The 140,998-nt window shown below is 46.2% G+C and overlaps 7 protein-coding genes across 55 annotated transcripts in view; 5 read left to right on the top strand and 2 right to left on the bottom strand.

Annotated features, from left to right (window-relative positions):
* Window positions 1-8,933: 8,933 nt before the first annotated feature.
* Window positions 8,934-14,251, bottom strand: psmd14 (proteasome 26S subunit, non-ATPase 14). Its single transcript, XM_040204966.2, has 11 exons — window positions 14,045-14,251; window positions 13,203-13,258; window positions 12,702-12,773; window positions 12,485-12,604; window positions 11,103-11,173; window positions 10,812-10,962; window positions 10,612-10,719; window positions 10,454-10,528; window positions 10,244-10,369; window positions 9,340-9,402; window positions 8,934-9,106 (listed from the first exon to the last, which is right to left on the bottom strand). Exons 2-11 carry the CDS (start codon window positions 13,248-13,250, stop codon window positions 9,008-9,010), a joined length of 933 nt encoding a protein of 310 aa, XP_040060900.1. The 5' UTR covers window positions 13,251-13,258; window positions 14,045-14,251; the 3' UTR covers window positions 8,934-9,007.
* A 3,277-nt stretch (window positions 14,252-17,528) lies between these two features.
* On the top strand, window positions 17,529-30,923 carry rbms1a (RNA binding motif, single stranded interacting protein 1a). 4 transcript variants are annotated; one of them, XR_013451501.1, is made up of 14 exons: window positions 17,529-18,527; window positions 20,496-20,638; window positions 22,088-22,146; window positions 22,930-23,021; window positions 24,102-24,259; window positions 24,940-25,019; window positions 25,132-25,232; window positions 25,582-25,631; window positions 25,705-25,795; window positions 27,055-27,105; window positions 27,538-28,054; window positions 28,369-28,437; window positions 28,690-28,764; window positions 28,908-29,166. XR_013451501.1 is itself a non-coding variant. In XM_040204954.2 (14 exons), exons 1-13 carry the CDS (start codon window positions 18,477-18,479, stop codon window positions 28,756-28,758), a joined length of 1,116 nt encoding a protein of 371 aa, XP_040060888.1. In that variant the 5' UTR covers window positions 17,529-18,476; the 3' UTR covers window positions 28,759-28,764; window positions 28,908-30,923. The 4 variants fall into 4 exon arrangements, 2 of the variants coding, with proteins under 2 accessions (XP_040060888.1, XP_040060878.1); XM_040204954.2 differs by having other exon boundaries at window positions 27,953-28,054; window positions 28,908-30,923; XR_013451500.1 differs by having other exon boundaries at window positions 17,870-18,527; window positions 20,478-20,638.
* Window positions 30,924-34,058: 3,135 nt separating this feature from the next.
* Window positions 34,059-44,388, top strand: itgb6 (integrin, beta 6). Of its 2 annotated transcripts, XM_040204933.2 has the most exons (16): window positions 34,059-34,304; window positions 35,733-35,802; window positions 36,061-36,140; window positions 36,341-36,539; window positions 36,634-36,880; window positions 36,982-37,147; window positions 37,254-37,415; window positions 37,554-37,649; window positions 37,879-37,968; window positions 38,980-39,114; window positions 39,620-40,040; window positions 40,149-40,371; window positions 40,811-40,905; window positions 42,157-42,273; window positions 42,367-42,533; window positions 43,044-44,388. In XM_040204933.2, the coding sequence occupies exons 2-16, from the start codon at window positions 35,748-35,750 to the stop codon at window positions 43,140-43,142; spliced, it is 2,352 nt and encodes a 783-aa protein (XP_040060867.2). In that variant the 5' UTR covers window positions 34,059-34,304; window positions 35,733-35,747; the 3' UTR covers window positions 43,143-44,388. The 2 variants fall into 2 exon arrangements, with proteins under 2 accessions (XP_040060867.2, XP_077941086.1); XM_078084960.1 differs by lacking the exons at window positions 34,059-34,304; window positions 38,980-39,114 and having other exon boundaries at window positions 35,604-35,802.
* Window positions 44,382-62,666, top strand: pla2r1 (phospholipase A2 receptor 1). The gene is made up of 30 exons (XM_040204875.2): window positions 44,382-45,124; window positions 46,064-46,444; window positions 46,521-46,694; window positions 46,920-47,084; window positions 47,293-47,406; window positions 49,290-49,433; window positions 49,716-49,910; window positions 50,015-50,178; window positions 50,288-50,398; window positions 51,807-51,919; window positions 52,006-52,175; window positions 52,271-52,479; window positions 52,707-52,852; window positions 53,415-53,499; window positions 53,584-53,719; window positions 53,811-53,846; window positions 53,998-54,158; window positions 55,155-55,219; window positions 55,338-55,441; window positions 55,530-55,666; window positions 56,900-57,017; window positions 57,143-57,282; window positions 57,356-57,497; window positions 58,282-58,517; window positions 59,824-59,998; window positions 60,138-60,272; window positions 60,576-60,698; window positions 60,777-60,953; window positions 61,229-61,264; window positions 61,709-62,666. Exons 1-30 carry the CDS (start codon window positions 44,974-44,976, stop codon window positions 61,924-61,926), a joined length of 4,461 nt encoding a protein of 1,486 aa, XP_040060809.2. The 5' UTR covers window positions 44,382-44,973; the 3' UTR covers window positions 61,927-62,666.
* A 577-nt stretch (window positions 62,667-63,243) lies between these two features.
* ly75 (lymphocyte antigen 75) lies at window positions 63,244-79,899 on the top strand. The gene is made up of 35 exons (XM_040204861.2): window positions 63,244-64,155; window positions 64,852-65,223; window positions 66,063-66,236; window positions 66,479-66,640; window positions 67,245-67,364; window positions 68,233-68,370; window positions 68,933-69,133; window positions 69,248-69,408; window positions 69,568-69,675; window positions 70,154-70,242; window positions 70,318-70,487; window positions 70,873-71,066; window positions 71,176-71,318; window positions 71,439-71,517; window positions 71,682-71,753; window positions 71,854-71,977; window positions 72,139-72,174; window positions 72,265-72,434; window positions 73,391-73,458; window positions 73,553-73,629; window positions 74,060-74,196; window positions 74,569-74,677; window positions 74,788-74,948; window positions 75,255-75,384; window positions 75,494-75,714; window positions 75,798-75,960; window positions 76,096-76,260; window positions 76,370-76,492; window positions 76,579-76,764; window positions 76,857-77,080; window positions 77,170-77,371; window positions 77,501-77,662; window positions 77,753-77,869; window positions 78,228-78,410; window positions 78,644-79,899. The coding sequence occupies exons 1-35, from the start codon at window positions 64,074-64,076 to the stop codon at window positions 78,814-78,816; spliced, it is 5,196 nt and encodes a 1,731-aa protein (XP_040060795.2). The 5' UTR covers window positions 63,244-64,073; the 3' UTR covers window positions 78,817-79,899.
* A 479-nt stretch (window positions 79,900-80,378) lies between these two features.
* marchf7 (membrane-associated ring finger (C3HC4) 7) lies at window positions 80,379-91,973 on the bottom strand. Of its 9 annotated transcripts, none has more exons than XM_078084956.1 (11): window positions 91,846-91,969; window positions 86,028-86,220; window positions 84,899-85,033; window positions 84,617-84,788; window positions 84,028-84,198; window positions 82,775-83,942; window positions 82,094-82,263; window positions 81,907-82,010; window positions 81,631-81,735; window positions 81,130-81,178; window positions 80,379-80,971 (listed from the first exon to the last, which is right to left on the bottom strand). In XM_078084956.1, the coding sequence occupies exons 1-11, from the start codon at window positions 91,878-91,880 to the stop codon at window positions 80,880-80,882; spliced, it is 2,394 nt and encodes a 797-aa protein (XP_077941082.1). In that variant the 5' UTR covers window positions 91,881-91,969; the 3' UTR covers window positions 80,379-80,879. The 9 variants fall into 9 exon arrangements, with proteins under 9 accessions (XP_077941082.1, XP_040060834.2, XP_077941084.1 ...); XM_040204900.2 differs by lacking the exon at window positions 91,846-91,969 and adding an exon at window positions 88,024-88,402; XM_078084958.1 differs by lacking the exon at window positions 91,846-91,969 and adding an exon at window positions 87,761-88,071.
* Window positions 91,974-100,133: 8,160 nt separating this feature from the next.
* baz2ba (bromodomain adjacent to zinc finger domain, 2Ba) overlaps window positions 100,134-140,998 on the top strand; it is a 59,377-nt gene continuing 18,512 nt past the window's right edge. For 29 of the 37 annotated variants that reach the window (XM_078084961.1, XM_078084962.1, XM_078084978.1 and 26 more), the window contains exons 1-8: window positions 129,062-129,198; window positions 133,158-133,346; window positions 136,648-136,836; window positions 136,923-137,084; window positions 137,720-137,916; window positions 138,027-138,242; window positions 138,331-138,963; window positions 140,255-140,993. In XM_078084961.1, coding sequence (XP_077941087.1) covers window positions 129,192-129,198; window positions 133,158-133,346; window positions 136,648-136,836; window positions 136,923-137,084; window positions 137,720-137,916; window positions 138,027-138,242; window positions 138,331-138,963; window positions 140,255-140,993 — 2,332 coding nt within the window. In that variant the 5' untranslated portion in view covers window positions 129,062-129,191. Of the gene's footprint in view, window positions 100,459-111,492; window positions 111,579-111,897; window positions 111,941-129,061; window positions 129,199-133,157; window positions 133,347-136,647; window positions 136,837-136,922; window positions 137,085-137,719; window positions 137,917-138,026; window positions 138,243-138,330; window positions 138,964-140,254; window positions 140,994-140,998 lie in introns of those variants that run through there. The other 8 variants (XM_040160863.2, XM_078084966.1, XM_078084967.1 and 5 more) reach the window with 3 other exon arrangements.

Here is a 140,998-nt window from a genome sequence, read left to right on the forward strand (position 1 = left end):
CGTCAGCTCAAAATGTATTGTTTGTTTCGTTGTTTTCCCATTGTTGCCACACTCCCTCCGCTCTGCCAGTTTTTGCTTTTTAAACCCAGAGGAAAAACTATTTCCCATCCAAAAACGCTTTTGTCAAAACTCACCGACTTTTCCCTCCATAGTACACACAAACATGCAATTATTACTAAATAGTTCCTGCAAGTGAGCACTTTCCAAAGCAGTGAGGGGAAACATTAACTGAGCAACTTGCTTTAAGCATCCCGATGACTCAGTCATTCCCGTCTAGACGACATGGACATGCCAGCTAACCTGGGGCTCTACGGAGGAGGAGGAGGAGGAGGAGGCTCACCTGTCTCACTCCAGGTGAAGTCAGACTGTTTTGGGAAATCTATGACAAGCTCCACTGCCTCTATCAACATCACATGGTGGCGTCGTGGCGGGAATCACTTACTAACAGAGAGAGAACAGCCGTTGTTGTTTGAGTGCGGGAACCACGGAACGGCTCGTTCCCGAACCGGCGAGGAGGAGGTGTACAGAAGGACCACCGCACTGCCCTCAACGCACACACAGAGTCAGACGCCTCCACAAACATGCACGTCCACAGAAACGCAGACACCTCAGCAAACACAGTCTGCACATTGGAGCGCTGCACACGGTCACGTCCGGATCTGCCGGATGAAAAGGGAAGTTGAAAAAGTAGCTTCCGTTCGATGCTTCTCGCTGCCAAATCTTTCATCCCTGTCTCAGGTTTTGCAGACACACTTGTGTTAGCATTCTGTTTTTGACGCCACCACTAGAAATTGTGCTCCCCACACCAGCCTTGCCAACATGAGCACAGCAGGGCTGTGGGGGGGGGGTGAAGGAGGTGAAGAGGAGCTGTGGAGGATGAGCAAGACGCTCCAGTTGCTGAGTGAAGCCCGGGTCACAGGTCACACCCAGACAATGACTCTCCCAGTGGGTAACTGGAGAATTCCTGTTCAGCGCCGGCGTCTGGTACGGACATCGGGACTGTAAAGCTCTGCTGGAAAGACAGACGAGTATGCATATATATATATATATACATATATATGTATATATATATATAGTTGGACGCATTAGTCGTAAAGTTTGGACACACTTTCTCATTCAATTGATTGGTTTAAGTCTTTTCAACACCAGGAGATTTTTTTTATCTAACCTTTACAAGCTTACGTAGAACAAAATATTTAAAAACCATAAAAATCAGGCCACAGTATAACAAAGGTCACGATATTGCAACCCTAGTTCTACAAGCGCAGGAGAAGCCTACTGCTGGACTATGCCCCAAACCCACTCAGAAATGCCACCATTCACATACATATAGTTATAGTTCATATATAGAACGTATTGTCTGCACTAGAATAGCACATGTAGCACGCGGCTTTGTTTTGCCGATTGGCTCGGACCAATCAGTGGTCTGTAGTGCTGAGTGGAAATGCACATTGAGTTGAAATTTTTTTTTAACTCAATTACAAAAACAATTCCCTATTTCCTGCTGGAAAGGGAGCCCGTTCCCACAGATTTATCCTTTACGGGCTGTTTACACACTGAGAGTCACACATTAGACCAAAAGTCTTTACAGTCATTTATGTTTCATTCCTCATTACTGAAACAAACTGTGCTGATTGGCTTCCTGAATTCCTCAAATGTAATGAAAACTCCTGTGCTGTGATTTAATGAAAGTCAGCAAAAATAGAACAATTGTGAAAACACACAAAACAACTGTTGTTCAGACAAAGGTATCGTGGAGGCGTTCACATAACAGCAGCGTCATCAAAGAATCATTTCGCGTGGTGCGAGGATGTCATTCCACCTGGAACCATTATCCTCCCCCCTCTGCAGCTCCTTTTTTGGTCTCAGCCTGAGCGCCTCTCTCCGTTTGGCTCCGTGCGACTGACTGACAGCGGTCGTCCTCACACCATTTGCTACAGTGCTGCTTTTCAGGGGAGACGTTTCACAGACCGCGCCGCAACCAAGCCAAGCGCCGTAACCACTGCTGCTCGAATGTGGCTGTTAACGGCTTACTGGAGAGCAGCTCTGACATCTCAAAACAGACGGGCAAATAAAGCAGATTTACTGGAATAATAAACTCCCGGGGCTCGATTGGCTCGCGTATGACAATAGCCCAGGTTGGTTGTGACCCAAGCGTTTGGCAATGCAGCACCAGAAGAAACACATGACTGAGCTGTGAGGAATGAGTCCCAGTCTCTGGATGGGAACACGGACAGACCTCACTGCATCATTTCCCAGCAGCATACAGTTCAGCAAGGAGAAAACATTAAGAATGGACTGAAAGAAGTTAAATCAAAGGAGGCTGGTGCGTTGTGGTAAACTCTGCAAGGGGAGCCTATTCAAAACACCCTCGCACTTTTGGAAGCAAAATGTTGTAATGAGGCCAAAATAGTTTATTGTGTTACTTTATTGCTCCGTTTTGCCATGAAGCTAAATGACTTGTGATTTGTGCCACGCGCACAAGAAACACGAAGCTTCCCTAAATCTCAATCAAACCTTTTAAAAAAAACACATCGTCCCTTATTTTAAATCACCTTTTTACCTCTCGAACTACACAGCTCATCATCCCCCGAAGGCGATGACGTCAGAAACCCACCAGGTGAAAATCGGGAACATGTTTGCACGTTGAGGCGGATGATGTGAGCAGCTGTTCATCGGACTCACTGGAGACTGTGACGCATCACACGTGCACACACAGGTATCGGGAAAGTGACATATCAGTGATTTACCGCCTTTCGATGGCGACCTGTGTGGAATACAGTGTGAATACGTTTATCAGCGTGAACTATAGTTGAACTAAACATTGCAGAAGTGGACCTCCAGAAGCAGAAGTATTTGAATCGTTTGCAGTGGACTCAATTTAACTTCTGCTGACAATGCAACAATTACGTGGACGTGGACATTATGAGGGTGTGTTTGTTGTGGAGATGATGCAGCCAAAAGAGGAAATGTGGACATTTCAGAGGTGGGGCACCGATGAGAGGTCAAGTTGCCTAATAACAGGAAACTTTGTGAAAATCTATGATGTAAAACATTCAAAAGATTATTTTCTTACACAAGGATCTTAGAGAACAGATGGTATAAAATAAATGGGTAAAATGTGTCTGGATTCGGCCAAATGGTGGATGTAACAATGAATGTGGAGACGTGCCAGTTGGTTAATACTCTTTAGGAGTAAGAAATGATTTCATCACAGGATACTCTTTGGGAATATTTATTATTTATCGGCAGTGTTTTACAGGTACGTTGATTGTTTGAAGCAACAACACCATTCGTTTTTTGCAAGTGTACTCCTTTAAATATTGCCCTTCAACAAGACTCAAGAGAAGAATGACTGAACAACCCTTTGTGCAAAAAAGCTCTGTCTCCATGTGCATGCTTCATAGTCCAGATAGCTTTGACAGCAAGCTGTACATTTTGCAATGAGGGAAAATCTGAGATCACACATGAGTCCATGAAGACGTGTACAATGTTCAATCCAAAATCACTAGGAATGTGTCCAATCGACATGATTTCAGCGTATAGAGGAAGGAAATCCAGGCCCTTTACCTTTGTCTGAGGTGAAGAACAAAGAGCCAGCAGTTTTCATTTTAAATTCAGTTCTTTAGCTTTTTCTAACCTGTTTCCCTCTTTTCGTTGAAATGTTTTCCCTGTCAAACATCCCACGTACAAACCGCCGACTCTGCAACGTCACTATTCTGCAGAAATATTCGCTTTTATCGGCTAATCAAGTTTGGACATTTATATTCACAAACTGTTTGACTCCGATTACCACCACTCTGTTTCCAAAAGGCTATATAAGACTTTATACTCGTAGAGTCGATTCAAAAAAGTTATTTGCTACCTTTTTCAAATCCACTACGCAAACCACTGCTATTCTGAAGTGTTTTATGTAAGCACAAATATAAAAGTGTCCAGTACATATGAATGGGAGTGTGTGTGTGTGTGTGTACGTACAGGAGCAGGATTCATTCTTGACTCAAACAGCACTGACCCAGACGGTGAGTCCCTATAAGACCAGCCGGTGGTGCAGCACCTCACTTTGGTGGCTGTGTTTGACACAAACCTCCTCCCTGTGCAAACGCCGTCCGTCTGACTGCACGTCACAGACTCACACGCCGCCGCTTCCCCTCCGCTGGGGTGGAAACTCTGTGGACAGTGACATCATCGCGCCCAGACCACTGGGTGACATCACGGGGGGAAGAGTGGAAATGTAGCCCCATCACAAAAAAACGTGTTACTGTCATCACGGAGGCAAAAGGCCGCGAGGCGAAGCGACACGGAGACACGGAGACACGGAGACACGGAGACAGAGCACCCAGTGAGCACAGTGAGGGGGACAAAGTGAGCTCGTGTAATCTGATGAATCTCCTCTGCTCTTAAAATCATCTTGCCTAATGAGCGGGAAATAAATCACCACCGATGCTCAAATGACATGAACAGCAACAGTGTTTACTCGTTAGCATCACATTCATCCCTCCCATCATTTGTCTCTCCAATATCTCAAGTCACCTTTAAACAAACATTCAGGAGGGGGGAGACCGTTCCCTGAAATGTTTATTTGGGCAGAGGGAGAAAGAGCTTCTCCTTAATTCTTTTGATTATCAGCTCTCGACTTTCTCCTCCGGATTGGAAGCATATGGCTTTGTTGCATAAGGTAGCATATGAGAGATGACTTCACGTATTAATAAGAAATGGCGAGTCGGTAGACTCCCCTTTGGGCCTCAGCTTTGAATTTTGGCCGCTGGCCGTCCGTGCAGAGCCAGAGCTCCTTAGCACATGGCTGAAAACAAATGGAGTTAGTCACTGTTTCCTTTTCCCAGGAATCAGCAGTCTAACAGAGTTTGACACAATCCAGAGGACAACAAGTTCCCCATTAATGTTGCTGTTGGTGTACAACAACGTCTCTAGAGCATAAATCTGCCCATATCACCTTTTAAAATCTTTACTCATCTCTCGAGATGCACAAAAAAACACAGAAAAACACGGCGCATGCAGATGATGAGTGGAAGAAAACGCTATTTAAAAGTTATTTATATGATAATAATTTACAATTGCATTCACGTTTATCCTTTCCATGTGTCAATATACCTCAAAAGAAAGAATATCAATAGAGAATCTCACTCCACAGAGACACCAAATGTCTGAATTATTAATTATATTATGAGCCGGGGGCGGCACGGTGGCGTGGTGGTTAGCACTGTCGCCTCACAGCAAGAAGGTCCTGGGTTCGATTCCGCCCAGTGGCCTTTCTGTGTGGAGTCTGCATGTTCTCCCCGTGTCTGCGTGGGTTCTCTCCGGGTTCTCCGGCTTCCTCCAACAGTCCAAAGACATGCTCTGGGGATCAGGTTAATTGGGGACTTTAAATTGCCCGTAGTTGTGTGAATGTGAGTGTGATTGGTTGTGTGTCTCTGTGTAGCCCTGCGATTGGCTGGCGACCAATCCAGGGTGTACCCTGTCTATCGCCCGAAGTTGGCTGGGATGGACTCCAGCCCCCCCGCGACCCTGTGTGCAGGATAAGCGGTTTGACAATGGATGGATGGATGGATTATGAGCCGGATTTACTGGCTGGAGTCCAAATTATTCCTCAAATGTGACAATTAGTGCATCGGATTAAACTTACTCACTGTCTTTGGGTTTTTTTGTGCTGTGACCCTTTGGTCACTGTGGACTGCTTCACTAAACACAGAGCAAAGGCTCCTTAGCGAGCGCGTGTTCAGCCCCCACATGCATCATTATCACTTTTCTCTCTTCGTATTTGACCTTTCCACATCACCACACACACACACACACACACACACACACACACACACACACACACACACACACTCCTTTTCCCCGTGTTACACACTTGGTGCCATAACAACATCAGAATGAGCTCTGCCATGACACGCCTTCATCCACCCCCATGAACCAAGTCCTCCGTCTGGTTCGGAGTTCGATTCAGATCCGTCTCCAGACTCCGTCCACGTTCCACATGTGTCAGATGTCACGCTCCCTCCTGCAGGTGCGGGCACCGTGTTTGACATGCTGTCGACGTTGGTATTATCCAGAACACACTGCAGGTATGAACCGCCCTCCGGCCCCGTGCTGAACCACATGTGTGTTTATGCTTTGGCTGAACAGATGTGTTAGCAGAGCGAAGATCCCGCAGGTTGAGGGCACTCTGACTGATGGGGAAAGAGGTCTCAGGAGGGGAGTCGAGCTCTGAGGAGATTTAACACAGCTGTCCGGCAGATTGCGTTACACTAAAACGCCCAAACACTCCACGTTAACTTTGCACATGAGGAAAGGTGAAGTGCAGTTGGGTATTGATCCCCCCCGGCCAAGAGATGCTCCTCCAGGTGTGCAGAGTTCACCAATCCCATACGTATGTGCAATGAAATACTGTCTCCCGTATACAGGCCAGCATGCCGAGTCCTGCCACCCAAACTAGTGTGAAGAGGGAAGGGGAGAAGGACACAAAGCTGTCGGGCCTGAAGTGTTCTGGAGCTTTCCATCATATAAAAAAAGTTCTATTCTGCTGATACATTTGACCCCATAAAACCGCCTCATAGAACCATCTGCTAGTGAAGATCCTGCGATATGATCCAAAGCTCCAAAACAGCTAATAAATTGCCCATGAAGGGAGAGTTGGGGTTGGAGAGGTTGTGCCTCCTCCTCGCAATTTACAAGAATCCAAACCGTCCAGTAAAGCAGTTGCCTTGTTTGCACGGCTCATGCTGTGATCGTTGACGGCTCAAGCCCTAAAAAAAACAACAAAAAAACAACCTCAACTCATCCTCTGGCTCCGGTCCACTGAGGCGGGGCGGAGGGCCGTGGCCTCTTGGGAGCGATCTGTCCTCTCAAAACACACCCAACAGCGTCCATTAAAGCCCCCCCCCGCCCCCCACGCCGTTAACTCATCCGCTTGGAAGTGTTTGACTGCATGAAGAAGGCAGGGAGCCAAACACTGCTTTGAAAACGAGGGAGTTACGGAGGAGCAAGAGGGGAGTTTGTTCTCCTTTGGATCCAATAAGTAAGGCAAGTTCATTTCTGCAGCACAAGGCAACTCAAAAGGTTCCACATAAAACCATTCAAACAATAGGCAACAATCAAGCAACGATTGAAACATTAAACATGGACAATAAACAAGCTTAAAAAGAGAAACTGGTACATTTGTACAGCTGGAGGAAAAAACAACAATTTAAGCGTGGAGTTTCCAGTCGAAGCTCAAAGTATCGGCTATATTTACACTCCCAAACACAGAGGCAGCAGACGGCCAGACTCATGTGAGAAGAAGAAAGCTTAGTTGAGGCTTATCTCATCCTGCTTTCATAACTAAAAAGCTGGTTCAGACAGCAAAGGGGAAGTCTGTAATCGGAAGGATAACATTGTGTTGTTGCTGCAGTGCACCAGGGCTCCTATGCAGGACGCCAGCCGGCCTCCTTTGAGCCTGTAATCTCAGTGAGACATCGCCGTGGACACTTCCAACAGGACGGACCCGGTCTGAAACAGCGCCCGTGATTTCCACCGGCCACAATGCAAATACTTCTGATGATTCAACACTTTAAACGCACAATGGAGGGGACACAGGACGCCCGAACCACTGTGTGTCCGTGCACGGAGGCTTTACGAGGCTTTTTCCTGGAGCTTCCTGCTTTTTGGAAGCTCTAAATTGCTGTGGAGTCAAAACGCAGCGATGAAGCCTCTTCATCGTACTCGTCTTCAAAGATATCTCCACTGTAACTTACACAAAGACCCTGACAGACACATTTTAATGTCAGACTTTTCTATTAGCTGCACACAGAAAGAGGGTTTCCTTTATTGGCTCCACACATATTACACATTTTCATACTCGTTGCCCCCCCTTCTATTTGTTTGGACATTGCTATTAAAAAAAGGCAATCCAAGTTACAGAAGTGTGATGAAACTCCAAAGTGGTGGTGCACAGACAATGAGAATGGATTATTCAGAGGATCAGGAGTTATCTTGGAACACCCTCTTGGTGAGAGGAGGGGTGGACGAACACGGAAAAGATTCTTTCTCCCTATCGAGCGATTGTTTCTGTCGAAATAATATATATATATAAATAGATTTCAATAGTTCATTTTCTAGATTTCGTTTTAAAAACAGCTCTTGAATACACTTCCATGACTATGCAACCTATTCAGCTAGCATACGTTGTACATCTTGTAAGTTCACCTTATTCTTTTATTGATTGATGATTGTTTCTGAACTTGCCTCGTGGACCTCGAGGGGCCCACTCTGTCGCTCCCACAGGGCCTTAAGAAAGGTGTTTCATTTCACAGCTCTACACTTTTACATTTTTCAGAATGTGCTCAAAAAAAAGCTCAATTTCCCCTGTGTGGGTTTCACAGATTTAAATAGATGATGTAATCTGAAGTCCCTTCAGGTCTGTTTAATGGCCACATGGGTCTCGTATTTACTGGGCCTGGTGGAGTGGGACCATATGCTCCATGTTCTCTGCTGCCATTGGAGCGACTGCAGTGAAGCTTCATTCCTGGTTCAAATCTCGTGATCTCATATTGGTTTTAAACTGCGTGAGCGCAGAGCGATGTCGGCTGCTGGGCCCAGTTCCCACTACGAGAACAAGACTCCAACAAGTGACTTTTAGCTGCTCTGATGTAATCTGATGACAACGTGCTGTCTTTGTAACTTCCACCATCTGGTGTTTCAGATCGGTATCACAGCCATTCATAAATATGATGAAAGCACTACATAAACTAACACATCGCTTAATGGTGTATTTGTCTTAAATATTTTATGATGTATTAAATTTGTTTTGGATTCCGTCACCGAGACAGAAGAGCAATTATGATGAATTATACAGTTTAAGTCAAGCAGAAAAGGTTCCGTGATGTGACGATCGTGCCACATACTGCTTGGATAATAGAATAAGTGCCAAAGTCTTCATTTCATACATACATTTATTTTATATAAAAGGAAAAAAAAGTTGCAATATTAACAGTTATACACAGTCCAATCACTGGAAAACTACGGTGTCCAACATGGCTGCTAGGCACTGAACGATGTTGGATGTCATTAAAACGTCTACGTGCTCCTCCAAGTGCCTCTTAGGATCCTGCAAGAAGGACAGAATATTAGCACAAACATCAACAATGAGATATGATGTGTGATGAAGAGGGGTTTTTATTCCACGTGTTTGATTTGAACAGGCCTCAAGAAACTTAAATGAAAACTCCAGCTCTGCTTCCATAACTTGTACCAACGTTCACAGACTATTTATCCGTAAGCAACAAACACGGACCTCAATTTGTGTGGTATTACCAAAAGGAATGGAATCATATCTGTTACCTGTTTTCCAACGTTCTTGATTGCCAGCTGCTCCGGGGTCATTTTGTCCTCCTCCTCAACAGCCTGCGGTCCAAACACAACAGTGTCTTAACATTGCAGTGGAGCACACCAGGAGCATGCAATGTGTGCGTATTTGTAATACTTTTAGCAGTTTTAAGGGAATTAGAAATTCAAAAGGACTTTTAATTTTTATACCAAGACAATCACCAAACTTCTGTATCAAGTGACTATTTAAAGACTGATTCAATCAATCAGTCATTTATTTACATTTTCTAAGAGCCAATCTGTTTGAAGAAGAAATCCCAGTGGAATGCAGATTGTGCGTGGAGGATAACGTCAAGCATCATTTAACTGAAGAAGTTGTGAACGCAGCACGGCTGCATCACACTGGTGGGAGGTGGGGAGCATCGGGGAGGGGATCGATGCCGGTGCCACGGCAACGGCTTTCGGATGAAATCAACGAACTCGTAGGTGGTTAAGTAGTGGAGGAGATGTTACTAATATTAAAATCCTTTATACGCATCACACTGCCTGACAGAATTACTATTTCCCAGCTACCTCGACATATCAAATAGCTGTAAAGAGGAAATAGCAACATTTCTGACTGCACAGTAACAGATTACAGTCGATAAGTAGGTGCAATGAATCACAAAGGGCTCAGCAGAAGTTCAATGACTTGTCTTCCACAGTAAAAGCTGTAACACTATTCGTTACTTGTTAACTAAAGCAGTATTGATGTAACGTAGCAAGCCACTTTTAAAAAGTAACATCTATTTACACCGGTGAAGGAATTCTTCAGTATAAAAAAAGGTCATAAAATGTGTGTAAACATCTGAAACCAAATGTCCACTGGAATAAATGTCCCTTCTTGTGCTCTAAAAGGCCATTTAAAAAAAAGGTTTACCTTGTTGTAGTTCTTAGCCAGCTCCAGCATTTCCTTGACGATGGTCTCATTGAGTTTGCAATGCTCACTGTAGTCCTGCAGGGTCAGACCCTCCATCCAGCTCTTCTTGTGAAGGTTCAACAGCATCTAACAAAACAATGAGCGTTCTTTTTTATGTTCTATTAATAAAAACAATGTAAACAAGTCTGCGATAATCTGTGATATTCAAACCTTTTGCTCCAGCTCGTTTTTCCGGTAATTGATGGTGATGGAGTAGTAGTGTCTGTTGAGTCCATGAATCAGAGCCTGAAAACAAGAGAAAACAATCAATATTCCTGTGCTTTAAAAGCAATTGGACACACTTTGGACCTTTGAGCGGCGCTACGAACCTGGATTGAGGGCTTGTTGAGATGCCCCAGGTTAGATGTGGTTTGTCTTGGTTCATGACCCAACACCATCATGTTGGCATTGATCAATCGGAAGGCATCAATAACAACCTGGGAGGAGACAAACGCACATGAAACCACTTTACCGAACGGCACGTTATTTCTAAAACGCAAGTTCCTGATTAACGGGCGTCCATCTTTACCTTTCCTTTGACGCTCTGAATGGGATCGACCACCACAGCGACGGCTCGCTCCGACAGGGCCTCGAAGCTCTGCTGCGTGTTGATGTCCACGCCAGACAACCAACAGCCGAAACCAGGGTGACTGTGGTACCACCCCACCACCATCTCTGGTCTGGTGAGCAACACGGGCGAAAGACAACACACACACGCTTAGCGGGCAGCCGAAAGGGATGGATGTTTACCTACAAATGTACACTACAATGAAAGCTATCGGTGAAGTATTTTTCTAAATATTACACTTGGAAGTTTTACCTGCCGGTCTGCTTCAGCATGTCCAACATCTTGGCCTGGAACACGGGGTCCACAGCTTCTACGCTCACACCCTGTGAGGTAGAATGTGTTCATTCAATAATACGGTTCATTCAACTACGGCAGAAATCTATACTTGTGGTAAAATTGTCAAAATCAGCGAATACAGTTCCATGCATAAGTATTCACTCTCCTTGGACTTTTCCCCATTTTGTACTGTTACGAAGTAGATTTCAAATAGACTTTTCCCCATTTGAGGGCGCAAAATACCTTTTATTGTGACACAAACAATAATGACACCAACAAAATCAGTAATCACCCCCCCGAGTCATTATTTGATCAAATCCCCTTTCTCTTAAATTACTGCTAGTCTTTTTTGGGGGGTGTCTCCACCAGCTTGGCCTATCTACAGATGGACATGATTATGCCGAGCTGAGCTAAGCTCATTGTCCTGCCGCAAGATGAACTTTCGCTCAAGTCTTTTGCAGACTACATCATATTTTCTTCATTCAGTATTGCCCTGTATTGGGTTCATCCACCCTTCCTCCAATTCGGACAAGTTTGCCTGTACCTGCTGAAGAGAAGCACCCCACAGCGTGATGCTTCCACCACCACCACAGTTCCCTGTTGGGCTCAGGGTGATGGCCAGTGTTGGGTTTCCACCACACAGCGTTTTTGCACTGAGGCCAAAAAGTTCTATTTTGGTCTCATCTGCCCAGAGCACCTTCTTCCACATGTTAGCTGTGTCGCCCACATGGCTTGTGGCAAACAAACAGGATTTTCTATAGTTTCATTTCAACAGCTGCTTCCTTTTGCCGCTCTGCCATAAAGACCAGATTTGTGGAGTACACGGCCAATAGCTGTCCTCTGGAGAGATTCTCCCTCCTCACCGCTGGATCATAGGAGCTCCTTCAGTTACCATGGTTGCTGCTCAGATTCATTTTCTCTTCAGTTTGGCTGGACGGCCTTCTCTTGGTAGGTTTGCCGTTGTACCTTATTATTTCCATTTTTTTAATAATGGATTTACTGGCGCTACGTGAAATGTTCAAAGCGTGGGATAATTTTTTTTATAACCTAATCCTGCGTCATACTTAGCTACAACGTTGAGCTCCTTTGTCTTCATAATGTTTGATCTTTGTTCAGTAAAGCTGTCTAACAAACTCTTTCATACAGAGATCAAATTATAGACCCTACTTACCAATTATGTGGTGTGCAAATTGACTTGGGAAGACAATTGATCGTATCAGATTTTTCTTAGGGGTTTCACAGTAAAGAAAAGTCAAGGGGGGGTGAATACCCATGCCAGGCACTGTATACCATGCATTGACTAAACATCACAACAAGGAAGTTAGCTTTATTCATTTCGTTATAGGATAAATACATACCGTTCCGGACTGTGGCATGGCAAACACATCAATCACTCGTACTGTGTAGTCATCAACAAATTCTCCCAACATCAAGCCCATGACCTCCATTGGTACTCCAGCACGTCCGTGCTTCAACATCTATGGAAGAGCAGATACATGGGAGAAGTTACAAAGGGATTATTTGAAACACAATCACGACCACATAAAGTGTTCAGTGCATTCGATGTTTGAGTACCTTGAGCAGGGCCAGAGAGGAGATGTAAACTTGCTCTGCTGTGTCCACAGCAGGTGCATCTGTCGGGGGACCCTGCGGAGGCACAGCAGAGTTTATCGAGCCTTTCTTACACAGTAGTTATGCAGATCAATACAATTAAACTATAGTTTAGAACTTGAATGCATGAAATATATTATGGGTCAATATTTAGTATCCTTTCAATCCTTTGGTAAACTATTAAAAACTCAGGGTATGACATATTTGTGAGATTGCACTAGAACTCGAGCAAAGCCACCCATGTCTCATTACTGTTAATAAATCAATTTAATTTATATGATTAATAAATACAGACTACTGGGCCCATTATGGATTCAATCAAATATCTAGTTTAGTCCAAAATTCCTAATAACAACATTTATATAATAATTGATAAGTATAAGGTTTCAGGCTGAAAAGTTGATTTAAGAGGTTTGGTTTAAGAAATTTTCCATTTCAATCAATAGTTTTGTTCAAACGTGTTACCTGGCCAAGTCCTGGCATTCCACTTCCGAGCCTCAGCAGGCGATCCATATCGAGATCTGAAGAGCAAACACAATTAAACTTTCCGTCAAACTACACATTTATACTAGTGGAGATACACATTTGATTTTATCTTTATTTAGAACTAATCCAAAAAGGTTTGGGACAAGTTCATTAACAAAATATACATATGGCACAAGTAATGGACTAATATTTACATGGACCACACTTAGTTACAGGTTGCATATAGTCGGGTATAAACTGTTAGATAGCGAACATTAAGTCATATGTGGGTTTAATAGATGGAGTTGAATCGACGTTAACAAAAACAAGAAGCAGAATAACTTAAATCATGATTTAGTATCGCGATATTGGGATTCACATCATCTAACGTTATATTCTAAATTATTTGCGTTATGTTTCGTGCCTTCTCTTTCGGTCATGAAATTGACATTAGGATTTAACGTTACAGGTGTGACGTTATTTAAGTAGCCGATGAAATTCCAACAAAGTAGAAATTAGCCACGCTAGTTAGCTTGAATTTGCTAATCATACAAACGTAGCAAAAGAGTCTTGAAACCCACCCATTTATTTTTTCAAATGAAAGTATAGGTTACCATATATAGGTAACAAAAAGACAGAGACATTTATAACACATGTGTCATTAAAACGCTCGGTTCATTGACAGTCACATCCACGTTAGCTCGCTTTTAGCTCCCTGTTAGCTTCCTCACGCTTAGCCTTTGGCATCTCACACAAAAACAGCAACAAAGTCTTAACACTTATTTGATTTCACCGCGTTTTATGAAAGCCACTGACTGCGGTTACGCCGTAAGTTCACTTACCTGTTGTCAAATATTTCAGGTGTTTTGAAAAGGCTGTGTTTCTGTGATCGGTCGAGTCAGTGTAATTGGCTACAATGAATCAGCCAGAATTCTCTTCTTTTTTTTGTTAGAGAATCTACTTCCGTCGCACTCGTGACGTATGTTGTTGTCGCCAGAGTTGCACCTCCATGATCTAGACACAAGGGCGCGCTAGAATGAATACGTTTCACAGTTCTGCTGCTCCTGCGATAATTGTTACCATTTCTACAATGGTAAATATGTTCTATGGATATAGTTATATCGGTGTATATGTATGTCCTATGCACAACTGATTACTGCTTTTACTTATTGACAATGTAAAGTCTCACTCTATTACATAAAAGTAATACGATAAGCTTACACAATTAAAAATATATAGTTGGTACTTAGAAACAGAATGATTAACTACAAAGGCCTACTAACTGTGTTATAACATCTGTTTTATATTAAGTACTGACATTATATATATTTGGTTCAGGGACCTATGGATATTCTTCATATTGTGTTTTATTGGCACTCTATATCTTGGCACAATATTTCTTGCTATTCAATATTTTTATCTTGTGTCACTATTTCTGTGTTCTCCATTGATGTACAAAAAGGATTTCTAAACGTTAAATGTGTACGTTTTTAAGTCAAGTTGTGAGACATTCACAATATTGACATCATGAATCTTTCAAATGGTGATTGTTTATAATATAAAATGCTTTTATATTTGGTAACACTAAATACAATATTTCCCTTGCGGTTGTTTTCTTTCTTTGGGTCGATGGCTGTGTATTTACTACTAATACTACTGATATTAAGAGTATGCCTGAATCAAGAATGACAGATGTAGTTACACATGTACAGTATATATCTGCTCCTTGTACAAGAAATTATAGAGGTGCATCAATGTATTTCAAGAACAGGAGACTAGTTAAGTCTCTAGTTTGACATAATAATCATTACATTTTTCAATCAAATTGAACCTAAATATGCACCAAGACCTTTTCTTCTAGGACTTACTCAACATAGAAAAGAAATACAGCACGGACAAAATATACAGCATCTATATGTCCATGCTAAAAAGAATGAAAATAGCTGAGAAGTTGTGTGGTTTCTCATATTTCAACACGCAAGCATTTCATTATTCCCCGAGGAGCCCTACTCTGAGCTGAACCACAACACCACTCGGCTTGTGAAAAAACTCCTCTGTTGGGCTCGCTTGTATTCCAGCAGGACAACTTGTACATTTCCCCCCGAAGGTTGTTGTTGGTTACTTGACTTCCCAGCCAGGTCATCAACAGGAATTTTTGAATTCCTTCATTCCTTAGAGAATGAGGAAGGGGGAGATAATCATCCACATTCCTCAGCCCCTGCATCACCACACCCTCTTACTACCTCCACACAATTCCCTGCACTCAGCGGTCGTAACCAGGATGTGCTTCCTTGTGATAGACTTAACTCTAGTTTAGATGGATTTTACGATCCACAACGTGTCAACTTAAATAATTAAGGTATATATTAATATATAGTCCCTGAATGTTGTTGCCAGTTTGTATCTAATTTACTTCCTAGGATACTTCTAGTATTTCTGCTGATAGGGTTTGAATCTCTCCCCCATAGTGACCATTAGGTAGCTTCGTCAACCAATAAAGGAGCTGGTGAAATCGACGACTTGGTCTGAGAGAACACAATTCTGGAGACAAACTCATTCTCATTATTTTTTCTTCCCAAGTGGGTCGGGTTTATTGTTTTCCGCATTCGTTTTGCTGACAGTGTTATCTCATTTAATTCAGCTCTGCTTGAGATTGGTGAGCAGCTTTTCATTGGTTCATTCAGAAAGTTATCCATTTGGCTTCAGACAGGGAGACTCCTTCCTGCAGTTTTACCCAGAGAAACAATGGATGAAAGGATGAAATAGCCAAAGGCTACAGATCAATTGGATAATTGACGAAGTGAGTTATGAGTACAATGCATGTAGCGAAATGGCTGCTAACAACACATTGGATCTAATGTGATAACCATCAATCAATAACTACAAAAAAACAAAAATCACACAGAATCACATCTACTAAGAGTATTGGAGCTCCTTATTCAGATAGGAGTGAGCTGACATTTCAAAGACCATCAGAAGTAGCTTGTAACACGACACCAGCAAGACATCTTAATCCGACTCACAGACGCAATAAGGGGGAGAAATTTGATGCTTTAGAAGCTTCCATGCACCCTGATGGGATGTGGATTCAGCTTTGCTTAATACATCTCCTCCAGAATCACTGCTAGTGGGAAGCACGGCTTTGTGCACCTAAGTATCCATGTGTGAATATAAAATGACTTTAATTATAAAATAGTGAGGGGGAAATGAGCACCTCGACAGTTATCTCCGGGCCAATGCAACTGATTGAAGTGGCTCTGCTGCATCTCTACCAGTCGGTTTCCCTTTTAAAAAGAAATACTCATATCGGTTTACACAAACACCGCAATGCAAAGTTAGTGGTTTGATTCTGGCAGATTGCCATTGTTGCACATAACAAAACCTTTGTTCTCTGTCTTTGACGAGGTTAAAAACGTTTGTGGCAAAGATATATAAAAATGATAATTAATACTTCTTCTTACAGTAAAGGTTTCTTGAGGATTGGAAAAAGCATCTTATTCCATAGTATCGGACGGTATAACAAAGCCACCATTTCACCAAATGAAAATGTTTTACATGATACGTGAATAGGTTTTGACAAATTCCCCCCAACCTGTCTATAGTGCGCTAGTACTATTTTTCAATAATTGGTTGATTTCATGTTCTAAATAAAAGAATACATTTTTGCTGGAGAGGTTCCCGGTGCGAACATCAACACATTCTGTATACTAACAATGTGTCTGCAGCATAAAAAGCTGTTAAGTCATGTATCAACTTTTTGGTTGGCTTTAAAGTTTGTTTCCTGATCATTTGTGATTTATTACAGACATACACATCAACCCATCTAATGAAAGCTCCAAGATCACAGAATACTTATGTCTTACTCAATTCCCAGAAGAAATGCAGAAGACACGACCTCAGCGGTCGCCTATAGGCTCAACATATGATGGCAATTACCAAGCAGAAGACCCGAGGACACCGGCGTGTGCAATGGCAGCGGGTAAAGAGAAGAGAATGGTGGAAATGATTCTATTGTAGGGGAGGACCGGCTGTAATGAGAAGGGCTGTTCCTCTATCGCAGTGCAACAACTAAAAGCTTTAAGCTTGCGTCCGATGAACTCAAAGGGTCCCAGAGGTCAAACGCAGGAGATCAGAGACAGCTCATTCTGAAGCACCAACGGCAAACCAGTGCATTTCGAAAGCAATCCTGAAATGCACTAGAAACATTTGACCACAAGCTAAGACATAGTTCCTGTTTTTTTTGGCCCCATCAGTGAGTTATGTGAAAAATGCTTAGTTTACATTTTCAAAAACTGCACACAAGCAAATCAATCTTGTGAATGCACTGAAAGAGGAAAATATAAGTGGAACTTATCTACTTCACCTTTAGGTCACAGAATCAACATACAGAATAAGCTGCTTCAAAGAGCACATATAGGATGCAAAAGATAGGAGCAATAGGCCTTTTTAATGAACGTTTTATTTCCAAATATGTGTTCTGTGTTCTTCTCTTTGAATTTTCTCCCTCGCACAGTTGGTTTTAACTCGGGGGGAGTGAGTGACCTCCGGCCCAGGCCAGACCCTGCTTATATTTCATTGCATCCTGAATCTCTACCATGCAGTGTGTTGGATGGGGGGAAGGGTAGGAAGAGGAAGAGGGCGTGTGGGTGTGTGTGTGTGGTTTGGAGGAGGTGGGGGTGAAGAATGCTTGGTATGTGCGGACGACAACAACATGAAAGGCGACGCGCGTTCCGCGTAACCGACCGTGCGCCTGCAAATCAAACGCAAAAGCACTTTGCAGCCGCTTATAAACCGACCCGCAGACGCCAGGCGTCTCGACGCGCCTTTGTCCCCCGAAAACAACCGCCCAGGCGAAGCGGCGCGAGGCGGCCACGCACTTTATTTGATGTGGAACACCCCGCGGAGGCGGAGATGGTTTGGTCGGTAGTAGGTGGGACCGCCGAGCGGTCTGCAGCAGGACGTCGTAGATCAGCGAAGCGGACCGAAGGGTTGCTCCATCGCCCGGCGCGCATCTGACGGTGTGGATGTGTCAGCTTGTACCTATGCAGGAGCCAGGCTCGTCTTCTCTTCTTTTCACTGTTGCCGAGCAGCCCGCTCGCCGTGCGGATGTTTTAAACCGACTGGCTGTTTCATAGGCTCCTGTAACACCGCCCGGATTCACGTCTCCAGCGGCTCCTCTTTGCGAATTTTTTTTTTGGAGCGGGGAAAAATATATATATTCACATCTATATAGGCTATATATATATATTTACATCTATATATAAAACCTCCAGGATGATCTTTGCAAACACAGGCAACCCGCTGAAGACAGCCAATCGCAAACAGGTAGGCCAAATACACACACACACACACACACACACACTCGCACGTTGCTATATTTTATTATTATTTATTTTTTATTTTAACACACACACAATTAAGGCAGCCTTTGAGTGAACACGCCGTGCAGCAGCCTGCCATGACATCGGAGGGGCTTTGATGTGGCACACATGCGTGTCTACATCAGCCTTTTAACGGCACAATGCATTGAATTCTTAATGGGTCCACTTCTCTCTGCCGACTTGTCAAACGGGGATGCTGATCCTCCGATAGGCTGAACGTGGAGAGATAAACCAGCTGCTGACCCGATCCATTGCTCCACAACCGATATTTTAATTATTCTGTCCGTATAACCTTGTTTGCCCAGCCACTCGCCCCCTCCGGTCAATGTGGATGACGGTTACTGTGGTCCATTTTATGGATTAATGCCTCCTGGGTGATTCCAGAGAGAGTAGTGTAATCTAATGTAGTGTATGTCAGTCTGCTGGAGTGAACTGTGCTGCCAGATTCTGTCCCTGTGACCCCTGGATGAGGGGAAAAAAAGGGTAATTGAAGGCAGTGTCCCTTCGCTTTCCCATCACACCTTTCCATTTAGACGGCAGATGGGAATAGGAAGCCGGCGTAGAGGTGAGACTTAGCTGCTATTCCAACCTCTGCTGATGGAAACGTGACCCATGTGTGATATAAAGTGGATTGAGCCGGCATCCTGTAGAAGCTCATATATCCACCTTTCAGATGAATCTGTAATACGTATCCGTCAGAGGGCACTATGTGTGACTTTGAGCAGGGGAATCTGAAACCAGCCTCACACGAGTCACTGCAGGGACGCCACAAATGTGTTTTCAGTGCAGGCTTAAGCCAGGTTTAGTCCTCTATACGGTGCGCTGGTGCCTCTGTGAAATGCACCACCGCGGCTCCCCTCTGATGGAGTAGGCGTTTTGTCTCGGGAGGCCTGAACCTTTTTTAACGCTCTCAAACAAAGTTAGCATGGTAATTGCGCACCAACAGAAATATAACGGCGCTGCTTGAAGACAAAGCAAGCCTAAATGAGCAGAGAACGATAACCGGGGGGGGGGGGCATCTCAGTGAGTCTTGTTGGCTGTGGTTGAATCCACGGCTTTGGCTCTCTGAGTGGATTGTCCTTTGGTTATGGACAGATGGTGCGATTCTGCTGTGCTTTGTCTTTGATCTGATCTGGAGAGGGTTTTGAGTGGCTGGAAGCTATTTTAATGAATGAGTAAGGGGAAGGAAATGCTTTGCAGGGCAGTGTCGCATGGCTCACAAGAGTGAAATATGAAAAAATGGTAGGTTTCCGATTTAACACCGAGAGACGCGAGCACGGATTTAATCGCGTTGGGACTCATAAAGGCCCACATGCAAGTGCAGATATGTCTCTGTGTACTCTGTGATGTGACGCTGGCAGACCGGAAGCTTAAAGGTTAAACCTCTGCCACTCAGACCCTGACAGTGCTGCAAGTACAAATCAACTCATTTCTTTAAGCCAAAGGAAAAATACTCTCTTGCAATTAAATGTCCTGCGTTTCATCACTGAATATTATTCACATAGAGTATGAAATTTTATTGGATTCAAAATGCATGGATAATATTTTTTAGATATTTTGTATTTTTTTCAATGTGAAGCTAATTTTGCTACATTATTAGTAATTCATTGCATCATCATTCATAAGTCCATCACGTGAGTAAAAACTGTCAGAAAATGAAAATATTTGAGTAATAGTAATAGTACTTAAGTACTTGCGGGTGTGTCACGATGTAGAAGAAGCTGTGTTTGCTGCCGTATTGATCTTTTATTGCAAGGATGTACACTAAACAATAAAGCCAAATCCAGCCCACTGTTTACATAACGGTTTGGCACGGATGATTAAAAATGCTCTTGTGATCACTGTTGACCTGGGTTTGAATTAGATTATGGAGCTCCCATACCCTTCCTAACAGTGGGTGTCCTGTGTGCAGTCCTACCCCATGACTCCGTCCAGTCCCAGCAGCAGCAACAGCAGCAGCAGCACAGGCCTGGAGCAGCTCAGCAAAACCAACCTGTACATCCGCGGCCTGCCCCCTGCCACCACAGACCTGGACCTGGTCAAACTCTGTCACCAGTGAGTAAACGCACACATACAGTTTGAGCATAACAACCATGCTGATGTGTGTGCATTGCAATGCTTGTTTGCTGAAGAAGGGGGGCTAAAAGCAGGCTTAAGGTACCAGAAACCAACCAGGTTGCAGTGATTGGATGAAGGGCCTCCCTCACCACACACGGTTTCTTGGACATCTTAGTTGCACATCTAAGTTAATGAAACTGTTAGAAGCCTTAATCCTAAGGAGTACCTCGGCACTAAGGGAAATGCGCTTATTGGCTTTGTTTGCTTTGTTTGCCAAGAGTTAGATGACAAATCCTCACATTTACTGTGCAGATATGAGCGTGGTTTCAAATTTCTGGCAAGAAGTTTGAATTCTTTGAGAATAACCTTTTAATTATTCATGGTCTCAATACAATTTATTGACTCATAAAATTGACACAGTTGTTTCTAAGAAGAGGCTTTTGGGAAAATGTACTAAATGAAAGGAAATATTTTGCATATAAATGTCTATAGATAATGACATTAAATAGAACAAAGAAGACTCTGTGCAGTTTTAGGACCAGATCATTGATTTAGCATTGAAATGCAGACACTAGTTTAACTACAGTGTGCTCTGGCATCAAATGCTTCAACTATAGCTCCAACAGAAACACAACACACACACAACAAAGAGTCTTTGCTCAACAGTGGCGTGTGTGTGAAACGCACTTTTTAAAATCAGCGGTGAGCGCGATCGATGCTCGATACTACAGGCGTCACTCCGGGTGGCCAGTGTGCCGGATGCCATGATGATTAGCGGAGTTTTGTCTCCCCTCTTTCCCTCCGAACCACGAGCACACGGGGGAGAGGCGTTCACCCATGCAAGCAGCAGCAGCAGCAGCTGTTTGTGTCCTGTTTGCTTGTGTTTTGTTCATGATGTTCCCAATGGTGTTTGCCAGCACAAAGCATAAATGAAAGCGCTTTTCATGCCTACAAGGTCTGAATGGAGATGTAAGCTCGGTATTCAGCGTGTACGTTGTGCGCTCACGTTGCTGCTCGCGGCGTGTGCCACAGTTGTGGTGTTCACTAACGACTATTTCGACGGTCAAATAAGATGCAGATTGTTGAAACAGATTAAATGCTTTTTGGGCAGCAACTCACGTGAAAGCGAAACGGTTTCTTATTAGGTAGCACGATGACGTCGCTGACTAATCCATCATTCATTTTGTTGGCAGATAATTTGATTAGTCATGGCTGAGTTTAAACTCTGAGCGAAGCCTGACACTGGATTCTTAATGTCCTAATGTTCTGTCCTAAAGTCCTTCATTAGTTTTATTGATTGTTCTTTGTTGCTTGCTTTTAACATTAAAGATACATAATGAGGAGTCCAAGGAAAAGAAGACCCATTTTAGATAAAATTCTATAACCTCCGTCACATTTGTATCGTTTTTTTATTTGTAAGTCATCTGAATGTCGATGTGTGCACAGGTACGGGAAGATTCAGTCGGCAAAGGCAATCCTGGACAAGACGACCAACAAATGTAAAGGTCAGTAAGGTCATCAGCTTATCAGAGCTGCAGGATAAGAATGTTCGTTATTTATTTAGATATATAACGTCATTCCTCCTGCTGCAACGTGTCTCCAATGCATGTTTAAGAATGCATTCTGCACCACGTTTTAGGCTATTTACTTATATGGAAACATATACTGTTATTTTCGTTGCCAAAGTGTATGAAAATCCATTTGCAGCGACTTGGTAATTTACTTAACTCTGGTAATCCATCAGTGCAAACAGTCAATGTGTCCGCTATTGCTTTGCTCAAACCTGTTGTGATGTTACAGGACATTGCAGCTGAAAGCGCAGCTTGATTTGCAAAGTCGGCGCAGGAATAAAATGCAATGAAAACCGAAGTTTGATTTGAGATTATGATGGATTACCTGGCTCAAGTAGATTTAGAGTCTCACACAGAGATTTTCACACATTATGGAAGTGAATGGAGTCCAGTGAGTGATGGTAGAACACATTCACAATTATCAGACACAAGATACAACATGTTAATAAACGAGCGTTAGAGGTTCTGGTTTACCTTTGAACAGCGCTCGCTGTTTCTCCGTTTCCTGTCTTCGTGCTGGTGGTAACGTTTTGAAAACTAAATTGTGCTTCGGTAATGATAATATATAATATACCTTAATATGTTCCCATTATTAACGAATATAAGTCAATTAATCCGTCCCATCCCCCAGTAATAGTGATAGTACAAAATGTACAATAGATGGTTGTTGTTATTTTTTAGAGACTGTTCATGTTAATATGGTTCAACCAACTACAGGTTACGGCTTTGTGGACTTTGACAACCCGACGGCTGCTTTAAAGGCAGTACATGCTCTAAAAACAAGCGGCATACAGGCCCAGATGGCGAAGGTGAGTTTGGTGCAGTCATACGTGTGTGTGTGTGTGTGTGTCTGTGCATGCGCACGCGGGGGGATATATTGCTTGTGAACATCTCTGTGGGTTTGTGCTAATGCGTGCACGTGTCCGGTGTGAGCTGGAGAATGACATTAGACTGGTCACATGACCTCGGCTGACAAGCTGTTCTTCCCGTGACCCCATTTACTTTCACTGTAGAAACCAGATGTCACGTCCCTCCCTGCCAAATAACCGCCTGTCAGTGCGGCACGTTACACACACACACACACACACACACACACACACACACAGGACCACCGGCCCACACACTAACACGCCACCCTGGTGAGGTTTTACTCTGTAGATGGAACAGATTATTTTTTTACCAGTAGTATTACTTTGTAATTGGGTGTTAACAATTATCATTCATGCATATTGATGTCGGCATTTCTGCAGCGGGGCGCTGCAGCAGCTGCTTTGAGCCATTCTTGATCCTCTGTGACTAATTCAAAGTAACCAGTTTTCCATTTTCTCAAAAGTATTTTTAGACGACAAACCGGGTGTTGGTTGCATCGCATCTGTGATTTGAGCAGCGGCGGCAGAAATGGTCCGGATCATTCAATGTCTTTCAGTCCGTTTCCCGGTCCTCCGTCGCTGTGCTCAAATTCTCGATGGAGAGACGTTCATTGATGAGGGGCCGCTCTCAGGAGACCGGTAGCTAGGCTACGCCGCTCTCCTGCTGTTTCTAGGGAAGACCGTGGAGGCGCCAAGCTGCCGCACAGTTCAGATGCAGGGTGTTCCTGTGGGTGTGGGGAGGAGAGCTTATTCATGTTGTCCCCCCCCCCTCCCCCCCAATGTCCTCCTCTAACCCGTAACCATATTTAAGTCCAAAACCCTAATCCACACCGACAAGTATAGTTAAAGAGAATAATCTATTTTGCCTGAGAAGAAATAGCGCAGCACTTTATCCACATTCATCCTCTAAAAAAATAAATGAAAGATTCAAGAGAAATTATTATTCTCTCTGAGGTCAAATGCAAAACGGACACGACATCCAATGCCCTTTTTCTCTTCTTTCTTCCGCTGTGTGAGCAGCAACAGGAGCAGGACCCCACAAATCTGTACATTTCCAACTTGCCTCTCTGTGTGGACGAGAAAGAGTTGGAGAACATGCTGCAGCCCTTCGGCCAGGTCGTCTCCACGCGGATCCTCCGGGACTACAGCGGCAACAGCCGAGGCGTGGGCTTTGCCAGGTCGGTGGCAGCGGTCATCGTTTCCCTCTTTAAAATAGCTGTGGGATAAACTTTCAGCTTTGATCATGAGGCTTGGATGGTGAATTGCAAAATGCCACCGAAAAGTTTGTAGCTGGTGCTGAATTGTTGCTGCGTAGCTGCTGTTGAAGGACAACGAATGCTTAACAAAAATGCGGTTAAAGATATGAACATTTGGAACACATTCGTTACTATGATGGTATGTTTTTCACAAAATATTACACAATAAATCACTTTAGTGTCATTGCAATATAGAGCAACCAGGAGTACAGTCCCACTTGCATCCATGAGTTTCACAGTGAAGGTGAAGTCAGGTCCTCTTTGCAGAAACTCCAGTATTTACACTGCTGTAATTGTGTGAAAGAAATCTGTGAAAAGTGTTTTGTGTTGACGTTTTTCATTGATGTCAAAATAACTTTCTCACACAAGCTTGTATTCGAATTCAATTGACAAACCTGCAATTGTTTGGAAGCCAAATTGAGACAAGCTCCCATTCATACACACAGCCGAGTGTATTTGTGTAGGTATTTTTATAACTCAATGTGCAGGGACAATTCTGCTCAACCCATGAAGGGGCTCTAACTCTAAAATACTGCATTGATTTTGACTGAAGATCGCCTCTGCTATTTGACAACCAGTCATTTTTTTATTTTTTTATTCAGGATGGACACAACAGAGCAGTGTAACGCCGTCATCTCCCACTTCAATGGGAAGTTTATCAAAATCGCTTCTGGAACTCTGGGTAGGAACAAATTGCACCTTTTTCTGTTCGTGTTCCCTCAGATGAAAACTGCGGAGGCGCTGATGATTGATCGCTTACTGTTGACATGCCGCCGTTTTGCTTTCGCCCACAGCTCCCTCTCAGCCCTTGCTGTGTAAGTTTGCAGACAGTCAAAGGAAGAAACATGCTCACAGTGGATTTGTTCCCAATGGACAGACAGGAGATCTCAGACTAGTACGTATCTGCTATCATCCTACATGCATTTCAACCTTCAGCCCCTTCTTTATGGGGAGAATGAGCGTATTGCAGTCCTTTATTGTGCCATGTGTATAAACTATGCCCATTTCTAGAAAGGAGAAGAAAAAAACTCCTTCCTTAAAACGATCTTTGAACCCTACATTATAATTTGTTGAGCCGTTTTGTGGGAAATGAACATTGTTTATCATCTTTATATATAACAGTAAATTAAACATTAACCCAATATAACTGAAAAAGGGGTTCATGCACTGATTATTATTTCACATAAGTTTCAGTGGTTTTTATACCAACGACAATCTGTAACCACATAATTTCCTCTCCTCAGGGTGCAATGACTCTGACCTATGACCCCTCTTCAGCAGCTATACAGAATGGGTGAGTTACACGACTTACTTTAACTATAGCCATAACTCCAGAGCTTTATTTTAAAATACTGGCCATTTCCTAGGTACTACCCATCTCCGTATCCAGTGAGCAACCGCATAATGACGGTGCAGCCTGCGATGTCTCCCTACATGTCTCCAGTCAATGCTTACCAGGTACTGCAGAACATCCTCAATGCAAACACGTTCAACTTCCAGCTGGATTTAAATCATCTCCGTCTCTCTCGGTCTCTCACTTCGCTTCTCTGTTGCATTTGAGGTAATGGTTTGTGTATAAGCGCGTTGGCTGTATTTTTGCCTGTGTGTGGGTTGTACAGGTGCTATAGATGTAAGAACAGGTGTTTAGAAAAGCCGCACAGGGCCGCCGCTCACTTTGGCAGCTCTCTGTGGCGCCGGATGGTGGTTTGATTTTTCTTGTTTTCGTTTGAAGGGCTTGGTCATCCTGAACTCAATACGACAGTAAGCTTTGTAAAAAAACAAAAAAAAAAAAACCTCTTTTCAGCAGATGCATCTTTTCTGAAATAGGTTGCTGCTCAGTGTTTTGTAATATTTCACCAATAAGTTGTGAATAATGACTTTCTGTGCTTCAGAAACCGATGTTAATCTGCACATGAAGGTTGAGTCTGGTTCAGCCCCCTTGATTAAACATTCAAACAAACACTTGCGTCTCCCACCGTCCCGCCCTTGGCCAAACTGGTACCTACCTTCTGCTTCAAAGGTTGTTCCAAAGATCCGAGGTTCAAAGGTTGGCAGCCCAAGAGCCCTCTGGTGGACACCAGCAGTGAGGGAAGCTTTAGGGATACAGAAACAATGAAGAAAAGATTCTGACTGTTGGTTGGTACGGGTGATGGACTTGCCCATGGGGGTTTATATATTGTACAAAAGCAGGTTACAGGGCATGCAGCTACCGGGATAACATCCTGCGCGCTTCAAAGAACTTCCAGAGACCCGCTGACCCCCTCAGGGGGGGGAGCCAGCGACTAAACCCGAGATTTTGTCTGGAGGTGAAAGACGATGTTTATCTAAGTCCTAATCCAACATATTGCAAGATGCGTGGCGTTTACGGGCCATCCTGATGTCTGGGGACACAGGGATTGTTTAAAAGCTCCTTGGCCAACAGAAGGGGAACAGAGGGCCCCAAAAATCCCAAATGCTTGGAATTTTTCTGGGACTGTCATGGTTGACTTAAAGTCCCTGAGCAGAAAGAGTTACTTCGAAACGCAAGACTGGATACTGCGTATGCTGTTGCATAAGTTCTCCAAATTGACCATTTAGACTAATTCTGTCCTTGTATTCCTATTAAAAAGCGATGCTTATTATCATTTTCCAGTTTGTAACATGAAAGTTTAACTCAAGACTCCTCAATAACTCTCTCTTTCCATCTGCCTCTCCCTTCCTGTCTGACCCTCCACTAGGTACAGAGTCATTCTTGGGTGGCACATCAACCATATATCATGCAACACCCGGTAAGGGAACAACGGCATTTGCTCCTTTTTTTTTTTATTCATAGCCGCATAGACCACCTCCTATTCTGTGTACAGAAAATGGGTGTTTGGCGCCGCTACAACTCTGAGCTCACTGTGTGTGAACTTTAATCGGCCCGTTCTGCTTGCTGACACAATAAACGTTAAAAGCTTCCCCCAAACGTAGGAGGGGGCTTCGGAGGGGGGATCGAGCCCAGACGAGTTCTGGGAAATAGCCCCTGTGTATTTACATGTTGTAAGTGCTGTATGTGTGTGTGTGTGTGTGTGTGTGTGTGTGTGTGTCAGAGTGTGTATGAAAGAGAAATGGAACAACTAAAAAGTCATTCAGCCACCGCCCCCCCCCGCCTCTCTCTGGACCCAGCAGGAAATGCCTGGAGCGGAGACAGTCTTGTGACTCTTTGACTCTTCCAACAGATGGTTTCCAGTGGAACAAGTGTCTCTGCTGATCTGCCCCCTCCCCCACTTTCTACTAGGAAACGGCCCATTCCCTGAAGGCGTCATGTCTAAAAGCAATATACCACATCTTAAAACAGTCCAGCGCCGGCAACGTCACACCTCTCTAGATGTTCTCATAGCGTAACGTAACCCGGGAGCACAGACTGCTTCACTGCTGATCAAAAAAACAACAACAACGCAATAAATGTTTTTACCCCAGCAGATCTTTCATAAATACATTTAGAAATGAACAAATGGCGCGATTTATCAGCACACATTACTTGCCCCTGTCGTTGCAGCGCACATGTGCTGTTTTATGAGGTTTTTCATCAGAATTGGGTGAATGGATCATGTGATTATGTGGTTAAAAAACCGCCGATGCTTTGTGTGCCAGGGTGCTGTGATGTCTCCCTCTGTGGATCCCTCCATGTCACTGCACCCTTCAGCCATGATTACTCAGCAGATGGGCCAGCTGTCACTGGGAAACACTGGAGGGGTAAGCGGAATTCTGGGATATCCTAAAGCGCATTTGGCATTAAATTGGCAATAAATAAATTAAACCTGAGTAGTATGATTGGATAAAAAAACGATGACCAATACGAGGACAAAATGTTTCATTTAATGCAAGTTGTAAAAATGACTGATTACTGTGACTAGAAAGATCTTTGATTGGGACATTTTGCGTGGACACTTCTTATTGTTGAGTGATTCCATTAGTCTGTTGTCAAAATACATTACAGTGTAATGTTCAAGTTTTTACTTTCATGTAATACCGATCAATAATTTCCTTTTTCTTATATTATCTTACAGTATATTTCAGCCAACCCGGGTGTCCAGGGAGCTTACATGCCTCAGTATCCTCCAATGCAGGCTGCACCTGTAAGTTCATTGTGTCTTCATCTCGATTGACTTTATTCAGGACATTCAGCTACATTCCTTCAACTGCAATCATATCCTACATCAATAATGGTTTCAGGGTATTTAAAACAGGCCGTGCTGCTCCATTCAGCTTCTATACACATAAGGCCTTGAACTGTTTTGGTCCTCTGAAACCATCAATTATCTGAGTCCAAACACAGTGAAGATGGTTATTATCACGCTCTAAATGAGAGATGCTGTGTGGCTTTTCAGGAGAATGGCACGCCGCAACAAGTGGATTCTTCCAATAACTCGTCTCCTTACAGTCAACTCAGCAAGTAATCACAGGTGTGCATCTGCCAGTGAGGCTTAATATGAATACGAGTTAGTTTTTTAAATCTATGTGGGTTAATGGTAATCTGCTGTTAAGTTTGTTTAGTTGTTATTTTTTATAACCGTGCTTCTGCTCTCTGTGTCTGTTTTATTTTAAGGTTATAGATTCCCGCCGTGTGAGCGAGAGGGCGGGAGGGAGATTGCCGATGACATCACAGTAGAAACAATTGCCGCCTTCTCTGATTGGACCAGACACATGAACTTTTTTGCACAGCCCCGACGTTTGTGGTGAAAAAAGGAGGACAGTGTAAATGGACTCAAGCAGTTGGCTAATCACAGGAAGAAAAAAAAAAAAAAAGATTTATTTTGATAAAAAACAACAACATGCTCTTCTTTTTTCAAGGATTCTCAAACAAATGCCAGAGGACCCCCCTCCCTCCCCCCACCTTCCCCTCCCACTCCTCCCCCAGTATGATGTGATATTATAATGCATGAGATTGAGATAGTTTACCCCCCTCCAACGTGTCTAGGATTTTATAGTTCCTTTGTTTGTGATATATGACAAACAACTTGCAAAACTTGAAGTTTGACGTTTTAGAATATCTCAATTTTGGTTTTCAGCATTGCCACATAATAGCTTACAAAATCAATCCATGTTCGACTGTACCAGACAGCTGATGCAGATGACCATTTCATTAGGGAATTAATTAATCTAATATTGGAAAAGGTGCCTTCCTTACGTCACATCTAACATTCTCCAACATTGTTTCCATCGAACTTGATCAGGTGTCATATTTCTATCTGATTGATCAAACGTGTGTGTGTGTGCGTGTGTGTGAAATGCTTCGCTATCTAGTAGCAATAAAGACAATGAGAGTCCCACGGCAATACTGAGAAAAAAACAACCCTATGGTCACAGTCTCAGAGCAAGGTAACCCCTTATTTTCCCTCTTTCCTTTTCTAGAAAATTGTCGTGATATGAAACAAAAGAGCCGTACTTTTAGGAAATTACAAGTTTTACACCCAACGGACATCTTTAAAGGAGGGTTATTTTTTTTTTTTCTCTTGTGGTCAGTTCGACCAGTGATCTACCTCATGGTTCTGCCGGAGTCGGCTGGTGTTGTGGGGTTTGCAGGTAAAGCCCCCCTTTTTTGTTCACCAGAGCGGACGAAGCAGAACAAAAGCCACGCTCGGGAGCTGGCCCAATGGGACTTCTGCCCGCCTCGTCTCCCACATGCACCGTCTCTCCCTCCTCATCTGCAAAGGAACGCTGTGCTTTGGTTCGTCTGTACTCGTCATTGCTTCCGTTCTGGTGTTTCTTTTTCCCCAGCGCGATGAGCGCTGTCCGGCTATGAGGCGGCTGGTTTTACGATGCGCTGGCTCAGTGCGTTTAGTTTGCCCATTCTTCTGCCTTTGCCATTCATGACAGATCTTTAGATGACTCACCACGTTCCCGTACCCTTTTTTCTTTTTTTCTCTTGCTTTCCTTTTTGAAAAAGACTCAAAGCAACAATCTTTGGTTCAACTGTTACTGTAAAGTTTTCCAATAACAACGCTAGCATTTAGCCAAATGTTGGTCATTTTGTTTTACACCAGCTTAATAGTACACATGCCAACCAATTTGCATCGGAAATTCAACAATTGTGTCTGAAGTACTTAAAGAGCCGCAGTATTTCATAAGAATAGGATGCTAGTTAATATCCCATGATTGACAGCATGTGTTTCAACGGTTTCACTTGTCAGAATGAGATTTGTAAATTATATAAATTCAGGGCCAAACGTGAAAAATAAGTGAGTGTTATTGTTTGCTTTGCATTTGTTTTCTTTTAAATTGGTGATTTCTCATGTAAAAAACCCTATACACTACTATGAGACAAGAAAAAAGGTGAAAGCTTAATGGTCGCGGTGCTGTTCTCAGATCAATAGTACTGTAGCAGCAAATGCTCACCTTTGGAAAATACAAGCGGTAACCTGATTGTGCTGTGTGTACTTCCCCATGCTGAACATTTCTTGCAGGAAAAAAATGTAAAAAGGAGAAAAAAAATCTTGTACATGTTATCGTCATTGCTTCCCCCTTCACCTTCAGCTGATTTTCAAACAACCTTCTCCTTGCTCTCCCCTTCGAAAACATTGGAATAAGAACAATGCTGAATAAAAGGCTCTTCTCTTTCTCACATATGACTCCTCTCTTTCATTGGCTGCTCCTTTCTGTTTTGTAATGGTGTGTGTTTGGTGTAGAGGATAATTCTGCTGTCATTCTTTATTTTCACAATTGCAACAAAGCATTGATGCATCATTTCATATTCTAATGCATTGGCCACCAAGCACATCCACTCCTCCCAGTACGGCTTAGTTTCTTTATTCTATATTCAAAGATAGATAATTGTCTAGACTGACTGGCCACTGAAGTTCATTTTACTAACAAATGTAGTAACATTTCCACATGCATTCATAAACATTTGGTGCGCTAATAACTATTTAGATTAGCAGGACGTGGATTTATCGATTGTCTTGAAATATCCATGTTCACTGTAATTAAGGGACGTGTTGAACGTAATTATGTGACTAATTGATAAGTAGTTCCTGGACAGATTAAATAAATGAATCAGGCTTGTTGTATTTTAGTAGGATACATTTTTGGGAGTTTTAGTATTGTTGCCATTGTTTGAATATTAGCAATCCACGTTTTGGATCAGAATTTGATTGATCCTGTTGTTATCCAGCAATTTAACATTTCTCTGATTGTGCAATGAATATCGAGAAGAAACCAAGAGGCTGTGCTGATTATCTGGCAGCAGAGGGCGCTGTGAGCCAAAGCGCTCCAGCATTTTGGAAACAATGACTGATATTCAGGCTTCAATAACTGTGTTATACTGTGTGACTGATCTTATGGATGCAATTCATGACGAATCATGCCAGAAAAAAGTGCAACATGTGTGTCTCGAAATAGTGCAGACGGCTGTGCACTATTTCAGGCACACGGCCTTTGTAGTCTCGCTCCTCCACCGGATCTCCCTTCTTAAGCTCAGACTTAGCGCAGCTGATCCCAGAGACATAAAGGCACCATGCCACCATCTCTAACCAGTCAGAGGGGATCAAGATTAGCCCACACACCCACTGTCGGCCCCCCAACACATCACACATTACATACATGACCAACGTAGTGCGTGCGCACACACACACGTCAATCAAGTGCCTCTTGTGAGGGCCTCAGCCCTTTGAACATAAGATACATGCCTCGCTCTTTCCTCCCGTCCGCTCTCCGTCTCTCTTCTAATTCTCCACAGCTGAAGGGACACATGGTGCTGATCCCTTGAGAAGGGCCAAGGTCAGACCGGGGCCACAGACGCTAGGAAGAGAGGCCTGCTTCGGTATCCAGTGTCGTTCACTGAGCGTGATACACATCAGCAATTAAACACGCGGGATACTTCACGAAGGTGCAAGCTGCTGCTGCTGCCGCTTGCTGCTCCTGATGCTTTCACTGCAAAGTTGGTTCAAAAGAGTTAGTATCAAAATATTGTTCTGGAGGTGAAAGCACAGTACACCACTGACACTCATTTGTATTTGGGCTGTTGAATTATCTGGTTTCTTTTTTCCTTTCCAGTTCATTGTTTGGTCAATTCGCTGTGTGTCCGTGTCCCACAGCTCTACAATTATCAAACAGATCTGGTTACTACCTACACTACAACATATTTTTCGGGGGATTGGACCTGAATGCTGATCTGAACAATAGAAGTTCTAATCTGAACACGCTTTGATAAATACCACGGGTCAAAATAATTTCTGTTGTATGAGTCTTGATATAAAAACCTTTAAACATTTGAAGAACTTTAAGAGCCATGTGGATTGCTTTACTCAGCGTGCTGCGTTGGCACATTGCTGTCATTCGCGTTAATATGATGCTGTTTTAACAGACCAATACAGTGATTGTAAAGATACCCTGAGAAGAAGTTAGCCGGCCATGGACTTTATTGGCCAATAGTACTTCTAGCACGTATCCCTAAAATGTGTGTGTGTCCTTCAAGAATGTTATTGTCTGATTCTTCTTTGTTTCATTCTACCTATCTTCCTTTAGTACATTCTGTACTTGTGATAAGGGTCAAATGACACGATTTTTAGATACATTTTGTTGATTATTAAATTATTAAAAAGAAAGAATTCTTGTAGTTTAACTTAAAAAACTATTGGATAATCTGAAAAAAATGTTTTGTGACAAAACTGTAAAGGGGCTGTTTTAATTTTTAATTTTATGAAGAGAGAGATACCTCCTCTGATGCTCTTCACTGGGTTTCTCTATGTTTAAAGTAGAGGATTGTGTCAAGTGGTTCTCTAAGCAGGACAAGTGGCACTATTGGAAGGAATGCTATGACTTTTTATTTAGACATTTATAATCCCCCAGTGGATGAATCCCAATGACTTGATGGATGACTGTACGGCTGATTGGAAGTTACTAACGAGACGGATTGCTGTACGATTTGGAAAGCCGCATTCGTGGTAACCAGAGGCTGACTTGTAACAACTTCACAGCTATTCATCCAGCGCAATCAATACTTCTTGGTCATCAGCAAATACTAATGGCATTCCCAACAGCCCCAGCTGTACTAAAGTGCTCATAAGAAAAGACGATGAACATGGTAAATAGTACACCGCCTGAACACCAACTTGCTTGCATTGTTATTGTGCACACAGCATGTCTTTGCCACAGCACTGCAGCATGCAATTGGTTGCTGTTGAGAGACACATGCTAGAGAGTGGTGCGTGCTGCACGGGCTATTAAAGCCCTCCAACAGCATGGCTGTGAATTTAGGCTTACGTAAGAACCAACTATTCTACCGTGCAGGCCTGCGCTCTGTGATTTCGTTCCACTCTCACATGCGTGTATGCGTGCACCTGCATTCCAGCCATACCTTTGTACGAAGGAGGCTGTATCACAGCACCGGCACTCCCTCTCTCGGCGGCCTCCTCCTCACCACAGGAAGGAGTTGGACTTTTCCATGTACGCAAGCGCACACGATCCCAACTAATCACAGAAACTGTTTCTTTGAGTCAGCAGAAGTGTGCAACAGTTCAGCTTCAGCCTCCAGATCGCTGCACTATCCCATCAGTCAGGTCGTCTCTTAATAAAGAAACTGGCTCCTGTGGACGTCTCAGTGCCGGCAGTTGTTGCTGTCACTCATTATTATCACGGCCTCCCCCTACGCGCACACACGGACACACACACTCACAGGCGGCAAGTTGGAGCCTGTGCATGTTGGAGCCCAGTATGCACACACACACACACACACACACACACACACACACACACACTCGCCCACTTCCAGAGACACACACACGAGCACACATGAGTCAAGGAGCACGGGCAGCAGGGTCACGCCAGCGCCATGCTTCATAAAGGGCGCCGTTACAATAGGTTTACTGTTACTCCGACGACTGCCGGGATACAATGGGACTGAATGTACTGGCCTGATGCTGCTCTGCTTCTCTCCATTTTTCCCCTGATGACAGGACAGACAGACTGAGGCGGGACAGCATGATATCAGAGGACGCCCCTGAAGGTGAGTTGGCTCATTGCAGTGTTGATGTGTATCTCCGTTTCTATGCATAGTAAATGTGTAGTGCTGAGATAGTGGTATGAGGGAGAGCAATTTATGGATCGCAGTCTTACTGATGCTCTTTAAAACTCATGTCACGATGTGCTTCAAATGCACGTGTCACATTTCATTCACTTCCCTGAAACATAACTGAAAGGCAACAGGTTTTAAAGTTAAGTTATGGAGAGGGGAGGGGAGGGGAGGGTATATGGGATGACAAGAGAGGATACGGGAGGAGACGAGAGGAGACGAAGGGAGGCAAGAGGAGGAAGAGGAGGAGGATAATTATGCCACAAGAAGTAAACATAAAATGGCAATTTCACAGACAGACACTCCAACAAGGCTACAGGTTACGGTGGAGCAAGATACGGAGAACTGCGGGGAGAGAATGTCACTGAAGGAAAGGAGAGGAGAAGGGTGAGGGGTGAGGGGTGAGGGAGATTAGTAGAAGAGGTGGAGGGGTGTGGGGGGGGGGGGTCGCTTTGGGGTGACAGATGGGACTCAACCAGATCCAGAAGGGCGTGGTGCCGAATTGTGAGATTCCTTTAAGTTGGGACAAGCAGCGATATTTGCTCTGCAGCTGTCTTGATTCAACACCTATGTCGCTCCCCCCTCGGGGGACACATGCGCGCCCTCATGCTCATATTTCATATCCTGCGATAGGCTCGCGTGCGTGCGTCAGGTTGAAAACATTCTCGTGACTCGACGACAATGATTCATGTTGTTAAAGATTAACTTTATCTTCTGTCATGGTGTCTCAGTTATAGGAGTATACAGACTATATTTGGTCACGATCGTGGCCTGTCTGTACTTTTTTATTTGTCTTCGGCCAGAGTTCAATCATTAGACAATTTTGGTGAAGCTTAAATCGGGCCTATGACATCCATCTGTCCATTGGTCCATCTGTCTGTCTGTCAATCTATCTATCTCTTTTAAATTCATTCAAACGTCTATCTCTTGATAGCAAAAGTATGTTGAAAGTAAACTAAAAGCTAAATGCACTTCAAGTGTTGAATGTAGAATACCTTTTTTGAGAAAATAAATGTTGTAAACATATTATTACATGAGGCCCATCTTGAAAAATACCGCGATTTTCTTTTAACATGTTTTTGTTGCCACATGGATTAATTATCACACGGGGCGGTTAGTTAGCAGTAAGAACGTGGTCTTTAATCTCTCCTCGCGCCCGCCTCCCTCTCTCACCTGGACGGAAGTACAACATAAAAGGCAGCGCAGGTAAAACACCCGCCTCCTGCATCCAGGTAGGGCGGTGCGACGGCGCTGCGCTCTTTACTCCTCACGGGGCTCAAGGGAGGCATGGCACTGGGTATGTTGCACTCCTGTGAATATGACACGACTTAAAGTATTCTCCTTCTGTTTCTGCGTGAGCAGTAACCTCGCGGACTAATGGGGCTTCTACTGCTGAGCCTGATTCTTCGCCACTGGATCGGCAGCGTGGAAGGTGAGTGCAGGAAAACACACGGCTGCACCTTAACGGTGCGCAAACAAAGACACCCAGTGACTTAGGAGGAAGCTCATAAATGTGTGGTATTTATGACTTGGATTGTAAGATTTTTTTTTTATTGTATCATAGGTAATTTTTTTGAGACATGTCAGACATATTCGTATAGGTTTAATCACTGTAAAATTAACTTTTATCTTTTTTTATCACTCTTTTTTGTGTGGTCGGCGAGCTCACTGTGACTGTTGTGTGTTGCAGGCTCTTGTCCAGCTGGCAGCGCTGTGACCTGTGATGATTGCCTGCAGCTCAATTCTCACTGTGCCTGGTGCACGCAAGAGGTAAGCACCCAGGGGTGCATGTGTGACAACAGAACATATAAGCAGATGATAATAATGTATTTTTTTCCGGGGCACTAGTGAGCAAAATGACAGTGGCTGTTTGTATTTCTCTCCTGATAAAACAATTTAAATGTACGGCCCATAAAACAATCTCAGTCCTCCACGCAAACGACAATGTGACTTTTTCCTTCACCTCTCAGAATTTCACAGACTGGTTTTCAGTCGGCGATAGATGTGACACGCCGGATATCTTACTAGAAAAGGGATGTGCCCGGGACCAGCTGGAGTTCCCTGTTTCCAAAAGTCACATCCTGCAGGATCGACCACTGGGAAAGAAGACGGGCAGCGTCAACAGCACCCAGATCTCCCCGCAGAAGATGGCGCTCCAGCTGCGACCTGGTACGCGACCCCCTTTTGATTCTATGATGTGGCCGACGAAGTGCTTCCTCGACTTCAGGCGAGAAATTAAGGTGTGTGTTGTGTTGTTGCACAGGCAGTCAGTTGACTTTCCAGGTTCAAATTCAACACACGGAGGACTATCCTGTGGACATCTACTACCTGATGGACCTGTCAGCATCCATGATCGACGATCTGGCCATGATCAAAGACTTGGGATCGTCTTTGTCTAAAGAGATGGCCAAGCTCACGAGTAAATTTAGAATGGGCTTTGGCTCCTTTGTGGAGAAACCCGTCCTGCCCTTCATCAAAATAACAGAGGAAGAGCTGGCCAACCCGTGCAGGTATACAACCGGTACTCAAATATCACCTTCAAAAACAACCCCGTTCCGAAACGTCAGTCATTTGGTATCTGACAGAATTCCCGCTTTCTGCCGTCCTGCAGCGGTGTAGCCTCAACCTGCCTGCCAACATTTGGCTACAAACACGTTTTGTCTCTAACGAGCAACACCGACAAGTTCAACGAGATCATCGCGAAGCAGCGCGTGTCGGCAAACATTGACTTGCCAGAATGCGGCTTTGACGCCATCATGCAGGCGGCGGTTTGTGGGGTAAGGTTTTGATTTTAAATTAATGTCTAAAACATATGAACCAAGAGGGCGTCTTTATTTAAATTGGTCAGTAGAGGATGAGCGAACACAATGCGTCTCCTGATAGGACAAGATCGGCTGGAGGAAGGACTCCATGCGGTTGCTGGTGTTTGTCAGTGATGCCGACTCGCACTTTGGGATGGACAGCAAGATGGCCGGCATCGTGATTCCCAACGACGGACAGTGTCACCTGGATAGCAACAACGAATACTCCATGTCCACGGTGCAGGTAAGTCCACAGGTTACAGAAGACTCTATTTTGATTTTTTGGTTTTGTTTATTTGAAGCCAGTCAGTTTCATGAGTCATTCTTAGGTCATCTGTGATTCATCTTTACAACGTCAAAGACATGTCGTCCCTCCTTCCAGGAGTATCCAACTCTCGGGCAGCTGGTTGATAAGGTGGTGGAGAACAACATCTTGCTGATATTTGCTGTGACCAAAGACCAAACACGCAACTATAAGGTGACAGCTTCTTTTCCTGAATGTGAGTCGGAGAACTGAAAAGGGCAAGTGAGTGTGTGTGAGCACAATGTTTACTAAGGGCAGCACATTAAATCTGCATTCTCATTCAACCTGTTCAAACGAGCCCTCTCCTCCCTCCCGCCTCTTTTCACCCCGAGACGAAGTCGGCCCACATTTCTGACGGCGAATTTAATGTTTATCGGTTGTATTGTTTTTCTCTCTCCCGCAGAACTATGCAAATATCATACCTGGTGCCACAGTGGGAGTCCTGGCGGCAGATTCACGGAACATCCTGGAGCTGATTGTAGCGGCATACAAAGTAAATAAACGTTCTTGATATTAATCATCATAATAACGGAGGAATGAATGTTAAAACCAGTAGAATTGCATTAAGTACGTATTAAAATACAGTCATTTGGCATGTGAATGTTTCAAGCATAAATGATGCATAATTAAACCGTACATCGTATTCCCCCGGCACTAGTTTGTATCTCTTGTTTTTCCCTCTTTCATTCTTTCAGTCTGAGGTTTCTTCTTTCCCTTCACCGCTTTGCATCAGCCTGCCCGACAGCAAGTCTCTGCTTGTCTGATCTCCTGTCCCTTCTGTCTCTCTCTCTCTGTCTTTCTGTTAAATCCCCCCCGTGAAGGAAGGGACTCTGGAGGCGCGTCCTCTATTTAATTCATCACTTATGTTGATCACACTCTTTAGTCTCTGAGGGGTGAGAGGCCTCTTTCATCGCACTGATTGAAAATAGTTGTGGTTTTTCACAAAACTGAGGGACATTTAGTGATAGATGATTCATATTTACACTTGGCTGCAATTTTGGATTATTGTTTGCAGCACAGTGGATGACCGCTTTACTACCCTGCAATATATTTACTGAATAATAGTGAAATCTTTACTTTAATCCGTCCTCAGTTGTGTGTATTCCACAAACGCTCCCAGTGTTTTCTCTTTCTTAGCCACACTGAGGGCAAAGCACAATCAAAGGCCCACAGGAAACACATAATTTACGATGAGTTAGCACCCAGACAGGCCCTCGCAGAGTTCATTAGTCAGTCAAACGCAGTCTTTCCTCCGGCTGAGGTGAGCTGTCTACTTTTGCCGTGATGCTTTTGTGCAGCGGCCCAGCACACCTGGGAGGATGACGCACCCAAAAAGAGAGCTAGACTGGTGCTTTTCCAATTGCTTCAGCAAGCTACAAGTCAGTGCAGGTTGCAAGTGTAATTTCCCTCAAAGCTGATTGTGATTTCGCTATTTTTGGGGACGACAACCTTTTATAGAGCCATAGTGTTTCCATTCAGAGGATAAACATGCGCTGTTCTTCAGGAGCTGCGTTCAGAGATCGAACTGGAGGTCCTTGGAGACACAGAGGGGCTCCAGATGTCTTTTACAGCCATTTGCCCAAATGGGGCTGTCCTCCCTGATCAAAAACGCTGCTCCAACATAAAAACCGGAGAGACGGTCAGTTGTTTTTGCTCCCATTTGCTCTTTCTTTGTATTTGTGTAGCACCTTTCAGGTTGTGCAGTTCAAAGTGCTTAACAGGTGACTGACAAGCTGATAAGAGCTGAAGAAATGTATAAAGATAGGAACAGGAAAATACCCGGACACCCTCCTCAAAGCAGCATATGATAACAAATGATGGTAGTTGAATAAATAAGATAATTGTAGGCTAAAAAGAGAACCATATAAGCACCTAATAAGATAAAAAGATTACTTTATTTATTCACAAAATGGAAAAAAAAGGAAAGAAATTGAATGGTACAACTGGTGGTATCTTAATTTGCAAAAAAAACCCGAGATTGATTTAACTACAGTGCCTGTGTTCTTCATGTCTTCGTAACCGGTTGACTCATTAGGCTGTTGATGAGTGTAGACTGTGGAGCCACATAGAGGAATAAGCTGCATGTGGTCACACGTGCACAATTCATTGTTAACCTTCCTCTTCCTCTCCTCTTCGCTCCTCAGGTAGTGTTCAACGTGTCCGTGGAGCTCCCGGGTTGCGTGTCGGAACCTCTGCACTTCTCCCTGAAACCGGTGGGTTTGCGGGACAGCCTGGAGGTGGAACTGTCGTCTCTGTGCTCGTGTGACTGCCCGCCGCGGCCCCCCGGAGCCAACGGCAGCCGGTGCGCCGAGGGCCAGGGGGCTTTCCAGTGTGGCGTGTGCGTGTGCCGGCCGGGGTTCCTGGGAGCGGAGTGCGAATGCAACGAGGAAAGCGCTTTGTCGAGCAACTGCGTCGCCAACAACGAGACGGAGACGTGCAGCGGACAGGGGGACTGCTTCTGCGGACAGTGCGCGTGTCACCCGTCCAGCTTTGGACGCGTCTACGGACCTCACTGCGAGTGCGACGACTACTCCTGCGTTCGCTTCCGCGGGGAGCTCTGCGGAGGTGGGCCATTACGCGTGATGAATTGCGCGCGTGTTGCCTGGCGTCGAGCTTTGATTCACTGATATAATCCGTGTGTGCGTGTGTGTGTGTGTGTGTGTGTGTTTGTAGGCCACGGGGTTTGTGACTGCGGGGAGTGTCACTGCGCCAGAGGCTGGACGGGCGAGTATTGTAACTGCAGCAGCGGCGCGGAGGCCTGCGCGTCAGAGGACGGCGCGCTGTGCAGCGGGCGCGGGAGGTGCGAGTGCGGCCGCTGCGTCTGCTCCGTGCCCGGGGCGTCCGGGGACAGGTGCGAGAAGTGCCCGACGTGCGGAGACTCCTGCAGCGCTGCGAGGTGAGATCCCGTCGGCCGGTTCCGCCGTGATTGTTGTTTCTTTACCTGGAAGATGTGAGTTGTCGGTTCGTCGCGCCACACGATCCGTCTGTTCTATGGAGTACAGGGCTATCAGGTTCTGGACCCCTTGTTCACATGTGTCTATACCTTCCATGTGACATCAAAAGACCCCCCCCCCAAACAACACAGCACTAAGAGATTTCCTTGGTCCATTGTGAAGCAGCTGTCAGATCTAGTGCCATTTGAAACCACTGTTACAGAGGACGAGGGTGGTGGAGAGCGAGCGAAGCCTTGGGAACGCTGCGATAAGTGACGGACGCTGGGGCTCCTTTGTGCTCACCGTGTCAGTGATTGAGGCCTCAGTATTCAGTCTGAATTATCTCCAGGGAAAACTTGACATTTGTTCCCCCCCCCCCCCCCGCTCTTGTTTTGACACCAGGACTTGTGTAGAGTGCCACCTGCAGGATGAGGACGATGTCGATTTGTGTGATCAGAAGTGCAGCGTCCCAAACATTTCCGTCAACGCAACAGCAGGTAAAGGTTCACACAAAACATCAGTTCTAAGAAATCAAGTTCTTAGAAATGATTCAGTATCTCAGACTATTTTTTCTGCACTAGTTACATTCATTATTGACAATTTAATAATGATAATAATTTCCAGAGATTGATATACTCAAATCACAGTGTGTTAATGTATTTGAGGTGTAACCGTTACGCACAAGAAAGATCTGCATCCGTCAAACTTGAATCACAAATTTTGTAAAATGACATGATAGGGTCAAATTATCATGATATGTTAAAAGTGTAAACAGACGTTTGTATTATGTCCTCGGTCTTGTGGAGTATATGTAAAAAATGTCAGTTTCGGTTTTTAGTTTTGCCCTTTTGGCAGCCAAACTGTTAGTGAGAGATTTCATGGAAGAGATTAACAAGGAATTCTCTAAACTATCACTGGCGATGAAATAACGCAATGGCAACAAGGGCACAGAATCCTCTCTCTAAGGGAATTATATTCTCTGCTAATTTATACATTAATAGCAAAGTAGCGTGAAACAAAATCAGTAGAAAGCTGGAAGAAAATTCAATTCCTGATTTGAAATATAAAATAAAGACCAAATTAGAAGCCTATAGTTCTTTTTTAATGAAAGAACTACATTGTTTACGGGACATGCACCAACATTACCGCTGTACAAATGCACTGTCAGCCCTTTCGGCTCCATCACTTGACTGTGCTGTTAGTGCTTGTTGTTGCTGGAGTTTTGATTTTTTGATAGTGGCATCAACACAGGGCCGTGCTTAGTTTCCCCGTGGTTCAGAGCTTTAGAGGAATGCTGACCTGCATCGACTCGGGTATCTCTCTGAAGCCTGCAGACCCCCCCGCCACCCCAACACAACACCATCCATGTCCATTCAGGCAGCATCGGACAATGGGGAAGAGATTATTTACCTTGTCGTACAGGCAGAGCTATTGTGGTGCATGTGAATGGCCACAGGACCCCGTCTTCCTTTATAGAAGAGATTATTTTAAAGCCACCGTACTTGTGCAAGCTGAGAGGTATATCTGATTATCACAGAGGATTTTCCCAGCTTTAGATGTGAAATACAATGATGCGGTCCACACACACACACACCAGATTGTAGTCTTTGATATGGAAAGCACACTGACAGCACAACAGAGGCAAGTGTATCCTTTTACATTCCCAGCACAATGCGGAATGGGAAGATGATATGCGACGGATTCATGCCTTGCTCATGGACATGTTGTATGTTCACCACTCCCCTCAGACCACGACAAGAGCCCTTCTATGCAATGCACGCTGATGATGGAGAATGAGTGCTGGATCTCGTTCAACGTGGTCGAAGGGGAGACGGGGACCACCGCCTACGATCTCCAGATGTTAGGTAAGCTTTGCATTAATGTAGCAAACAGATGACAGAAACCACGCGGGGCGTCCCAGTGTAAGGCTCATGTGTTCCTCTCCTGTCCCGTATCAGGTTGCCCCGAACCTCCAAACATCCCCATGATCATTCTGGGCGTCTCGCTTTCCATCGTGAGCATCGGTGTTATCCTGCTGGCCGTGTGGAAGATGCTGGTGTCGGTCCACGACCGTAAAGAGGTGGCCAAGTTTGAGGCGGAGAGGTCAAAGGCAAAGTGGCAGACGGTGAGATATGTCTGGTGATTTCTTTATATTTGTTATATTGTCAACAAACGCCCCATCTATTCTCAATGCATGAATAATAATACACCAATACAAGCGTGCAGAATTAGCTTTTAGCAGTTCCTGTTTGCTACATACCCATTAATGTAAAAACAACTGTCACTGGATTACTTTAATGCAGAAGAATGGTTAAAAACGTGAGGATTCTCAGGAAAATCCATGAGCTGAAAGGACTGCTGTTTGTATATTCATTTCTAAGCAACATATTGATGTTTAATCTCAAATAAACTAAAAATATAAAGATAATGATATCCTCGAGAGTGCAAACACACTGAATCTAAAGTCTGGAGGAAAAATGTCTGAATCTCTGACCTCCTTTTTAAAGGTTTAGCTTTTCACTGGGAACAAAGTGCGAGCCGTGGACAGGCTAATATTTAGGGCTATTCTTCATGTTAACATCACTGAAAAGCGATTGTGAATGTTAATTTGTGTTTTTTCTTTGTCTGTCTTCAGGGAACAAACCCTCTGTTCAAAAGCTCCACGTCTACATTCAAAAATGTAACTTATAAGAGCAGAGAGAGGGAAAGGATTATCACACAGGATAACTTCTGATGACAACTGGAGGCAAATCAACATCTCAATGCACTTATGTTTGTGTTTGTGTGTGTGTGTGTGTGTGTGTGACAGAGAGAGAAAATACTTTTTTGTACAAATCTCTGTTGATTCAGAGATGTTCTAACATAGTGGACAACACTGTGAACAGACAAATACTACACTACTGCTGCTGTAAAAGTGCACTATCGATGTACTGTTAAAAATGCACTTCCCTGATACATGGTCCTCCAAACTCTAGATGTTTGGATACTTTGGAAACATGCAGCATGGAAAGAAGAGTCTACACAGCAACTTTCAGAGAGTTAAATTGACTCTGTGAGATTTAATTTGAACTCTGAGCTGGTGTTTATATTGTCCCAATCTTGTCAGTGTTAAATCAACACTCAACAAAGTGTTGACAATTTAACTCGGAATAAGTGTCAAAAATAAATCTGCTCAGTGTTAAATACACGTTGTTAGACCCGACACCAAGAAGTGTGACACTGGATAATGACTCCAGCTCTTTCGTACAATTGACTGTGTAACAGTTGAATCAACTTTTTGCAGTGCGATTTCAACTCTGCACTTACACCGGACAATTAACTCTTTAAGAATTTTGCTGTGTACACGTGATCTACTACTGAAAATAATCTTCTAATGAATGTAAATATACAGGTGGATTATAATGTTTTTTCTTAATGCTGTTTTTTCTAATGGAGAGGCTGAGCCTTTGGTGTTGGTAATTTAGTTTGTTAGTGGCATGGCACATAAATAGAAGTAAATAATAAATTGTTGTGAAATGACACTTGTACAACATGGAGACTGACAGATATTTAATTAGTTGTCACACCAAGAAACTATTGACATTCTAGTTTGTTTACAGTGGGGCAGTTTTATAGTTGTTTGGGGTTATTTTATTTTTCATATAAGGTACTTTTATCAGCTGGGTCCTGCCTGTTTACACTCTATGGTGTTCCTGTAGGAGGGATTTGTGTTTGTGCGATCAATGTGCATTTTCCTCAATAAAGTTGTGCTTCATCCGAAAGAATAATGCATGATAATAATAATAATAATAATAATAATAATGGTAAACTGTAACACCCACTGATTCTGGAGCTTGATACACAGGAGGAGGTCTCCTTATAGACTTCATGATCCAACCTCATGAATTAAATCGCTGTATTGTAAAAGTCCTTCATTGGTAAAAGGGTACTTGAGATGTAGCAACATGTGAACTGTTTATAAAATTCTTACTGTTTTTTGATATGTCTGGTTTTGGTTTTTTTGTCATATGTCAAGTACTTCAGAGTACAATATCAGAGTACATCATTTAAAAGTTCCCTCAGTGAAGTAGTGTTATCATCGGAATAAACCTAAAGTCAAAGTACCGTTTACAGAGAGCGTCCCGCTTCAGCATAATGAGTATATGGGATTATAATTACAGGCGCATGAATGTTTGTATCCCGTTTTGCTGCAGCTGGTAACGTTTTACTTCGTCTCGTCTCAACCAAACACAACATAATTAACGTGAACACAAATCTGCCCAACAACACCGACACGTCGTCGAAGGCGTTTTAGTTTAATGCCTCCGTGTCTCTGTAGACAGATGGAACAGTGAAGGTGAGAATAACAGCAGCAGGAATGCGACTCCTCCGTCAGACGTGACGTCACTGCTCCGCAAAAACTTCACTCGCCACAAAGTTTCTCTCAGCAGAAGAAGAAGAAAAAAAAAAGAAAAGAAAAGAGAAAAGAAAAAAAAACCTCAGTGAACCCAGAAAGAAACTCAAGCCTCCGTCGGCCCGAGGAATGTGCGGACATCGGCTCTTCGGCACCGCGTCCCGCCGTCGAGATGTTCGTACCGCGGCTCCGTGTCGTGGACTCCGTGGCGCTCGTGGCGGCTGTTTGTGCGGCGGCGCTGCTGGCGAGAAGCTGCGTGCGCGTCGCGGCCGACGAGGAGGACGACGAGGTCCTGGAGAAGAAGCAGCTCGCGGACTTCTACGGTGGGTCGACGCATCTGGCCGCGGCTGCTGCTCGGTCGCTCTTTTATTTTTACATGTTAACGACCCCCCCCCCCCCCCACACACACACACACACACACACGGTAGATGTTGTCTGCGCGTGTATCAATAGTAGATGTTTGTGTAACTGCAGCCCGGTGCAGAAGTTTGCCTCTGGAGCCGCCCGGCTGCTCGCGTTGTAACAGTGGGCTTTAAAAATAGAAGCCAAACACGTCCGTGTTTTGTCCCAAAGAAGACTGTTCACACCTTAAACCCCCCCCCCCCCCCCCCCAAGTAAAATGTGAACAGGAAAACATATGTTTAGCATGTTGCATTTTTATCTTATTCAGCTGCAATGATTTGTGGTCGGTGAAAGATTAGAAACCAGCACTGATTGTAGCTCCTTTTATCTGAAGATGAGCATGTTGCATGTCACATTATAGTGGAGGACATCTGTCATTAATGGATCAACATCTGGAACCTTGTTACAGTACCTTTGAACTGTTTGTTGGACATAACATGCTATTTGAACGACGAGCGTATAATATTTTAACAGACTAAAACATTTAGATGATCATTAAAATAATCCAAACCACATTCAAAGATTTCAATGATTGATTCTTTCAGTCTTGGTTTTCTAATCGTGTCTTACCATCGTCATCGTATTTGTTTTGGTGGGCGGCTTTCATTGCTGCCATGTGCTGACATTCAGTCTCCATCCTGGTGTCGAGTGAGAGCATTCAGTTATTCCTGTTGGAAGATCACATGTTACATCAGGCCTCCGTTTAGCCGGAGTTTTGCTCCGTTTAAGTGGAGAAAATAAATAAACAGGTAAGCCGAAAGTACGAGTATTCTTACTTTACTTTCCATGCGGACGTTCTGTGAGATATCTTTGCACCACACAGCATACCAATGTATTCTTTTTGCCTCCTGGCTCCCCAGCGAAGGGTGTGTTCATCCTGGAGAGCGAGCCGCTGAAGCGCTGCGTCACGGTGGACCGCTCCAACCTGGTGCTGGAGGACTGCGAGCGGCCCACGCGCCGCATGCTGTGGAAGTGGGTCTCCCGACACCGCCTCTTCAATCTGGGCACCAGCTCGTGCCTGGGCCTCAACGTCTCTGACACCACGCAGCCTCTCGGCACGTTCGAGTGCGACACGGCGCTCCCCGTGCTGTGGTGGCGCTGCAGCGGAAACGGACTGTACGGGGCGTCCCACTGGAAGGTGTCCGTGGCCGGACGTTTGGTGGTGGTGAAGAAAAACTCCTACCACGGGTGGAAACGGTACAACACGCCCGGAGAGGGGCCGTGCTCTTATCCCTATGAAGGTAAGGCTCGCGCGTGTCTCAGCGACGTCTGTCGCACAAAAAGAAAAACTCACACCGGGCTTCGTTGTGTTCGCAGATGTACACACGCTGTTGGGAAACGCACACGGCATGCCCTGCTCTCTGCCCTTTAAATACAACAACAAGTGGTACTCTGAGTGCACGACGGAGGGGCGCGAGGACCACCTGCCCTGGTGTTCCACCACCACTCGCTACGACGAGGCCGAGAAATGGGGCTTCTGTCCGGTACACGGTAAAGAAGACACAGCAAGAAATGAACTTGAGTGGACAGATTACAGTGCGCACACCTCTTTTATTACATCACAGAGCTTTTTCAACTCTGTCATTATCAGGCTCTTCTTGCTCTTTGCTCACATTGACTCATGATGCCCAAACTCCGACTCTCACCTGTAAACAATCTGCACAGGGTCCGTTTCAGCTCCCCGCTGCCTTTTTAATCCGTGGCGGTTTTTTGTAGATTCCAGTTGCGACCATTTCTGGGAGTCAAACCAGGAGCTGCGTGCGTGTTACCAGTTCAACCTGCACACCATCCTGACCTGGAGTCAGGCGCTGTTAACCTGCCAGGCGCAAGGGGGAAATCTGCTCAGCGTCACCAGCCTGGCTGAGCAGAGGTACATCCGAGGTACGTACGGACGAAACATCGAGTACTCGACTGCATCCACAAACGCTACCCTTGCAACTGCGCGACATACGGATTGTCCCATCATTCCTCAGTCTGCTGTGTTGGTTACTTTTTACATCCCACAGTGGAGTGTGAGACCGAGAGCTATTTATTTGTACGGATGTCAGACACGATTCGTTAAAAAAACTCGGACAACATCTTGTGGTAGATCGACTTTCGAGTGTCGGGGCGATGGTGTGGATCGGGCTGAACCACCTGAAGGATGGACGGGGGTGGCAGTGGTCTGATGGAGCACCTCTCTCACTGGTCAATCTGCTCACAGGTATGATTATTATTATTAGTCTGTGGGAAGACGGTGTCTGTAAAATGGGATTACATTTTTTTTTACATGAATAGTCATATGAACATTTATTTATTGATCTTGTCAATAAGCAAGGCAAGGCAAGGCAATTTTATTTGTATAGCACTTTTCATACACAAGGCAGACTCAAAGTGCTTCACATTATAACATTTCATACAATAAAGTGAAATAAAATGCAGGAACTAAAAGACAATTGAAAACAGCAAATAAAATTATAAATTAAAATCTTATTTAAATTGTTTAATTAAAAGCAGAGGTTAAAAGTGCAATGTAGGTTAAATTTAGCAGAAGGCCAAGCTGAACATAAAAGTTTTCAGTCTTGTTTTAAACGTGGTCAGAGTTGGGGCAAGTCTTAAATCTTCAGGAAGTTTATTCCAGCTGTTTGTTGCGTAGTAACTAAATGATGCTTTCCCATGATTTGTATTTACTCTGGGAATCACTAACAGATTGGTGTCAGAAGATCTCAGTGATCTTGAAGGCTTATGTAGTGGAAGCATATCAGTGATATACTTTGGCCCTAAACCATGTAGTGATTCATATGTGAGCAGTAGGATTTTGAAATGAATTCTCTGACATACTGGGAGCCAATGTAGGATTTAAGAATTGGTGTAATGTGCTCACATGTTTTGGTCTTTGTTAGAACTCTAGCAGCAGCGTTCTGAACAAGCTGGAGCTGCCTGACAGTTTTTTTTGGAAGACCTGCAAGGAGACCATTACAATAGTCTAGCCTACTAGTTATGAAGGCATGTACAAGTGTTTCTAAGTCTTGAGCTGACATGAGCCCTCTAAGTCGTGCGACATTTTTGAGGTGGTAGTAGGCCGATTTTGTTACTGATTTGATGTGACTCTCCAAGTGTAAATCTGAATCCATAATAACCCCCAGATTTCTGGCTTTATTTGATGTTTTCAGGGACAGAGAGTGAAGGTGTTGGGTTACTTTAACCCTTTCTTTTTTAGCACCAAATACAATGATCTCAGTTTTGTCTTCATTTAGTTGTAGGAAATTTTGACACATCCAGTCTTTGATTTGCTCAATGCACTGGCACAGAAGATCTATGGGGCGATAGTCGTTTGGTGATAGCGCTACATAGATTTGGGTGTCATCAGCGTATGGTGGTCAATTTTGTTTCTTTGCATGATTTGTCCTAGTGGGAGCATGTAGATGTAGAAGCGATCGTGTGGAGATCATACGCTCCAGAGTGAGCATACAAAACGGTTGCTCTCGAGTTCAATGAACCAAACGGATCGTAAAACGTGTGCAAGGCTCGAACAAATGCACGAGCCAGAGAAACATGTGACGCTGGAGAACGAAGAGCAAAATCCATAAAAACGTCTCCTTGAAGATGGCTTAGTCCTTAGTCCGGTCAGTGATATGCAGCACTGTGATTGCACATATAGTACAATGCATGGTGCCCTGCTACACCGCTTGTAACGTAATGAGAAATATATCTCAATATGCAATTCATTGCTCGTGTTGTGGAAGCAATAAATGATGTCCAATGTAGTTTTAACATTCAAAAGAGGTTTACACGCTTGACAATTTCTCCTTTTTTAAGTTGAATTTCAGTATGAAAGGTTGTTCAACAGTGTCATATTAACCCAATAACGGAAAACACAAAGACGTCTTGAACTTTATTTATTGACCAAGAACAAAATATACAAAATATTATTCTCACAGAAAATACACATTTATTTATGTATTTATTTATTGCTTTATTGTTATTTCTGTATTTTGTCAGGGGAAGCGTTAGTTGCCTTTTGACGTACGGAATTTTAATATCATCGATGACAATGAGGAAGAAAAACACCCTCACCTTTGACCCCCGTCACTGTGTTCCCATCAGCTCTGCCGGCCAGCCCCCTGCAGGACAACAGGCAGTGTGGAGTGTACAACTACGAGGGCATCTGGCATGGTGCGTCCTGTGAGTCGGCTCGGCCCTACATCTGTAAGAAGACGCCCAATGACACCCGCAGAGCAGAGCCACTGGGTGAGAGCTCATGCCGATTCACCTGACCCGCAGACGAGGCCTTACTCAAAAGCAGAAGTCCTACTCAAAAGTGATGACTAGTGAGACCAAACGCACAACGTGCAGGAGGCTCTGTCAGCTCTTGTAGCTTCAGGCCTTCAACAGCTGCACCGCACCCGGGGAGTTGACTTCTGACCCCTCTCCGTTGCGCTGTTGGTGACTAGACAAAACAATGTCCTCTTTGAATGTGTTTCCTTTTTTCTTGTCTGTCCTGGTGGGATTCCTCCTCCTCCTCTCCCATAGAGAACTGGCAGTATGTCCGCACAGAGTGCGCTGACGGCTGGTGGCCACATAATGGAGTCTGCTATCGGCTGCTGGCGGACACGGAGACGGGAACCTGGGGGGAGGCTTCCGATGCCTGTCGCTCTCGGGGGGCAAACCTCACCAGCGTCCACTCCCTGTCCGAGGTGGAGATGCTGCTCAAGCTGCTGACTAACTGTAAGCAGCGCCGTGCAATACAGATATATGACGTGTTCTTTTGATTTTGACACTGGGGGTGCAACGAGATTATTTTTCCGCCTGTGCCTTCTCTTTTTTTGTAGTGTCCGGGGAGAGTGGGGAGGTGTGGATCGGCCTCTGGAAGCCGCCGTTGTCACCGAGCGTAGTGTGGTCGGATGGCTCACCAGTAACTCTCACTTTCTGGCACCAGTATCACCCTCCTCACAACATGACGGATGCAGCACTCTGTGTTAAAGCTGACAGGAAGGTCAAAGCAACCTATTTCTCATTTGACTTAGGTCAAACGCTTATAACTCGTTTGTATACACGTTTTGGGTACCGGCTGGTGTAAACTATGGCTTTGACCTCTTGCACAGGAAGGTAACTGGCTTTTTGCGGCGTGTGATGAGCGACTGCCCGCTGTGTGCAGCAGAGAGAGCCAGAAAGCCGCTCGTCAGCCCGGAGCCCCGGACGAGGAATGTCCCGAGGTAGAAACACGAGCACGCATGTGCGTTCATCGGGGTCAGCTTGTACTCAACACCTGGTGCACGACATGGAAATACAGTTTCTAGTAGCTCGACCTTTCACCTAAACACGCAGCGGAAGGGGGTCAATAACAACATCTCTTGATTACGTAACATTAACGATTTTTTTACCTATTTCCTAAGAAGCAACCCATTGCGGTTTAAGGTTGTTCCAGTAAATGCTGATGTCAGTTTATTTCTTAAATAACAAAAAACAGGTCCAGTGAAAAATGGATCACGCATAACAAAATCGGATTGTTAAATCTTCATTTTATCGGTTTGACTGCATTCTGCTGAAGAAAAATGAAAGCCCGAAGTGACCTATTTCTGACTTGGTCGAGCAGATTAGGTTTACAATGGCTGCACGCAGATAAGGACACGCCTGCTGCAGTTCAACTTCTCAGCTAGTTGACCCTTCAGAAAGCACAATGAGCTGATTCACTCCGCTGCTGACGTATTGTCTGGCATTCATGTTGCTCCTTGACTCTGTTTACAAGAATATCAGACTCCTGAGTCATGGAGCTACTCCATGCCCTGGACCACAATGCCAAAAATGGCCTTGAAGGCACAATATCAGTGGAAACGCTCGAGCAGCTTCTGATATTTCGAGCATCAGCTACAAAACCACATGTTCTGCTTGAGTCTCTTTATAGTCTGTGTTGGAAATGTTTACTGTTGTGTCGTTTTGTTGTTAAAAATCCTCCCCGACACATTTGAGGTAAATAAAAATGGTGTTTGCTCAGGCCTCTGGACCTCAGTCATAGGGAGGATGGGGGGTCGGTGGGATATATGGCTAATTGACACCATGTGTCAAAACACCCCCACACAGACAAATGCACATACTTATGCATAGAACCTTTGCTCCAGATTAGGAATGTGCCACTTTCAAAGATTTAAGTTGAAGTGCCACTAACAATACCCGACTTTTGATAGACCTTAAAAAATATTTAAATCAGGTGCATGTTAAGCATGTTAGCATCCATAACATGCACCTGATTTAAATACAGTACTGTTGTTGCTGCAGTTTTAGTGGAGGAATCCAAATTTCTCCCGTACTACATGTAAGCCGCTATACAAGAACATAAAATAAAAAACATCAAGTCTAAGATCAAAAAGATTTTCAATCCGACTCAACATTCAATGCTAACCTTAGCTAATGACAACTTTAGGTTGCAATCGAAATCGACGCGAACATGTTTTTTAAAGTTTGCATTTCTTCTTTTAATGCTCATTACTTATTTCTGGTCCTCTGCAAAGTTACTGTATTTGATGATGTTGTTGTCGTGTGCAGCGTAAAAATAAGCTGCAGCTTGAGGTAGAACATGCTGACACGGTGTGTCATAAGTTGACTTTTGTTTTGTTGATGCTGCAGGGCTGGAAGCGACATGGCCACTCCTGCTACACCGTGACTAGCCATGAACAGAGCTATGAAGATGCTCGGATGGGATATTACTGCACCGCTCCTCTCCTCACGGTGGAAAACAGGTGCTTTAGGCAGCTAATGGTTGTGTTTTATTTGTGGCAGCACTGGAGTCTCGCTCCTCATCCTCTGGTCTCCCTCATGCTGGCAGGTTTGAGCAGGCGTTCGTCAACAGTTTGCTGAGTGAAAGAGGGGCCGACGGCAGCCGGTATTACTGGATCGGCCTCATGGACGTGGAGAGGAGGGGAGAGTACAGCTGGCTTCTTCCCAATAGCTCCTCGCGGCCCCTTACCTTCACAAACTGGAACAAACACCAGCCAGGTGAAATGGAAAATGTTTATTTTCTAATTATAAACGCGCATATCGCGCTTTGCTTCGATGTGGGCTAATTACGGCTAATCCTTTCCTCTGCTTAGTCAGCTCCGGTGGCTGTGTTGCCATGTCCGGCGGCAGTGCGTTGGGTCACTGGGAAGTCAAGGACTGCAAGTTGCAGAAGGCCTCGTCTGTGTGCAAGCAGAGCATCAGCAGCTACCACGACGTCCAGTCGCCAGAGCACCACATTGACAGCTCCGCCCCCTGTCCTCCAGGGTGGGAATCACACTCTGGGATGCTCTACTGTTTCAAGGTGGGATCATCCTCATCTTTTTCTCCGCCCCCCCCACCTTTTCTCTTCCTTTATGTTAGCAAATACATATCTCAAAAAAAATGTTTCTAATTTAGATTTAAAAATGGAAATGAACACATTGACGTTCACCCAAAATACTTGTTCTGTCCCTTGTTTGTCCCGTGCATACATATATATACATCATCAGAACAGGACATGGATAAACACAAAACGTAACTGGGTTGCAGGTGTTCCACAATGAGAAAGTCCTGATGAAGCGTTCCTGGGTGGAAGCGGACTTCTTCTGCCAGGCCCTCGGGGCTCAGCTGGCCAGTTTCTACCACTATGAGGAGCAGGTGTTTGTTAAGCAGCTGCTCAGTACCATGTTTGACGGGTTGGTACTTGCGTCTGGGCCTCGTCCGTGCAGGAATGTTGTGGGAACTGATAATGCTTCAGGTTAATGTGATGTGCATGGAGCGGCGGGTACAGGATTTATTGATTGGCTTTTGTTGATCAAATGGGGTTTGTTTAGGATGCCTCCAGTGAAAGTGAAGAATGTTAGAATATCAATACGCTGCATGATTAGATAATTGTGTGGAATCAAATAAGTAAGTAAGGTTTGCGTTGTTTGACTCTAAATGTTTCAAGCTTAGAGATTTTCTGTTGTAGTAAATTTTTCACTTCACTGAGCAGCACTCGTTAATGACAACATTAGATTTACAGATTTTTGTGTGTACCACTTTTCAAAAACAATGTTAAAACAAACTTTACACAGTGAATTTTAAAAAATGAGATATGACTTGATGGACACAAGAGCAATAAGAAGTCGTAAAGGCCTAGAATTAAACCCTGGGGCCCACCTGTGTCTGTGTTACTCTAGAATGTCCATCCAAATGTGAAAACAATCTGAACAACTTCATAATGTTGCATTGGGTTTTCCTTTTGCTCCTTTTCAGAACAGAGGGCCGCTGGTTCTGGGTGGGTTTGAATAAAAGAGACCCTGAATATCCCGGCGCCTGGGAGTGGTCTGATGGTTCTCCCGTAAGTACACGGAGGTCGACAAAGTGATCCAAGGCCATTGAGCGGCCGTAAACCGTCAGAGTCTTGCCTGGTGTGTTGGCGCAGGTGGTGACCTCCTTCATAGAGGATAAGAACGAGGAGGATGACCGGAGGGACTGTGCCGTGTACAGCGACCTGACCAACGCCATCATGCCGCTGCCCTGCGACACACAGCACGAGTGGATCTGCAAGCTGTCCAGAGGTGATCGGCCGTACCTCACCACCCTGGACGCACGCGCACTTCTCATTGACACAGTGCTGCATTACTCACCGGACTCTGATTTCATTTGCAGGTGACCAACTGAAAAAACCCTACTGGTACACGGAGCGTGAGTATTTTCACTAACTTCATTGCTTCTGGCAACCACAAGGTTTATAGACACTGATGGACATTTATTGACACCGTGAAATTGTTTTTGACTGTACTGCTAAGTAATGGAAAGCAAGATATTTATATATACATATATAAATGTCCCTCAGAGAGCGAGCCCTGGGTCTTTTACCGCGGAGCCGAGTACCTGCTGGCGAAGCAGCCCTTCGACTGGGACGCCGTCTCGCTGGCCTGTCAGATGATGGGAGCGCACCTGCTGTCCATTCACTCCAGAGAGGAGATGCACTTTCTCAAGGAGCGCTTGCAGCGGGTTTGTTCTGCTCTGCTCATAAACCTTCGTTCACAAAATGTCAATGTCCTTTGATTGAGATCCCTCTGTAAAATAGCGTCTTTTTTATGATCACTGTAATCAAGTTGTGTCATATGGGACTGTGGTAACAGTGTTTATTTCTCCGTGCACATTTCATTCATTCACTCATTTCATTTAGCAGAATCTTTTTCATATCTTTGTGTCCTTTTCAAACAGGCACCTCTACACAATTGCATTTAGTCATTCAAATAACTATTTTATTCAACAAAATAATAGCTTATTCAAAGGGAAATATAAGAATTTTAACTTTGAACTCAATTTCACAAACTAATATCTGCAACAAATTTGTTCCAAAGGAGCTGTATTATCTCTGCAGGGACAGCACTTTTTTGTTATATCATTCCTACCTCTCCCCATAACACTCAACCATTTACTTATTCTCTTTACACAAAGTTTTACCATCTAAATGCCAGGACAGAAATAACTACTTTAGTTTTCTTTCAGTGAGCAGGAGCACAATATCACACACGGCAATAGTACACAGCCAAAGCCGTGTATTCAATCACTGCTCCCCTCTTTACTGAATGGCCCAACAGGCCCATTTCCCAACAGCTCAAACACTCAAAGTGAAAAACAAACAAACGAATGAAAAAATGTGAACACAATTGACACACTCACACAAACTCAAGTGTTTGCATTCGCACATACGCCAAGTTTAAACGTCCCTGGTGTGGGACTTTCATGCGCTTTCATGGTCGAGTCCCCCCCACACGCGGGGAGCGAGAGAAAGGCTCTTTTTACACCATAGAAGTCCCTTTTGGTGTTACGGCGTGTGACGGGATAAAGGGAAAAAAAACAAGGCGGTGAATGGAAGCTGGTGTCCGGGAGGCTCTGACAAAGCCGAGAATGTGGCCCAGTGAGGACTGGATTGCCAAGGAGGAGGGTAAAAGTGAAGTGAGCGCTTTCATCACTCTTCCTCTCACTGTGTCTCCTCAGCTGTCCCCGGGCCCGACAGACTGGTGGATTGGCCTGTCCGTCGGGCAGACTGGAGACGATGCCAGGTCTGTACGTGTGTGTGTGTGTGTTTTGGAGTCTGCTGAGAGAGAGGCTTGTGTGGCAAGTTCATCAAGACATCGGTGACGTCCCTTCGTGAAAACGCATGTTTGTGTTTGTTTGCAGTTGGAGCGACAGGACGCGGGTAGACTTTGAGAACTGGGCAGAGAGGAGTGCTGCCGGTGGCCCGAGGAGGGACAATGTGTGTGTCACCATGTCCTCTAAATCAGGTAAACACGTGTGCAACCACACACACTCGCGGATGCACGTCTATTGACGCCCTACTAGAACGTGTGGCGGTCTGCTGCTGTGTTGCAGGGAAGTGGTCGGCGAGTAAATGCAGCGATCGCCACGGCTACGTATGCAAGAGAAAGACGGTGTCGGTGGTGGAGGCTCCCAGGGAGCCGCACTACATCGGAGGATGTCCGGAGCAATGGCTCTACTTTGGACACAAGGTTCAGACTCACTTGGACACACACACACACACACACACACATCAGGGGGGAGCTGATCTGGGTCCCTAAATGACAACCATCATAGATGTATGTAATCAACATTTGAGACAAACACACATCAGAAATACCTCCCTCCTATAGAAGTTGATGCACGGAGGTAAGTTTTGTTAGTGTATTGGGAACAAGTATGAAAAGTGGAGGCTGGTGTTTGGGCGGTTAACACGCAGTAACTCTATCCCTTTTTCTTCAACAAATCAGTTCACTTCTCTAAATTCCCAGCTGCCTCTGGGGTAAAAGCGGGATGTTTGGGTTTACTTTCGCTGTTCCTTGAGTGAGTTCAGGACAACCGCCCGCTGGTGATGCTCAGTCGACATCCGCGAAGAAACCAGCTGATCTCCTTTGAAATTAGATTGCATTTTATTTTTCAGGTTTCAGAAAAATAGATAAGAGACGCAAAACCTTCTCAACGTCAGAACAAATTTTAGACCAAAACAATATGTGATAAAGCTGGTAACATGATAGTAACCGGACATTACTGTTTGGCACCAGAAGAAACCCAGTGACCTGGAATAGATGCACTCATTGTTCTGCATATTGAGCAGAATAGAAAGCCTTGCAGAGATGCCTGTCCTTTTCTCTCTGAAAATATGGAACAAAATATACATGCATGCCCACACAGACTCACACAGCGTGTGGCTCGCGGTTTACACAGTAAGGTGCATACGTGGGATTTGGTGGCATTCAGTGTTGACTTAAAGAGATAAAGAGGTTTTTATTGTCATTGTAGGAATACAACTAAATTGTATTTGGTAGCCAACTAGCACTAGCGAACGGCACAACGACAAGAGTAACAGAAAATATACATAAAAATGAGTAAAAGTAATAACATTTTTAGAAAACGTGCAGTGTAAACATTGGTACAAACATGATGAAAATAAATATTTTCATCACATACAGCAAAGGTTTCTGAAACGTGACGGAGAACTCCGGCATCCATAGGATTGCTCTGAATGCACACTGGTCCTTTATAACTTTATATAAATAATCTCTCATCAATGCAACGCCCCCTTTGTCTGCGAAAGCACGCTCCACACAACATTCATGCTTGGATTTCCTTTTCTTACTTTGACTTCTGACAAACAAGCGTCCTGCTGGTCATGGGGGAAGTTAATGATTTTCATTTCACAATTGCGATATTCACGTTCTGTGTGGGACGTGTGTGTGTGTTTGCAGTGTCTCCTGCTTCACATCCCTGCTGGCCCGCAGGAGGGGAAGAGCTGGAACGACGCCCAGTTTATCTGCGCCTCCTTCGCCGGCTCGCTGGTTGCCGTGGAGGACGAGATTGAACAAGGTAGAAGCAAAAAGCGACTACGGGTTCATTTCATACACAAACACACTGATGGTCGTTAAGACAGACGTGGTGTGCTCTATATATATGTTCCTAATTGTCCTATTCTCCTGCCGACATTCCTGCAGCCTACATCACAATGCTGCTGCAGGGCAGCTCTGTAGGTGTGTGGATTGGTCTGCGGGATGAGGACACCATGAGATGGACCAATGGGAAATCCGTCAGCTACACCAACTGGTCTCCAATTGGACCAAAGAGCTACTTCACCGTAAGCTCGCGTGACAACGTTTGTAATTTGTGAACGTGTTTGAGTGTATCAACGTGTGCCTTGTGAACGGCAGGAGGATGATTTGGCCAGTGAGTTGTCCGATGAGCCGCTGTGCACGGTTCTATCCAACAATCACAACTTCCACCTGACAGGGAAGTGGTACGACGAGAAGTGCAGCGAGAGCGGCTACGGCTTTGTTTGTCAGAAGCCTCAAGGTAAGATCCCTTCACTTTCTTTATCTTTCCGTTCTGTCACTGCCTGTTTGTTATGTTTGTTTTTCATTTCTGCTGTCAGACCCCATAACCTATTCTCTCTGCGAGTCAAAGAAGCCTCCACCATCAATGCTGATGGTGTTTTCTTTCCTGACAGCCACAGACTGTGTTATCGGCCCTCAGATGACAGAAACGTTAACAAAACTGAAAATGTTGTGCTGCAGAAATATGATAATAATATAATATATCTAACACATTAACAACACGGGGAAATACAAAGGCACAATAAAGAGTCAATTAAAGTAGCCATGTACATAAGGAGCTCTGCAGGGAATGCAGAGGCTGCTTTACTCGTGTTGGCAATGATTCTCGTCAATGCCGTGTTTATTCGGTAGGCTGAAGTAAAGGAGCTCGTGCAGCTTGACCTGATTTCCTTGTTTTCAAGCGTCTCTTAAGTTATCATGACCCATAAGGTGGCAAGGCCCACATGTATGGGGAATATGAAACTATAAACACTTTCAATGACAGCGCTGATGGTGCAAAGTCACATTTCAATGAGGACACTCGGATCTTCCTTCGTGTAACTCTACATCGTTCCATGATAATCGATAGCTTTTACTGTGCAATTTCAGAATTGTGCTCATTCTCTTTCTTGCAAAAAGTGAAATAAGATCACGTATCGGTCAGCAAGCGATGAGGCTGCAGCCAGGAAATGTGGCGTTAGCTGCAAGACGGGAAACTGTCAACTAAGAGTTTCTTCTTTTTTCTTCTCTTTCTTTGTTTACAGACATATCCAAACCCCCCACCCACTCCTATCACCACCCTCTCCCTGACAATATTGAGTACAGGAGCCGCAGCTACAAGGTTGTGTCTGGCAACATGAGCTGGTACGAGGCGATGCATATGTGCATAGAGAATGATTCTGACCTAGCGAGCGTTACCGATGCATACCACCAGGCTTTCCTTACTGTCCTTGTCAATAGATTGGCAGTCTCCCACTGGATCGGACTGTATAGTCAAGACGTATGTATCCTCTCACGCAATATGTACTCTGTTTCTCTGCACTGTGTGTGTGTGTGTGTGTGTGTGTGTGTGTGTGTGTGTGTGTGTGTGTGTGTGTGTGTGTGTGTCTGCTTCTCTACAGTTTTCCATCTTGGGAAATGCGCTTAATCGCTTTTGTAGCGGTAATTGAATGAGAAATGGTGATGGGTGAGGCATTCTCATGTCTGTATGGGAAATATTTGGCTACTTAGTATATAGAGAGGACACAGTGCGAAACCACACGCCTGCCTACCTTTTTTTATCCTTATAAAAAACAAAAGTTTATTTTGACATTCTAAAATGAATCAGAGTATTTTGGCTTTCACGTGTCTCAGCAAAGGCGGTTTCTAAGAAGTGGATGGAGGTGACCTACGTCACCTCTCCCCAGCCTTATTTGGAATAGTAGTTTGTCTATTCCCAACGCTAGTTTTACCTTTGGAAAATGCATTCAGTCATAGAAGGGGTGGTTATTACACACTGTAAATATCATAGACTCATATTGTGATGGAATAGTCACTCTGGCTCTTTGTCAATGGAACCAGTGTTCATAACTTCTCAGCAGCATCTAACTCTCACAAGAAAAGCAACTATGGGTATTTGCCCCACTTATTCCTTTTTAATATGTCTTTATCAACTCATTTGATAGATACACACAAAGCTTACAAGAGAAGCAAAACAGCTTGGAGCTAAATCTTAATATTATATGATGTCAGGAGACGTGAAAGGAAAGTACAACAAAAGGTCCTCCAACAGTCTTCAATTTTTTATTTTTTTATATGCCTTAAGGGTTTTTTCTCCTGACCTTTCTGCCCACGTAGAGGTAGTCATGAGCTTTCCCAGCTGTGCCTTAACATTTGGACTCAAGTATCACTGAGTCCACATGGAAAGTCTTAGTCACAGAGAGAAGAGTTTTATTTTTTCATCCAGCCTGATCTTGTTTCTGTTTATTTCTGTCTCATGAACAAATCGTTTTGTTATTTGAACCTTTATTGCACTCATTATTTCCATAACCATCCCAGTCCAATACTAACACTTAACTGAATCATTTCTGTCATAGCTTAGTATAATCACTGTTGGGAATCATGATATTCTCTTATAATACATCCATTTGAGTTTTGCATTTTGTGATGCTTCTAGATTAGAAGAAACCCACTCAATGCATCCAAGAACCCAAATCAGTAAAACAGAGAGAGAAAAAGAGAACAGCAGTCAGAGGTCCGTGTGAATTAAGCGTTGACGGTCCCTGGAGTGAAACCTCTTCGCTGACACTCTGCTGACTTCCCCGCAGAGTGGCATCAATTACCAGTGGTCAGATGGCAGCGACACGGTGTACACGCATTGGGACGCGGACGATGACGACGTTGTGGGGGCAGAGTGCGTGTACATGGACGTGAGCGGAGGCTGGCGGAGAGCTGACTGTGAAACTCAGCTTCCAGGAGCCCTGTGTCATGTTCCTCCACCAAGTCAGTGCCACTTCACTGGGAGTCACTGGGAGTCACTGGGGAGCGCTCGCGCCGCATTTCGCCTCTTTAGCCGCTGACTTTGCTGTCACGCATAATCCGCCCTTTGTCCCGCTCCCTCTTATCGCCCCGTCTCTCCCAGGCAATGAACCATTCATCGCAGGCGAGGTGGCGTGTCCCTCCACGTGGGTGAAATTCAGGCACGCCTGTTACGACTTTGAGCCGGTGGTGCAGAAACTTACATTCGAAGAGTCACGAGAACACTGTAGGCAGAAAGGTGGGACCCCGTAAGATGCCATCTTGGGTGTTCATTACCATGTCGCTTATTTGTTGTTTTTGGAAAATGGAAATGAGTCACTGCAACGTGCAGGATGGAATACATGCTCCCCCTACAGGTCAGCTAGAGAAGCTCTCGCTCTGTAGCAAACTGAATTACAAATCCCACTAAGTGGGTCACAGAACTTCATACTGCACATGTGTTTATTGTCCTGTCTGTGTTTTCTCCAGTCTCCTAAAATGGCAGACCACTGCTTTAAATGGACCCTAGTTGTGCGTTTAATGTGCTGCTGTCCCTTCCTAGTAAACACCTCGGATGTGCTGACCCTCGCGAGCGAGACAGAGAATCGTTTTGTCCTGGAGCAGCTGTGGTCGTCGGGGTTCCTTCACCACTCTGTGTGGTTGGGCATGTACTTCAACACTGACAGTAAGAACCCAAGAACTGGTCAGAGGATCGCGACGCCCTGCCGTCCCATTGCGGTAACCCGTTGCCTGTGCTTTCAAGCTGACTCCATGGCCTGGGTGGACGGTTCACCGATGGACTACGTCAACTGGCCCGACCCCGCCCCGGACTCCCGGCTGCTGGCCGCAGACTCCTGTGTGACCACCAGGGTGGACGACGGCGCGTGGCACCTGTCGCAGTGCGCCGACCGGCTCGGCTTCGTCTGCAAAGCCACCTCGGGTGAGTTTAGCTGGTGGCCTTCTGACGACCACTTGGGTCCCTCGTATCGAGCTTGAGCTAGATAACGAATCTGATGTCGACGGTTTGAAAACCCTTCCCATTAAACGGGTACAAGGTAGACGAAACAATCACCTACATCATATGTTCAATCCATCTCATAGTGACCAGCTCTGAAAAACGAATGTCTGCGTGGGTCCTCGTGTGACGCAGCGTTGTCTGAAAACACAAGATGACGCCAGATGTATTGATCTCTGCTGCATGTGTTCTTCTTGCAGATGCTACTGCCGAGGTGGAAGTGGAACCTCTGAATGGTAAAGTGCACTTTTTGCTTGAATAATTTACACTTTGGATAGATGCAGTGATCTTTCCAATTACAATGTGACGCACATAGAAAATGAACAATGCCGTAATGTAAAACTATACACTGAAAAACGCAACACTTTTTCAAGGTTGATATAGAACAAACGTTTTTTTTCCATGCACTCAAATGGTCGTTTCTAGTGCACGAATGAATCGAAGTCTGTGTTAGCAAGAGCTCTTCCTTTACGGAGGTGATCCATCCACCTGACAGGTGCCGCAAATAAAGATGCTGATTAAACAGTAAGAGTATAAAACAGGCCTCTCCAAGATGAACAGTTTTACCTTGAGGTGGAATATTTGGGGTACTGCCGCTGGACGCGAACAGCTCTCACGCCGCGCGTCTTCATTATTATTGGTTACAACCCGTTGAGCTGCTGTCCCGCTGTGCATTGCAGGCCTCCACCACGGCGTCATCCCCGCCGCGGTGCTGGTAGCCGTGCTGATCTTCGCCCTGGTGGCCGGAGCCACGTGGTTCGCGTACAAGAGGAACGCTTCGCGCTTCCGCCGGCTTCCCGCGCTCGGCAGCGCTTACTACAGACAGACCCGCTCGCAGGACGCGGAGTCGGACGGGAACGTGCTGATCGCACACCTGGAGGCTCACTCGGGGGAGTAGCGCTCAGCGATGGCTTCCGAGGTCTCTTTTATTCTCCCGTTATCTGTCGGCCTCTCGCCATTTTCGCCGTTGGGTACGAACGCCGCCCGACAGCGAGAAGCGTGACGGCTCCTCGGGACGGCGGTGAGACGCGATGGCGGCAGACGTTTCCCTTTTTTGTAATCTGAGAATGTGCTCGGAAGATCCCGGTCGCACTCAACAGTTTTCATGCTCTTAAAAACTTGCGAAGATAATTGTTGACACTGAAGAGCCCACATTTGAATTGTGTCGACTAACAAGGTCCACGTGATTGGATTGTTTAAGAAGGGATGCTAGAGATTTTTAAATGTGTTTAAAAGAGTAACTAAACACTCTGCGCTTTTTTTATATATCCAAATGTTAGTATTTAATCAATTAGTTGGAAAAGGGTATTTAGGAAAGTAAAGTGGATAATAAAGTGCTTTTATTCCAAACAGGTGGAAAAAGTATTGATCTTCTTCAGGGTTTTAAAAGTAATCCAAAATAGAAACGACAGTAACATGTATGATGTCATTCTGTACATTTCATTCAGAATTTCAGGAGCTGTTGAAGCTGCACAGCAGCATTGTTATCAGTATTACTTTTGTATTTCTATTTTTTAAGTACACCGGCTGTATTTTCAGCAGAGATGTTTGTTTCAAAATTCATTCCCTTGTTCACCTTCGTCTGCTGATTGCACAACTGTCTTTTGTGTTTCATTAAATTGTGGTTAGGCCTATAAATTCTAGTTTCATCACTGAGAGGAAACACTACACACGACACTTCTCCAAAGAAGAAGGAACTGCTCTGAACGTTTCCCCCTTTCACTGTATCAATGACTTCACTTTTCTTTCGTCTTAAGCGCAGCCGCATGGCCATAAACCGTTACTTCCCCCTGGAAGACCAAAGGAGTCATTCAGTAACCCTATCTTACCATCATTTATAGACACACAAGCTCTACGCGGCTAGTTTAGAATAAAGTCCTTCTGGGTTCTTGTGTCTTACCATGGCTACAAATGAGCATAACAAAGGTCAGATAATCTTTATTGACCCCACAATAGCTTGATAAGTGAGTAAGGTATTTATATGACCAGCAGTTTGACTGAGAACCGGAATTCTCTTTAGTCCTTTATGTTTAGTCTGTAAATAGGACAGTGGACGGTGCAAAGATAACTGTCAAATATAAATATTGTACAAATAAAATCGGTTGTCTTAATGAAGGCGTCGGCGTGTCCCTGCGGTGGAGAACAGAAGACATTACAGTGCAGCTATTGTGTCTCTAGTTCTATCTGGAAATCACCGCAGTGATTATTCATTCCTGTCAGCGAATACGTTGACGGATAAAAACGCGAAGTGCTACTTGAACAAGATGAGTCATCGCTGCAAAAACACACCACAAGCGAGTGGACGGGAAGTCGATGATTGGAAAGAAGATCCGCGTTTAAACGGGAGCGTGCAGAGGGAGACGCCGGGGTGAAGAGCAGGGCAAAGACAAAGACAAAGACGGACAGCGGAGACATGCCGCCTGGAAAATAAAAGCGCCGCCTTAGATTAGCCTGAAAATAACTAGTCAACATTATGGGACCAAATGCTCACATGCAAAGTCAAAGGGGTGTGACAGCACGCGCAAACGTCCCAGCCGTTATTTCACTTAGTAAAGTTGCATTAGTGAAGGTGCTTTTATTGTGAAGGAGGAGAGGAAGTGTTCAGCTGAGATGTTATTGTTTTATTATTAACCCGAATAATTTTGACTTGCTAATTGAAAAACAGCCTCTGGCATGTGCCACATGTTTATTCAGACCCGTTCACATGCGTCATGAACACTTCACACATGGTGTTTTCACGGGTCCCCTCGCGATACGCGCGACGTGCTTCGTTTCGCAGGTTTCCTGCTGCGACGCTGCGGCTTCGTCGCTCTTATTGTCGCGGCAGACCGGAAGCGCGCGTCGCGCGGCCTGCGGGCGGCTTGACGGAGCGGGAGGCCGCATAACACAGCTGACAGTTGGGGGAGAGCTGGGTGATCGTCGCGTTAGTTGTTTGCTCGCTCCGGGAGTTTAGTTATCTATCGGCCTGCGATCACAGCTCTGCACTCCGGGGGGGGGGGACGACTTTTCCTTTATGAGTCCAACGAAAAAGACTCTGCCGTCACCATGCCGAACGCGTCCGGAGCCACACTTTGCCTTTGTTTGTTGACTGTTTTCGTGGGAACTTGCTCGGCCGCGGGAGGTTTCGGTAAGTGAAACGAATCAAGTTACGAGACGCTTTGTTTTTTTTGTTTTTTTCTCATTTCCGAGTCACTCTCCGGTTATTCGACGCGATCGGTTTCGTCGACTCCGCTGGGTAACACGGGCGCGCGGCGTGGATCCGAGGACAATAGCCTCGAACAGGCTTTAACCCCCCCCCCCCAAAAAAAAGAAAAAGCAGCTTCGCGTTAAGTGGGTTAGGTCGTAATTTGAACCCCACCTCAGGGAGTTTGATGTCTTCAACATATTCTGACAGCTCGGGCAAATGCCCCCCCCTCCCCTCATTAGTCTTATGCAGTTGCGGTTTATGTCTCCCCTTTTTGTCCATAAAATAAGAATTTTAAAATGCTTCAACTTTTAGTCTCCCATAAGGTTGTTTTCTTCTTCATGCTCTTATTTATTATGGCCTTAACAGTTGAAGTATTAACCTGATTGGTGTTATACATGGGGGTTTGACCCGGTATCATGGGGGTTTTGACCCGGTATCATGGGGAGTTTGACCCGGTATCATGGGGGGTTTGACCAGGTATCATGGGGGGTTTGACCCGGTATCATGGGGAGGAGGAAACTAAACGTTATCCATCCCTGCTGGCCTTTCTACGTCATTTGACCCATTTTCAAGTATATTACCCCCTGTTGCTGCCTGTTGAAACCCAACCATTGGCTTTCCTCTGCCCGTCCACAGACGAGGACGCGTTCACCATCCAGCACTCGAGCACGCGCACGTGTCTGACCGCAGGCGCCTCTTCCACCCCGAGTCTCGCCCCCTGCGACCCCGACGGCAGGTCCCAGCTGTGGAAGTGGGGCTCGAACCACCGGCTCTTCCACGTGGACACGTCCCTCTGCTTGGCGCTGGACGTCCGCTCCAAGGACCTGTCCCTGGTGGACTGCGGCTCCAACGTCCTGCTGTGGTGGCGGTGCCTGGACGGCGCCGTGTACACCGTTTACCAGATGGGCCTGGGGGTCAGCGAGGGCAAGGTGTCCGCCAAACGGGACAGCAACGACACGTGGGTGAGAGGGGCGTCCCGGGACGACATCTGCCAGCAGCCGTACCGGGGTGAGTGCAGCCTCACGTGAGAGACGCGTTAAGTGGCGCCCGAGGGTCAGTCAACAAACCCGAGTTTGGTTGAGTGGAAGATAAACTGACACAATTGAGTCTTGTGATAATGTCGCAGCCTTTTGTGTGAAGGCGTTGCCTGTGAGGACTTTTGTGTCACATGCTGAAACAAGTTGTTGTGTCAGAACCTGACTGATGAGTTGCATACCTTCATTCCTCCTCTGTGCTGCCTCTAATTGACAGTCAGTGTCCTTCTGACTGGTATCGTGGGTTTCTCATTAACAGCCAACTGGTTTTCTGTTTCGAAACAGTGGATTTTGGGGGGTTTCTTCTGGTGTGCTTAGTGGCCCATGTGGCGCAGGGCCAAACACGAGCTTACTTTCACTTTTGGTTTCTCGGGTAGGCGCTCGCTGCTTGGCTCTTCTAGGGAACACGTGATCAAACAACTGCACCTTAACAAATACGTCTGTTTTTTTTTTTTTAATACGTATATATATTTTCTGTGTAAGTGATCGGGGGAAGAAAAGAGGGAAAGTTTGCGTGAAGTGGTGTCTTAACTTATTATCTTTAAGAAGCAAGCATTAAACAACTGGGATTTTTTATAAAATTACATCATCTTTACTGCAGAAATAGTAAGTAAAATATGAAATCGGACGACTGTGTTAATAATGAATCTAACAGCAGACTTGTGTTGGATTGGAGGGGTTTGCGTCCCTTTTGCATTTGCAGAAAAACAACAATCGCCGACGTCGAAAGCTTTTTTTTTTTTTCTCTCAACGTTTGTGGCACAAATGCCGGAGGCTTGTAACGAGCCTCTCGCCTCTCTTCTCTCCGTGCAGTCGTCCACACCAGCGGTGGGAACTCCGCCGGCTCCCCCTGCGAGTTCCCCTTCAAACACAACGGCAGCTGGCATCACGGGTGCCTCCCGGATCCCGACCTCACTGGGCTGTCGTGGTGCGCCACCACACCGGACTACGACCGAGACCGAAAAAACGGAGTCTGTCTAACACCTGGCATGTTTTTTATTTTTGTATTTCTTCATTACTTCAATACTTTTTACCCTTTTCCTCCGATCCTAATGGAGACGTAGTGCTGCCCCTTTTTAAAAAAATGTTGCCGTTGGAGTGAGAGAACCTATATTGGTCCGGCATGCCCGGATGTCTTCTAATGTATCATTTGTCTCTGTAATACGTCCTGTCGGATCGCACTCGCACACTTCGCTCCTCACGCTCACGCCGTCTCTTTGACTTTGCAGAGGAGGGTTGCAAGACTCTCTTCGCCGGGCCGGAGGGCGACTCCTGCTACGAGTTTGTCTCCGGTGTCGCGGTGACCTGGGAGGAAGCTCTGGATTCATGTAGGAGTCAGGGAGCCGACCTGCTGAGTGTGTCCCAGCCCGAAGACCTCCACTCCAAAACCCGTGAGACCGAGCGGCGTCTCCTCCTGTTCTCGTTTCTACTCCACCTTCTCGTTAACGTGCTCCGATTCGAGAGGAATGCTTCACAGTCGTAACATGAATGATTAGATAAACCGATACCAAATCATTTGAGTTGGAAGGAAGTTTTTTTACTAAAAGTAAATCAATTTTCTAGTCAGCTGGACTGCATTAAGAAGAAACAAAACACACAAAAACTGTCTCTCGATTGTCTTCTCATTTGATTTATGTGCAGTGAACCTTCCAAACCAAAATACTTCCTGTGTTGCTCTTATGTTTTAGCCATTCATTTTTGGGGTTGATCTTACTCATCGGTCTTCACATGAGAGTAGAAGATAAGCACGTAAACACCATGAAAGTGTTTTTCCTTTAGTGTATTATGGGTGCGGGACGATCTCCTAACCTCTTATGTCTTACAGCCAAATGCATTACGCTCACAGTGCTGTTAGACACTCAAGAGCACAGCGGATGCAGCAGCTTTATGGCAAAGCGGAGAGTTTACGCAGAGCGTGTTTGAGGAAGTTGCTAACCACATGAAGGGAATTGGTGCAGCTTCTTCATGTCTGACTTGTCCCCTGTGCTCCTGCAGTGTTGGACGGCCTGGACGGGATGCCTGAGAGGATGTGGATCGGCCTTCACCAGTTGGACGCCTCTCATGGCTGGCAGTGGTCAGATGGCTCCCCGCTAACGACATTGCGCTGGGAAACAGGTAAAAAAAAAAAAAAAAAACGTTCATGTAAACGTACCTGTTTACATTGACCTCGTTGTAAAACTCTTCTGTGCTGGAAGGCAGCTGCTTACTTACTGTTCATAATGTCGCTGGCAACCGTATTATAAAAGCAATAAGGTACTGGAGGCCGTACTTATCGTCAACGATGCTGCCCAACAACACCCTCAACAACTGTTACATTATTTGATGGAAGTACAGCCTCTCGTACCTTTTTATTGCTTTAGTAAGCGACTGATCTGAAAGTGGTTAAACCAAATGCAAGAGACGCAACTCAACTTCCCCACCGACAAATGAAACGAGTTTGCAGCCCAATGTGTGAAAGGCTCGTGCTGCCTTTAGCGCACCAGCTACAGCGTGTGGTGCTGCTGATGTGGTCGCTGCCCTTCTATAAACTGACACTGTGTGTCAGTCAGAGAAACAGTGCGGTCAGTGTCGCATAGGAGCTCATTGTGCCTGGCTGTTGGACACAGTGTGGCGTTGGAGTTGCCGCTGAATAACCCATTAATGGCACTGAATGGAAGGCTTTATAAAGCCTTCCAGCTATTGTGATATGTTTGCTGTTTTGTCCCCCCCCCCCCCCCCCCCCCTCCCTCCTTCTCAAAGGGAAGAGGTTGTTCTTAAGCTGCAGCGTGAACGCCGTGGACACTGCGGCCACCCGGCCCCCTGCTGATATGAGCTCTTGGCGGTTGCCAACGCGCCGCCGCGTTGAGCCTTTGTGGCGACATTCATTTTATTTCAGCGGAACCCGGTTGATAAGCGGAACCTTGAAAGTAACTCGAATGGCCGCGGCTGCACTTTGGCGGCCCGGGAGAGATCTGATGTGTGTGTGTGGGAATGTGTTTGACAGGAATGCCGTCCACCGGGCTTTTGGCGTCCGACTGCGGAGTCCTGAACTCCAAACAGAGCTACGAGTCCGAGCAGTGCAGCCAAAAGCTGCCGTACGTCTGCAAGAAGAGTTTTAACGCCTCCCACGTGGCGGCCGCGGGTAGGTTATCTGCAGCGCGCACCGCCTGCACCGCAGCAGGCGAGGCACCGCCTCACGTGTTCAACGCTCGCTAGCAAGCAGATTATAAAATCAGTTTTTGTACATTTAACATTATCATATGAGGAAAATATTCATTTAGAGAGAAATTCATGTAAATTAATGCAATAACTTTTTCAAGGATAATGTTTGGCATGTTAAGTTGTTAAATGTAAATGTTCAATGTTATATATAATTGTTAGACGTAAATGACGTATAAAACACTTGAAGTCACATGGTCACCAGTAAAGTTATCCCGACATCTCGCTTAAAGCCACAAATATGAAGCTGGCGGTGGCACCGGGGGGGGGGGTCAGCGGGCCATCAAGATCTCTTTAAAAATCTGCAGCAAATTTCACGGCGACAATTTGTAATATCTGTTTGCCAACAAGGCTACAGATCCAGAAGCTCGCAACGCCTCATCATTTCACAACCCGACAGTCAAAACCAAAGTGTGTCTAATCTCAGTTGTGGTTTTGCCCACCTCACACCCACCGCCGCTCTCCGCCTCGCTCCTTCCTCACAGAGTCTTTGCTGTACGACTCGACGGTGTGCGCAGGAGACTGGGTCCCGTGGAACGGCTGGTGCTACAAGTTGGTGAACCAGGCTAAAAACTTCACGGACGCTCGGATCCACTGCAGCCAGCCAGAGGAGGGAGTCCTGGGCTCTCTGGCCAGCCTCCACTCCGTCGACACCATGGAGATGATCAGTACTCATTTCCATTCGGGTAAAATGAAAGAACTGGAAGAAGTACTCTCGCTGGAGGCCCTTAAAGTTAGTTTTTCTTATTCAAACTGCGCCCTTAGGTCACCTCCTTTTGTTTATTCTTGTGGCCCATCAGACGGCAACGCTTTGAACGTGTGGATCGGACTGATGGGTGTTGGCGTGAACCCCGCTGTCTTCAAGTGGATCGACCACGCACCCGTCACCTTCACCTACTGGGACCAAAACCAGCCGGTGCAGCCCGCTGTAGACCCCAGCTGTGTCTTCTACTCTGGAGAGGTGTGTGTGTGTGTGTTTTTTGCACAGCCTTCTGTCTTGGACCTGTGCGGGGCGGGTGTGTCCTCTCCCGAGGCCTTTGTTTTTGTCGCCTGGCGAGCCCGCTACGCAAGTTTGTTTACAAGAGGCCCGTGAAATCAAACCTGCGTCCGTGCTCCACAGCATCACGGTTGGCGGGTCGGCGACTGCACACTGAGGCGACCTTTCATGTGTCAGACCAAAGGAGAGGCCAATAAATCTGCGACACAGACCGGATGCCGCTTTGAGGATGTGAGTATTGTCTACTTGACCTGATTTTCCGTGTCGAAGCCTGCCGGGTTTATGGAATCAAGGTCCGGTCCCAGAAGACCGTGTGCAAATTACAGGCACAATGCCCAGTCAATGTTTGTTTTGTCCGCACGTTAATTTCTAAACGAACACGTTCCTCCTCCTCCTCTCGCGTCCGTGAATCCATGTTTGCGTGGACCTCCCACACGTGAAGCCTTCGAGCCGCGCGCACACGTCGCCTATAGTCGTGACATTTTGACACAGATGAGAGCAGCCTCGCCCGGTCACGGGTCACTTGGTGTGATGGTCAGGTGACACTCGAGTGATTTGCAACACGGATCATCGCTTCGTAATGATCTTCAAATTCCCAATACGGTCCCACCGGCAAGGACTGGAAGTGTGTGAGGGCTCGGCACGGAGGTGACGTGCGACTGCTTGTAATTTGAATTTAAATCAAGTGTCGCCGCTGTCGATCCCTCAGGGTTGGAGGCGACACGGCAACTCCTGTTATCAAGTGAACCCCAATCAAGTGTTCTTCAGAGATCGATGCAACATCACCGTGAATAACCGGTAGGAGAAAAAGCCCATCGGTTCCTGCCGTCGTGGATACTTTCTGGCATTCTCACTTTCCGCTGCCCTCCACAGGTTCGAGCAGGCCTTCATCAGTCGTCTGCTGAGAGAGCAGATCGAGGCGGAGCCTCAGTATTTCTGGCTGGGCCTGCAGGACGTCAATAACACGGGAGAGTACCAGTTTGTGAGCCGGAACGGGACACCCGGTGTGGTTCCATACACCAACTGGGGCGTGTTCCATCCACGTTAGTAAAAACCACTTCAGCTCTTCTCAGTTATTAGTTTTTTTTAATGCAGGAATAACACAAGAGCAAAGGAGTCGCCTGGTGTTTGGAGTCATGATGTGTTGCATCTCTCTCTACACAGTGTGCCAGCTCAGGTTTACTAAAGCATGAAATAACATTTTCCATTCACAGTTTGCGGTGCAGGACGCCAGCAGTTTGTATATGAATTTCTGGGGAAGCTCTAAATGACTTTACGAGTTATCAGGACAGCGGGGCCACGTTTCATTTTCTATTGAGCTGAACAGAAAATGAAACAAGTCAAAATACATGTAATTTACCCAGTTGACAAACATACTAATCATTTTGCACGTCAGATTTAACTTCTACGTTCACGCATGCCTTTCAGATCTGGATGGAAGCTGTGCAGTGATTTCTAAGCTCTCGGGCAAGTGGGACGTGAGGAACTGCACCACTTTTAAGGCCGGCACCATTTGTAGGACGGACCTCGGCCCACTTCCACCCCCAGAGCCAGAGCCCAACCCCAACGCAACCTGCCCTGATGGATGGGTGTCCAAAGTGAACAGCATGTACTGCTACAAGGTGCGTGTGTGTGTTTGAAGTATGTAGAAACAATGCCATTCTTATTATTCTTATTATATTATTAGTCAGTTTTAAGTAGCTGTAGCAAATTGTTGTTTTGCCTCGGCAGGCGTTTCACCAGGAAAGGCTGAGCAGGAAGCGCTCCTGGGAGGAGGCCGAGCGCTTCTGTCTGGCTCTGGGCGCCAACCTGCCCAGCTTCACCAGCAACTATGAGATGAGGGTCCTGCACAGTATCCTGAGAGACACCATTAGGTAAACGCACGTGCACGCATCGCGCTAGACTATCCAACAGCCCCTCCCCGGCGTTTGAAAGGAGACTCATTTAGTGTCACGGCCGATGGTCGGGTCGCGCTGCGGTTCTCTTTTTCGCAGTGATAATCGGTACTTCTGGGTCGGCCTGAACAGAAGAAACCCAGCGGATCGCTCGTGGCAGTGGAGCAACGGCCAGCCTGTGAGTATGAACATAAACGCAACACCTATTGTTACGAGGTAATTCTCTGTCCTGACGCATTTTTATTCATCTCAAACACAATATATATGACTTAAATATACTTATTCCACTGTATTGCATTAATTTATTTGTAAAAGTCTGTTGATTGAATGTTTTTACAACAGGTTTCTATGGACATTTTACAACAAGACTTCCATGAGGACGATGCATACGATCGGCACTGCACTGCATTCAAGGTGAGCTCCGTTTCCTTTTCTACACTTTGGAATGTGCGCGCCGCTCCGCCGCTGAACATGTTTCTTGGACATTGGTGCAAACAATCTGTGTCCTTCTTAGACTTCAAAGAGCACCTTGAAACACCTGTTTGTGTTTCTGCTGCACGACTTGCCTCCCACGCCGTTCTACGCCACGCCGTTTCACTGCGACGCCAGGCTGGAGTGGGTCTGCCAACTGCCCCGCGGTGAGACCCTGTGTTGTTCTGTGCTGTTTTATGACAACAAAGTGGGAAATAAGAAGGTTTCCCAGTGTGTGTGCGTGAGGTTTTGGGGCGTTCGGCGATGGCGTTGATGGATAGTTGGTGACACTCTGCTCTAACTTTGTTCACGTGACGTGCTTCAACAGGAAAGACGCCAAAGACGCCAGAATGGTACAATCCCGGTAAGGAACAAATCTTTCTGGTTTTGAAATCACAAAAAAAAATGTTTTTCTTCAGATGATCTGCTACTAGAATGATTCGGTGCTTTGCAGGTGGACACCACGAGAGCTCAATCTTCGTAGACGGAGCCGAGTTTTGGTTTGTCGAGGAGCCCAAGCTTTCTTTTGAGGAGGCGACGCTCTTTTGCAGTATGAACGGCAGCAGACTGGCTGCACCGATCACCTCCACCGCTGTCGGAAAGATCCACCAGCACCTCAAAGAGGTAAGAGACAAAGAATAACCTTTGTTCAATATGTTAAAATACAGAGCAGTGAATGTTATCAACATGAGTTGCAGTTCTCATGGTATTGCTTTACTTTTACAAACGTCAACTGTGCTAAAAGTCTTCTAATGGTTGAGAAACCCGAGCAAGACCGAATATTTCAGCATATTCTGAAGCTTCTCCCCCATTGTCTACCCATCCATGCTCACCTGATGACTCACTAAATTGTAACAAGTAAAAGAGGTCATGAGGCTCAGGGGCTTTTCTCTGTAATAGCACCCGTGTTCTGGGTTCCCCACGCTTTGGACCTGCCATGTCCCGTGCACATTTACTTAGCTATTCTCCCACAATCAATGCTCAAAGACGCTTTAGCTAAATCCGTGTGCACGTAACGTTCACATTAGCCACTTGAGTTCATAAACACACACATGCAGTTAAAAAGGAAAAGGTTTGAAAACTTCTTCCTTTTGCGATTACCCCTTTTTATTCTCCCCATGGGCATCTGTACTCGATTCTAAGAGCCTGCTGGCTGGGAAACTCTGTCCGTCATTATCTGGTCATGGGAAGCTGACAGTATCTAAGGAGAAAACAGCTGGAAGCAGTCGAAATAAAGCAGCAACTTGTTCTGCCCCCAAACTAACCCATAAAAAGCTTAATGATATTTCGAGCGTACTTGAGTCCTCCCACTGTGCTCCATGCGATCTCTGGAGCGCTGCCCAAGTACGACTTCTGACACATGCACCAACCACAGTCCAGTATTTACATAGAAGGAATTAAATTAGTCCCCTAAGTCCCTATGTTTTTTTATTGCGCGTTGATTCTTGCCTGCTTGACGTCTGTAATGATTATTGCCTGATCATTTTATTTTTATTTTCTTCTCCGTAAAGTATTTCATGTTCTCGATTTATAGGATTCTATTTTTATACGTGGTACTTTCGCTTGCGTGTTTTGAACAGATGTCGGGTTCTTCCTCACAAAGCTGGTGGATCGACCTGAGAGAACCCGGCCGGATATTCCCCATGACGTAAGCCACACACACACACACACACACACAGTTCATGTCGTAGGAGAAGGAAGGATGCACAGAAGGATGTTGACTGTAATAATACATGTTCTAGGTACAACCAGATGTACTTTTACCATTCGATTCTCCTGGGCCGATGCACCACCATCAGCCCTGAAGACTCCTTCCCCGGTGAGCAAACGTCGCAATGTTTCTCTGGATAAAAAAACAACTTCAGCTCAAATCAGTTTGATAACATTTGCTTTTAGTTTTATCAGAAACGTTTGAAATGACCCTCCCTGTTTAGATGTGGGAGCTGTCTTGTTTCTTCTCCAAAATCAAAACAAACCCATAAAACTTTTTCTCTTGATCATCCTCTATGTGAGAACCCAACGCTGATGAATATTTAACTTTCTAGATACATTCTTTAGATTCTTAAACCCTCTTTTCAGGGGCTTTAAAGCTACGAGGCACTCAGTTAAAATATTGAAATGTTATTGTAAATGTTTCAGTACGGTGAGATTAATACATTAATACAGTGAGCGAGAAAAGCAGTTCCACTTGATTTCATTTGTTATTTGTCTCTTTCACTGACCCACACTCGCCTGGTGTTAACCTGCAGACCACGACCAGAGTTGCCGCCTGCCTTTGTCCTTTGTGTGCGAGAGACACAACGTCACGTCAGTGGAGATAAACCCTCTGGAGCCGCGGCCTGCAGGAAAGTCGTGTGGAAACGAATCTCTGTCCTTCAGAAATAAGGTCTCCATTTTTACAGACTGTGTGACATTTAAAGAAACAATACACTTTAACCCTTAAATCACATCAGACAGGATTTTGGTGAAGCCAAGATAGTAGAGTGGTAATATTTCGATCCTTTAAAGGTCACCCATTTCTCACAAAAAAACGGCCCAACGTGGATAATCTTCATTTCAGATATTTCCATCAAAGCTGCAGTTTACTGCAATAGAAAGAATTGAAATGGCAGCCGAACTGGAAAAACTATAGTTAGTATAATAACAATTCTCTGACCAAGTGAGACAAGAGTCAACTAAACATAACACCAGTGTGCAGAATGATTCACATGGAGCACATTGTGATACAGGTGTTTTTATTCTCTTGTTTTTTCTGTAGTGCTACACGTTGATGCGGAGCCAGAAGCCCGTGTCATTCGCGTATGCCAGTGGGGTCTGCCAGTCGGTGAGAGGAACCCTGGTCACTATATCTGACCAGGCGGAGCAAGGTGAACAAGCCCAATGTGACTCTGAAATATCCTTTTAAAAAGCTCTTTATGATAATGTTTGTAAGTGAGCTGATCACACATCTTTGTCTCGCTGCAATCGGCCGTTTCAGACTTCCTCACCACCCTTTTGCCAAAAATGAGAAACATGGACAGGATATGGATCGGTCTGAAACTCAAATACGGCAACCCGGAATGGGTGGACCAGTCCCCAGTTGACTACGTCAACATTAACCCCCTGGTTCTGGGCATGCACAGGGACATAAAAGTCAACGTAAGTCCTCGTTACCTTCACTGCCTTTTTGAAACGGGGACACGTAGGTCTGTTTGCAGGTCTTTGAGAGAAACGAGTTGTACAAAATCTATTAAATGCATTGAGTATTTTGGTCTGAAGATCTACAATGAAAACACATGTGTGGGTGTGTGAGGTTATCAGACCTTGACAGCCTGCTCTTTGCTGTTAGCATTAGCTGGTGGTAGCTCCTAGGGATGTGGGGAGTGAGGGGGGCGTTTAGGCTTAAACACATTTGAATTCACCAAGTAATCCTTGTTCCTACATTTCTTTTTTCTTGCTTGACAGACATGGGATGTGGACAGCATGGATTTGTGTGTGTTTTTGATCAATAACCCCAATTCTGCCATGCTGGGTACCTGGGACTATTCCTCCTGCACACAGTTTCAGAACCTGGCCTTTTGCCAACACTATGCAGGTAAATCAGCCCCTCCAGCGCCGGTGTCTATCGAATAAAAGGCAAAAAGTGCCCAGATCAATACTTCTCTCATGAAAGGCTCTTAAAACACGAGGTTTACTCGTTCCAGATAAACCAGTGGAACCCCACGTCCCGAAGGAGAGCTTCACGGTCAACAACCACACCATCCTGCTGCTCGACAGAAACCTCACCTGGTTCGAGGCCTTGGAGCAGTGCAGGAAAAACAACATGGACCTGGCGAGCGTGGCCGACACCTTCCTGCAGGCCACCCTCACTGTGTACGTGAGCAACGCACGCAAGCCCATGTGGATCGGCCTCTTCAGCGAAGACGTAAGCGCTGCCGGGGACGGGCCCGCCTTTGCTCCGACCCGCAAACCTCCACCGGGCACTTCTTGAAATATTTGTGTGTGCAGGACGGGATCCACTACCGCTGGACGGACCACAGTCACACCGTATTCAGCCGCTGGTCCTCTGACGTCACCGGTGGCTCCTGCGTCTACCTGGACATCGACGGCTTCTGGAAAGCCACAGAGTGCGAGGAGGTGCTGGGAGGTGCTATCTGCCACAAACCACATGGTACGGATGGCCGTGTCACACACCACGGCCTACACAGTGATTTTAGATCTACATTTAGAATCCCTTCCCTTCAAGGTATCCCTGCAAATGTTAATCAGCAGCACCTAAACCAAAATGTAAATTTACGCATCGCAGAGGAGATCATCACCACGCCGGAGGATGTCGCGGTCAAGTGCCCCCACAAGATTAATGGTCCAAACTGGATCCCCTTCAAGAACAACTGCTACTCCTTCAAGCTGGTCTCCACCAGGTGGGAGCCGTTTGACCAGGGACAGATTCTGGATACCTGCAAGACACTACGTAAGCGCTTCACAACCCGGTGCCGCGCGTTGTATTGCGTAGGTTTGCTTTCTTTCTGCAACCGGCTGGTGTTGCTTCAGTTGTTGGTGACGATGCGTTCGTGTTTCAGACGCAAATGCAGACATCCTGACCATCCGAAACGCAGAGGAGAACGAGTTCGTTAAGCAGCAGCTCTTACCGTTCCAAAACCTGGTCCAGTTCGTGTGGCTGGGGCTGTTCAAGGACGACAACGGTACGTACTTTGAACCCTGGTGGTGACCGGTACTGGTTCTGGATGTAACCGCTCCGTGCGCTGATAATAGTGCTGTTCTGCTGTAGATAACCAGATCAAGTGGTACGATGGCACGAATGTCCAATACTCCAACTGGGCCAATGGCAGACCGGACGTAGACGGCGCGTTCATGGCCGGTCTCACCGCCTCGGGCACCTGGATGCTCGTCTCGAACCGAAAGCTATTTCCACAGTTCAAACAAATGAGCATCGTGACGTGCAAACTGGACAACGGTGGGTGTGTCGCACTTTGTGAATTTCGTCCTGGTGATAACTTCACCGCGCTGAATAGTGACCTCACGTCTCGTACTCCTTCCGCTCCAAAGAACCAAAACAGCGGTACAACCTGTCCTCCGCCGATTTCCAACACTACGGCAACCTAAGTTACAAGGTGGTGACCCGCAAACTGAGTTGGCACCAGGCTCTGGAAGCGTGCAGTCAGGGTGGAGGCCACCTGGCGAGCATCCACGACATCCAGCACAGCGCGCATGTGAAGCTCATCGCCCAGACGGACGGCTTCCCGCTCTGGATTGGCCTGTCCCACCACGATGTGAGAAACGGAGCAGAAAACGTTTTTGGGGACAAAAAGTGCGACTCGTCTGAGTCTCTCTCTCTCTCTCTGTGTGTGTGCGTGTGCAGGTTAGCGACTCCGCCTTTGAGTGGTCCGATGGAACAACATTTAACTACAAAGCCAGCATCACTGACTCGCGGGAAAGCCCCGGCTCAAACGAAGCCAGCTGTGTGCATGTGTCCCCCGCTGGCGACTGGCTGAAGGCCAGCTGCAATAAGTTATTGGACGGAGCCATCTGCTACACCACCGCCATCACCACCGCTTCCCAGAGTAAGACCGCAATGTGTTCTTTAAATACCCAACTGCAGCGCTCAACGCGCCCGGCGTCGCGCGTCTACTCGCGACTCGGTTTGTGCCGTTGTGCGACGTCCACATTGCGTGTGTGTTCTTATGAAACAGGAGCCAAAACGCAGGCCCCCCCAGAGGCGAAAGGCTGCCCCGGGAACAGCGGTGTGTCCAAGTGGGTGCAGCACGAGGGGCACTGCTACGCCTTCGACATGAGCTTCTACAACTTCCGCGTGCACAGCATGGAGCAGGCCAAGAGCCTGTGTCAGAGCATGGGTGAGCACGCGCTCGCTGTGCCAAGAGTTCCCCCCCCCCCCCCCCCGCAGGCAACTGTAGTCCAACCGTTTGCCTTTTTGCTTTGTTCAGACGCAAAACTCCTGAGCTTGAAAACCAAAGAAGAGAACGACTTTGTGTCAAAGTACATGTTTGATGACCCTCTCATCACCAGTCGCGTGTGGCTCGCCATGGACGTCAACGCTGAAGGTAAACGGCATCACTCGTAGCGGAAATGGCCAGTAAAACACTGGTTAGGATAGGAGTTGGAATATGTTGAATATTTAAAATCAGGATTAATTAATTATTACAGTTTGTGTGTTGGTGTTTACAATTGGCAATAGAGGCCTGTTTGTATTAAATGTTTTATAACCTAGTTAATTATTAACTGGGTTTAAACCACATGTTCTGAGAAAAAAAAGACCTGTCAATGAATTTTGGAGTGATGGTGGATTTGTGGTGCTTGACCCTTTTACATTTGAAGAAAACAAACAAATATATACAGCACCGGTCAAAAGTTTGGACGCTCTCATTGATTGAAAAATGATGCCCCCCCCCCCTCCCTCAGGTAAACCTTTGTCCTGGCAGGACGGCTCGGCTCTGTCTTTCTCCAACTGGGTGCCCGGGGCCTTGGTGGCGGGGAAGAAGCCTACTCCCCGCTGTGCCGTCATGGTGGCGGGAGATGATGGAGTCTGGAAGCTTGTCAGCTGCAATGACAGCTACAGTCGCGTTGTCTGCACAACCGAAGCAAGTGAGTATCACCACTGCATTAGAGGATGTTTTTGGCGGGAAAATTGCTCGTTTGCTTTCCTACCTAGAGTCGGATGAGAAGGTTGACTGTTAGCGTAGCGTAGCATAAAAGGCCAGAGTCAGGCAGTGCTAGGAAAGGTCCGGCCTGTAATCACCGGCAAACGCCTAAACCCCCCCCCCCCCTCCAGACGGACTAACCGCCGACTCTCTGTCCCTCCCCTCCTGCCTCCCCAGAGTCCGGAGGCTCTCCCGTGGCGTTGGGTCTCTTCGTCGTGGTCTTCCTCGCTTTCCTGGGAGCCGTTGCCTTCATCCTCTACAAGAAGAGAGGAGGCCGCTTCTCCTCCGCCGTTCGCTACAAGAGGACCTACGATGACGCCGACGGCGCCAGCATAATAGAAGCCGACTGAACCCAAGTAGAAAGCCTCAGGGGGCCCTGGGGGGCCTCGAGTGCATTTTTAGTTATTTTTTGGTAAGCGCAGATGCAGCCTTTCCCGTTCTTAAATTATTTATTTATGCCGCTTAAGCCTGCAGACTTTCTTCAGTTGTGTTTAAAGTGTAAATATTGAATTCTGAAAATCTGCCAATTGAGTATCGTGATTTGGGTTATTTTAGATTGAGTTTATTGAGATTCCTGTGTTATACCTAATGTAAATACTGGGACTGATTCTCTGGGAAATATTGATCATTAGCCTCATTGGGAAAGGTTTTTATTTTTTTATTGCAAAATAATTTAAGTTGACTCCCTCCCTTTCTGCTTTAAAACAACTTTGGTTGCACTGATGTATGCGTGACTTCAAACTATCAGGAACAGATGGTGCATTCATTAGTTTCTTGTGTACTGTACGTGATACTCTCTTTTTTTTCTACTGGAAAGCATTTTATTTTTACCCGATTACAATTAATGAATACATAAAGACCTGTCCACCTGAAAATACAGTAAGATGTCGCTCTATATTTAATAGCGTTTTTACTAGGACAGAAAATGTTTTACCAGGTTTTTGACTGTGCCTTTTAACATCGTTATTCCTTACTGCAGAACTAGTTTAAACCAGTTAATAGGGTTATTTTCAGTGTGTTTTTTTTGGCCTGCTACTTAAAGTGTCGGACACTGTCCTTGCCTCATCTTTTTTTGTTTGTATGAAGTGTCGGGTGTATGTAGATCCAACTTTCCTATGCACTTAACTACTGAGCAAGAACGCACTTTAATAAGTCACAGAGCCACTGTTCCTACTGTGTTTAAGCACAACCGGGTTCGGAGAGTTTTTAGAGATGTTCAAGTTGCACTGGCTGTTTGCGGCAAATGCTTTTGTAAATATGTTTTATAACTGACAATGAACCAAAGACGCTCAGTTGTTTGAGCTTTCCTTTCACTTTGCCGGCCTGCCCGCAGCCCGGCTTGTTAACTCATGTAAACCAAAATGTTTGTTTTAAAAAAAAAAAAGTGTGCGCAAATCGGTTTCCTTCCAATAAAACGTCCTGCCTTCAAAGCCCTTCTGCTCGGTTTCACTGTTTATTAATCATCTCCACCAGTTTGGTCACCTAATCGGTCCAGCGTGCATCTCTGCGCAACAAACCGCATAATATTTTGGCCGGCACGCTCGAGTATCTCTCGAGGTTGTGATGACTTTCACTCTTACCAAAACACCTTTTATAGACTGTGCCCAAAAAGCGCCGCAAGGAATTGTCTTCATTCACTGATGACTTTCAACAACATACAGACTTATCAGTGACCTCAGACGGTTGGACATTTTGACATGTCATTGCAAACAAAGGAAGTTATTTCATAAATTACACACAGTATGGTCCTGACTCATTTGATAAATTCACCATCAATGTTCCGCTGTACAATATTAAAAATGGCTTGTAATATTTTTTTTGGGGGGGGTGGATATTTCAGGGTATCCCACATTGTTGGGAGGCACATACAGTAAATATAAATGCTAAATAGCGGAAAGGACATGACAGAAAAGGCAGTTTGCAATCAATCTTTATTTCCAACACACATTAAACTAGATTTGTACAAACAAAGCATTTCAAACGGATGGAGAATTGGGGGAAGTTTTTGTCTTTCCATTCAACGGTAAATAAAAGGGAATAATCAACACATAATATTCTCTGCCAAAAGCATTTATCACCGTCGAGCACAAACTGAGCGTTGTCACTGTCCTCTGCCATTTCAACTCCTGCCTTCTTATTTAAACATTAAAGCACTTGTGGTTTAAAAATACTTGCATCTTTTAATTATGATTGAATAAAGTGCACTCCCAGAAACCGAACTACAGTAGTACCAACCAAAGTATTTACGCTCCGGTTCATTTTAGTTTGCACATCTGCAAAAGCCACTAGCAACAAAGCAACAAAGGCCACACACATCCGGTGCACTCTGCAATATCTCTCTGCCAAAACTATGTTGTGAAAACAGGGGGAGCTACCATACGGCATTGAGTGACCCACTTTTCTTTACCCACAATTAGTACTCGTCTTCGAGATCGTCGTCCAGGTCAGAGAAGTCAATGGATGGTCTGTTGTCTCGTATCTCCTCGTCGCTTTCCCCGTGGGGAACTGCAACCCAGACATATTAAGTCAAACTCTGCGGCCTTACCACAAATACAAGAATGTACGGCAGCTTTTTACGTGACAATAATAACATGCTTGCAGCAAATCAGGACTGTCTCTCAAAAAAAACACAAGAATGGAAGAGATAGGGTTGAGAAACATACTTTCAAGATCGTCCATGTGTTCATGAAGAATGCTCACCAGGTTGAATAACTGGGTGAGAGGAGGAAGCAGTTTTTCCCTTTTCAAGATTTGTATCCGTGCACAGTACATTTTCATTTTCAAATTGTGTCAATCAATTCAGTGTCAAGGGTTCAATGTGTAGGTAACAGGCGCATTTCAGCTGCTTGTTTGAAACGTAATGCTGACGCGTGTTCAAGCTTGTGACCCGTACATCTACTTCTCTCAGCAGAACATGTGGCGTTGGGTTAATATAAAAGCCCATTGTAACTTGCGTAGCGGGCGGGGCTACTGCTTCTTTGTGTGTGTGTGTTTCAGCCATTTTAAAGTAGAAAATGAAAAGAAATTCTGTGGCACCGCAACTGACTGAACACTGAAATGAAGCCCGATAGACTGACTCAGAAATGGCTTCTCCAGCCTATCGTGTGTTTAACTGTTCAGCTGATTTATCAGTATGGGTAGTGTGTGTGTGTGCACGCGCTCACCCCAGCAGCGTCGACTGCACCCAGGACATCGGAGAACCTCTGCTCACAGAAATGCAGCAGCACCACCAGGTAAAGGCCGCTGCTGATGAAATCATTGTATTCCGACTGAGAAGCGAGAAGAAAAAACTCTTTAGTTGACCCGATTCAGATTTCTTGGTAATAGTCTCTCAACCAATTTTCACAAACCACAAGTCTAATTTAGACTCTAACCTGAGAACGTATTAAGTGTTGTAGCTGTTTTGCACTCTAACTACAGGAAGTAAAGTGGGGACTCACTTGCACGTGGGTCCTGTATAACTCCTGGATGTCAAAGTTGTCTATGTTCAAACGCAGTTTCTCCTTGCAGAGTTCACATGTTGTGATGGCCTCAAGGTTTGTGCCTGACAGAAAGGGATCGGGGTTAGCACAAAGCACAGACTTGCTCAGGTGTCATCTGCAGGCCTAAGTAAAGGTCAGCATTTACCAGAGCCGATTTTGGAGCGAAGCCACCTCTGGATGCAGTCCTGGTGGACGTGCAGCAGGCTGCCCGTGCAGCGGCACGGCTGAATCAGGGGGTTGGAAGCGGATTCCCGCCCCATCTGGCAGATTCGGCACAGGTCGCCTTCGTCCTCGTCAGAATCCTCCAGCAGCAGTCTTTAGTGGGAAAAGCACGTGGTTCACTTCCAAGTGTGCACCATGTGCTGGTTTCATGCATTCAAAAAAACTTGCAACTAAATTACTTTATGTTTAGCGACTTTCATTCTAAGAGAATTAGACAGAAAAAAATGAAATAGTAATGTCGTTTTTTTGGCGTCCAGTAGTAAAGTACTATCAGTGCAGGGAGTGTTTTTGCCATCTGAAGAAGCACTGTGATTATCTGGCAAACTGAAGAGATTTAAAACCAGGTCCGTGCTAACCTGCTGGTCATTGGACTAGCGGACAACGCAAAGATCGGTTATTTGCGCCATCCGGTTGACGCCCGCCAGCAAACGAGCGAGGGCCCATTTTGTAAGATTATTTTAGATTAATTATGGCAAAAAAAAGGACCAAATCACCCTGCAACAGAATTATATACCAATACATTTATATTAAAAAAGCTTAAGAAAATAACAAAAAAAAAAAAGGTTAATTATTATCATGAAGACGACAAGAATAAATTAATCACCTCTCCTTGATCTTGCGCAGCTTCTCCTGATCCGTAGTGGAAACGGGTTTCTCCGGCCGGCTCTCAGCAGCACCTGGTGGACCCCGAGAACCCAAAACGCCGTCGTATACGCCGACTCTGCTGCGTGCCGAAAATGCGGCTGAGGCATCTTGGAGTTCGGACAACGTCTCATCCCTCTGTCTGGAGGGACGACCCGCGCCAAAGACCTCAAGACCAACGGCTCCTTCGGCTTCATCTTCCTCGTCCTCATCATCCTCCTCCTCCTCATCGTTGTCGTCTTCCTGTGTTGCTTTATGCTCAAGGTCATCCCACCTTCTCAGTAAACGCTGCGGGCGGCCTTCTTCTGCGCCTTCGCCGGGGTGCCCGCTGTCGTCCCGAGCGTGTCTTCTGAGGCGGGAGAGGAGGGGAGGGCAGTGGCAACGGAGGGAGGAGGACAGCCAGGAGTAGCTGCCGCTTCCTCCTCGGCCGCCGCCGCCGCTGCTGCGGCTGCTGCTGTCGTTACTAGTGCTGCCGACGCCAGGCTCCCTCCACGATGCCGTTCTTGCCTGAGCCAGGCCGCCGCGGTATCCCTCGTTGTTCTCCTTGATTGGCGCAAGGTCTGCTCTTCGATTCCCGCGGCCACCCGAGGTCGCCTCGGGCTCCGCGCTGGGCCCGTCGTCGCTGTCCAAGGACTCGCCGCCGGTTGACGGGCTGCTGTCGTCGTCGAGGGAGCGCACGCTGGAAGACCCACTGGAGGAGTCTTGGCTGGAGCGCCGCGAGAAGAGGCGGGACAAAAGGCTTCGAGTGGAGCTGCGGCCCTCTGACTCTCCGCCTTCGGGCGCCGGCCTAGGCGGGAGCGCTGCCTCCGGTCTTGGCAGCGGCGTGGCGTACCGGGAGGTGTGCGAGCTATAAGAGGAGGAGATACTTGAGGAGGAGACGGCGTTCCTCCTCTGCCCCAGAGGTGGCTGGGCGCTGGATGAGCCGCTCAGGAAGCGGGATGCGGTTCTGTTGCTGTAGTCGCGCGCAGGGGGAGAAAGGCAGTGAGAGGGGGGAGAGGAGAGATGGCGATTCAGGGAGCTTTCTCTGGCGGCGGAGGAGGACGACAAAGAGGAAGAAAAGGAGGGATAGTAGGCGGACTCTTTGGGCCGAGCTCCCTGTGCATAGGTCGAGGTCACCCTGCTGCTCTGATCTGAAACGAGGGAAGAGACGGGCAGTTGGTGTGAGATGCTACAATGCATCATGGGTAGATTACGTACGTCACAAAAGAGGCCTACACAAAGAGGGAGCAGATCCAGGAGTCCTGACCCTTCTTTCTCCCAAACCTGAGAGACTGGACTCGTTCTTCGTCTCCAGCTCTCTTCTCGCCAAAAGCGGATTTGAGGATGACGCTGACGGCCGTGAGAGTAAACGGCAGGAACAAGCGTCGCTTTGCTTTCCCCCCGTATCTGTTAAGAAAAAGGGTAGACCCGCTGTTAAGAGGTTTGCTTGTAATCATCAATTATTTTACCTACAAAGCAATTAATGAATTTGTAAGTAGCTGGTGCAACCTGATCAGACTACAACTGGACTTCAGCGACAGTTCCAGACATCAAAAGCCCACTTCTTCAAAAGATGGTATGTTATTATTAACACCAAAATGAAATTTCTGCTGCAAAGTAACAGACCACTAATGGCAGCTGATCACTTCTGCCCAGACGTTCCATTAAGAACTGTTTCAATGGGTTTGTTTGTTGTTGGTTTCAAGAATGTTAGTGTATCAGAATTTAATGCAATCTAGTGCTAATTAGCCTCCCACGTTTTCACAGCCTCAACAACAACAACAACAACAACACTGCTGTCAATTTCCATCGTGCTTTTGAGTACCTCTTCCGCTCCTGAGGCCAGATGTGGAATAGGCGGATCCTGTACAGGAGCAGCTGGTGGTTCTCGAGTACAGTGCTCGGTTGCTGTACGACAGCTTGGCTCGTTTAGACTCGCCATCATCACTGACGTTCAACAGACCGGAGCGCATTCCCAACCTCCCCTCGGTATCAGTCTGGGAACATTTTAAAAAAGGCAGAAATCGAATGACATTTTGAAAATATTCCTCCAAGCTGAAGGTACATTTGACAAAGGCCTTTTTCCTGCTACAGACAGATTCAGTACCAGTTTGCTCCTGCTGCTGAGAGACGACTCGGCCCACTGGCGGTCATAAGCTCTGCTGGAGGACGCCAGGGAGGGCGGCAACTTCCAGTTGCCGGAACTGCCATAGTCTCTGGACGAGCTCAGGAGACGATAGCGCTTTGAAAAGGGAGCGAGGATAAAAACAAGGAGCATCAGTTGGGGCAGATAAATGTAACAAACACGCGCTAACGTTTCCTGCACTCTAGTAGTGGGACGATCGCACAAGCTTGAGCAACATTCGGATTAATTGTTTGGGAAAGAGCGAGAGAGTTGGTGTGTTTTGGCGAGAAACACTACATGCAAACATAATTGTTTATTGCAAAACCTCCAGAGGATCCCTTTAGTGGCCTGTAATGGTAGAGCACTAACACACACGTTTGCGTTTCGTACACTTAAGATTTGACTCCACTACCAATTGGAATACATGTAACCTTGTAAACCACGCCGAAGGATGTGTTAGCGTAGCCTGGACTCTTCTGGTGCGAGCAGGAAGTGGACAGGGTCCATGCCAGTGGTAACGCGATCTTTTGAGACGGGCATTGGACAAGCAACAGGACTGAAATACACACAGCGTGCGCCAAGGAATCTATGCTGCCCTATAAAAAGACCTATAAAGTGTCGGCTGTTGCACCACTGATATGTGTGGCTAGCAACTGTACGTGTGAGAGGGAACCTGTAACATTTACTGGAACAGCCACTGTCTCTGAAATATATCAGAAAGCCAGTAAAGTGGAATAAAAACCCAAACAGTTGTGATATGAACTTAAGTGTTATTTGTCGTTATTGTGGAGCGAGACTGTTATCCAAAAAGTCATCCTCTGACCTTCCATACCATGCAAAACTAAATGAAGCTGGTGTTCATCTACAGTAACAGAAACACCGGAAAAACAAATACTTCTAAATCTAAAGTGAAACTAGAATCCCCTTATTCAGGACCCCGTGACTACTACAGTAAACCAAGGGAGTGATGTGGCCCATCTGAATTATACGCACTGTATGCAAAGATTTAGAAGGGGTCTCAAACGTGTGTATGACACAACAGTGCTATGCTGGGATCATAGCCCCCGGCGCTTTCTGTACAACGGGCCAGAAGGTTGCGCAGTCTGCCTACCTGGGGGTCCAGCTCTGACTTGTAAGCCGATGACGCCCTTGGAACGCGGTCATTATTCAGCGTGCTCTCCCTACTGTACAGCCTGCTGGATCCCAGTGATGAAGAGGAGACTGCTGGGCTGGATGTGCAGGACGTCCTTGAGCTGGCCAGACAGGAAGGAATCCTGCGAGACCTGGAGTCCATCACGGATTCACTGAAGGAGAAACCCCCAAAATATTATTGCACAGTAGTGGAAATGAGCCGGCAGCAACCAGTAAGACTGGTAGACCACCAAATGGCATTAAAAACTAAAGGGTTTGGCGGGGCGGTGTGTGTGTGTGTGTGTGAGAGCAGGTCAGGTACATTGAGTACACGTGGCCTGGACTTGGTATCAAAGTCACAGTGCCCATCTTTGGGAATATGAACCGTCACATGAACGCGACACTTCCCCAAAGCAAGCGCATCAGCCCTCTGAGCTGTTTGTCTGAGCAAGCAAGGTGCTCTGCAACAGTTATGAGACACCTAGATCATTTATCATTAAGCTGCATAACTAAATACACCATCTAGTGCACAGTCAAGGAGGTCATTTTTTAAATTTAATTCAAGCAACCCATACTGTACGTGACGTATTTGCCAAAATACACAGGCACCAGTGGACCTGAGAAGAACGGTTGAGCATTTCCCACATGGGCTGGTACAGTATGAGTTACCTCCTGGTAGTGATATGGATCCGTGGACATTTGTCACAGCACCTGTGGTCAAAGATAGCTCTGCAAGCCAGCAGCCTGTCAGGCTGTAAGGCCAGAGGATGGACATTATAAACCACCGTACCGAAACCGTTCAACCCAACCAAATGAGAATAGACATTTAGGGACCCATGCGTGCGTTATCAATAGAACAACAAACACTTAAATGGAAGTAGTATAGGAAGCATTAAAGTCAAAGAACTATCCAACTTTGTTAACTAACTTTATTAGTGGTTGAAAGAAAGTGTCCCATTTGCTGATGCTCATGTCTTTGTAACAAGCCGCAGGCGTCTCGTCTCGTGGGAAACGAGCAGCCTGCAATGAATTCCCCCGTCACCGGGTTTATAATAGTCGCTTGAACTACGTTATGTTGGACCAGTTTGCAGAGGTTTTTGGTTGAGCGCTCTACTGATGACGATCATGGTGATGGCTTTGGTTTGTGGTGCTGTTGGATCGGGTTCTTCTACGTATGATGTCCAATGCATTCAGGTTAACGAACCCCGGCCTTCAATCCACACGTAACATTTATTAGGGATTTTTGGGTGTGGTGTTCATTCAAATTACCCACAAATGCTGGATCACGAGACCTGTGACTAACACAGCAGCTAGAAACCATAAAGGTGACGTTCATTTAATAATACAAATCCCAGCAGGTACAGTTAACGTTAGTCACTGACTTTTAAGTTAAACGTCTTGTGTTTGTGATGCCAGTAAACATTACCCAACGTTGGCCTGTTTCGTCTTCCATTTTAAAACGTTACATTCGTTAGTTCTGAATCCCGTCGCAACCAAATTACAAACAAAAGGTTAAAGGTCGGCACTGACGTTAGCATGTTAGCAAGCCAGCTAACCAGCTAACGTTAGACCAACATCAAGAATCGAATACCTGTCAATTGTCCATTAACGTTAGCATTACACTTACACATGTCACATGCGACTGTTACGTAAACTACTAACACAGTTACCCCCTCCTCCTCCTCCATAGTCGCGTTATCGTGCTAACGTTACCTGAAAGGGTCGCTTCGGCTGCTCGTCGGTAGAACGGTTTGCTAACTACAGCAGCCGACGCTAGCTTCCAGCTAGCTGCTTAGCTTGTCATCTGTGCGCTGGCGTTAACGATCCCTGACATTTCACGTTTTGCCTGTGGCGCTATAGTTACATTAAACGCCAGCAGATGCTCGTTTGGGACGAACTGTTTCAACACCAAGCGATGTTTCTTTCGCAATATTTACATTCGCAAAACAATGCGCTGCCGGAGTAAACACCCTTACCTTGGGCTGAAGCCTGCTCGCTTCAGCACAACAGTAGCGGTGGGTTCTGTGTTGATGACTGACACAGACGGTCATGTGACTCGCATTGACCCGGGGGGCGTGGTTTACAAAACAGCTCATCAGTGGCGGCTGGCCAATAGAGGGCAATGGGGCGTCGTCCCAATATTCCTGTTTCTGAAATATGTAATGTACAAAGAAATATATATATATATAAACTAAACCTTTAGGCCTCAAAAAAATCCAGGCAATCGAAGTCAAACGGCGTCCCTATAAGGCTTGGATAAGAAAGTAAATCGCATTTCTGTTTAGAAATGTTTCCATCATTGACTACCCTGCTAATATATGTAACACACATAATATATAGATCACATTTTGCTTCGATTGTTATTTATTTTGTCTGTTTTCAAAGCAACATTTCAAAAGAAAACATAGGCAGACCAGATGCTTATCAAAGATTCTTTGTGTGCAATCCTAAAAAAGCCTCACTACTTAATGGCTTTAAACAGTTGAAGCCCCTGTGCACCCAGAAGCAAATACGTGTTGCTTATTCCTGATCTTAAATGATTAGAAATAAAGCAGTCAGGGGTAATTTGTCAAAACAGGATCCCCATGTGGAGCTCTTCTTGGTTTGCATGTTTTTAATAATAAACATTGCACTTTAGACTCAATTTATTTGGCATCTAGTAACTAATTACAAAAATTCATTTTGGAAAAATAAACAAATAATAGTCTCATGTAATAGTAAGCTTGCTAAACCTCACAACAGTATATCAAATAAAAAAGTCAATTAAATCCGGCTTAAATATTTGCAACAGTAATACAACTCAAATGTAATAACATCATAAAATTCTGAAAGGGACCTTATGAGCGCTTTTACTTTGCTCAAGGAAAGTCATAGGTTTGTACATCCTGGTAGCGATGACTTACATTCATAATTGTTTCACATCTGATTTATATGATTACAGCAGATTTGCTAAATAAACCTCAAATTTGAAAACTTCCTCACGTGATAAATGCAAGGATTGGAGAAAGGAAAAAAATAGGAATGTATTATCGTGGAGAGAGATTGCATTTTTTCTTTCATCTGCCATTATCTGTGTTCAAGTGTGGAGTAACTTCATTAGAACAGCTAAATTGTAGCAGTTTGAAATTGCAGTAATTTGCTTGAAAGTTTAATATGATTGAAGTCCTTTTCTTTTTTCTGCATATAATATCTCCGACACAGCACGCACGATTTGGACTAAACTGGGGCATGTGATGCATCTGACGTGCATCACGGCATTGTGACATTTTGAAAATGACTGCCCCAAGGGAGACGCTAGGAATTCAAGTCAAAATTAATAAGTGAAAACTTTGCCTTACAGCTACTTAGCTGCTTACCAGCGCTGCTGAGCAAATGTCAAATAAATGTTTTTTTTCTGAGCGGCATGAATACATAAAACATTCCTAATAATTAAGCATCTCCTTCTGAAGACAAAGGATTTGGAGCAGAGTGATAACATCATCAGAGCAAGCTTTGCTGCAGCAGAAACATTTCAATTAAGTCTGTGAATTATTAACTCTGTTGGGTCAAAAAAAGGGTTTTAAAGGTTTTGAGCAGCTTCGTCCTTGGAGTGGAGGCAGATTAAATGCAGGCTAAATATTGATGAATAAAAACCGTATTGTCTCCATTAGGAGGTGCACATATGTTTAATAGTTCAGGCAGCAAAAACAGCAAATTATATCAATAATCCCACTGCATTTTAACTTTGTTCAATAAGTTGCTGGGCCCAATATTTAATACAAGTTCTGTATTCTAATAATTGATTTGTTTCCTGCATGTGTTGACTGTTTCTGTAATATGTGTTTAAGTTTTACGTTTTTTTAAGCCATTTCTGCCTTTTTCAGACTGTTAGTTAGTGATAGATGTCTGATGGTTGGAGGCATGGATATACCTCATATTTTGGTACTCTATGTTGCAAATGAAGGACCGTGTGATACAAACAGCAGAGACAGCTCTGTCTCTGTCATTTGTGCTGTTTGTATATTTACTGTTGATGAAAATGCTACTTGACTTCCAAATGACAAACAGAGCAAAACAATAATAAACGGTAGCATACAGACGCACGCACGCACACAGACGAGCACGGTGCAATCTAGGGCTGACGTCATTAGAAAGGCGGAGAGAACCGCGAACCGCTGGGCGGCGCTGCAGCTCGCGCTCCCCCCTCATCCGGTCACCTCATTGGAGGAGGCGATTGAGCTGCACTATTATTTTCATGCCAAAACGTGTTGTTTGTTTAGTCGGGGAGGCAATTAAAGCCAAGTTCAACAGGTTTAATTAGATCGGTTTGAATAGCCTCTCAGATCCCGTCATCGCAGTAAATGAGAAGCGTTGTTTCCATGCGCGCTACTTTAACTTTGGTTAACTCCGATCTGCATCTGGTTTAGTGGTCCTCGGGAAGCGCCGATCAAAAATAATTAAAGGCATTGAAAACTTTGTATTCATTTTTATTAGCAACGTGTTAGTCATCCTTGAGCGTGTGTGTCTGTTAGAGTGAACTTAACCACCAGGAACTGTAACACATGTCCTTTTAAATGCGTGCACATGTGCGTAAGGAGGGTTACAGCTGGGAAAGGTCAGTTTTGGAGAGAAGAGGCAGCACTGTTGCGCAGCGGATGCATAATAATGTGAAGGTCAAGGAGACACTCATCGTGCTCCGGTAAAAACGCAGCGCTTCGGAGGCCCCGCGAGCCATTATTGGTCGCGCGTGGACACCAGGGAGCGGCGATCGGGCCGCACGCGTTAACGCGCCCACGGCTGGCGGGACGCGGGGTGAAGGGGAAAGCGAGAGTGGAAAAGGATAAATACAGGAGGGCGGTGCCGCAGATTAATTACTGACAAGAAGGGACGCACGACCCAGACAAATGAGGAAGTGCAAGGTCTGCTGAGTTGGGCAGGAGGATGCTGGTATCAAGCCCCCCTTCTTCTTCTTCTTCTTCTTCTTCTTCTTCTTCTTCTTCTTCTTCTTCTTCTTCTTCTTCTTCATCTTCATTCAGACACATGGAGAGATGCAATCTCTCCTCCCCCAGTGCTGCTGATAGGATGGATAATGAAGCATTCCTGACAAGGGAAGAACATGCCTCCCTCCTCCATTGGGCGCAGCTAAGTCTTTCAGCTGTGGGATCATGGACATGTAACCTGAGATCTGCCCTCCTCTTACCTGACTTCTCTTGTTTATGTGCTGTGGATATGAGACGCATACCTACCCGCCTCTCCGAGATCTTTGTCCCCAGCTACATTTTTCTTTTTTAAGTTAAAGAATGGTAGTGACTTTTATCTCGAAGTTTGGACTGTTTTACCAAACCAAATGGCTTTGGATTCAATACAAAAAGGAGCAAAAGAGCCGTGTTGATGTTCACACCGTGCAGCTGACGCAGAATAACTGCAAGAATGTTTGGATTTGTCCAGGGCTGTGCAATCACAAAGGAATGTCCTGAGACATTTCTTGCTTTTCCGCCGCGAGACCCCTCTTTTCCCACGGCTCGCCCAGGTCTTGAGAATCTGCTTCCTCTCCCTCTCCCTCTCTGCCTCCCTTTTCCTCCCGCACTCTCCCACCCGCCCGCTCTCTGTTTGTGAAGACACATGAATGCTACAAAAGGCTGGTTTATAGGCGAGTTACAATACCAGCTCAGTGTCCCGGAGAGCACAAAGGGCAAGGGTCCGGGCCCTTCTGAGAGACCTCTAGGAAGCAGCGTCCAGGCCGAGACCCTGAGTTATTTCCAGCGTAAAAAATCCAACAGGAGACAAACACACAACACAGCAGACAGCAGTGAACTTACTGAGCACAGGTTGTTGTCCAGTGGGAATTTCCCATGTTGTGTTGCTTTCAGAAACCTCCATGCCGAGACAGCAACTTTTTTTTTTTTTTTTTTAAAGGTCTTACTGAACAACAAACCGCAGGCTAAGTGTGGCCATGGAGTTCATGCTTGTGCTCACGGTGCAACGTTTCTGTTGCCCGATGATCCCTCAGCAGCAGGCGATGTGCCACGAGCTGCATTCCGAATGTGTGCAGGCCCACTTCAAGTATTAATACACAGGACTGCAGGTGACGGAGCAGCAACAATGGTGAAAAAAGCGAGGCCACATGTGTTAACACTTTGGGTCACGTGTTTGAGGGGCAACGTCGACATGCTTGTGAGCTATTTGCGGACATTCTTGTCTCTTGCCACTCGGCCACTACGAGTCCTATCAGTGGGAGGCGTTACCTTTCAATGTGTTGCGGAAAAACATTTTTTTTTCTAAGCGCTGACTCTGTTTTAGCCGAGCAATGTTTAACCCCATCACAAACACTGAAAGGCGTTTTTTTTTTCCAAGGAATTGAAGAACATTTGTTGGTCTTAATGTTCCCCAGACACAAAGTGGCATCTGCCTCCCTCCCCTGCATCGCCTGCTGCTCTTTGTTCGGGGGAGAGCGCTGAGGGGAGAGCACATCGAAGGCGGAGATGATGTCACCATTGTGATCATTACTGTGCTGCGCGGTGCCCTATTTTTGACCAGGCGTCACTGAGGGCAGGCCAGAATGTCTGCCTGCACGCTGCCAGGAGGAACGGTGGCCTGCCAGTATTAATTAACACAGTGCTTGTTTTCATCGCTCCTAAAAGCGTCTCAGGATCAGCCCCTCAGGTCCACCGAGCCCGCGTTCTTAACCTCAGCGTCCTGATGGTCTTGTGTCATTGATTAAGCACTGCAATAAGAGATCTATTCCACTTTTTTGCAGTATGTCTGTTAATTGTTGTTCAAACACTGACTCATATCAACTCCATCTCTGTATGTAATTCCGTTTTAACTCTGAAGCGTGATGCTTTATTACATTTTATTGTTATTATTATTATCATCCAGTTACTAGTCGCTGGTCCTGCTGATCCGTATAAGCACTCCAGTTGGATGTGAACTGCGAACTGCTTCTGTTGAATAATTTATTTGGCCAATCAAATAAATTAATGGAGACATTTAATTATTAATACAAACGCACACAATCACACAAATAGAAACACCCCTATTTACAGTCATGTTTTAAATGAATAGCAATTAGCTCTGGGGAATAAGTGTGGAGTTAGTTTAAATTCTACTAATAGTAATCCAAAAGGCTCAACGGGCATATGAAGACTTGTATTTGTGTAAATGAGGTAATTTCTTCACATCAAACCCGCCTTTCATTTACAATAGATGATGTTCTCTTTCACGGCACCATACCTACAGGGTTCATCTATTATTAAAAATGAAAGTTCCACCATTTGGAGCTTTAACAGGCTGACGGACAGATGTTTTCACCTTTTGATTTCAGTGCTTGTTCTAGTTTGTATTCCGGAGGCGGGATTGAAGGGGCTTCCACGGCGCCCGTCTTTCGTAAAGCCTTCCCTCCCGTGGGGATCTGAGAGGATAACGGTCTACAGGTCAGTGAAGACGCACTCTCTCATTTTGTTAATGTGACCAATAAGAAAGTGCAAGTGTATGTTAAAAAAATCCTTTCAGCTCAGTGTTCACGTTCTCAGTTTTAAGAAACATTAACAGTGAGCTGAAGGAACGTTGGGGATTTGAGTGTGCTGTTGGGGGCCATAAGGAGGTTTATCTTTAAACACAAAGTTTAATAAGTTTACAATCAGGCTCACGGGCAAATGTCAGCTCATGATGCAGATGAACCAAGCTGTTCTTACTCGCAGGGATTAAAGATTGTCTCGCAGCGTCACACTGGTCTAAAATGTGTTAAGAATGTGTGAAGAATTAAGAAAAGTCAGTTTGATCTGCTGTTTCTTAAAAACATACACAGACAAATGTACAGCTTTCTGTAAATGTAGAAAAAACGAGCAAACCCAAAGCCCTTATATCTCATTTATTGTTGAATTGAAAAGTTATGAATATTTCACATGTTTCTTACATATATTTTCTTATTATTATTACCATGAAATATCACGAGCATTATTCAGGATCTAACCGATGCTGTGAAAAGGTTGTGTAAGGATGGGGGGAGGCTGTTTGCATGGCTCCATTAATCTCTCACTGCGCATACCAATCAATCAATTTTGTTGGTAAAGTCGCACCTCTTTTTCTAATACTAAATGAAACATGTTCAGCCACAGGAGCTCCGATTTCTCCAACCACAACCTCATAGTGTCGCCGACATTTTGTCCTATTTTATGTGTTTGCTGATTGAAGGTTTGGACGCTGGCCAGTAATATGTATGTGGACATTATATCTGCAGTAGGGGGGGGGGGGGGGGTTCTTTCATCCATTTATATTTACATTTATTCTATTTAGTCAATAGAGGGATTTTTGATGGCCTCGACGCAGGGAAAAAATCTCATCCGGTATGCATGGACATTTTTTCCTGCATTTAAATGAGACTTTAGTTTAAGGTCTATAATTAGACCACTAGTAGCCTTCTGAGACAACGTATTTGCATTCATCTTACATCAAATTTGGTTCTGCTTTTATTTCTGTCCACAAAAAGTAACATATATTGAATCAACAAACCAGAGACAAATTCCCCTTGCACACAAATATATAGTATCCAACAACGAACGCACAGCCATGTGCTACTTAGATCTGCTTCACACGTGCTCATGTCTGTGAGCTGAAAACACTTGTGTTTAAGGTGTGTTTTTACAAATGTTTAGGCATAAAACATACGTCAAATCAGAGTCGTGCTTATTCCGGTTTTGCTGAATAGCCGCAGTATGGATGTATGTGACAGCAACACTAATAGTAGCAGTACATTACCCTGACAGGTGTTGAGGATATATGGTCGAGACGTTCGAAGGGAATGAAATACAATTATATTTTTTTCCCTTACTCTTGTACCAAATTCAACAACTCAGATGCATAATTTAATTTGATCATCCTCTTTTTAGGTTGTCAAGACAGTAATCCCTGCACACACACTTACTTTTTCCTTTTTTTACGGCTCTTTTCCTTTTCAACAATTTAGGTTTCACTAAAATGTGAGAAGTTTCTTCTAGAACACTCATTAATTTCTGCAACCGACGAGGAACTGATTCATTTCACAATCTTAGAAAAAAGTCCGGTGAAAGTCTGTTGGCAGTTTCAACATCACTTGTGCAACTCTGAATTTCCAGGTCTTTTAAGTTGAAGCTCACAACGCAGTATGCCTCCGAAACTGTCATCTTTATCAACCTCGAGTCCTTTTTTCGTATCAAATGCTTCCCTTCTTCTAGTTGCCTGCCTTTGCTGCATATTAAGGGATAATGCAGCAACCATTGGAGGGGCCAAACTCTCACCCACATGAGTGCTGTGTGTCCCTTTAAAGTCGGTGTTCCCACAAAAATTCTGGTCATGTAACACAAGGCATGGCTAATTTGAGATTAGTTACGAGTTCCACGTTCAACGCACCGCGGCGTATTTCACTGTATTCAGCGAGCTTTGATCCAAATTCTCCGGGAACTCGCTGCCAAATCAAACTTGTCAAAGTGAATGCTTGAAAAGAACGAGGGAGCTCTCTGGCTGTTGATTCTGAACACTGTTTAAATCTCTGATGACTGATTAGGGCCAACGGTGATGTCTGTCAATATGAGCCTAGAGCCTCCGGATTAGCATTTCAGTGGAGTCCCATAAAAGGTAGCTTACCTTTGTCGCAAAGCACTAGTGGGTGAATTAACACAAGCACGTCTGCTCTAAATGGAATTACCATCATATTCCGGGTAATGACCATGAGTTCTTCAAGCAACGCGAGAGTTTTTAGACGGTGAGGGTTTTGCGACAAGAAACTGAAAAATAAAACAATCGGGCTGCTGTTCCAACGGCACCACAGCGCGTAACTAATGTCGTGCTTTCTATGTGGGTCAGAGAAGCAGAGAGGAAAACATCAACACTATAAGAGGGCTATAAGACTACTATGTAGTCCACTGTCGACTATACGTCCAGTGGACACAAATCAAAGCTAGTAAACTATGATAAAATGAGGCACTAAAGCTTGTCATTCAACTGTGAAGGTAATTTCCTTTTGAAAAAATACCCTCAGCTTCACCCACTAAAACAAAAACCAAACAGACTAACAGTCCCACAATGTGAAAGTTCTATCATTTGGTAGGTCTGTGTGCACACGTTCTCCTTGACTTCGGCGCTGTGAATAAGGGGAATATGGCGCCACTTAATTTTAAGTTGAATAAGTCACAAGTACTGTAGTTAACTGTGTTTAACAGCAGGGCTTCTCCTGGGTAGCTTCACCTGGACTTTTGGAAAATACCAGGTTGATTACCCTTCGCTAAACCCCCTGCTCTTAGGAGAAGATTTAGCAAATGGAAAATCTGCTGACATTTTAGTGTGTCGCGTGTACACACCGGCGTGGGCAAAGATGTGTTTTCATTCGATCCAAGGACGTTTGGCTTTCCTCGGGTTGGGATGACATTTGTCTGTGATCTAATTCTTCGTGGAGGGATGCATCACCGTGGAGCCGCAACTTTCCTGGCACAAATGACTCCTCTTTCCCAGAAAAGGAACATGCTAATGCTCCCTCTTTCTGTCTCTCCGCTTTTCTCTCCCTCTTTCTCCCTCCCTCTCGGTCACACGCTGACAACATGTGCACACAGAATGCATCTCCTCATTGAATGACACTGTGAATGTACCTCATCAAGGAATGAGTCACTCTACTACTCTGCTATTATGATGATTTCTCCCTTCTGTGTATTACATCACGCAACAGAGGGTTCTGCTCAGTTACATTCGCCACTATAAACACTCTCTGAGTGCACTCATTTGGACTGTGCATGGGTTGTTTAGTTCAGAAAACATTATCAGTCGATCCTCCAAATCACTTTTGTCCAGTTTGTCCAATTAGCATTTGCGGCGTGCTATGCTGCAGTGTTTTCACAAGTGAGTCATTCATAATGCCGACATGAGGACAAGTAAAAACACTTGTAACATCCCTGAGCCTGCTCCCTGTAGTCTATGCGGGGTTAAAGGTCACCAATAAATGCACCTTTCACTGTCGCATGGATTCCCATATGCCAATAGGCGTAGCTCGTCCTTCCAAATATTTGTTATTGGGTCCACACAGTCGAAGCCATTACATTTATTGCAAACCGTCTTCAGTGAGGAGATAGCAGGACGCCAATCGATAACGGCGTTCATCTGGCATAATTGCTGAATTTTGCATCAGCCAGAGAATATGAGCGGCGTTACCAATGTTCCACATATAGCTGCCGCAAATTGGTCCCTTGTGCTTTAACGACACAGGAAGCTGAATCGTTGACTTTGCAAATCATTACATCTCACGAGGCATTGTGTTCAAGGCAACTGATGTATTGAAAGGATGCGGCAAAGAGGAGCGACTACACGGAGGGGAAGAACAATCACAGTCCGGTCGCTGGGTTCTTACATTAATCCAAAACAAAAGATTAAATTAAACTCAACCATCATAGCGGTGTAAGATGTTGGCAGCAGAGGGGAACAATAGCGCTTTAGTCACTCTATACAGCAGAGCATTGTCTTGATTTAATTTATTGGGTGTTTATTTAATGGTTATTATGTAGGACACAACAGTAAGTGAGGCCTAATTCAATGCATTAAAAAAAGAGACATCCTTAGGCTACTTTTTCTAGCGCGTGAACATTATTTTAAGCTCCATTTATGGTGTTCAAATTAAAGATCTCAGAGTTGCTGGAAGCTTCTTGTGTTAATGGAATCCCACATAGCGGATTGTGTGGGGAGGAGAGCAGATGAATGTGTATTCCCTGCCTGGGCAAAAATCAATAAATGCAAGCACAGCTACTCGCTTCTGACGGCTGTCCCTGTCTTTGCATGGCCGACTAATAGAAAAATAATAATTAAATCCAAATCACCACATTAATTTGTTTTCCATCAGTCTCAGGAGAGATTTTTTTCTTCTTGTCCTGTTTCTTTAGTTGCTCATTATACTTTCTAATCAAGAGCAAAAAAAAAAAGTCCCTCTTTTAAACAGACATGCTGTCTCCCTTCCCCCCTTCCCCTCCCTGTGGTGTGCTTTCTCGCATTGCAGTCATTGTGCTGGCACTTATTATGTTACAAATGACCGAGGTACGGCAGGCATTCTGAGTGTGCATGCAAAGAGGGCCCACCCTTCCACGCTGCGAGTGCCTTCTCCTAATGACGATGCTCGGAGTGCCCCCCGACGCCGCCCTCTCCCACATCCCCGCCCCCATGCGCTCTCTTTAATGAAGATTCTCCAATGCAATTAAAAAATCTTTGCTTCTCGCTGCTACTGTATGACAAACAGAGCCGCCATCATTCCTCACGGCCTGTCATTGCGGCTACGGGAGGCGGAGGAGATGGAGAAATACACCAGGGTGCCAGTGGCTGGAGAGACAGATTGAGAGGATTGTGTGTGTCTTTGAAGAAGAGCAAAAAAAAAAAAACCCATCTCAACAGGTAATGGAAAGGGCCACAGAGGAAAATCAATGACATAAAAACATGGAGAGCAAGCTTATGAAACGGCTTTAGCCGCACAGCACAAGCTGAATAAGGGCTTCTGTGTCCATCCTCTAAAGTCGGGCGACCGTGAATGTTTTATCAGACGCCCCCACACGCCCCCATCACCCCCTCTTCTTTTTATACATAAAAATGAATTCTGAGCAACATCTTTGCAATTCTTGCAGCGGCATCAAAACCGTCAGCGTGACACTTTTGGGAGGCGGTGACGTAACAGCCGAGGGGAGGAGACAGGATACATTTATGGTCATTCACAATGTTTGTGAAGCATTTGTATGAATGTGCCTGTAAACCAACGCTCCATCACGCCACCAACAATAAGTTCATTGTTGTCTATTAGATTTATGAGGTGTCCGTAAACTAACAGCAAACTGTTTGTTAATTCGGCATAATATGCGTTGAAATGGACACAACTGGGTGTGACTTGCAGAGAGACACACACACACCAGTTGGCTGTGGCTCCGTGACCCAACCCCATCCTCGGCAGGGTGGGGCGTATAAGAACAGTTGCCCACTCCATCTGCAAAAAAAAAAAAGAAGGAAAAAAAAATCCCCACCACCCCACCCCCTTGTTGTTTTCCAGTTGAATGAAATAATCTTCCCCCGTCTGGAAACCCAGTCTGGGTCAGAGGGCCTGCTTTCAGCCTGTTGCTTATTGTGTGTTCAGAAGAGGAGGTAAAGCATACAATTATATGCACAGATGGCTGTCTTTGCCAGGCAACGTATTGATCCTATCCCGAGCTAGGTCTGTCCCATTTCTCTTTTTGTTTGGCAAATGCCTCGTGAATTAGAGCCTGTGTGGAACTCATTTGTATTTGTGTGATCACGTATTGTCTTCTGAGGGGGTCATCATTTGGTCAGTTAATGGCAGGACACACAAGGAATCCTAGGAATCACTATGGACAAATGCCCGTACCTTAGATATATATATATATATATATATAGATAGATATATATATAAATATATATATATGGATTTATAGATAGCTGTACATGACAAATTAAGATAGATAGCCCCATAGAACGCATTGGAAAATGAATTGCTATTTGTATAGCAACTAATGTGTGGATGATAATATCAGAACCAGCCATTAAAAATGTATTTCATCAGCGATGAGTCCACCTGAGACCAACTTCACGTGGCCGAGCCACGAAACCGTTCAATTGATCAAGTCATTTAACACGAATGCGAGATATGTAATTATTAGGGGACTATCCATAAAGAAAATATAATCAAGTGTTGCTGTGTGACACCTGAAGAGGATTGAAGGCTATACTACACGCAGGAAGAATGTGATGTAGTTTCTGTAAATCCACCTTTTAAGGCATTAATTCAAACCATAATCGACATAAACATATTGAATCCAACTGATCAAAGTTATAATAAAGTTGTGTCGTTCATGGGCCAAAGCCCCCCTACACATTCGTGTTTAAAAAAAAAAACATTTAAAACGTAGCCTATTTATTACGTTATTTGTTTACACTAGTGGCCAATAATCGCCATGTAGGTCCGTGCGGGTTACGACGCCGCTAACAAACGCGATAAATAAAAGTTACCGCCTCGGCCCGCCGGTGCTGCGCGTGCTCCGCGACAATGTCGCATTTAAAGTAATAACGGTCAATAACTGTGTCCTCCGCTCAGCACGGAGCTGCACAAATAATAAGTTCTCTTTGTGTGGCGGTAGTGAGCTGACGTCAGGTCGGTTCCTTGAAGTGGAGCTGAATAAACCTTGAGAAGAGTCTCCTTCAATCTGCTGTTAGTAACTAACACACACACACACACACACACACTCACTCACACACCGAGACTCAATTACTGGCCAATTCCCTTCTTTATCATTCGTCCCCGACCTCTCTTTCATAACCAAAACCGACCAAGGAAAAAAAGAGTCGCGAAGAAGACCGAACCCGAAGTGACAGTTGAACTAAAAAGCCCTCGTTGGAAATAAGTAAAGTGTCGAAAGTAAAGAAAGGTAAGTGTTTTATTTCGCCGCCGCTGTTTTGCTCCTCGTCACAGCGCCGGCGATGAGCCGCGGAGAGCCGCCTTCGCCTCCACTTTCTTCGCTTCTTTTTCTTGGAGCTTGTGTGTAAAACTGGCTGATAGTTTCTCGTGGTTACGCGTGTATTTTGATCGAGTCGGTAGTTGTTGTTTTTTTGTTGTATTTTTTTTAGCGGTGGATTTTTGTCAAATGCGTAAAGTTTTTTTCTCTCCTCTCTTTAATATAAAAACGGAGTGTTTTTTTTCCTTCTCCGGAGTGGTGACCTGATAGTGGGGATCGTCTTTGTGTCCCTCTCTTCCCTTTTCTCTCTCTCGCCTTTTTGATAACTTGTTCAAATGTTTCAGAATTAAACTTTTCACACGCGCTTTCTGCGGCGTTGTCTGTCTGTTTTTTTGTATCAACCGTGTGACTGGCGGTTTTCGGTTGCGTATTTGTGTGTATTTTGTCGCTGGATGTTTGTAACCGTCAGAGCGCGAGACGGGGGGGGACGTTAACCAGCGCGCGAGCCGCCGCCGCCGCGCCGCTAATACGCACCCAACGGTCCCTCGACGCCAACACAAATACACAAATATTCCCTTTCGGTTCGGATTAACTTGGACGTAAACTATAATATTCACACACACACACGCACGCACGCAGACCCACGCAGGCGTCGGGTCAGAGTTAGGGAGCTTTTTGTGGGGCGGCTCGCGCTGGCCGGTCCGCCGCGGAGCCGCTATCGCTTCCTCATACCGAGAGGCGCGCGGGCTCGGCCGAATTGTTGAAATTCATCCCTTTGTGTATATTACAATATCCTCCATTTTTTTCTGCCCCTTCCAAAAACAACAAGCCTCTCGCCATCTTGGTTGTTTTAGATTCGTCCCCTAAGCGCCCCCCCCCCCCCCAACTATCTCTCACACGAGCACACGGGCTACTTTAAAAGGAAATGCATCCACGCTTCTTCTTCTTCTTCTTCTTTTTTTCTTTATGTCGCAAGTTTTTACCAAAGTTTTAGACCTGATATACGGAAAAAAACAGTTTGTGGTTTTGGGGAGGAAGAAGAAGGTGTTAATAGATTGTCAGCGATGATTTGAAGGGAGTTTTATGTGAGAGAGGAGACCGTTTGGGTCCGCGGTGGAAACGTTTGCTTCAGAAAGCCGAGCTGGAGTGACGTAGTGTTCGCTGCGGGTCCCGGTCGTTCTTCGGAGGGACGCAGGTGGACTCGGTGCCACACACACACACACGCGCGCACGAAAGAAACGAAAGCCGTCGTGTCGTTTTCGAGCATACAACGTTGTTAAAACGTGATCCCTAAAGTTTACTTTGTGCTGCCTTTATTGTTTCAACTCATCGCGAATGAATGAGGGACACGAGGAAGGAGGAGGGAAGGAAGGAAGGAAGGAAGAGAGAAAGGAAGGACATTAAATGCCAAGAATCCCACGAAGGGAAGAACGGGGGAAAAACGAGACGTAAATAACAAGTGATCAGACATCCTAGAAATAATGACGCGATTATCAAGGCTTTAAATACACCTTTATTGGTGTGTGTACTTGTGTTTGTTTACACACAGTGGAATTAATGTTTGACTGATGACTGACGTGTTTAAGACGTGCCCACTCGCACGTGCGTCTCCCCGCCGCGCAGACACAGCCGACCCCCCCCCCCCCCCCCTGTCCCCTCTGCCCCCCCCCCCCCCTCCCCGGCTGAGCTCAACCACCGGTTTGCAGCACTTTAGACGGGAGACTCCGGGAAAAAATGGTGACCTCGTTTCATTCCCGTCGTCCATCTTACGAGAAAACAAGGTGTGATCTTCGCTCGTGCATTCGCTCCGTCCCTCACAGTTAAAACTTGATATCCACTTTCTTCCCCCGTGTCCTGCAAGAAAGAGGACAAGGGGAGGGGGGTAAACGGAACAAATGCTTTGAAATGGAAAATCTGATCATTTCACCTCCCACCTCTTTTGTTTGCCCGTTTATTGCTGCAAAGCTGGAGTGCAGAGGAGCAGATGTTTAGGCAAACATGAAGGCGCGGTGGACGGATCTCCCTCCTCTCCCTCCTCTCGCTCCTCTCCCTCCTCTCCCTCCTCTCGCTGCTGATGCATCGACATGACAGCTGCTTGATTTCATGGAGCTGCTAAGAAGCCATTAGTGGTATCAGTGAATTGAAACGGAACAGTGTCTCGACAGTTTTCCACCACTATTATAACTCTCTGTTGTCTGCGTCATTTTGTCCTCTGTTTGAGGACGCCTGTCTTCATTTGCATGGTTGTATGTGTGTGTGAGAGAGAGAGCTGCAGTTTCAAACCAACAAAACGTGGTAATATGTTTGTTCAGTGTGTTTTCTCTTAATTTGAGACAGGGAGAGAGAGAGCAAAACAAAACGGAGGAAAGGGGAACAAGTCTGTCAGACTCTGTTTGCCATGTTGGTTTGAAATGAAAGCAAACTGTGTTACCTCAAGCACACTCAAATCAGAGACGTCTCTTCTTGGCCAGGCCAAAAAAACCCACAACTCTCGCCTTGAGTTTTATCTATCTCGGTCTCTCTCTCTCTCTCTCTCTCTCTCTCTCTCTCTTTATTTCTCTCTCAAATTGGAACTGTTGTTTTTGAGGAGATAAAGGAGGACGGCTGCTTGACTTGAACATTCAGGAATTAAGGATAGACGTGGTTAAGCCCTATTTGCATGTCTACCAAAGTCACAGCAAACGGTTGCTGTTGACTAAGCTGATTAGGTGAAATTAGGTTCACGAGCTCTGTGTCTGGGGGTGCTGAATCTGACAGAACTTGGGCAGCTTTTGAGAAGACAATCCCGTGTGCACACATGGCTATATTCTCTATAATCCTTTGCTATTGAATATAGGGCTCCTTTTTCTCTTTTTTTTCTGTGGCAGAAACCCATCGTTTGTGTTCTTTTGTAAATGAAGTGAAGTGACATTTATTAGGTGTACACGATGGCTGTGCATCGATCAAGCCATCAGTGTGTTACGGTATCGCTGAGCGAAGGACGAGTGACGTCACAGCGAACGGATCAGGCAAACACGAGTGCATCGTAACGACTGCCGGTGCTTTAATCAGTTACGGGGCCACTTGCTACATACAATGAATGTACTAACAAAGTAAACGCCGTCACCAAAAGTGTGGTGATCCTTGACTGGTTGCAGAAAGCTTTGGTGTACATGTTAGGACATGAATAATTAATGCCTCGTTTGTATGTATACGTCCATACTGGTATCAGTACTGGCAGACAGAACCAGAGAAATTAGTATATTGTTAATTCCTAACAGTGTGAGTTTGCAGCCTATTGAGCCCTTATCCCTGAACCACAGTACCAAATTTTCCACCATACAACATAATATATCTTACTTTACCACACCTTTGTTTAATTTACCTTTATTTCTTAACGGCAGCGCCATGTCATGTGTTTTTATAACTCCCATACTAAATATTCCACGCCACTTTAATCAGCATTTTGTATTTAGACGGAGATTAACTGGCCCCCATTCATTGATAATAACGGCCATCTGGGAGCCCTGTCAAATCTCTGCATGCTGGCGCTGACACGGAGCTGAGAAATCTAGAGAGGAAGTTGAGGTCTGCTCTGTGTTAACCGAATGATTCAGGAACTAACGTTAGACAGACCCCTGGTCATGATTGCTCATCCCTCGCTCACCACCGGTCAGCCATTCAAACGCAGACCGTCACACGCACGCACAGAAAAAACAACCATGACAAATGAAAGAATGCAAGAGACGCGGGACCTTTTTTCTTCTTCCACGCATACATTGATCCTACATGGCCGATGGCCACATTTGATCCCTAAGAAGCTCCCAGGCGTCAAACTGACGGAGCCTTTTACTGCTACAGACCGAAAACCGGCGCGGCTGTGCGTCCGTCCCGGACCGCTACGCGCATACCGGCGGGTTAACGTCCTCTCAGCAGGAAAGTCGGTTAGCTCTCAGATCATCTACCTAACCTTATGTTGCCGTGCTATTTCGGTAGCGCCCGCAGGTACTCTGGACGTCCCGATAATCATCAGGGTTACACAAGTCACCGTCCAAAGTGCGTGCTCGCTGACGGGCCACTTTTTTTTTTGAAGGCGAAGCCTCTTTAAACATTGGAGCTGGATTCAAGCAGAACTGTCGGTGTAATGAGAACTGCATCTGTGTTTTGAAAAGCCCAGCTAATGAGAAAGGGGCCCGTAAGCCCCCCGTTGTAACAAATGAACAATCTCGACTGTTAATTAAAACTAAACAAATCAACAGCCGTTTTCCTTGTCTGTACGTTTCTGCGCGGATTACACGCGGTGGATTAATTTACCGAACAATAACCGGTGTAAAGTGCGAGCGGGTCACCCCGCGTTGACTTTCACCAGGCAGGAGACAGAGTGGCCAAATTCGGGAGGGAAAGACGATAAGCCGCTTCTTGGCGGCTCGTCCCCCGGGCCTCTATTTATCATTCAATGTGAGAATTTCCTTGATGAAAGTCAAGGTTGTTTTGCGCTCGCTCCGTCTCGTCTTCGGATGCCTGTTTTTTTTTTCCACCAGCAAGGTGCAAAGGTTGAATTCCCCCTTCCGAGGAGAGGCCCTGTTTGGAGAGGCCGCGCTAGTTTTCTTTTAATGAAGTCTCAAACGGTCCCGATGATTTTTCCACTTCAAGGTTGTTTTCGCAAATGTAACATTAGAGTGGAAAGGAGAAAATACAGATGCACTTGACGTCTCGTGGAGCCGCGGAACATTGTGCACACGAGTGTGAGTCATTTGCTGTTTACCTCTATCGCACAATCACGTGTTAAAGAAGTAGGTTATCACTTTACGACAGCTGAAAGCACCCAATGAATGCCCCCCCCCCCAAACGAAAAAAAGGCACCATTATGAAATGACGTCTTCTCTAGAATAGAAATAACATAAGTGTAACGAATGGGCCTCTTGACATTAGTTGAATCAGGCTGGATTGGAACAGCGTAAACATCACATTTGGGTTACGCGCTCGGTCATATTTTCCATCCCTGCCCATCATTTTGTGTTTGTAGGAGGAACTTGATTATGGAAATGAGGTCTGGAAAACCTGCTATTTGATGTTCACCCCACCTTGACATTCTCAATCTGTAGCAAAGAGCCCGTCTTTGCTCCTTTCCCCACGATTCTCCCACGCTGGCTGCGTTTGGATGAGGGGGAAAAAAGAACACCGGGGAATGGAAAAGAAACGGGGAGACTCAGATGTGGGAATGGGAACGATATGGTTTCCTCTACTGGCGCCGCCTCCCGGCCCACTGGGCTTCCTGATGATACTGTGGAATAGCTTGTAGCAGGCAGGGGAGCTGTGAGGTGGGTGTTAGGACGCTCATAGACAGAGACACAAACATCCACACACACACACACTTGCTGTCAGAGCACTTACGCATAGGGACAGGACACACACACACACACACACACACACACACACACACAGATGAGATTGCGCCTCGACAGCCCCCATTTATTGATCTTCTTCAGCATTTAAAATCTGGTCACTCCTGCCACAAAGGCTTTTTATTTTAGCTGCGCTGGCAAAGACCGCTCCGAGCTAAGCCAGAATTTTAAATATTTAACTCCTACGGAGCGCCGTGAGAAATGACAAGGACGGAGGACGGAAACAAACAGGGGAGCACTTGTGAGCGATGCAGTTGTCTATGCGGGTGTTTGCTCAGTTGTTTCATGCACACTCGTACAATCAGCGGCCGGCCGTGTGGGCGGCACTGTGTCGGAGCAATAAACTGCGCTGAATGCACTTCTCCCTTCGTAAAGTTTTTTATCTGGAATTCCTATTTATCGAGAAAAAAATGATTTAAAATTTAACCAGCGCTGAGCCACATTAGCCTCACCTTGTTAGGAGCGGCGGCTGGAATGCTCGCTATCATCGGATAAGTCACTGGACAACGGGGATAAGCTGTTGTTTTTAGCATTTCAACGCTAGAAACGGGTACTCGTGAACGGGGGGGGGGCGACCCAACAGCGTCTAATCCAAAAAGGGGGGCCTCGCTCTGAGCCTTGTCTCTCTGTCTCTCAGTCCTCGCTCCACACACAACAAGATAGGGAAACATTTATTCCCCCTTCCCCTTCCCCTAAGTGTTCCCTAAGTCCCTCGTGGTGCAGAGGAAATGATCTGACTAGCCCCCCTGTTCCACGCTGCGTTTTGATATAATTTGTCTGGAAAAGGTCAAAGCTCATTGCGGCGTCTTTCGTTGTAGTGAAAATTGATGTTGCGTTAACTTTACTTATTAAAAAGCCCAAACCACGAGGCCTCCTTCCTGCTGCTGCTGTCGTTGTTTTTCTCCCTTGTCCCGTTATGAAAGCCCAGCCCCACTCGGCCTTTGGCATTGTCCCGCTCCCCCCCCTCTCCTTTCTCTTTATCTCTCTGTCTGTCTGTCTCTCTCTCCCCCTCTGTCTGTCTCTCCGCGGCGCTTGTGCTCGCCCTCTTTCTGAACGATGACACTGAGAGACAGCTGTAACGTGAGACGCCTCTCCGTCCTGGCAGGGGCTTGGAAAGCCGAGGCAGAAGGGAGGGAGAGGGCCTTTATCTGAGACCGGGGGCGCTGACCTCCCTCATTCCCCTTCTCTTTCTCTCCCTGTCTCTATGTCAGCGAGCATATCCTCCCCCCCCCTCTCCCCCCAGCAGAAGCCAACACTGCACTCTTGAAAAAGTGGAGCGGCATAAAGCCGGAGAGCTGAGCCGCCGTTCTGAGCTGCGTGTTGCTTTTTTAAAGCTCGACCCATCTTTTGTCTGACTCATGTTATGTTGTCGCGGCTTCTCGGCATATAGGGACTGATAATTGAGTGGCATATGCTCGTGAGCTGTGTGAGGGCATTGCATGCGCGTGTGTGCGATGTAGATGGAAACGTCCACACATCCTCCGGGCTATGGCTGCTAAATCCTCTGTGAGAGCTCCCGTGTGTAATCCAAACATTTAGAGCTAATTTAAGCATGCAGGCAGGAGCAGCATCCTTTAGGAAACAACAGCTCTCTCCTGCTCCCTCTCGCTCTCTCCCTCCCTCCGTCCTCCGCTGGGTGTGTGTCTGTGTGTGTGTGCATGCTGGGTACGTGTTTGTGTGTGCATGTCTTATTGTCGCTGGAGGGAAATGAAAGCACTCAATCACTCACCTGTCAGAGCACTTCAAATTCTGACCATAACACACGCACACACACACACACACACACACACACATACACACGAACACACACACATACGAACACACACACACATTTACCCCAGAGGGTTTGACAGGACTGGCCCTTTATTGACTCCCTTGATCAAGGAGACAGCAGATCCATTTAATAGAAACTGCACACAAATGCGAACGAACACACACACGCGCACACACTCACACACACACGCGCACACACTCACACACACGCGCGCACACACTCACACACATCTAAACAAACACAGGGATTGAAATCAAAGTGGATTCACATCTGCTCTCCACACAGAGCCTCTGTAGCACTTTCCTCTCATGCAGCAGGGCAGGAACTCATTTCATATTGCGGCTGTATCGGGTGTTGAATAAAATCTTGAGAGGCAACACTAACAGACGCCACGGTGTTCTTCACCACGGTGCACGCCGACAGCCTCCTCTTCGCCGACTGTCTTGACACCGATTCGGCCCGTCTTCGCCCCGTCTCGCGCTATTATTGAGTGGAGGTGTCATGAGGCGAGCGCGGCGCCGGTCGTAGGCATGTTCCGTTGGCCTTGGCCCCCCCCCCACCCGTGATCCCCACTCCCAACGTGTTTTGCGCTGAGTGTTTTGGAAAGGCGAGTTAGCCAAGAGGTTGCTAGGAGGAGATGTGACAGCTGTGCTGGTCACGGCTGTGCTGACCTTCACACGTCACGCTGATGGATAATCAAGGCTGTAACGACACACCGGACCTGTCGAGCGAATGGGGGGGCGGCGGCGGCGATCCGCTCACGCGCCGCACTGGTGCCGTTGGCCCCGAACGCAAGTGTGGGCAAACGTCGCCAGCGAGGCCGCGCCGACCTCACATCTGTACGAGAGTTATCTCCAAAGAAAAGCAAAGGAAGGAAGTAGAGTGGCTAATGTTGCAATGGGCTGTTATCATGGCAACACAAAACACGGGCAAAAAGAGACGGACGCACACAATCGTGCTCGGTATTCCATATACATATATATATATATATATATATATATATATATATATATATATATATATATATATATATATATATATATATATATATATATATATATATATATATATATATATTTATATTCTACCTCTCTCAAATGGATCACACTAATGTTCTGAGCTGTTCGGTCTCACAGCGCTTTACTTTGTGTGTGTATTTGTAACCCGTTCCCCTGAGATGGGACTTGCTCCATCAAGTCAAGGAAGAAACCATTTAGTGGAATGACAAACACACGCACACACACACACACACGCACACACACACCCAACACCGGGAGGATTTGAATTGCACTTAGACAAACGTTTCTCACACAAGTTCTTTATTCCTCCGGCCCGCTCCCTACTTCGCCCTGAACACACACTTACTCACATACAAAAGGTAGTTGTGCAGAGATTCCATTTTGTCAGCTTTCAGCCGCAGATCGTGTAACAATAAAAGATGCTGCCCTGCAGTTAAACACTGCCAGTAAATCACAGGGCAAAGAAAGCTGGGAGAAGCACTTATTTTTAAGCAGCATGAGAGACCACACCGGGGGGAAGGGGGTTGAGAGAGATAGGGAGAGAGAGCGCGTCTTTGTGCGCTGTGTACTGGCATTGTGTGTGATGAGGAGATGAATCACTGCTATTTAGGGATTGGTTTCCTGCAACTGATTGTGTGACGACTCCGTGGCCGACGGACTGTCAAGACTTGCCTGTTTTGTTTCCGAGGGTCTTCAGGAAAATGTCCGGGGCCCAAGTCTCAGGAGCTGAACTCCCACGGGGGCCCGAGACCAACGGAGACCAACGCCTCGCCGGTGTCGCTCTTCTAACAAAGCATCAAATATTAAAACGCAAGGGATTTTAGGCCAATCTCAACGTGTGTGTTTTCAGAGTACACTTGTTTTTCCTGCTCAAACAGCACCAGCGGTTTCTGGCAACGGAGGCTCACGTGAAACACGGTGACCGACATTTATTTTTCTTTCTTTTTCTTCCTCTTTTCCTCTTTTGTCTTTCTCTCTCTTTTTGTGGCTGTTGAAAAAAGGGCCGGCCCTCATATTTAACCCTGTGCAGAGGCCTGAGAGCAGCTGGATGAATCCCAAAGCAGAGTCAACATCTGTGTGGCTGAGGCAACGCGGCTTACTTCAGATTAGGAAACCAAACAAGACAATTTAAGCAGACGTCATGACAGTTGCGTTGAACGTTCTCCGTGTGCGAACACGCCTGCAGTGTAAATGCACGGAGTTCTAACTTTGCAGAGAGTTCCATTTCCTTGTTTGGTTTGTTTTTTTTGGCCGTCAGACGGAAATTACTACGAAATAACGGCTATAATAACAAATCAGCAGTGAGTTCCGCCGTGACTTTGGGCCGGCGTTTGTTGTAGCACTTTGTTTGTTATAGGCAGTAACAAACGGCTTTTGTGCGACGTGACCGCGTGTATTCTCCACGATGAATCCATAGCTGAGTCTTCTTCTTCAAGAGTTACTATTTCCCCTTTTGCCTGATGTGTCAGTGAACTTATCCGGGGGGTTCTGTTGTCCGTCAGACAAAGCAAGCTATTCAAAAATTCAACTCGCGTTTCAGAAGGCACGCTTTGACAGCCCAAACGATGAGAAACAATAATCCTTCCTAATTGAAAATGAAAACGATTGTTAGCCGCAGCCCAAATGCTATGATACTGACATGATTCATGAGGACAGTGCAGTTTGAAGGAGGCTACAAATATGAAAAGTGTGTGTAGTGCGATATTTTATCCGCCGTTGATGTAAAACTGCTAATATCTTGCAGTAAAATGAGGTTAATGGACTAACAGCCCGACTCTCAGTCAGGCAAATGATGGCAGACAGCACTGGCTTCCTTATCCAGTGTAATTCACCTGCCTCATGGCTGGCAAATCGTTTTCTGTGCTGAGGCCCTATGAGCAGAGATCCTTTAATCATCCACTAATAGGCTTTTATGAAAAAGCTGAAGATGAATTCAGCCTACCTGCCTTTCTGTTATCATTATCACTGAGATGAGAAGTATTTGTGTGGCTCCGCGGTCTGTCTGTGTGCAGATAATGAAGGCGACCATTGCAGTTCGATCACCTGCGTTTATCATCAACACCATCAGTGCGAAGGATTTCTGATAAATTGAGCTGTAATGACAGATGTGCGTGGCATCATGGGCCGCGGCCTTTGACGTGACCGGAGGGCATCTAGAAAGACACAATTAGCTCGGATGCATCCATTCACTCAGCGCGGGTGTCATTCAAACAAGGTCCAGGAACATTCAGAGGCACTATTGAAGAAATCCACACAAAGCTGTGACACGGACGTCTCTTGTAAACAGCGCGTGAGAGATTCGGTCATTGAATCGAAACATTTTAGAATCTTAATAGCTGACCGTTGCCGCGGTGATGAAGTGCACCACCAGGCGTGATTCTGTTCCCTGTGACCAGATGGATGTGTTTACTGTCAACACAACCTTGTTATATAGCTACCCCATCACACACACACCACACACACACACACACACACACACACGGGCTGTGTGTTGTGTGAGTCTGTCGTAGTCCGCTTCCAAGTGTACGAGGAGACGTTTGTGTGTTGGTGCCACCCGGCTCCCCTCCAGAGTCCTGTGTCCGTCGGACGTAGGCAATATCGAACGCCACGCGCGCGCCGCCGTGAATAAAAGCAGTAAAACCGTTGCGTGTTTGCTTGTCGCAGCCCGGCGCACAGAGCAGGGTGGCGTCTGTTATGGTGAGCCACTCAGATTAGGCTGTGCGAGTGCACAGGAGGGCCCGGGAGACAATGCGTGAGAGATTGGGCGTGAGAACGCCGCTAAGGCTTGGTTCTCTGCAAGAGCCGTCTTGTGTTTGGGGAAAATATCCTCACACTCTGAGCTCCAGTGTCGAGATCCGTTTCTAACAAACAGGTTTCGCAGGCTACGGCTCGGGGAGAAAGATACTTGTTGTCCGTGTGAGTATCTTTCTGTGTGTGTGTGTGTGTGTGTGGAGGGGGGCACCGGCACAGCTGTGTTTCAGACATCACTGCACTTTTTGTTTGATGTGTCTCAGACCACAAACACTAAGCTGTGTAACTGCGAGTTTGATATCCAGGTACTTTTAGACGGCTAAATCCCCTTCTCTCAAAAGGAAAAAAAAGAAACGGCAGTTGCTGCGTTTTTGTTGCATATACATTACATGCATAAAATGTAACTATCACATAAGAGAAAGCCCGACTGTATTTGTTATCCTGAACCACAGCAATCCTTCCTTTATTTGTCCCTTTTCTCCAGGTGTTACAGCAGTTATGTCAAAGAGCTGAAGACATCTCTAACAGTGAGTACACAGTATACTTAACCATATTCACGTTTCCTCTCTTTCACTCCGGTGCCCACGGCGTATGTATTCTGCGTGTTACAAAATAGTTGGAGCGTGACTTTTAAAAATATGTACTCTCACTCACTTCTGCTTTCGCAGTGTTTTTTTCTTCTTCTTCTTCTTCCTTTGGCACGGTAGAACAAACTTGCAGACTCCTCCAGTTTCAGGCCTAATTTGATTTTCATTCATTCAGTGAAAGGATGTTTCTTTTTTTTTTTCTCTTCCCCAATTAAATTAAAGAGCCCCTTGAAAAGCAGTTGTTATGATTGCAATACAAATTCGGTTCATTCAGTGAATCAGGCAATTAATTAGATTTCTCCCATTCTAATCAGAATATTTGTTTGAAACGTGCGCTCCTAATAAACATGCTTTGACTCTGCGATGCGTTCGGATCCAAATTTAAATTGTCGTTAGCCGTGCCCTGCAGTGCCTCTGGGTTTTGGGTGCAGCGTGAATCCCCCTCCACGCTCTGTCCTTCTCCTGTCTTTTCTTTTCCTCTGCTTTCTCACTCTCCTTTCTGTGTGAGAGTCAGCAGCACTCAGGGGCGCGGCTGCGTCCTCGAGGCTTCAGTTTGCACACACACACACACACCGAGGTGGCAGTTTGTTGTTCCACGCACAGACAATGACTTGCACTTTTTTCCCTCTCCTGCCGTACTCGATGGCCCTAGTTGGCCCAGTGTCACCAGACCAAATGGCATTTTTTGTAAAAACCTGTTTGGGAAAATGCATGTTAGGCCCCTCAAGTTGCTCTTGGGCCCCGTATGTTAGTAAGCGTGGTTCTGTCCGAGCGCTGTGGCCTCGTCTCTGGCTGTGAATAATATCATGTCTCCCGCCGGTTGGCGCAAGCCGGTTGTACCATTTCTGATAAGTATTGATGAGCCCTCTCTTGGGGAATCAATTTCTAAGGAGGTGGCTGGCTGTGTGTGTGTCTTGGGGGGGGGGGGGAGTGGTGCAGCCTTGTAGATCATCCCCCACTTTCATGTCTTGGCTGCCTGGCTCCTCCTGCAGCCCCGTGGAAAACGAGCACAGCGGAGCACAGGGAGAGATGGAGCTCATCCAAAACAGCTCTAGTGTAATTAGCTGACATTTGTTGCTTGGAAGACAAGAGAAGGAGAGAGGAAAGAGCCGCTCAACTCAAACACCCAAAGGAATATGCAAATGTTGAGAGAACAACGAAAGGAAAGAAAATTGTGTCTAATGGCATGGGGATATAATTATATTACATTCGTGTGTGTGTGTGTGTGTGTGTGAGTGTGAACCCGTTTGAACTCTCTGTGCGCATATTTGTCAGTGTTTTTTTTCCACTATTAGGCATAAAACCAGTGGTCTCCAGAAAGGAGGAATATAAATGTCAGGCAAAGACTCGACTTCCTCGGCTTGGACACGACACCTTTGTGTCTGTGCTGTTTGGCGTTCTCGCTGTGCAGAGCGTGTCTTTCGCCCCCACATCAGATAGGCGTTACACAACACGGCCACACAGAGCCCTCATGAAGCGGCCGTCCACAACCGGGCTCATGCTCCGGTTCCAGGAAGGCTGTGCGTGTGTGTGTGTGTATGTGTGTCTCTGCTCGCTTGCACGTAATGCGCATGGACGGTCCGGGCTTAAGCCAAGGTGCCGCGGCAAAGGAGCGGCGATGCTTACGCAGCCCCATCTGCTTGATCCGAGCTTGAAATGCAATGCCTTTTAATGACAAAGTACGGAGTGGCTGGGAGGTGTGCAGCAGTGTGTGTGTGTGGGGGGGCGCCATCTTTGAGAGTGAGCGAGGCTGTGTGTTGTGTGAGTGTGAAATAGAGAGGAATAAAGGGAGAGGGAGAAGGGGAGAGAAAAACATCTCGAAGGTCAGGAGCAGCGGGCGGCCGTAGGGGAGAGACACGTGAGACAGAGATAGTCTTGCGTCAGCCCCACAGCAGTCCGCTCTTTATGTGTGTGTGTGTGTGTGTGTGTGTGTGTGTCCTGTGGGGCCAGCATTTCCATCCGCATCCCACCGTGTGTTACAACGGAGCAGCATGCCAGCGTTTCTATTCTGAGTGTCTCGATCTCCAAGGATAGACAGACAGAGAGACATATCGATAGATGGAATTGGATGGATGGATAGATAGAAGGCATGTCAATTGATAGATGATAAATAGAAGGAAAGATAAATAGATAGAGAGACGGAGTTGTGCATACGTGTTGTACATTACTGCAGTCACTCATTGAGCTACAAATTATTTTTTACATGGCTCCTGTGACAGAGGAAGGGGAAATTACACCTTCTAGCCTGAGGGGAGGGAATTTGTGTGTCTGGCTGCCTGTCACAGGAGCTGAATAGGGTTTCATCCATTCCCAGCGACTACTATCATTTTTCAGCTCTTATTCATGAGCCTTTTGTTTCTCACCGTGTCTCTTTTTTCTCCCCCGCTCCTTCTTCTTCCCCCCGCCCTTTAAACTGCTGCTCCGTTGGATTGGGGAAGTGTTCAAGATAACTCCTGAACATTTAGTGCTTTGCACTTGCCTCGGAGCTAAGATTGTTTAAAAAGAAGCCGCCGCGAGATTTGTCCTCGGGACAGGAAGCGCTGTAGATTCAGCAGACACACTCCCAGCATTAGCTGGGTGTCCCCGATTGAAGTCTTTCTGTCTGTCTACACACACACACACACACACACACACACACAGACTGTTCCCCATGTCGCCTATTCTCAACAGGGTTCGGTCCTCTAGCCAGACATTTCATTCACCCCCGTTGCCAAACAGTTGCCCCCCCCCCCCCACACACCTCCCCCTGTCACCGAGGCGCGGGCGAGGCTGCTCTTTTAGAGACCCTTGTGCCATGAATCACTGCTCGCACCCGCGGGACCCTCAGTCCACTCGGGGGGCTGCCTGCCCTGGCGTTATAATGTGCGTGGTCTTGAGGGGGCCATTTTGAATGGAGGGTCACACAAAACAGGAGCTAAAGAACCCAAGCTGTGAGCTGTCCCAGAGAGGGCAACAATGGGAGTGGGTTTCTGTGTGTGTGTGTGTGTGTGCGAGCGCGTGAATGTGTTTGTTGTAGTGGGGAGTTGTTGGACACACAGTGCAGTGAGTTTTGGGTGTCGTAATGTAACGTAATTGCATGCCGGTAATTTATGAAACACAAGGAGCCCCCGCACATCACAAAGCTTTTAGCCCCACACACGCTGGCCTGCAATCCGAGCTCCTCGGACTCGGGGCTAATGCCTCTTAGACGGCCGGGTGAAAAAAAAACAACGCATGGTCGACACCATAGGGCCTCGCTCAATAGCGCCGTTGCCGGGCATAGTTATGACTTACAGAACTGCTGACAGGGGGTCATTTTGGGACATTTGTGTCACGTGGCCCTTTGAAAGTGAAAGTTCTGCGGGGTCGATCAATGTCAGTACACACAGCACACACAAAGTGTGTGATAATGAATCCGTCACACGCTTTATGGGGTTTAAAGGTGCAAAGCAGCTTGTGCGCACTGGCCTTTCACGATTGACGATTTGATTCGCAGATTTCACCGTGGCGTTAGCTGGATATGCGCAAGTCGACAGACTACATTTGTTAATGTGACTATTAGTCGGAGACCACACCCCCCTCCAACCTCCCCCATCTCCCGCCCCTATGCCACCCTCACTCAAACGCCAGCTGTTGCCCAATGAGAGACTCCAGGTTTATTGGGTCTATCTGCTGCTTTTATGGCCAAACCACATCTCTTCAACTGTCTTTATCCCATGGCCTCTGCTTCCACCACGGCCCCTCGTCTCTTGAAATCCTCCACGGCTTCCTGCCCCCCCTTCAGACCAACCTCTTCCCCAGATCTTCTTTTCTTCTCCCCGATTTGGAAAAAAAACCCCCACTCACTGCACACGTTGGTCCTCTATGGACCTGGTTTTCTGACTACAATTCTTCTGCCGGTGGCTGGAAATCATTTGTCCCTACCGGGCCAGCCGGGCAGGCCGGGTTGTAACCTGGATACAGCTGCAGTCCAGAGGAGCCATTAGTGGTGCCAGGAGGCCCCCCCGGCTCCCAGTGAGGACTCATTACTGTATTTGTGCAGTCACACTTCTCCCATGAAACACAGCAGCGTGCCTGGTGAAACTAGCCAGGACACCGAGCCTCGGGGAAACCATTACGGCTCCATTTGGAGTTCTGAGAGAGAGAGAGAGAGGGAGAGAGGAGAGGAAGGTAGAGGTCTCATCAAAAGAGAAGAGTGCATACTAAGAATGATATTAATCATTGAACGCATATTCTCCTGTACTTAAATGTAGGAGTGATTATTGTATTGTAGTTGCTCTTTGTTCAGTGTGTGTGTGTGTGCGTGCGTGTGTGTGTGTGCTCTCTGAGGCCCAGTTCAGCTGTCTGGTCTGGTGTGCAGATGGCCCAGTCAGGGCCTCCTGAATGAGAGCCCTTTTTTCCCTCTTTCCTCTGTCTCTTATAGCCGTCCTTGTTTCCTTTCCTGTCCTCTCTCCCGCTTTTCCGACTGGGTTTCATTTACCAGTTTACATCCCGGGCCGCCTCCTCCCTTTCATCGCTGCATCTGCTGAGGGCCATCTTGGGCAGAGGAGAGTTTTCCACCACTCTTATTTTTTCCTCCCCTTGCTTCTCGGCGCGGCAGCTTTACGCAGCGGCTTTGGAATGAAATGTCTCTTAACCGAGCCGCGTGCCCCGGAGCTACGGTAATTGCAGGTGAAATTCGGCTTCCTCTTTAAAATGCCATCTCTCATTTCCAGTTACCGGCCCCCTCCGTATCTCTAGTTCTTTCCCTGCCTCCCTCCCCTCATGCTTCTCTCCCTCTTTCTCCCTCCCTCACTCCCTCTCTCTCTCTCCCTCCGGCTGTCTTTCAGAGGCGTGTGAATCCCTCAGCCCCCGTCGCCTCTCTCTGCCCCAACAGACACTCCCACAATGCACAGCGCTGATGGTTGCACAGTGATATCAGCCATGCAGGGGAGAGGGAGGGCCCGCTGCCTAGACACGTACACAACACCCCGTGCGTGTGTGTGTGTGTGTGTGTGTGAGAGAGAGAAAAGGTGTAGTATGTATGACACAAACTGAGAGTGTGTGTTTGCCTGTGTGCAGAAGAGCATATACATCCGCGTATACGAGAGGAAAAGAGATGTGTTGTCGTGTGCGCCTGGGTGTGTGTGTGCGCCTGTGTGTGTGTGTGTGTGTGTGTGTGCACGGCGTCAGCTGCGTAGAGGTGACATCAAGGTGAACGCGGCGTGCGGAATGCTCTGCCGACTCGGGAGGCAGCAAATGGCTCTGTGGCAGATGGAGTCTTTGTCAGGGAAGAAAAATGGCAGCTCAAGAGCGAGAGACCCCCCCCCCCCCCCCCACACACACACACACAGACACACACTTATGCACACACATACCTTTCCGTCTGTCTACATCTATCTTCTTTTCTTCTTGCACAGTTGGTCACCCACATGCATTACGTGTATGTACACGCACACACACACGCACACACACACACACGCAGAAAGACTAATGCACTTCCACCTATTGACACACAAACCCCCCCCTCCTCCTCAGTGAGCCGGGCTGGCGGGCGGTGACCTTCCCCTGCTCGGAGGGTTCCCTGGCTGTTTGATCAATTATCCCTCTCCCATTGTTTACCAGGAAGCTTGGAGTAGAGTGGAGAGAGGGGAGAAGGCTCAAAATGGCCACTGTCAGGTGGAGGGATCCATTTCCCTGCCAGCAGAGTCGGTGGGGGTTAGGCAGGGAGGGAGGGAGGGAGGGAGAGACAGAGACCGGCGCTGTGAAGCATGCTTAAAGGGGAGGGAGGAGCGTCTCTCGCCGGCAGCTGAGATGATATGACATTATAGTGAAGGTAGAGCTCTGACGGTGGCCACATCTTGTAATGCTTCACGGCGTCCGTTCAAAGGTGCTGCTTCCGCTCCTAAACTTTGGACAATCAAGCCTTAGTTGTACATTTGAATGCTTAAAAAAACCAAACTCTTATTTCTTTTGATCACAGTGCAAAAAATCCGTCTGGCCTGTTTCTCCGAGGTGAGTTGTCATGTCGACACAACGCTGCGTACACACACACGCGTGTTATACATAATGCCACAGTACTGCAGGTACATGTCCTATTTTTAGAGTGGAGAAGTAAGGGAGGGGGTGCATACTCTAAAGGTCAGGTGGCAGGGAGGAAAAAAAACCCAGAGTGGGAACAAATGATGCACTAAGCGAATGACACTCTGAGGTCCTGCTTTAATATGTATGTATCGCAGGTTGATGGCTGATTTCATTAGCGCCTCTCATTGTTATGCATAGATTGTCCTCCTGCAGCAAAATGAATATTGTATTCCCACACGCGTGCGCGCTCACACACACGCACACACACACACACACACTCTCAGCAAACCGTGTTTCCCAGGGAATGCTGTGTGTTTGGATCTTGCAGGGCGCTTGGAGAAAAGGCTGATGTTTCCACAGGCTCTTATCTGCGTCGGCTATAATTAAAACAATTTACAGCGCTGTCACTTCAACACAGGTTTTCGGCGCCGCTGTGACCAACTTTCCTGCCAGATAGTCGGCGTGATTAGTATTTAGGGCTCCTTGTTGATATTAGAGCAAATTATTTCCACAGCGGAAAAGAAAGGCTGTCTTGGCCTAAATGGCTGGAGCGGACTTAGTCGTGTCGTGTCTGGGGGGGTTCGGATTACGTCGCTTTGATCCACCTAAATCTGTGTGCGTGTGAGAGAGAAGGAGACTATGGTGGAGGAACATGTTGAGGCCATTGCATCCGTTAACCGTCTGTCCTCGCTCACACGCGTCACACATGGCGGGTGCGTTGAAATGCCCGGCCGCCTCTATCGAGCCTTCCACGATGCCTGCGTTTCAGCAGGAATTCCAGTCCTTAGTGGGACATGAACAAATGTTGTGTGCAAGATATTAATAGCTATTGTGGGCGGAAAAGGGGGGGGGGGGGGGGGAAGAAGCTTCTGCATTTTTCCATATGTTTTGTAAGGAAACAGATGGATTATCTCTCGTTCTGGATCTTTCTCTTGCCCCAACCAGCTCAAGAGTGTTAGATATGCCACACACACACACACACACACACACACACACACACACACACACACACACACACACACACACACACCAATGCGCTTACACTCCTCCCGTCTGAAGTACAACAGGCTATAACTGATTAACATGTCTAAACTGAGCCAGTTGAGAAAGCCACTCTAATTCCTTTTCCATCTTGCTCTCATATGAATCACGGGTGACGCGACGGGCTTTTATTCCTCTCACACCTCACGTTCCATGCACTCACACAGATATGTTTGTCGCCTTTCTATTTGTTGCATGAGAAACCATGTTGGCTTGTCTTCTCACATTTCACACTTGGTTTCATCCCCTTAACCCCCAATGCTCAGCCTGGATGGGTTGCCTGACCTCTTGAGTCACGGATGTTAGACTCATCGGCATCACAAGGGCCAGAGTTGGGCTTCATTTTGCCCGGTGATTGTAAGCGCGGACGTGTTCCCCCCTGTTCTTTAATCCACTGTCATTTCTTTCTCCACTCTTTCGTTGTGTTTGATTCCAAAGTTACTGTTTTGATCCTTTTTTGCTTCATTCTTTGGATTTAGACTTTTCTAACAACATCATTTCATAGTTCTTGCGAGCCTCACGGCGTCTGGTATTTTGAAGATTTATCAAGTATTGCAAGGCAAAGCAAAACACCCACTCACACTCACCGCTTCTTCCCCGAGTTGGCACTCAAACACACACACACACACACACACACACATAGAAACATTATGTGGTGTGACAGAACGTCACATATTAGGGGTTTCACATTAAGAGATGATGTCAGTGCGCTGCTGGTTAAGTCACTTTTTCTATCCTGTTTCAGGGACACAAAGCATGAAGGGTGTCTGTTTATGACACAAACACATACACAGACACAGACACACCACACACACAGACCACTTTGCCTCTTCATGCCTGCAAAGGCTAAAAAAAAAGTCAAAGATGCCCACGGACGTGGCTGCCAGGGTAGACAAATGCTACACTCTTCTGTAGATGCAGTTTTCTTTTTCCTAACACGAGGTTTCTGGAAGCAGGAAGTCTGCCAGACTGCCTCTGACTGACAGGATGGAGGATGATGTTCTGCTGGTGCCTCAATTATGCTTTTTAGAGGTCACGGCCCCCTCAAAAAGCTTTGTTTTGTATGTTATTGTACAACACATCCACTTAAAGGGAGGTCGGCTCTGTGAGCGCGTTGATTCTTCGTAACCCGGTGCTGCTATATTTAAATGGAGAAATCGTGAAATTCACCTAGTCAGCAGCGGGGAGGGAAGAAAAGAGCTTCCTCTCCAAAACGCCCACACTGCTTTCAGCCTTGTTGTGACTTGTTTGTCTGTCGTTGGAGGATTTCGGCTTCTTCCAGAACAATTGCACTTAAAAACCCCTCAGCTCCAGAGGATGGGAGCTGGTTACACGGCAACAGAGCTCAAAAATACACACACACACAGGGACACAGACACACACTAAAAACACAAGTGAAGCCAGAGAGACGGAAACTGGAAAAGAATCCTGGCTCTCCCACCGCGCTGCAGCCTCCCTCTCCCTCTCTCTGTGTATGCATGTCAGGTGCACGCATGCTATTGTTGCTTTCATCACTGGCGTTGTCATGTGCAGCTGTTTGCTCTCAGTTAGGCCACTGTGTGGTGAGTTAGTGGAGTTAAGGCGTTGTGCAGCTACTCTTCACACGCAGCTTCTCTCTGATTTATTCTCAACATCTGTCTTTGGCAGGTGTGTGAAACCACAAGGTCCTCTCTCGGAGCCTGTGATGTAGCTATGATTGCAGGCTGTGCGTGTGTGTCTGTGTGTATGCGTGTGTCTGTCTATGTGTGTGTATGCGCAGGCACATTTGGGAAAAACAACAGAGAGCCCCCCCCCCCCCTTTTTTTTTCTTCTTCATGGGATGAGTCATATTTGAGTCCTGTGAAATCCGAGCCCGTGTGTGAACAGACAGACCCTGGCCAGCGGTGCTGGTCCCGACTCCCTCCGGGGCGGTGAGTGGGTGAGACGCGGCCATCAACAACAGGCCCGGGCAGCTTCGGTTTCAGCCTCGCCGCACCAGGAATCCGCTCGCCGTGACGCGGACGCACACACACCAAACACAAGCAGACGGGCGTTCTCGCTGAGCCCGAGCTATTCCCCCTCCTTAGCCCCACCTTAGATGATATCAGGTGACACAAGGGGGGGCTTTGTGAGGACGGGTCAGTGGATAGAGTTTCACACGAAACGACAGCGTGACACTCAGTCTAACAAGCTGTGTGTGTCTGTGTGTGTGTGTGTGTGCGCGCACGCCTATTTAAGGTCACGTGTCCTGTGAGAGTGTGATTGCAGTGCAGTAATGCCAAGGCTGGGCCTCGCCACGGTCAACAATGGAAGCTCAAATATTGTGACTTTTCATACGAAATCATACAGAGGAAGTGTGGTGACACAGGAAATGGGGCCGTGTCACAGGGGAAAAAAGGGAGCTGTACTTTGTGGATGTTCGGCGCAGCATTTCAAAGCACCCCATCGCTGGTGTGACAAAACTCTTTTTAAAGGCACAGCTGGACTTTTAAAAGGTTCTTTTACATTTCCCCCTCGGTGGGGCAGAGGGGGGGGGGGGGGGTCCTGGATAGAGCAGCACAGTGCTGATACTGGCACAGAATGGTAGAGTGGATTTCTTCTTTCCACCACCAATTACAGCGCTCAGTTAATATATTTTTAATTCTGCAGGAATAGTGTCAGATGTCGCTCACACATTGAACTGCAGCATGTTAAAAAAAGATATGGATATAGATGAAAGGGTAGTCAAGGATTCACAGATACGAGCACGGATCGGACGATGTGGCCTTCGCTTCGCCGACGTCGTGCCGCTGAATTCTTTCGGGAGCAGCTCCCCTCAGATGTCCCAATAACAGAGCGGCAAGAAATAGATGAGGAAGGAACAAACCGCACCAAAGTAACAAGCCTCGGGGCGGTGACCATGACGCTGTGCGGCTCCGGGCTTCATCTCATGTCCTTGACTTGATATCAGTTAGAAACCAGCCAGAGGAGTCCTGTATTTGTGTCACGGGTCCTTGCACTTTTTGTTGCACTCTTACAATCAGGACCATGTGCATAGCCCACACACACACACACACACACACACACACACACACAATTACATAGGAGCAATTCAACACACAACTTACTTTTGCGGCAATGTCAAAGCACAGAAAGCTCCTTAAACAAACATTTTAACTAGTGCTCGGCTCAGTGAAGCTCGCAGTTAAACTGAGTAATAGCGGCCTGTTTATCATCCCTGATGCCTGCTGAACAGGGCTTTCATTTATTACCTAAACATTTGGAAACAAGTGAAAGTGGCTTCATTAGTCACACGCTCGCCAGCTGTGAGGATTTTGGCAAGTTGCAAAAAAATTCACCCACTGTCACAAAAACAGAAAACACAGACTTATGGAGGGAAACTCGGTGGCGTTTTGGGGCTCACTGTGTGACACGTTTCCACACCGTCTGCGGTTCGAGTGGGAGCTTCGCTGCATGTGTCTCCCCGTCTAAAAAAACAAAAAAGGGGTCCAATTTGTAGTCTTGTAAATCCAGACGAGGAAGCTATCATCCAGTGATTATAGACCGCCGCCATTATTGGGAGCAGCAAACATCATTACAAGGATTCGTGATCAGTGAGCGTTTCGAGGAAAATTCCAGTGGAACATCTTGCCTCATGTTATTAGATGTCTCTTTAAAACGTTTTTTATTTATTTGATGAACTGATGAAGTGACTCCTTGCCGCTGGTCATTGTTTAAATAACTTTTAACAATATAATCATAAGCTTCCACTAATCCCCTCCCTCACCTGACCTGTGTTTGTAATGCACCGTTTCTTCCTCCAGTCAATACTCCTTTTAATACGCTCGTCCTGGGAACACCCATAACAATAAATAAAGATGATCTAATCACAGTAGAAATACTATTGCGATATTCTCTAATTGTGGATGTGTGTATCCGCGTAACACAACAACACAGTTTCCCACACGGAATCGCACAAGTGGCCGATTCTTCCATAAATCCCACAACTGTGGTGTTATCTCACTTTTGGTTGGAATCTAAGCTCTCCCCCCTTTATCTCCCATTCCTGACATCAAAGACCACAGTTAAACTAATCACGCAGGGCGGTGGGCCGGGGGCCCCGCGGCTCCTTCGGTCACTTTGCAAATGAGCAGTTCGATCCTGACTCGCTGACAGTGTGTCTCCGAGAGGCTCCCGGGAAGTCTGAACAAAAAAAAAACCAGGGACGGGTCGCCGCGCGTCCTCAAACGAAGCGAGGGGATCCCGGGAGGGTCGCACCTCGACAGGTCGCCAGGAGAGGGTGATCCGGTTTACCAACCGCCACAGTTTAGTCAACAAATACGTTTCCTCCCTCCCGAGCTTTTCCTGCCACTCGTCCTTCGTTTGGATGCGAATCAGGGCCTCGGGCGGCTTCGTGTCTGTTTGCGTGTGTGTATGCGTAAACGTGTGTGTATGCGTGCTTGTGCGTGGGAATGCATGTGTATGTGTACGTTTTGCAACAGCACAAAGATGTCTCAAGGCCCCCCTCTTATTTCTCATTACAAATGCTAATGTCACGTTAATGAAATCGGCTTAGTTTAAGGTTTATAGCGTTGCCTACTCGGGGAGATTTGGCCTTGACACTTCCCACATATTTCAAGTTGATTCACACTCCCCCCCCCCCCCGTGGGCATGCTGTTCTAAAATATTCTGAAAACGCACTGGCCTCCGAGTAGGAACTATTTTGGGAAAGTTTAGAGCCCGTTTGCCAAGCTCTGTCATGGTTGTAGATGGCCTGTTAGCTCGTAGCTACAGCAGCAGTGGCTGGCTAATGTGAGCGCCGCGTTAATGCGCCAGCAGCGATCTGCAGGGTCACTTGCTGTTAATCATTGCTCAACAGAGAGCTCGTCAGGCACGACGAAACGCCAGCGAGTCAATCATAGTTATGGATTCTAGTCTTTTTATGCAGAGCGGGTCAAAGGCTTTGTTTTGCCATCATTTGTTAGATTGATGATTCATATTGCCATATCTAATCAAAGCATATGGTTTAAAGGTAAAACGCTTTTTATCAGCCACAGATTGCTGTGCATTCAAAACCTTTTGCCATGAATTCTTTTTCTCTCCCTTGAATCTTTTGTAACCTTTCCCTGACGTTTCACTTCTTCTTTTTTTAGTGGGTTACTAAAGACGTTTAAAGCCTTTAAAACAGTGAATGAGAAGAAGAGCTTGTTCTCCGTAATTAAAAGCCAATTTTGTGAAATTGATTAGATTATGCTAATCAGGGGAGATAGGATCTTTAAAGCAGCGCGAGGAGGGCAGATAGAGCGAGTGCAAAGAGTGGGAAGGAGTGACAGTCCAGCCGCCATTACAAGCTGCTGATTTCTGCAGAGTGCTTCATAAAATGTCAGAGCGTTTTCTCCCTGAGCAAGACACTGAAAAACGGCAGCGCTGTGATGTGCTGCCACCTCACCTGCTGCACCGTGTGTGTGTGTGTGTGAGGGAGAGAGAGAGAGAGAGAAGGAGGAAGCAGGATTGGAGAGTATGAGTGTGTGTGTGTGTGCGTGGGTTTGTGCAAGTGTGTACACGCCTGTGTGTGTGTGTGTGTGTGCATATCCATGCTGGCCTCCCTCCCATGTTGCAGTGAAGCAGAACAGAGTGGCCGACTGCCCGCTGCTTCGCCTCCCCCTCTGTCAATACAACACCATCCTCCTCCAGCCAGTCATTTTCACATGCTCAACATTAAGTAAATCACCCGTTTGAGCGGAGGAAATGCAAGTGATTGACATATTGAGTTTAATGCGCGCAGATTTTTTCCTCTCATCGGCTTACGTTGCCAGCTTGTTGTTCTGAATCCACTCCACACAGCTTTTAAGACCGTCATCTGATTCCCGTGTGCAGGGTTGTGTGCACACGGTAAACACCTAACGTGTTTCCTGTTTACCGCCTCATGCTAAGTGCATGTTTACCTCCATTTGCCATTCGGCAATTTCGCCTGTTTGCGTTGGAAGTAAAGCTCGGGTCCCTCGAATGAAGTCGTTTCGAGCAGAGGTTATTAATGTTGATTTCAACAAAAGCTGGGATGATTTTTTGAAGCAGCGTGTGAGAGGGGGGGAGGACTGGACGGGAGGAAGGTGTGAGGGTGACAGGGGTTGCAGGAGAGATAATAAAAGCATCAACACCAAGCCAGAGAAGTGAGGGGCGACAACACGAAGTTGCAGGAAGCAGTAAACTCAAAAGCCCCGCACACATTAATTGTAGTTAATGTGCATACATTTTTTTCATTTGTTGAGGAACCGGTGGAAAGATGTGACGGTTGTTTTTTTCATGGTTTGCTGCGAGTCAACGCAATGGGAAAATGACAAGCCCGATCACCTGTCAGGGTGTGACGACGATTCGCTGCCAATCAATCAGAGCCTTTTGAAATGTTATGGTCGATGACAGGGCCTTTCGTTAGTGATTCATTTTCCAGTTATTGTCCTGATCCATCCATTAACAATTTGATTTGCCCGTGCCCCCGAGGTGGCGTCTTCACACTACTTTTTATTTTAAGGAACAGCAGAAAACCCTCACAGCTGCACCATGTTCCACCCGGAGACACGCTCGTTTAGCTTCACTGGATCCTTTGAGGTGGCCATGATAGTGCATGGATTGACAATGTGCTGCATGGCAGACGTTTCATCTGTCAACATCTCAGGGATATCTTCTTTCTATGGCCACTGTAGCGTTGCGCGGCTGAGGGCAGCAGCGCTAATCCGCGCCAATGACTGACTGAATGGCCGCGCATGTGCTTCTTCTTCTGTCCCCTTCAGAAAACGGCGTCAAACCGGGCTCTCCTTCTGGCGGGGGGTCATGAATAAGCTATTCCTGCCATCGCACCACTTATCAGAACCCTGTCACATTCGCACCGCGGTGTCAGTGATCTGTAGGAGTTTCAGTGGAACGGACCAGTGTCTAAATGGTTTCTTCCCATGGAAACGGACAGAGGGGGCTCCAACAGTTGCTCGAGCAAGGCCTGCCGCTCTCTGGCTTTCTCATTGTTCTGTCACTGTCAGTTTGTTTCGCCATTTGACATGCATGTCATTTGCATTATGCATATCTGGAGTACCGTGCTCATCCCCCCCGTCTCCTCCCTCTCCCTCTCTCCTGCTTTCCTTGATACTCCCTGATAAACGATGCTATTTCCTGTTATTCCGTTTTATGTATTTTTGTATTTCCTGCATGGTTTTAAATACGTGCAGTTTGCAGAGTGGGGGTATCTTATTTAGATTTAAACAGGAAATCCCACTCCGCATTCGTAATCTATGCTTTGAGTTGGAACCTTCGTGTAATTGGATACCACGTGATATGAGCTCCAGATAGCACTATAAATAAATAAATAAGATAGTACATCAAGTCCTGTATTTATTTTTGTTCAATTGTAGTCATTCCAGGAATTTTATGATGAAATACGTTATTAATCATATAAATAGCACTAAGTAAAATATTTACAATTGTAGAGAAGAGAGTACATGAACATTTATTTTAATACCTATATTTTGGACATCTAGTTACAGCCATTTAATCTGAGGGAACTGATATTTTTTTTTGTTGATATGCAAGAAGACGTGTGATGTCCAAGAACGCAGCTGAAACCCTTTTAAGTGACGGTTAATTTAAAGCACCAGTTTACTGCAGATTGGATTTTCATCTGAAAGAGAAAACAAATCTCTGGCCTCAATACTACATATGACAGGTCGTACTACAGCAATTACAGTAGTGCAGTGCTAACAATCTCGGCAAATAAGACATTCTTTTATTCTCAGTTAATTTAGTTCTGCAAGATTCTGCAAAAGCCTCGTTTAATACTCTGGAATTGTTGTTACTATGTATTTAGTAATGTGAGCTGCGGGCCCGGCCTCTAAGATCAATGTTTACGGCCTCAGGGTATATTTTTTCTTTTGCAAATCATCAGTGCGCCTCTTTGTTACATACAGCAAAGCTGTGTCGAGAAAATTGGACCCTCGCAAATGTAAAATAATACAGTCTGTAATCTAAATGGTAATTAACCTTAACAGGCTTTGGTTTACCACTCGGCGTACCTCCGATGCTTCTGCTGAACGTTTGCATGCGTGTGTGTGTTTGTGCATGAGCGTATGTGATATTCCCTTAAGCATCGAGACGGTGTTATTTGGTGCCTCCAAACAGCTCCAAAGTCATCGTGGAGTCTCGTAGACACGCGCAGCCAGTGGCGAGCAGATCTGGTTCAGTCTGCAGGAAAGGCGTAATGAGCAGTGAGACTGGCAGACGAGTGTGAGTGGCTAGCAGAGGGAGAAGGGCAGATTCATCAGGGATGATTGCCTGATGCACACTTCTGCGTTTTTGATGTGAAGACCCTGCTAGGTTACCATGGGGAGAATAATTAGCTCTGGCTGGATGCGGATGCGAATGAGCATAAGAGATGGGAGATTTTTTTTCTTACTGAGCTTACTTCATGATACTTAGAACAGTGCACACGGATGCGCACAGACATTCTTTTTTTCTTTTTTCCACAAGCTCACGCACGCAGACACACACTCACTGCCGGCTCATTCTCTTCTATTTATGTCCAGGAAATGGGAGTAGTGCTCCGTCTGGTTGAGCTGAGTAACACTATTCTGTCACACATAGGTTTGACATCAAACACAAGTGACAAGCCTATCCTATTCCTCTCCACCGAGTCATCACCATGTCCCAAAATCACATTATTGTCACTGGGAACCCTGGCAGAGACGGATGGTGAGTCGGGGTGTTGATTCCAGCCTTTGGCATCTACAGTAATGCTCGCGGAGGCAAATAAAGCCATTTGGCTGGAGACGATTTCTTGTCATTTTAAAAATATACAAAAAGCGTGCCATTTGGTTTTTATATTTTATCCAAAGCCTCTTACAGCGACACGGATATAAGGTGCGCGTGTCTCTCTTCTTTGCGGCGGGGGCCAAAGCGAGCACCGGGCCGGGGACTCCCCAGCGTTAACGGCGTGCTCCTCCATTTGTGACACGCAGGACCGTGTCATTACCTTTTTCTTTTTTCTCTTCTCTCTTTTGCACCGGCAGGCAGTAAGCAGCTCTAGTGTGGTAAGCTGCAGTGTTACATGCAGGCAGGCAGTGGTGTGGCTGTAATAAGACCCGTGGCTAGCGCCACTGCCAAGGCGAGCTGAGGGGGGGTTAGAGAGACATGGTGCCCATCCCCTACGTGCCCCGCTCTGCCATCTGTCACTGGGCAGGAGAGGAGCCCGAGGGAGCGGTCTGAGGTCTGAGTCACTCACAGCCGCCGTCGCCTCGGCGGGCCGCGCTCGGCCACGCTATATCTCTCTGTGCCGCTGTCGGGCCTCGGCGAGTGCTCCTCTCGGGCCTCGGCCCACACGCGGTTTTGCGGGTATCCCATTTGATATCCCGACCTGAGGATTCAACATTGATCTGTCTCATGGATCTGGGTCTTACTGAAGCTTTTTTTGTTACACGGCGTCACAATGTACTACAGCTATGAATCAAATAGAGCATGAGCGATTAGTAAAGTTAGTAGTAGCTAATTAGTAACATTTTCAATTAAAAGTAACAAAGAATGTCTGGTTCCTAAATGTTTAATGGCTGTTTTTCCTTATCTTGTGTTATAATAAAACAAATAGCTCCAGAATTTTGAGTTTGAAGATTTGTCCCTTGGGCTTTGACAAAATGCAAAAAGAATGTTTCGGAGATTTTAAGGGACCAATCAACAGCTCTAGAATAAAACCTAGCGTTTCTGTTCTGACCTTCCAGATAGTGGAAGCAGCGCAGCAGCATGATATCACTCAGCCCGTACTGTCTCTTTAAATGTTCTGCACATTGATGTTTGACTCTGGACAAAGGTTGTCACTTAAATTCTTTTGCCAAGACGCCAGGTTATGTCATTTCCTGGCTGACGGTGTGTGTGTGTGTGTGTGTGTGTGTGCAGGGAGGGGGAGGGATGAAGGGAGGAGAAAAAAGGGGTCAAGTAAGCTTGTGCGTGCACTCTGCTGTAAGCAAGATGATCTTACTCGTCGATTGCCAATGGCAACAAGCATGTAACGCACAAACATCCACATCCATATGCGCAGCTCGCGCCTGCGAAAACCTCCACGCGGACATAAACAAACACAAAGACGGGAGACGGGAGGTTCACTCCGGGTGCCTGAGCCATGCAAGGTCAGAAAAAAAATATTAAATGTTGTTGCTGATTAAGAGTAGGTGTCAGTGCTCTCACTTTCACAAACACAACCGCTGCAACTGAAAGCCCCGTTCTGTGTGTGTGTGTATGTGTGTGTGTGTGTGTGTGTGTGTGTCTGTGCGCGTGCCATCCAGTAATGAGTGATTCATGAGTACTAACTGACAGCTTGTCACCTGGTAACCAGAGGAGCTTCTGGACACAAGACGTAATCAATTCTGAGAAAGAAGCTCATTATTTACTGGAAGCGGTAACATAAAAACAAGTCAATGTGTTTGTTCAGAACAAAGTGCAAACAAACAAAAAAAAAAAGGAGAAAAGCAATGAGTCCGGTTAAACGAGGAGTGCTAATGGTGGATGTCTCATTGTGAGACAACAACCGTCACGGCTGCACACTCCCCCGTGTTGACATTTCTCTTGTTAGCTTTGCTGGGAGCAGCACAACAGCTAAACGGAGGGCTGTGTTTGCCACAGTTGTGGGATCACAATAAAAGGCGGCTAGCAGGAGATCTGGAGGAATAGAGGGAACGTCGCAGAGGCATGCGGAGGCGCCGCCTTTGTCGGGCCGCGGCGAGGAGAGGAAAAGAGAAGAGAGCGAGCCGGGAGCCGCCGCGCGTCTTTGAATGGGGTCAGAGCATCGCGGGGAATAATGCATCTCCCTTCACTTGCGCCAGGCGCTCCTTCCATTACGGCTGGAGAAGAGACATTGTGTCCACACTCTGATTACCACTGATCCATGCTGATGACTCTGTTGGCGGATTATCTCAGTTAGTATCAGCCATCTGTTACTGTGTGTGTGTGTGTGTGTGTGTGTGTGTGTGTGTGTGTGTGTTTCTCGTGTGTGTTGAAGGGGCGCAGAGGAAAAAGGGGCTGGAGTGAGACACACAGGGGGTTGAATAGTTTGAGCCTGTGACACACACACACACACACACACGTGCACACTCTCCCACTTCTATAAGGCCCAAGTATTGGCAGCCTTTTGTAAAACCGCCGCGCGCCGCCGCACAAACACACACAGACCCACACAGCACACATGAAACATGCACGCACCCCATTCCGCCTTCACGCCATCCCGGCCTCCTTTCAGACCACGCTCGACGTGCGAAGGCCACATGCAATCACAGGGGCCGCAGAGCTGTTTATAGCTACACCGTCCCCTGAAGGGCCGCCGCATCCCGGCCACCATTAGCCGCACGCGCCGACAGCCCGGCGCTGTGGCTCCGGATCCGGCGCCCGGAACGCGTCTTATAAATCATAGTTCAGCCATTAGCATAAATTCTGCCTCTCCTTGCATCTGCGGGACCCGCTGTGTCTGTTTGCACCGCTCGCCGTTGATTGGTTGCTGTTGTTCAAGTCAAATTGATTTAGCCGTTCACGGAGATTATAACGCGCGCCTTATACGGCTACTGTGGCGTGCCGTTAATTACCTATAAAATCAGGCTAATTCTGATGCTAAATCCATTTTAATTTCTCGTAATTAAGTCAGGATTGGATCCTTAAATACCTTGGCGCTCCATTATTGTTGCAATCATTGTTGTGGCTGTGCATTTGGTGGTGCATTGCTCGGCCCAATCTTATTATTGTTATTAGATTTAATTGCGCTAAGTGATCAGTTTGTAGTTGTCGGAGGAAGGTGGACTTGCAGCGCGGCCGTTTTTTTTCTCCCCCCGCTGTCCTCCCTCTATCCATCTCTCATCCCAGAAAGAGGCCCTTTGAGAGATTGTGAGAGATGAGAGGAGATGAGAGGAGATGAGGGGGAGGGTAGCTCTGCTTTACACCTCTGCAAAGGAGGGATTGCTTTTTTTGTTGTTTGTTAGGGGGGAAATCAATTCTGTTCACATCATCACGTTTTGACAAGGCGAGACATTAAGTGCGGATATTGAGAAACGACAGGAATGGTTTACAGCCTGTCCTTCATCTTCTCTTCCTTTTCCTTTCCCAGGTCTTTTTTTTCTTCTTCCCCCGACCCCTCGAAAAACAAAATCAGAGTGGATTGTCTTGCTTCTCCCTTTTCCGCTCCGGTCTCGCTGTCTCTGTTTTTTCCTCCCTTCCCTGTGAAAAGGTAGGGAATGATGTGCTTCACTTGCCAGCTGACACCACATAAGCTCTGCTCGTCCTCTGAGACACGCGCCTTTTGTTTTCGTGTGCATTATGATAATTATAAAGGGCCACAGCTCCTCTCCATTTTCATCACACTTCTAATGATACTTACACTTTTTGTCAAAATCACCCGCGGAAAAAATCCTTCTTTTTTTCCCCTCTCTCTTCTTTTCATATCCCCCTCCCCTCCCTTCCTTTTTTCCTCGCCCTAACCTGACATTTAAAGGGTGTCAGCCAGAGTGAAAGAGCAAACAGTGTGACAGCCAGTCATGCAACAAAATGTGTCAGAGAGGTAGCAGTTTTTTAGTTAATATAACAATAAGGCACTTCCTCTCAACTCGGCCAGACTTTTATTCTTGTAACTAATCTGTAACGTTCATTCATTTACCGCTCAGGATGATAATTTGGTTCTTTAACCCACATCCTGTCACCCCGCATGAGAGGCCCCCTGGAAGGACCTTTGACCTTGCTCATTATTACACAACCACCATCACTGCAGCAATGGCAGTCATGGCTGCCCAAGTCCGGTGGCACAGCAGCCTCCTCCTCCTCCTCCTCCTCCTCCCCGCGGACTGCAGCAGGTTTTCTTGTCATCCGCGCCTCTCGCTCTCCCTCTCTCCCTCTCTCTTGTCAGTGTTGCTCCTGGCGAAAGGCTGATACTTGATATTCAGAGGATAGCAGCTTTTGTCTCAGAGATTTAATCAGTGGCTCTGCTCCCCACTGCAGAGGAGAGAGGGAGGGAGGGAGGGAGGAAGGGAGGGAGGGTGGCAGGAGCGAGGGATGGAAAAGAGAGAGACGCAGGCAGAGACTGTTTATGTGTAATGACACAATAACAAAGCCTGCCTGTAAAACACAATCTGCAAACTGTGCTTTTGAAGGGGATTTTCAGTCCTGGATTAGTGTCAGGCAGAGGGATATGGAGAGGGAGAAGAGGAGAAAAAGAAGAGAAAAAAAACTCAGGTTGTTGTGATAGACAGGAGGGGTGATTTCGTGCGTGTCTGTCAGCAGCGGGGGCTGAAATGTGTAAGTCTGCATTCACGCGCCCGTGCGCGTTTGTGGGTTTGCGTGCGAATGCATGTGTTTTGAAAGTGTTTGGTATTAAGTTAGCGGCTGTGTGGGCACACGGCCACATTGTGTTCTCAGCTGCGAGCCAAAGCAGATCCCGAGTATAATGTAAAGTATTAGGATGCAGAATGGCCAAATGTTTCTTGTGAGGTTTTATGTTGTTGGTTGCGTGATAACGGCTGGCGTGATGACTGACAATGGAACGCTACCTAGGAATCAGGGAGAAATGTTGTCTTTAAAGGCCTCAAAGAGCTCTCAAAATGTTAATGTCATTATTTTGCATCAAGGATCCTGGTTGATAAACACAGATGTGTGCTCGTGTGTGTGGGTTCAATCAGAATGACCCCCCCAAAAAAAGCGAAACATTTGAGTTTTTGGAGTCTTCCCAAACATCCCGCCTCGACCTCGAGTTTCTCTGTGAAAGTGAAGAGTCTGGATGCAGAGCTCATCGTCAGCTCTGGCCTTTTCCCTCTTGCATCAAAATGTGCTTTGTTGTCCGGCATCAGAGTCCTTAAAGACGCCATCGTCCTTCTTACCCCATATAGAATCAATGGAGGCGGGGAGCCAGTGAGCATGGCTAAATAGAAATATTGTTCAGGGGAAGTGAATTGTGAAAGGAAAAGTGTCAGGAGATGTGTGCGTGCGCTTGCGTGAACACGTTGTGTAGGTGTGACAATATGCATTTGTGTGTATGTGCTCATGCGCGCGTGTTTGCGAGTGTTCGGGCGGGTGTGCTTTGCTATTGTAACCCTGCTGATTGGATTGTGTTTGACAGATATGGAGTCTGGAGAGCGGCTGGCCTCCCCTGCGCCCACCCTGTCTGCTGCTCGCACCTCCTCCCCTGCGGCCTCTTCCTCCTCCTCCTCCTCCTCCTCCTCGTCCTCTGCATCATCCCCTGCTCCCCACTCCAAGAGCAGCCTGGCCCCGAGCCCCTCGGCACCGGGATCCAACCTCAGCACCTCTGGTAAGACACCCCGTCTTTTTTCTCCCATCTTCTGTGTCTTCAAAAAACCACATGTTCAGAAGAGAGAGAGAGAGAGAGAGAGAGAGAGAGAGAGAGAGAGAGAAAATACCACGTCGCAAACATTTTCAATATGACCGTAAAAAACACGCCAAATATGGTCACCTTCATGTCTTGATAGCATTCAGTATCCTCTTCATTTCCTTACCATGAAAAATGAGTTTCCTCCCGTATTAATTATACAGTTATTTTGCCCGTGTGAATACACCTCTCTCCCAGCAACAAGGGCTTTTTTTTTTCCTGACAGCTTGGGTTGCAATTGAAAAGCTGCTGCATTAATGAATCCCAAACAATTAGGGGGCTCTTTTGTGTGAGAAACACACACATGCTTCGCCATGTCTCCTGACAACCTTCAGCTCTCCGGCTCCAGCTGCCTCAGAGTTAGGCTCAGCACGACACTTGTGCGTGTGTGAGAGAGAGAGAGAGAGAGAGAGACCTTCTGCCTGCATGATTTAACATTTGTCAGCCACTCAGTGTCTAGTCAGCCCTGTCCAGCTTCCAGCCTCTTTTCTATGTATTGGTCAAAGCCATTAGGCAAAGAGGAGTGTGTGCATTTGTGTGTATGTATTTGTATCTCTGTGTGCTTTTCACATATCCCCTGTGAGAGCGAGTGAATCGTTCGCTCATGCTCTCCTTCTCCTCATTTCTTAATGTCTTGCTGTTTTTTCATAAGCCCGTTGTACACACACACACACACACACACACACACACAGACATTCATGCACAAAAACCGAGATTGCGTTGAGCAGGGAATAGCATGTTCCCCCTGATTGTTGAGTTTTCTGTCTGTTACGAGAAGATGAAGAGCAAAATAAAGCCCCTTGTTTTGTCCTCCATCTCCTCAGTGTTTCCCCAAAGAAGAAGCCATTAGGAGCATCTCCGCCTTATGCATTATACATCACTCTTATCCCTCTGTGCCCTTACGTGTGCTCAGATTTTCTAGATAAGCGTTTTTGGACTGAGCGTCAAATGAAATGCTGAGAGGCAGCTCTGAAGCTCTGCTGCGCTGTGCGCCTATTTGTGAGCAGGCCAACTTCTTTTCATGTCACACCTGGTTCATTGGGTGGATTGCAATGCAACCACGTTCAGCACACTGTATACACAAATATTTTCACAAATAAGCCATAAAAGTCAAGGTGTACTTTTGCTTTTCCAGAGCCGAGTATTGTAATTAGAAGGAAAAACATCAACACGGAGATGTGAAGTGAATTGTGCAAGCAGGTAACAGTTACATATCCTACTGCAACAATAGAGTTGAATCACAGACTGGGAAGCCATTGATTCAAGGTCCTTTACTGATGGGCCAATAACACTTGAGGAAAGAAAGAAAATCTGAAGAACATATAAATGAGAACGCACCGCGTGAGTGTCTGTTCGTGCGCGTGCGTGTCATTGATGAGGATATCACTGGGAGAATAAAAGCTGATCGGCGCTTGTAGCACTCTCTTCTTCTGGGATCAACTCACGGATGCAATTAACTTAAATCTGTCTGTGGAAATTTGATTGACTGCAACAAACAACAAATTAATCCCCCTTCGGCAGCATCCAAACATGAAAAAAGCAGGCGATGCAGTTTGTCAGAGCGGAGGAAGGATTGAAACAGAATGAGAAAGAGGGCACGAGAGAGAGAGACAGAGTGAGGAGGAGAGGAGCAGGTAATCCTAGGTATGTCTTTCCCCGTGCTTCTGTCTCGCTTCAAATTTTTAGATTTAATTATTCGCCTTCTGGAAAGCCTGCATTAATATTGAAAAGGCATTTGCAGATGCCTGGAAAAAGGAGAGGGGGGGGGGGGGGGGGGGGGGGAGAGGTGGGCACCCCAGGCATAAGTGAATGCTGTGGCTGGCCTTTCTGGGGGTTGCATTGCAGTCGTTTATCTTCGTATCCGCTGGCTGACGCCGGCGAGGCGGCCTCTACATATTCAGCATATTCTAATGACATTCAAAAGGCACATTTTGCCGTCTTGTTGTGGAGAGAGGGGGCCTTGAAGCCAACACAAAGGGGGACGTCCTCTCGCGCCGCACGCTGCCGGCGCGCCGGTAGGGCCGAGCTTCTTGCCGCAAGACCGCTTGATTCTCACTTGAATGCAGTCTGCGAGATGCACCCGCGGAATCACGTTGATTAGCCGCCTTCCTCGGTGTTTCACCAAGCACACATTGCTGGCCCAACTCTGTAAAGTCTCCATTCTGGATAATTCGATCCCACACTGCATTAGTTCAGAAAACACTGAGCTCCGGTGTCATTCTGTTTCACATTTCTGTGTATAGTAGTTTGACATTTCCATCTACACCATGCACGGCGCTTCGCTTTTCTTCAGTCATCACTATTTATTATTATTATTTTTTTTTTGCATGTGTATTATCTGGCTTATGCGAAGGTATCAAGCGGGCTTGCTCTCCTTTTCTGGAATAGAAATTGAATTTGCATGAAATATGCTCACACCAAATTGCATCTGACTCTAGGAGGAGAAAATACGCGGCGGTCGCCGCTGCCAGAAATGATTGTGCTCGGGAAAACGCTAGACGATGATGATGTTGATGAAGTTTTCTTCTGTGCGGAAATTGAATGCCGGAAGGATAGAAAGAGGTTCCCTCCGCACACCTTATGCACTCACTTCTTCTTCCCACCGACTCTACGCCGCCTCTCGGCGTCCTGACACCATCTTAACTGAAGAAATAAAAATACATAAACACGTGTGCTGAAACGTGTTTGTGACAAAATGGCCAGTGATTTAAATGTGACGGTTTTAGTGTAAAGACAACCTCATCAGGCTGAAGCTGCCGTCTATCGCCCTCTGGAACGAGGCGCTTCCTGCACTCAGAGAAAAAGCCAAATGTGACGTTAACGCTCACACAAATAGAAAACGGTGTTCTGTATTTAACTCTTCTGTAGTCAGGTGGATGAGACACTTTCAACAGCTGTTTCAAATCTGTTTTTTTTTTTTACACCTCGATGGGTCTCACATGAAAAGAGGTCAGCCTTCTCGGTCTGCACAAATAAACATATACAAAACCAACAGTGCGGCAATGAGCTGTGATAAAGGTGCAATAAACAACTGTCATATCCACTGTGCAAAAAAATCCCATTGCACTTAATGGAACACTCAATCAGAAAGAACTCTTTTATCCATAACTAAACCGGAACCCAAAACATGTGTGTTGTTGTACACAGATATTTGCTATGGGTCGTGTCTCATTTGAAAACAGTTAAATTAAACAACATCTTGCATGCTGTGGATCCGTCTCAGGCCGTCTGTTCGGGGCAGGAGAGCAGCCCTTCATTGGCTCCGCGTTGTCAAGTGCCTTCCCTCTGGTCAACCACCCGGCCTTCGGAGCCCTCTACTCCTCCGGAGCCGGCAGGCCCGAGTTTGGAGGCCTGGGTTCCCTGGGCATGTCAGCGGCTCTGGCTGCCCACCCCCAGCTAGGAGCGCTCTCTGGTAAGGCGAAGACCTCTTGGAATTTTAAGCTCAATTGATTAAGTGGGACTGTGTCATTCATTCTTCTCTCCTCCCCCCTCGGACAGAGTGGTGGCGAGCTGCTGAGGCCCACGGACGGGGAGCTGCTGCCTTTCTCCCCTCTTTCATCAGCTTCCCTCCCTTCTTCAGCCCTCACATGCAGCCCAACCACAGCGCCAGTCCCGTTCAGATCCGGATGCCCGGCAAGAATAGCCATGCCGCACCTAAAGGTACAGACCGTCTCCCAAGACAGATCCGTGGACTGCGGCCACAGAAATTTTTCTGTAATTTTTTTATAATCGACACTGCGGGATAGAAGCAGGTGACAAAAGAACATGTTGTATTTGTTTCAAGTGAAACATCAACAGATCCTCGTAGTAATTTCATCAAGTGTTAAGTGAGTTTTGAAATATGGGAATTACCATATTACCCCTCGGAGAGGCATTTTTTATCTATGTGTCTCCTTCTTCCACAATCGGAATCCACTTTGTCCTGCGATGAGATTTCTCTTTTTCCAGACAGATTTAATGACTTTCAGCCCTCACTTAGTGATTCTGTCAACACCCCATCCCCCCTGCCCCCTCCCCCTCTTCCCCCCTGCGTTCCCTCTTGTAATCTCTATTCCTTGCACTCTTTTAATTTCACAGTATCTTTTAATTTATCTTATATTATGTAAACCAGTCATGTTGGACTTGTGCCTCGCGCAGTCGGCATGTGTGATGAGATACACGTATAAATCAATATTTTTATCAGCCTTGTTCCATTCTGCAGTTAGTTCCAGATATTTTATTATCCCGCGTGGCAAAGTTCTCAGAAACGACGGCGCTGATTATTAATACGCCAGATGTGGTTTTGTGTTTCTAAGGAGTGAATGGGGCGGTAAACGGCGGCGGGGTCTGTCCCCCCACCACACAATCAGGGGGCTTTTCTGCGAGTCCGGCTCCCGTTCAGGCGTCGACCAAGCCAACCAAAAACCCAGATCCTTCTAACAGTCACCGTAGCAGCCCTCAGACCAACCCAGCAGAGCTGGTGGACAAGCCGATCCACAGACCTAAAGAGAAGGTCAGTACTGAGACTCAGTTCAGCACACCTCAAAAGGAGTGACGCGTGAGATACACAAGGGATGCTTATGTGCTGATTCCTTCCTTCATTCTTTCCTTCTCTCAACTCAGAAGCCACGGAGGAAGCCGGGAGACGCTTCCCTGGCGAGCAACAGCGAGTCGGGCACTTCCTCAGACAGCTCAAGCGACGGATCCCTCAGCAGTGATCTGGAAGACCTGGCGGAGGACGACGAAGACGACGATGACGACGAAGACGACGATGACGAAGAGGAGGACAAGCAGATTGAGTTTTCAGACTCTGAGAAGCGGTCAAAAAAGCAAACAAAGGTAACGTGGATAATAAATAGTGCCCAAAATGAATTTGACTAAATGCTTGTACCTGAAAGCTGTGTTTGAACTTTCACCTGCTCCCCAGGTTTTGATACCAAGCACTGGATCTACAAAGGCTAACAGACCGACCTCTGGGGAAGCCCACGACATGAAAGTCAGCAAGGCACAGAGGGCCTCCTCCAACCCCCCGAACCTCGTGCCCTTCCCCTGCTCCACTTCCCCGCCGGTCTTTACCCAGACCTCGCCGCTGGCCCTCCACGGCTCCAGGTCCCGGACGGAGGGGCCGCAGCAACACCTCAGCGTGATCCAGTCCACCGGCCTGGCCGCCAACACAAAGCCCCTGGCACTCCTCTCTCAGCCCCGCAGGGAGTTCTCCCCGTCTTCCTCCCCCATGGCCCTCGCCATGTCTCCAGAGGCCCTCTCCAGCGCTGCCTCTCCCAAAGCTCCCAAACCGCTGCCCTCCTCCTCCTCCTCCCCCCAGCACCTGCCCCTCTCCCTCTGCTCCTCCCCGAAGCCTCTCTCCATGCCCTCCCCGCCTCGGCCGACTCTCCCGCCGCCTACCTCCCCAAAACCCTTCGGTTCCACCTCGTCCGTGAGAAGTTCCCAGAAGTCCTCGCCGAAGCCTCCTCGGCGCGCCGCCGCCGGCTCCGCCAAATCCAACAAGAGGAAACAGCTGGAAGCGTCGCTTGCGCAGATCACAGAGTTCAGGCTCAAACAGGTAAGGCCCCCTGATATCGGCGGTTGAATACTGCAATTTTCTTTTTTTGACACACATCATTTTGCACGGACACAATATGCTGTCGGACGTAGACAAGATAAATTTAGCTGCACAGTCAGTTTTAGCGAGCAAAGTTATTCCTATCAACTTGACAGTAATGAATTTATCCACCGGAGCGTAGTGCAGTTAGATGTCTCTCTGTTTTTCCTCATCAATATCACTTTAATAGCAGCACCTCTTCTAATCTGGTGGCCTTTTACTCCATGTGTTTAACACAACATCCAATCCAACCCGTAGACAATCGCAGAACTGCTGCTGGTGAGGCGGCGTGCTCAATCTAAAAATGTTCTCCTCGGCTGTTTCCCATTCACACGAGGCAGTTTAAAAAAAGAGCCTCTTTAAAAATGTAACATGGCCCTCGAGAAACAACTGCAGACATCAGAGAGAATCGTGATTTAAACACCTCCAAGATTTCTGAGGAAATCTAAGATATTGAGTGTTTCTATTCATATGTAGAATAAGCGAATGTTTAACATTGTCGAATCTAGTTAATTACTACATTGGTACACATGGGTGGCTGCTTTTGTGTAATTCCACTGGTCCAATGGTCAAAACATGCACATGCAAATTAAATATAATAGCAGCACAATAATCAATAACCTTTTAATCAGCTTTTTCTGCGAAAATAATTTCCTTTCCTTTTTTAGCAGTATAAAGAAGTTTACAACGAGGTAAATTCCCCCTGTGGTTTCAGCTCTGTAACTGTATTTCATGGTCTGTGAAATTGATTTGTCTCACTTCACATCACATCACTTTGAAAATGCAACATAGAAGTCTAACCTGCCTCTTCTTCAACACAGATTGAAACAAACTTGTCATCATTCTAAAAAAAAAAAAGGCAAACACTCCCAGCAGCATGATGATAATTATGATGGAGTATTTTCGAATTTAAAGACAGAGTAATTCCAATCTTAGAGACGTACTCAGTCTCTTCTTGTGAACAGCACAATGTCTTTGGTTATTGCATCTATGTTCTTTTTGTTTCCCCAAAAAGGGCTTCGACACAGTTAACTGTACCAGTGTTCAGCATTGTGGTTTTGTCACCTGCTCAAACAATCAACAGTGATGCAAACTGACAGCTTGAGCTACTCCACTTTGTCCCGTTTCTTTTCTTATTTTCTTCCCCTAACCTTTCTTTGTTCCTACCATTCTGTCTTTCCCCGTCCCTCCCTCCCTCCCGCCGAATCCCTGCCTCTCCTCGTGCTCTCCCTCTCTCCTACTCTATTCCCAGACGCTCATGTCCCAAGGGCAGACATTCCCAGCTGAGCTAAAGAAACAGCAGCAAGGTCCAAACAAGTCCCCCAAGAGGACGCCTCTGTCTTCGCCGCCGTTGCCGCCCGCTCCGGCTCCTCCACCCCAGAACAATCACTCCAACCTCTTCCTCTCCAGTGCCCTGCTGGGGCTCCCCGAACCCCACCCCCCCAACGGAGTCATCCAAAGCATCACTCAGGACGCACCTTTGGCCCTCATCACCAAACCTCGCAAAGACTCTCAGTGCGACTCCGACGGCGGCTCGATGCCTGTCAATCTGAGCACCGGGGCGAGCAGGATCCAAGCAACTGCCCAGGCGGGGCCTCAGTCGCAGCCCTCCACTACCTCACCCCATGCCGCAGGCCATGGACCCAGAAAGAACAAGGCACCCAAGGGTAAGGCCCAGACACCAGGCCAGGGACAGGGACAGGCACAGGGACAGGCGGACCCTTTAGCTGCCTGGAAGGGCTTCTCCCAGAACCATCTGGTACAGTCTCTGGTTGATTTGTTCCGTGGAGGAGAGCCCGGGATCGGGATTCCTGGAGTCAGTATCCCCGGGGTTGGAATTCCCGGAATGGGGATCCCTGGGACATGCAACCCCACAGCCGGTCTCCCGGCTAACAAGGAATCTGACGACTCAGGGGACGACGATGACGATGAGGACGACGACCTTGAGGAGGAGGAGGAGGATGAAGAGGACTCAGATGATAGTCTGTCAGGTACG

This window comes from Gasterosteus aculeatus, chromosome 12 (assembly GCF_964276395.1).
Source record: "Gasterosteus aculeatus chromosome 12, fGasAcu3.hap1.1, whole genome shotgun sequence".
Lineage (NCBI taxonomy): Eukaryota > Metazoa > Chordata > Actinopteri > Perciformes > Gasterosteidae > Gasterosteus > Gasterosteus aculeatus.

Bases quoted from the DNA above. Each gene is read 5' to 3' on its own strand.
- psmd14 (XM_040204966.2), bottom strand. From the start codon at position 13,250: ATGGATCGCCTGCTGAGGCTCGGAAGTGGAATGCCAGGACTTGGCCAG. The intron at 10,529-10,611 runs GTTCGTAGCGCC...TCTTGTTTTCAG, and splicing joins TCAACAAGCCCTCAATCCAG to GCTCTGATTCATGGACTCAA. The intron at 10,370-10,453 runs GTTTGAATATCA...TTGTTTTGTTAG, and splicing joins AAAACGAGCTGGAGCAAAAG to ATGCTGTTGAACCTTCACAA.
- rbms1a (XM_040204944.2), top strand. From the start codon at position 18,477: ATGATCTTTGCAAACACAGGCAACCCGCTGAAGACAGCCAATCGCAAA. The intron at 22,147-22,929 runs GTCAGTAAGGTC...AACCAACTACAG, and splicing joins GACGACCAACAAATGTAAAG to GTTACGGCTTTGTGGACTTT. The intron at 25,233-25,581 runs GTACGTATCTGC...TCCTCTCCTCAG, and splicing joins AGACAGGAGATCTCAGACTA to GGTGCAATGACTCTGACCTA.
- itgb6 (XM_040204933.2), top strand. From the start codon at position 35,748: ATGGGGCTTCTACTGCTGAGCCTGATTCTTCGCCACTGGATCGGCAGC. The intron at 37,148-37,253 runs GTAAGGTTTTGA...GTCTCCTGATAG, and splicing joins TGCAGGCGGCGGTTTGTGGG to GACAAGATCGGCTGGAGGAA. The intron at 37,416-37,553 runs GTAAGTCCACAG...CCCTCCTTCCAG, and splicing joins ACTCCATGTCCACGGTGCAG to GAGTATCCAACTCTCGGGCA.
- pla2r1 (XM_040204875.2), top strand. From the start codon at position 44,974: ATGTTCGTACCGCGGCTCCGTGTCGTGGACTCCGTGGCGCTCGTGGCG. The intron at 46,445-46,520 runs GTAAGGCTCGCG...TTGTGTTCGCAG, and splicing joins GTGCTCTTATCCCTATGAAG to ATGTACACACGCTGTTGGGA. The intron at 53,720-53,810 runs GTGATCGGCCGT...TTTCATTTGCAG, and splicing joins GATCTGCAAGCTGTCCAGAG to GTGACCAACTGAAAAAACCC.
- ly75 (XM_040204861.2), top strand. From the start codon at position 64,074: ATGCCGAACGCGTCCGGAGCCACACTTTGCCTTTGTTTGTTGACTGTT. The intron at 75,715-75,797 runs GTAAGCGCTGCC...TTGTGTGTGCAG, and splicing joins TCGGCCTCTTCAGCGAAGAC to GACGGGATCCACTACCGCTG. The intron at 76,765-76,856 runs GTGGGTGTGTCG...TCCGCTCCAAAG, and splicing joins GACGTGCAAACTGGACAACG to AACCAAAACAGCGGTACAAC.
- marchf7 (XM_078084955.1), bottom strand. From the start codon at position 91,880: ATGGGAAATTCCCACTGGACAACAACCTGTGCTCA. The intron at 82,264-82,774 runs GTGATTAATTTA...TTCCCACTAAAG, and splicing joins CTGCGCAAGATCAAGGAGAG to ACTGCTGCTGGAGGATTCTG. The intron at 81,179-81,630 runs GTGAGCGCGTGC...CCTCTCACCCAG, and splicing joins GTGCAGTCGACGCTGCTGGG to TTATTCAACCTGGTGAGCAT.